Source organism: Cyprinus carpio, chromosome B15 (genome assembly GCF_018340385.1).
Source record: "Cyprinus carpio isolate SPL01 chromosome B15, ASM1834038v1, whole genome shotgun sequence".
Taxonomy (NCBI): domain Eukaryota; kingdom Metazoa; phylum Chordata; class Actinopteri; order Cypriniformes; family Cyprinidae; genus Cyprinus; species Cyprinus carpio.
This window is the reverse complement of record NC_056611.1, coordinates 4,409,452-4,553,630: the sequence shown is the minus strand read 5'-3', so window position 1 is coordinate 4,553,630 and position 144,179 is coordinate 4,409,452. Positions and strand designations below refer to the sequence as shown.

Sequence of the window (144,179 nt, the reverse complement as noted above, 5' to 3'; positions counted from 1 at the left end):
ACTGAAGGTTGGAGTAATGATGCTGAAAAATTCAGCTTTGCATCACAGGAATAAATTATTTTTCTAAAGTATATTAAAATAGAAAACTATTATTTTAAGTTGTAATAATATTTCACAATATTACTGTTTTTTCTGTATTTTTGATCAAATAAATGCAGGCTTGATGAGCAGAAGAAACTTCTTTCAAAAACATTAATAAATAGTAATGTTTCCAAACTTTTGACCTGTAATGTATTTATATATATATATATATGAGATTTTTTATGTATAATTTATATTAACAGTATACAAGAGTTTTTATATAAAATAAATAAAAAGAAAATAAGTCAAAAGAATAGAGAATGCTAGTGTTAGAGGGTCAATTTTTTTTTAATAAATAAAAAGAAAACAAGTAGATAGAATAGAAATAGAATAGAGAGTGCAGGTGTTTCTGGTAATGCTCAGCTCTGAAGTATTTAGTTGTGAGTGCAATCCCTAACAGGGTCTCTGAGGGGTTTAAAAAGTCTTAATTTATCCCCATAAAAGGGTCTGAAATCAGAGCAGAAAGTCTTAGATTCATACAGTCGTGGCATTAAAAAAAAAAAATCTGTGAGTTTCATCAGTGGGGAATGAAAACTTGTTTTCCCTTTGAAATGAAGCCCACTGGAAGATATTTATTCTTGTTTTAATCATAAACTCACTTCATTTTTTTTTCTTTTGTCATTTTGCTTCTCAAGCAGATCTTGATTTAAGAATCCTTAGACATTTTGTGCTACAAAACTGAGAACAAACATCACATTTTCAAAGTTTGATCAGAAGGTGCCATACAAATTATTTCCATATTCTAGTGGTATGAAAGAAAGGTAACCAAACATTGTTTTTTTTTTTTTTTTTTTTTTGTGGAAAATGAATGAAAAGTAATGTTGCTAACACAACTCATTGTATGCACCTCACATTTACCTAAGAGACCATATTGATGTAGTTTTCTTTATTTGGTCTTAAAAAGTGTTAAATCTACCTTCAAACCCTGCAGAAACCCTGTCTAAATATCCTTGTACAGTAATCACAAACAACTGGAATAATCGTTAAAACATGTACACTTGCCCCACAGTTTGTAGAGGCCATGTTTACAGTAATGCACGCTTCCAAACAAAGTTTATTGGTTATTTATCGCCTTGTGATGTTTCATCGTAACCATGATTTGTGTCTGGTACATATTAAAGCATGATTATAGAGCATGAAAAGTATTATTATTTGTGATAATTGACAAATGCTGTCAGTTGAGCTTATCTTGCATTAAACCTGCAACATTTGCATGTGTGTGTGTGTGTTTTTATTGTATACTTTAAACATAAATATACTATTAAGAATAGCTAATTGCGGGCGTGAGTAGAGTTGAGTGAAATTCAACATTAACAAGTTTTAGCCTTTTCTGGGCAAAGTTGAGTAGCATTTCACACATCCACATCCTTTTTGAGCTCAGTCTCAGAAAAAAGAGAATTTCAGAGGGTCATGTGACATGGAGTTTGCACACATGACCATCTCGCTCTTGTTCTCACGCAGATGCAGGAGCTCCGAAGACAGCCGTGAGCCAGAGCACCTCACTCAGCCGTGACCATGTGACACAGCACTTCATTGACTTCCTCAAGACCTTCCAGAGACCTGGATATGACATTTTTAAACAGTGCCATGCCTTCGTTGAAAATATTGCACACAAAAAGGTGATAAACAAGTAGGCTGATATGTTCCAGCATCCATGCTTCGGAAGCAATAAAGGCCAAATTTTGTACTAGATCGCAGTTTGCATGAACTAAGTGTTTTCTTTCTGTCTGCGCTGTAGGTGTCTGTAGCTGGTGAAGATTTCTCAGACTCTGTGCAGGATTTCTATCAAAACGTGTCAGAATACCTACAGAACAACTTAAAAGGTACAACATGCAAACCCACATTGTTTGTTGTTTTCATGTTGTCTTCTGTAAATAATAAATCAGAAAGACCTATTCATTTATTTTAGAAGACAGCCAAGTTGAATGGATTGAATGCATATACAATAAATATTATGAGGTGAATCCAGTGATAAATAAATAAATAAAAAATTACTGTTTTAAAAAAATAGATATGATCAGGTTGCATATACAAGATGTCGAATTGGACATTCGAGACTCATTCATATTCACTGAAAGGAGAAGGGACACGGTTTGTGACTTGTGTACGAATGTTTTAAGTATAAAACAAGGTTTAATAGAATGTGCCATTTTTGTGCATTTTTTACTCAGAAAATATATTTTTCAAAGAAAGTCTCTCCCAGAAGAATTTTAGAATTTTAGAAGTTTCTTAAGAAAGTGTTATTGGATTGTAAATGATGTATTGAAATGATGTTGTTGCTGTTGCCATGGTTACAGCCATTGTTGTTGATAATGCCGTTATATTTACATAAATAAGTAACTATTGAATTAACTATATAAGGGGTTGGCAACCTTTTGTCACGAAGTGCCACTTTTGACTTTTTAAAATTTTTGTCATAAAGAATCATTTTCAATTTTCCCAGTTATTAAATGTGCCATCAGTCACAAACTTGCTTATTTTATTAGTAACATTATATGCTAAAGTGCTCGTGCATCACCGTCATTCAGGTGCAGGAGATAAAAATCCATTCAGTTGTGCAAATTAAATGCTACTGTCTTAATTTGCTTTGTGCTGTAAGTGGCTTGTGATGCTCAGTGGAGGCAGAGAACTGAGCTGCACACTTGATTTGGTTTGCATTGTTTAATTTTCTCATGCATGTGCAGGGGACTTTGTCTAAATGAAATACACACACCTCTGTTGCTACTGACACATGCCAGTGATTTTGTCCTCTCAGCATGGCACTGTTTGTGCAATAGTGTTACAGTACTTGTCTCGTAAAAACAGATAATCTGCCGGGTGTGTGTAAATGTGTGTCAGGGTCTCCAGATGTGATGGAGACGGTGATGGATGAGGTGGAGCGGTATGTGATGAGCCGTCTGTATAAGCAGCTCTTCTGCCCTGACCACACAGACGATGAGAAGAAAGACCTGGCCATCCAGAAGAGAATCAGGTGTGCTGGAAGCATTGGTCAAGTCAAGCTGAAATGTGAAGAAGAAGAAAAACAGCATAACACTTTGTGTGTGTGTGTGTGTGTGTGTGTGTGTGTGTGTGTGTGTGTGTGTGTGTGTTTGTGTGTGTGTGTGTGTGTGTGTGTCTGTGTGTGTGTGTTTGCAGGGCTTTGCACTGGGTGTCCATTGCGATGCTGTGTGCTCCAGTCGACGAGCAGATCCCTAAAGTATCAGACAGTGTGGAGAGAGCCATAACAGGTACAGACACTATACACTCACAGCTGAGACCAGCAGATGGATAGTGAGCTCGCTTCATAAAACAGACAGTATTGGTGCTCTCATCTGATTTGGTGAGACACATTTGCAGCTGTCATACAGTAATCGATACATTATTCAAAACATCAAAGCAATAATTCACCTGTGCTGTGCCTTTTTGCTTTGAGATATACACTACTGGTCAAAAGTTTGGGATCAGAATCTGCTTATTAAAGCTGCATTTATTTGATCAAAAATACAGGAAAAAATTTAATATTGTGAAATATTATTATGATGTGAAATAACGTTTTTCTGTTTTAATATGTAATGTATTTCTGTGATGTGCAGCTGTATTTTCAGCATCATTACTCCAGACTTCAGTGTCACATGATCTTCAGAAATCATAATAATATGATGATTTATTATCAGAGCTGGAAACTGTTGTGCTGCTGCATATTTTTTTGGAACCTGCGATACTTTTTTTTTTTTTTTTCAGGATTCTTTGATGAATAAATAGAAGAGCATTTATTTAAAATAGAAATTGATTCTAACAACATACACTAGAGTTCAAAAGTTTGGGGTCAGTAAATTTTTCTTCTTTCTTTTTTTGTAAGAAATGAAAACTTTTATTCTGCAAGGATGTGTTAAATTGATAAGAAGTGATAGCAAAGAGTTATATTGTTAGAAAATATTTTTGTATTAGAAAAGGCTATTTAAATTTTGAATAAATGTTGTACTTTTTAACTTTTTAGTCATCAAAGAATCCTGAAAAAAGTATCTCAGTTTCCAAAAAAATATTTGTCAGCACAACATTGATAATTCTGATAATAAATCATCACATTAGAATAATTTCTGAAGGATCATGTGACACTTTATACTGGAGTAATGATGATGGAAATTCAGCTTTGCATCACAGAAATAAATGATATTTTAAAGGATATTAAAATAGAAACCATTATTTTATATTGTAATAACATTTTGCAAGATTTGTTTTTTTTTCCCTGTATTTTTGATCAACCTTGATGAGCAGAAGAGACTTCTTTAAAAAACATTACAAGTCTTGCTGATCCCAAACTTTTGTTATATTTATATATGCACATTTTCTTTTTATATTCACACTTACAATGCATTTCACTTCTATAATTTTTCGTTTCTGAGTAAAACTAAGCACTTAATGTCATTTAAGAGGCAGAGAAATGCATTACGCTTTGATAAAACTTTATGTAATCAAGCATTTTGTTGTTTAAAGATACTGCACTGATGAATCATGCATCATATAAATGTTGTAATGCTTTTTTTTTTGTCTTTTTCATAGACCTGATTGACTTTGACTCTAAAAAGGTTCCCAAGGAGAAGCTGGCGTGTGTCACCAGGTGTAGTAAACACATCATGACTGCCGTCCAGGGCAGTATGAAAGCCGCCGCCTCAGCTGATGACTTTCTGCCCACTCTCGTCTACATCGTGCTGAAGGCCAATCCACCTCGATTACACTCCAACATCCAGTACATCACACGCTTCTGCAACCCCAGCCGCCTCATGAGCGGAGAGGACGGCTATTACTTCACCAACCTGGTAAGGATTCAGTCACGTCATTCTTACGGTGTGTTATTAGCAAAGACACAAAGTACTTTCAGATTTGGTGGTTACTGTGTTATTTACAGGAGCCTGGGTTAAATCCACAGCACTCCGTGTCAGTCATCCTAGTCAGACCTATGTCAGTCATTACTAGTATACTAGTACTCTTAGTGATGTGAGGAAACCTCTTCAGTTTGTGTCATCCTGCAGCATTCGTGCTCCAGACATAAATGATTCCAGTGTGCTCGTGTTTTAGGAAGTGATCAGACGAACCATTTTCACCTGCTAGACTAAAAAAATACCACAGGTGAACATTTACAGAGAGACCCGAGCCACATTTACAGACCAGAAGAGTAAAGAGATGTGAGACTCTCTTCATGCCAGACAGGAAAACACCACTCTAGTGCGCTGTTACGTAAGGGCTTACTATGCGATGCATACTAAACTGTTTATATACTAAAGTTGTGTAGTTCTTCATAGGGTGCACCAGATTAGCTTGTTTCAAGCAAAAACTCACTTCAGTTTGACTCGTTTTTGCTGAAAACGACAATTTTGACTTGTCTAGAAAATCCTTCTTGATTTAAGCAGATATTTTGGCTGGAAACAAGACAAAAAAACAATGTAAGAAAAGCATTCTACGCTGTAGAGATACAATTCAGAAGCCAGAAGACAATAAACGCAGGGCTATATAAAATCTACAGGATTTAGCCTCCTTTCTCAAGTTGACTTATGACATAGAATTGATTTAACATGTTTAATGAAAGTTAAAAAATGGAAAATTGTTAACTTTTGTGTTGGCGTTCTTTATTTTAAAAGTAAACCATATGGTGTTGGGCATGACCTTCCTTCTTTTTTTGTTCTTGGATGATCACATGCCTGAGGCACCTTGAAGTGCAGGTCTGCTTTTAAGGCAGTCCAATGAGTCTGAATGGTTGAAGAGCAATGAGAAGTCCTCTTAGAGGTGTCCGGCGGTCACTTTGGAAAAAAGTGTCTGCTAACTGAATAATGTAGGATCTTGACTGGCTCTTGAATCAGGCCGCTCACCTCTGATCTCGTTCCTGTTGCAGTGCTGCGCCGTGGCGTTCATCGAGAAGCTTGACGCGCAGTCGCTGAACCTGAGTCATGAAGACTTTGAGCTCTACATGTCCGGTGCATCGTCTCCGCCGGGTCCCAAGACCGCGTCATCTGGCCACAGCTCACAGAACGGCTTTAGAGAGCCGAGGAGAGCAGAGGAAACAGACCTCATCGAGTGGAACGACGGTCAGGAGCTCTCAGTGCTGGGCTTGTTGGAAGAGCCTCCTGTACGGACACACACCTCCAACACATTCACTATTGACTCAGACAACGTAGACGGCGATAGCCTGCCTCCTCCGTTACAGCCGCAGAAGTTCCCATCTTTACTGGACACAGACTGACCACAACATGCACTTCTCACCACAGCTCTTCTGTCTGCAGGTCACTGATGGTCTCTGTACCTGTAATGGGACTGAATGCATTCACACTTGGGTCCACTATAGGGCGATCAGTGGTCACAGGTTTATATTTCACTCCAAAATGAAAGCAAATAAAAAGAAAAGAATTAGAATTCTAGTTTTAGGACCATAATGATTTTCCGTGGTATTGTGGAAAATAAAAAAAACAATACTTGATATCATAATGTATTTATATGTCATCCTGGTGGTATTGGCTGCACTGCATTTCATTTGTGTAAATATAAATGTTAAAAAACAATTATTGCATTACTGAGAATCACTACTGAGAATGAGAACTACACAGAAAAAGAGAAATGTTTTATGATGTTTTGAAAATAACGTTACAATGCCATCAGTTTAAAAAAAATAATAATAATAAGCATGATTTCTATTGATTTTGGGGTGAAATATGGCCTGGGAATGTTTTCATGTGATATAATAATATAGATTCTCTTCTTGACCTCCTTTAAAAAAATTCCGGTTATTTTTAATTAGAGTGTGAATTTAGACAGATGGTGGGTATTAATTATAAATAGTTTAAATTTATTGTTTCTTGCACTGATTTTATTGCTTTATGCAACTCACTGAAATATGAGAACATATAACTTATTAGTACACATAATTTATTTCAGTTTTGCCTCAACTTAAGAGTTTCAACTCAACTTCCTTAAGTTCTCTAGCCATTATTATTGGCATTAGTGGTCTTTTGAATTGAGAATAAAAAATAAGGACAGAACCGGTGTGGGTTAGATTTGAATAGCTGCCCTGTTAATAGTATAGTTGAGTCACTCAGAATCCGGTGTGAAGTCATCTTTACTGTGATCATTGTTGTGCTAGGATTTGTCAAGGCATGTTGTGATGAACAGTAGTTATGCTACAGACGAGCTTGTGGTTTAATGGACACCAGCGCATTAGTAAACAAGATTTCACTCAGTGTAACAAATGAGTCTTTAACATGGTACTATTTAAAAATGTATAGTCTTGTATTTATTTTCTTCATATTTAACTTTGAAGAAATTATGTAACAGTATGAAAGAAAAACTGGTTTTGTGATTTCGTGAGTTCTTTATTTTAAACACTTTTTGAACCTTTGTCCTATGAAAAATATTGCTTATGCATGCAAAGTTACAGTTTTGCTGTGGTATGTGGTTTCCCATTACGAACACTTTGTAACCTCATTTAGTTATCTAAATGATCTGGGGATGAAGCCAGAAATATGCTATTTAAACAGTTATAAATAAAATGATCTGTTGAAGAAATAGAAAACGCTGGTGTTTAATTTATTTCCACCAAATATTAAAATGACCCTGGACCACAAAACCAGTCATAAGGGTCGATTTTCTTAAGATTTATGTAAGATTTATAGATTTATCATCAGAAAGCTAAATAAATAATCTCTCCATTGATGTATGGTTTGTTAGGAGGACAATATTTGTCTGAGATACAACTATTTGAAAATCTGGAATCTGAGGGAGCAAAAAAATCTAAATATTGAAATAAATCGGCTCGCCAAAGTCCTTAGCAATGCGTATTATTAATCAAAAATTAAGTTTTGATATATATTCAGTAGGAAATTTACAAAATATCTTCATGGAACATGATCTTTACTTAATATCCTAATGATTTTTGGCATAAAAGAAAGATGGATAATTGTGACCCATACAATGTATTGTTGGCTATTGCTACAAATATACCTGTGCTACTTATGACTGCTTTTGTGCTCCACCGTCACAAATGTAATTTTTAAAACATGTAACTTGGACAACCTGTTCCTTTATTATGTTTATAAAGCTACCTCTTTTCTTTTTTTTTTGTTTTCTGTTTCCGCCATTTTATCTTTACAGACAAATACAATGTAAAGGTATAGACTATGGAGTTATTTGCTTTGAAAAGATATTTATAAAAATCAAGACTGTGTGATCAGTAAGCTTGAGAACAGAGTGCAATATTTTGTGACAAATAACAGGATTTTTATTTCCATTACCCAAATTAATAGACATATGAGAACTGTTTTCATGAAGGTAGAAAATTTTAACATTAAAACCTTCCTAAATTGTGCTTCTGTTGATGTGAAATCAAACTTTATCCATTTAAATTGGCCTTATTTTTTAATGCATACACCTAATTCAGAATCCTCCAGATGTTTGGTTAGCTGAAAATAATTTTTTTTTTTTTTCAAAAGTAGTCAAAAAAGAAATGTTTTTGACATACTATATAAAAGAAACCGTATGATTCTTTCTCTTTTGAGATGTTGGAGTTTCACAGGAAGAATTTCCATTTCAGGCAAACTATTTATTTAATCGTGTTTCTAATGAAATAGTGTGAGGAGATTAACAGCGTCTTACCTTTGTACAGTTATGCCAGCATTCATGAGGGCGAGTCATTCTTACTTTTAAAGCTGAATTTCTTTGTTGTTCTGTAACTGACTGCTACACCTTCAGTTACAGAACATACAATCATACTGACCTGTCACTTTCAAAACAGTCCTGGAGCAATAGAGGTTAGCTTTCAGCGTTGTAGTGGTAAACGGTTGGTTTTAGTTATTTTGACTCTTGAGATGGTGGCGTTTACCTCAGGGATGCAAGGTCATAAATTGCACTCTGCCCAGTCTATTATGACTCATGTGACTGTTTCTGAGGTGAGACCTCGAGTGTGGGTAAAATGAAAATAACACAAACGATCTCGATTTACACTGAGTGCAACAATTAAATGTTTAATATCAGGTGAACTGAACACTTGGTGAACACTCCTCAGTTGGTGCCTGTGCCTGGGCAGGTCAATATTTTGTAGGGTGTAACACCCAGTTGCATGTAAATGGCAAAAACCTTATCGTAGGATACTACATCATGAAAACACCACTTGGTTGGCACCTGACTCGTCCTCCAACACACACATAACATCAGGTTGGAAAACAAGATGCTGGGACATATACTATACTGTACCTGCAAAGGCAAAGTGAGAATTCTTGATCTGGACCTGAGGCCGGTGTTGACCTCATAATGTAAGTGGCTACAATATTTAATTTGTATCCCTCTGTTTCAAAAATCAATCGAGCTTCCTCGATTTGCCTTAAATAGCCCATAAGCCTTTGGAACAGGACTTAAAATTGGAACATATCAAACTTCATTTCTGTCTTTTCCAAAAAGCTTCCTTTTTAGGTCATTTTTGAGTCTTATAAATCCATCAGCCAGGTTCCTGATGATGCTGCATTAAAGCAAGATTCAGATTTAAATGTGGTTTTGGTCACACTTCATTTTAAGGTCCAGTTCTCACTATTAACTAATAGTGTTCAAGCCTCCATTAAGGACAGCAAGCCAAAATCGTTTACCATTAACCATCAGGACTGGATGGGCAGACGAACATGTAAAAAGTACTAATAAACAGCCAAAATGCTAGTATTCTTGTTAATAGTGAGAACTGCTCCTTAAAGTTCTACCATAATTTTGTTTGCCGACATTGTACATTTTCACTTTGTTGTGAGGAAAGTGGAGCATTAATCAAAGTGATATTTTCTGCTTGATTTTATTACTTTAGTGCTCAGAAACCCATCAACCCAAAGTCTACATTGTGATTTGTAATTCATACAATACATAACATATGATTTGATGTTTATTTTGTTGACCTTATGAGTAATGAACTGTTTATGGAATGATTCCTCTTTGAAATATAATGTTGAGTGGAAAATTCAATATACCTGTCTATATGTCATAGAGGCTTATTAATATGTAACCAATCAACAAGAAGCTTAAATGGCACATAACAAAAACATTGTCAGAATGATTCAAATCACACTTTTTTTGTCAAACTGTTTGATATCTGAGTGGTAAATAAAGACATATACTTAAAAGCTAAATAATTAAAAAAAAGACTTATCTAATTAAAACAACTACTTCCTCATCAGAAAGTTTTAACATGTACTGAATGTTTAAAACAATTGATAAAAAGAGATGCACAGTGCTCTCACAACGCATACCGTACACTGTATGACAATTTTGTGAATATGTAGTTTCAATGTTTTTTTTTTTTTTCCCCTGTCCAAATTTAACTTTGAAATCAAATTAGCCTATCTGATGTAGTTAACAGAATGGGATACTCATTTTAATACTCGTTTAAACCGTACACTTCTGTCTCTCTATGATAAAACACTACATCTACTGTAATTGGTCATAAATTTCTACCATGTCCATGTCCATGTCATGTAAAGTTCAGTTCAAGATCTAGCCATGAAGAAAGTGTTAGTCAGAATAGAGCAAGAATCCAGAGAAGGTGCTGTCATCCTCGCTGCTGGAGTAGACACCGTTCCAGTCTCTCAGCGTCTCTACCCACACCTGGTCTCCCACATCCAGCTTCAGGATCACTAGATTGGATGCCTGGTCAATGTCTTGACCCTGTAGGGTGTCTCTCGAACGTACCTTACGCACTCCATTCACCACCAGAGAAGCACGCAGAGGCTTGTTTCTCACCGTGATCTGGTAGGAGAACACATAAACTCCTGAGTAGGTGCAGTTGAATTTGCTTGTGACTACGTCGTAATGGTTTTCTCCATTGTAGAAGACCTTGTCGAAGCGAACTGGAAGTCCTGATGGGGGAAAAGACTTGCTTGGATATAAGCCGACGCTGAAAGCAGACCGTACTCTTGATCCACTTTGACCCATTGAGCCCTTCATTCCCTGTAGGCCTCGGTCTCCATGTTTCCCTTGGGGGCCACGGTCACCCTTCATTCCTCTCAGACCTCGTATACCTTTGACTCCTGCTGGTCCCCGTGCTCCTGGTTCACCCTTTGCTCCGGGAATTCCTGGTTCCCCGCGTTCTCCGGCGATTCCTGGAGTCCCGTGCATGCCGTGTTGCCCAGATGGACCAGGGTCTCCACGCACGCCTGGTGGTCCAGGATCACCAGGCTCACCTTTCTGGCCCCTCTCTCCAAGTAAACCGCACTCTCCTCTATCACCTTTTTCACCCTTTTCACCAGTCATGCCTTGGGGTCCTGGTTGTCCATCTTTGCCTGGCTCTCCCTGATCACCTTTTGACACATTCAAATTTGGGTCTCCTTTTTCTCCTTTCGAACCTTTGAATCCTTGCAGTCCAGCTGCACCCTTCTCACCTTTAATACCCATCTCACCTGTTTAGTACAAATAAATTGCATTTATTCATCTTTATTGGGTATAAAATTTGCAGAGACCTAATGGTTAACTGTGTTGACCTTTCATTCCAGCCTTTCCCTGGATGCCTGGATATCCAGTAAGTCCTATATTTCCTTGATCACCTTTCTCTCCTGTTGAAAAAAATAGGAAATCTCAAACATGCATGTTATCAAAAAGGTTAAAAATTTAATTGTAAATTTTTAAAATATTAATTTAAAAATAACCAGGATAATGTCCATATATAATCTCCTGCTCAAGTATGTACCTTTATCCCCTTTAGATCCTGAAAAGCCCTTTGGCCCTATTGGGCCCGGCATACCTTTGGGTCCAGGTGCTCCTTTTTCTCCAGGTGGACCTACAATATGACATTAAACAACATGACAGAAAGCAGATTTTCCCCCACATAGCTACAGTAAATAACACTCTAAGGGCCAGATTTACTAACAATCTGTACCAAAGCAAACCCTCTTTTATAATTAAAAGTATACTGTCTGGATTTACTAAAGACATAATGTGAAACACTAGGCATGGGCACAGTTACTTTTGTGGCTGACCTTATAGAATACCCAGATAGCAACATAATTGATAAACACACGATCAATAGCAACCAGCAAAGCCCAATAAATGTTGTTAACACTAATCCCCATGGTGGTGACTTCCAATGAAACAAACATTGGATTTAAGCCCCTGTTAATTCTTAATAAAAAAACTTCTGTAGATGTCTGACAGAAAGTCATCTGGTTAGTAATAAGTGAAGATGGTAATTCTATTTGTGGAGTTGTTTAATCCTCCTCTGCTGAGATCTTTAATGTCTTTTTATCTTCATTACAAGCACCTGATTATCATCGTCTCTGCTTGTTTGTGACCCCACACTAATTTGCAATGTTCTTGGTAGATTGCTTTGGTCAATATGGATATGAGCTCACTGAAACATCACTGAATCAATGATGAATGGACTTTTACTGAAAATTGAGTGTTTACTGTTGTCCTTTTGCTTTATTATACACTGTTCCTGTTCAATACTGTAAAGCTGCTTTGACACAATCTGTATTGTTAAAAGCGCTATATAAATAAAGGTGACTTGACATGAGCTGATTGCATCTATCAGTAGATCACCCGCAGAACCTTCCACTCCCATCGGTCTCGCACTACTTTGCCCCATTTAGTAAATCTGGCCCTGCTTTATTATAAGAACATAAAGAACGTATGACTTCACTCAGCTGACCTGACAGTCCTATATCTCCTTTGAAGCCTTGTGGTCCTTTCTCTGGAGGGCAGCACTCACAGAAGTTGAAGTAGCATTCATTGTAGTCTAGTGTGTAATTGTCTTTGGCCGTGGTGGGAGATGCCGTGGTGTCTGTAGGGTAGTCTATATAGCTGTCAGCAGGAACTGTAGTGCTCTCTGTGACATGCACAGGGAAGCGCTCTCTTGTTTTGGTGAAGTCCACAATCCGTGCGGTTACCGTAGGCTTGCCTACATAAACAGTGGTTTGGACCAGCTCTCGAGGGGGTTTCTTGGTGTACTGGTACTTTGGCCTCTGAGTGGGCTTGATGGTGTCACACAGGTTTATAAAGGTCAGTGCTATCACAGTTATGAAGAGAGCGCGTTCAAAGATCATCCCCATTTTCTGTCTGTAGAGAAAGAGTAAATAAGGTTTTAGAGGCCTGACTGGACCAAACACACCTTGTAATTTGTTCAACCTTAATGTATAAAAGGTGGTGAAAGAAGGATTTGTTTAATTGCAATTAATCAATGTCAGTCACATTTAACTCTTTTCCTGCCAAACAGTCTAGAATGTCCCAATCAAAAACACAGACGAGGAAGACACAGAAACGAGTGATCTCATATGTAAGCGTATGCATATGAAAAATAATGCGATCATCAACACTAACCCCATATAAATGAGAACTGCCTAATGCTACCAAGTGAAATGTGGATCCAGGAAGAGGTAAAGGACTCTGCAAGCTTTGGGAGTGCTGTTGGAAGCCATCTACTGCATCTTTGCTTTGATCATTGTACTGAATAGGATTCAGATGTAGTATTTCAGTGGTTCTCAGCCTTTTTTCCCAGCGGGCCGCACTATGGTCCAAGTGCAAGTCTTGCGGGCCGCATGCATATCATTTACATATTACGTCACCAATACAAACCAACCTGATTTATAATATTATAGCCTAAATATTATGTTATCTAATCGATTACATTCATTGAAATAAATAAATAATTCTACTCCCCATAAATAAAACACCTGATGCTGTCGGGAGCTGACCAGTTTTGTGAAATTTGTCTCGAAAGGAGTAACAGCACAATGAAGTTGCGATTGTAAGATGCAGTGTGTAAGACGCGCGACATTGCAGAAAATGTGCATTCACAAATGTAACCTATGTTGATCCAAATATGGAAAGCACTTTCGAATTTAATAATATGAGGTTCTCTCCAGAGATGTTTTGCCACATTTCTTCAATTAAAGATGCCTGCTGCGTAGTATGGGTGTTTCCATTTGCCTGAACTTCTTCAAGTGAGTTGCGGGGCAAACCAAAAATCCAGCACTCTCCTTCACTACTGATACTGCGACTATTCTTGTTTGTATGTGTTCATTCCCTGGCATTTTCCACATTTCTTTTTTCTCCCTTAAAAACAAATTTGTCCATTCCGATGCTCAATTTTACCGAACTAATGGCTGTTGATGACTATTTGAATTGAATTCTGCCAAAGTGCGCGCTTGTATGTGTTCGTTAAATGCGGAACGTTATGTGAGTAGGTCAGCTCATGTCTGAAAATAACATATGAAAAACAAATAATTTTACATAAAAACATTAGGCTATAGCTTATATTTCTTTAGTACATTTTTAAATTAATGTAAAAACTAAAAGGTATTGTAAAACTGAAAGTTATTTTTTTTAAATTGTGTTCAGCATGGTGGGCTGCATTTGAATTCGTGACGGGCCGCGGGTTGAGAACCACTGTAGTATTTGATAAAAATGTGATTTTCTCAGCTTTTTGATTAAAATGTAGCATCTTTTATGAAACCTACCTAAGTGTTGATAAAAAAATGAATGCTTGAAGCAAGAATAAAACAGATTTTTGTTGTTGTTGTTTAAAAGTAGAGGACTTCCTCTTTATTTTGGTGTATTGCATGTTCAGATATTCATACAACAAAATATTCCAGGGGCCATGAAATTTTTTTGAAAATCAACAAAAATGCTGGCGTTGGCTGGCAACTTTTTACCAAAATGGGGAAAGTGTTCAATTGTATGCTAAATAAACATTCAAATCATTGATAAACTCATGTATAGATCCAAATTATATATGACAATATGTCAACTAACATTAAATGCCATTGATGCTTGTGTCATAACGTCATGATGTGAACTCAAGTGACGTGCAAGAACCAATGAAGTTTGATGTTACTGGTTTATGTTATAAATATGGTCACCATATTTGATTTTTTTCTCTGTATACATGAATTGATAAATGTTTTAATTTGTTAATTTATCAGTCTATACATCATATAAAGTGATTGTATCACTTCAGAAAAAATTGATTACACCGGTACAGCCCAGTGGGCACCTTGATATCAATTTGATCAAGATGCTGTAACATCACTTTAAATTCAGTTTGGACAGTAATTTCATCCAGTGGTTGAAAATAGGAAGTTAATCTGACTCTGAAATTGGTTTAATGTATATGTTTGACTTTCAATTTACATCAAATCAACGTCATGACAAGTTTTTGATGTCAGTTTTATTTGCATATTTGACCAGTTTTTGAGGTCAATTTTGGTGTCAGTTTGAGGTCTTTTCAACATCAATTGCACACTGGGAGTTGTTTGGATCCCTTTTATGTTACCTTTTAAAGCTTCTTGAACACAAATGACAAAAACTAACCTTAAAAATTAAAATAAAACAAAAATATCTAAACAACAAAAAATCTAAGCCCAACCTTTTTTCCGGAAGACCCCATTTTAAAGTTCAGTTTTAAAGTTCCCATTTTCACAAGTGGATTTCACAAAGGCACAAATGGAAGGACAGGTGCCAAGCTCACAGCTTTCATCTATATAACACCACTTTATTGACTGATTTCTTGGATCAAAACTCCTCACACTTTCATTCTGGGAATAGTTAGAGACAGGAGATGCTGGATTCTAGAGCGTTCGCGGACTATAACAGCCTCAGTCAGGAAATCAGAGTCTCATTCCAATCTGTTTGGTGTCACTCCAAAAAAGCTTTTGTCCAAAAGAGCAGCGATAATCTCAGGAGCTCACTTCAGCCTCAACTGTTTTCTGGAGGGAAATGGCTTATCTCATGAAGCTGCTTTTGAGGTAAAATGAAGACTACTGGCAGCCAGCGACTGGCTTAGTTCTGTGCGAGTGTGTGTGATGTTTTCACAAAAAAAATGGTTTCTGAAAACTTATCAGAGTGTCTTAAAAAGTGAAGATGTGGCACAATGGTCAAAGATGGCAGTCTAGCGCATGTTGTTTACATAGGAAAAACTGATAGAAAGCAGCATAGTTGAACACAAAAATGCATTCTGTGTGAACTGACACTAACCTTAAATACAATGGCTCCAAATAAAATACACCACCAGTCAAAAGTTTTTAACAGCTAGATTTTTAATGTTTTTTAAAGAAGTCTCTTCTGCTCGGCATCCCTGTTTTTATTTGATCCAAAGTATAGCAATAACATGAAAATTTTGAAATATTTTTACTATTTAAAATAACTGTTTTCAATTTGAACATATTCAAATGTAATTTATTCCTGTGATTCAAAAACTTTTCAGCATCATTACTCCAGTCACATGATCTTCAGAAATCATTCTAATATGCTGATTTGCTGCTCAAAAAACATTTATTGTTATTATTATGTTGAAAACGGCTGAGTAGAATTTTTTCAGGTTTCTTAGATGAATAGAAAGTTCAGAAGAACAGCATTTATCATAAATAGAAATCTTTTGTAACATAAAATGTCTCAATAATGTACTCAACTGTTTTAAATATTGATAATAATAATACAAATAATAATAATAAATGTTTCTTGAGCAGCAAATTGCCATATTAGAATGATTTCTGGAGGATCATGTGACACTGAAGACTTTAAATAACATTATAATCACATGAAAACTAGACATTGTTCCCACAACTTTTCAGGCCCCAATTTATATTAGGTGCCTTCACTATGTGCTTACATCAAAAAATAAGTACAATGCACTTATTGCTTTCATATTGTATTTCAAAACACTTGCTGCTATTGAGGTGGTATGGGTAGGTTTAAGGTTTAAGGGTGGGTCAACAGTGTAATTATAAATGAATTTACATACATTAATTACAGATGTAATTACATGCATGCATTTTTAAAATATAAAAACATGTACACAATAAGTGCATTGTATCAAATGATTAATTTAAATTAGTGCTGTCAAACAATTAATCGTGATTAATCGCATCCAAAATAAAGGTTTTTGTTTACATAATATATGTATATGTACTGTGTTTATTTATTATGTATATATAAATACTCACACATACAGTACATATTTTGAATATATTTACATGCATATAATTTATATTATATGAAATATATTTAATATATAAACATATTTCTTAAATATACACATGCATTTGTGTGTATTTATAATATAAATATATACAGAAATAAACATTACATATACATATATGTACACAAAAACTTTTATTTTGGATACGATTAATCTCTATTAATTGTTTGACAGCACTAATTTAAAAGTACATACTAGTTAAGGCCACCTAATAACAAGTAGGACCCTTTTTTAATTTAATACCCTACATTTCCTACTTAGAAAAAGTATCAATGCTAGTGTCATTTATTGTAAATAAAGAGAGCAAAAGCACATTCATATACTTTTTGGAGCTGCTATACACCTCTCTCTCTCTCATCCTACCCAAGAACCTCTGGAATCAATAAAGCTGAAAAAAGGCATAAAGAAAATTCAGTCTGTCTTATGTTTCAGACTAGCATAGGCTATAGACTAAGGTTTGCGGAGCACAGCAAGGCCACCTGAAACATGAGAAGAAGGGCTGCTTTAGGAGGGTCATACTCCACCTTGACCTGCTGGTGTCACTCCACTATTCAAGACAAACCCAGCCATAGTGCTCACTTTACTCCTGCCCCCGTTCCTGAAGAGCCTTATGGGAGCGAGACAGGGTAAACCATAGGACACGGAGCCGGTATCACAATACAACCCCAGGGCCCCTGGTGCACTACTCCACACTCAGGAGCAACAGAGCGAGCAGAAATAGATGCGCTTGAGTTCTAATGGTCCTCAGATTGAGAGGTTTAAAATTGCAAATAAAGAGACGAGCATTCATTTTATCAATGCATCATGTCATGAATGCATCGCATCTGTAAAGCATGTTTGCTCCTGTTTAAGGGGATTTGAGGAGCATGGGGCTCGAGTGTCACCTGAGCTGGAGGAGTCTCTGGTAACGGTTGAGGCTGTGCTCTGCTGGTAAGCCTTTAATGGAGAGCACTGTGACCTTGTCAGGAATAGAGAGGCTTTTGGACTATTCACCTTTTGCTTTTTTCCCCTTCAAATTCCCAAGACAGACCGGAAGGCTTTTGATTCACAGGGTTATAGAAAATGATGGTTGTGTAAAAAGCAAAGAAAAATAGACAAAAAGTTTGTGCTCACTGGTTTACCTTTAAAAAAATATTGCATGTACTCTTTCAATGAATATAAAGTCATTAAAGCATGTATACAATAATAATTATAAAAGCATGTTTAAAAAATGTTTAACGTCACACTGCAAAAGAAAAAAAAAAAAAAAAAAAAAAAAAAAAAACTTTATCTACCAAAATATTTACATTTTATTTAAAAAAATGATTTGATTAAAACACATGATAAAACGCATGTGCATAAAACATCCAAAACCATGCAAATTATGTTTTGGCAAAAGTTCTTGGTAAATGGTATTTGCAATCTCCTTAATTCAGCAAACTTTTACATTTTTTAAATTTTGCATAAGGTTCACAGAAGAATTTAGAAATGCACCTAGATTTACCAAAGCAGATGTAAACTATATGTGACCCTGGAGTTTTTGAAAATTGAGATTTCTACATCATCTGAAAGCTGAATAAATAATCTTTCCTTTGATGTATGGTTTGTTAGGGTGACAATATTTGTCTGAGATACAGCTATTCGAAAATCTGAAATCTGAGGATGCAAAAAAATCTAAATATTGAGAAAATCATCTTTAAAGTTGTTCAAATGAAGTTCTTGCAATGCATATTACTAATCAAAAATTCAAAAGTTTTGATATATTTACAGTAGGACATTTACAAAATATTTTCATGGAACATGATCTTTACTTAATATCCTAATGATTTTTGGCATAAAAGAAAAATGGATAATTGCAATTTTTATTTAAAATGTATAATTTTGATTTAAAAGTATGGTTAAGTGACTTAAGACTGGTTTTGTGCTCCAGGGTCACACACACAGGTAAAAAAATAGATATCTTTTACACATTTTTTTATAATTTATTTTTTGTTAAAATGAAATTTTGTCACACACACACACACACACAACATTTTAAAATTGAAACTGTCAAAATGGAGAACTGTGATCAAATGTAACTTCTGTTCCATCCTCAGACAGAGCTGAGATATTAAGTCAATGAAAAGCATCAGTAAGTGTGTTTACCAGACAGCAGGCTCGTCTCGTGTCCAGTGTCTTCAGCCGTTTCCCTCTGATCCAGCTCAGACACTGAAGACTGAAGGCAGTGCAGTTTAGAGTAGAGCAGGGGGTGTGCACTACGGTTCTGGCCCAGTGCTTCACAGTTACAGTCACCCAGACTGAACCGTTACCAGAACTGACCCAGAAACCTGACCCAAGCCCGCAAAACACTATGCACTCTATTCACCTGCTCGTGCTTCCCTTTCCCTCTTTCTCACTTTTACCCCAGACTGTCTGCCATTTCTACTAGCACTGTTCGGGAAAGGTGCCAGGTTGCCAGTTCCACTTTATAGGACACTTGTTTTTAAGGCCTTGCACAATCTAGCTCCTGTGTATTTTACTAAATTCACTGTTCTGTTAATAGTCACGAGGACACACAACACTTCCAAATTACACCTCCTGAGAAAGACCCTTTGACCTTTTGAATATCATAAAATCCTTCTATAAATATCAAATCACATTTAAGCAAGCGTAGCAATGTGAACCGCAATTCAGAGTTTCTGTGCAACGCCCGATGCTTTAGATTTCTCCACTAGAGGGAAGTGTCATTTCATTTCATGAATCCTTGTGAAAATGAGTATACACTTAAGAATGTGAACATAATGTGACTAAATCCTGTTAGAAATGTTTAGGTTAGATTATAAATATATAGTTTAAATAATTAGCATTGTTACTCAGTGTAATATCAGTGTGTGTGTGTGTGTGTGTGTGTGTGTGTGTGTGTGTGAGAAAGAGAGAGTCTTAAAATAAATCTGCATGTCACAGATATAAACAGAGATGTATGTTTTAATTAAAAAACTGTAAACAATGTACTGTATTTATGTAAAGCGATTTCCATACTGATTTTTTACAGGGTTTTACCTGTATTTTGCTCGGCATTGCATTGTTTTAGGGTTAACAGAGATGAATGGATAATGTCCTGGCAGAAATAACCAGCACATTTTCAGAAGCACTTTCTGACTAAGACACCTAAAACTATGACTAGCACTGCTTTAAAGACTTCTTCAGCTCTAGCACTGTGATGGTGAAGTTCTGAAAGTACACAAGGCCACTGCAACCTTCAAACGACCTTCAATCTCATTGACATGCTGTGGAATACAAATGAAGAACCTTCATTCAGCCACACGTTCTAACGATAGCTGTCCTAATTTAAGTTTTATGAAAACTTTCATATTTTCATATAACACAATAAAAGCCACATTCATTCAATTTACAATATGCATCCATTCACTTTTTTTTTTTTTTACCTGAGAACTATTCAGTTAATGTTTTATTGTCTTTGTTCATATGCAGAGCTACAAATTATTTTTGACATACTGTCGATTCAAAACAGATTATATTATTTTCTTCAGTGTTTATTTAAATGTAGTTGCAAATCAGTGAACAGCTAATGACTTTTGAACAAATGACGGACTTAACTGGCTAAACTTGAGCCAATGGATTGATGCTTTGATTGCATTGATTGATTAATTGCATTTTCCCTAAAAATTTAAGTAAAAGATACACAGAGCAACATAAAGGTAACAAAAATTCCTGCATGGAAAATATGCTGTACTAATAACACAAAATTACGTAAATTGGCATTAACTATAGCGATAAAATCATTTGCAGCCCTTTTCTGCAGTGATCTTATAGGTTTTCAACCAGGGGTATTCAAATTCTAAATGTCTTAAATGTGTTTTAAAACATCTCCAGTTACTATCGTAACCTAGGTTCCCTGAGAGACGGGAACGAGACATGGCGTTAACACCTTGGGGACTCCTTTCCTTCCTAACCTACCTGAAATCATATCTTATTACTTTGTGGTCGAGGCCCCACCAATTGGGGGCGAGGCCTCTTCAGTATGTAATGAAAGTACAGCAGACCTGAGCAATGAACACAGCGGCCTACAGTATGTCTCGTTCCCGTCGCTCAGTGAACCGAGGTTACGATAGTAACTGGAGACGTTCCTTCTCGAGAACGATCTCTTGACATGGTGTTAACACCTTGGGGACTGTATAGAACAACGCCATGGAAACAGCGAAGTAAAAAGGCTCAGCCTCGGCAGAGCTAACATGAACAGTTCTTGCAAGACACTTAAGATAATCCTCAACCAATCAAATACGACCCTGCGACATGCCTTGAGGAGATTGGATGTAGATTCTCATATAGGGATCCAATCAGGTTACACAGAATCCATGTCCGATGGCAGGTCTCTTATTGAGAGAGAGATGCAGTCACTTCGCCATACAAAGATAAGACATTACAGTCCCGTGAACGCATACAAGCATGTAGTAAAACAGTGCAACAAGCATGAGAGCAGCAATGCTGGGCACAATATTAACACACATAAAGAATGACTGCATCGAGGTGCCACAGCCTGACGCATACAAGCATGTAGTAAAACAGTGCAACAAGCATGAGAGCGGAACCACCAGCACAGTGTGAGACTAATGACTGCACATCCAAATTGTAGAATCTGGTGAAGGTATTCTGCGAAGACCATCCAGCCGGCATACAATTATCTCTGATAGAAACTCCCTTAGTCCACGCCCACGAGGAGGTGACAGCCCTCGTATAGAAACTCCCTTATCAATAGGACATTCCATACCACCCTGGAATATGGCAAGGCAATAGCATCGACCAGCCAATGTGACAGCCGTTGTTTGGAGACAGGCTCCCCTTTGGCACTGCCTCCGAAGCATACAAACAGCTGCTCGGATTGCCGAAACTGAGCCGCGTGGTTGATATAAGCATCGTAAAGCCCTCACCGGACACAACACCTGATTCGGGGCGACATCCAATGAAGTCTCCGACTCTGGATTGAAAGCAGAAAGAGCCACCACTTGCGCTCTGAATGGTGTAGAGACCAATTTAGGCATGTAGCCAAATTTTGGCTTGAGCGTGACGTTACAATCACCTGGTCCAAACTGCATGCAGTCCACATTCACAGAGAGCGCTTGCAAATACCCCACGTGCTTGACCGAAGCAAGGGCGAGCAGCAGCATGGTTTTAAGCGAGAGCTCCTTCAAGCCGACAGACTGAAGTGGCTCGAAGGGCGGGAGGGCTAGCGCTCCCAGCACCAGAGCCAGATCCCAGGATGGCATTGTAGGGGGGCGGGAGGGTCTCAGTCTTCTCGCGCCTCTCAAAAATCTGATCACTAGATCGTGTTTCCCAACTGAGTGCCCGTCAATAGCAGCGTGAAAGGCTGAGATAGCTGCATCGTAAACCTTAAGCGTGGAGGGCATACTGCCACCATCTATTCAGTGTTGCAGAAAAATCCAGAATGTCAGACATGGGGCAGTTTACCGGGTCCCGACCATTCGATTCACACCATCTCTCAAACACTGTCCATTTAAAAGCGTACAGGCGTCTCGTAGAAGGGGCTCGCACCTCCGCAATCGTGTCCATCACACGGCGAGACAACAAACCCGGGTTTACTGGTTCCCACACACCATCCACACCTGAAGTTTCCACCATTCTGGGTTGGGGTGCCATATCGAGCAGGAGATCTCGTCTCAGTGGGATTGGCCACAGGGGAGCCACTAGTATTATACGCTGTGTGACCAGACCCATCTTGGCGCCGCGTTGGTACAAGTCGGGGTTCTGCCATGGTTTCAGCGCGCTCAAGCACCTGCGAGAGACCACAACGCGAGCACGGCCCGTTTTCCATGCCCATCTCAGTACTTGTGTTTTCAGCCATAACTGGAGGGGGCGCATATAGAGTAGACCGAGGTGACAGACCATCGCAGCTGCCGCCATCCGTCCCAAGAGCCTCTGATATTCCTTCAGTGATACAGGACAGCCCAGCCAGAATGCGTTCAGAGTGGACATTGAATCTAGTATGCGATCCCGGCTCAGACGCACTCTCATTGAAATCAACCAACAAAACCCCCAGATACATGATTGTCTGGCTGGGGCGTAACACACTTTTTTGTTTGTTCACACAGAGACCCAAACTCTCCAGGTGAAGTAACAGAGCATGTTTGTGGCTGTTTCACTCTGAATGGGCCAAGACCAGCCAATCGTCAAAATAATTCGCTCGCTCTCAGAGGGGAAAGTGCTGCATCCACACATTTCGTACACGTATGTGCCGCCAGTCCTAGCCCGAACATAATCACCGTGAACTGATAATCTATGCCTTTGAACGCAAATCTCAGAAAGCGCCTGTGACGAGGGGCAATCTGGATATGAATATCTTTGGATAGTCTTTCAGGTCCATCTCCGGGTCGAATCTGCACCAGTATCTGCTTTAGCGATGTAATTTTGAATGTGCAATTGTACAATGCACAGTTGATGGGTCTCAAATCTAATATTGGACGGAGACCACCATCTATCTTTGGAACGATAAAGTACCAGCTGTAAAACTCGCTCTCTCTCTCGCTCTGCGGGACCACTTCTGTTAGGCGAAGAGATTGAGAATTTCTTGTCTCAGAACTGGCTCGTTGTGTGCAGGAACTGTCGACATGACCACGCCATTGAACCGGGGTGGTCTGCGTCGAAACTGAAGCGTGTTCTATGACGTTCCGCAGCCAAACTGAAATGCCCGGAATGGACCGCCATGTGCCATGCGCTTGCAAAAAGACACAGAGGGCGGAGCAATGGGGTGTGTGTGCCTTCTGCTGAATGTTTGCGCGTGCGTGTGTGCGACATGTCGAGAGCAAGCTGCGGCTGCGGGGGTCAGACACCTGACACCGGGGCATGAGCATTGCCAGATACACAGGGAAGCTGCGAGCCCGACTCTATTGACGGTTTCATGGGTATTGTAAAGCTGTTATCACTGGAGGAGGAGAAAAATGCTCTTTTTGTGAGAGTGTCACAGACTTTATTGCATTTTGAACATCCACAACACAGACATTCTCATAGTCGCCTGCAACTGCCAAGGGGACTTTGTAAGAACATCTCAGAAGCTATGCGGCGGGCCCGTCGCTCAGCGCTCTCCTCCTCTGCACCGTCCCGTCATGAACGAGGCTTTTGCTCCGACTGAGGGGATGGACACCTTTCTTGAAGCCGTGACGCCTTTCCTTTGGTGTCCTCTGCCATGGAGTTTTGGTGCGAACTGATGGCTCTGGGTCTGGCGCCGTTAGGGACAGCGCCTCGTCAAGATCGTCGTTGTCCCCCGTTGCACCGAACGATATAATCTCTGAAGCGCCAGAGGGGGCTTGAAGACTCTCTTCCGCCAAGCACATTGGAGAGTGGGGGTGGGGGGGGTGAATTGCATCATTCTGCGCGGTCGCCCACGTGTGGCTGTCGTCCCACCAGCGGCCCACCAGTGGGACATTGCAGAGAGAAAACACAGAGGGCAATGTTTCTCTAGGCCCAAAGCACCCACACAGAGAATTCCTTGCACTGCAGGCAGCCCGACCCAGTGAGTGCTGCCTCCGCATGGGCGAGACCCAGGCAACGGATGCAGAACTCGTGGGTGTCCGGGGCCTCAATGGGTCCCGAACACAGCATGCAAACGTTCGACATGCTGGAACACCAAGAGGGAAATCCGTCTTCTTGCATTTTCTCTACAGCTGTCTTCAGAAGGATATGTGAAAGAGGAAGATTCTAAGTATATGCCACCAATACGGCGCATTATATAGTGGCGGGGCCCCGCCCCCAATCGCCATCTTGGCTGGCAATGGCCAGTGAGAGTTGCAACTTCACTGGCATTGTGCAATAAGATTTCAGGTAGGTTAGGAAGGAAGGGAGTCCCCAAGGTGTTAACGAGAGACCGTTCTCGAGAGGGAACCAGACAAAACAAGTATTGAATTAAGATAAAACTGAAAAAATTATGTCATGTAAATCAATAAAATTGTAAAACATGGGAATTGGGGATATAGTCTACATTTTTCTAGGAATGGTACACTGCAAATCTCATTTTAAAGAATTACTCCACAAATTGTTTTTTGTTGTTGTTGTTGTTTTGTGTGTGTGTTTGCATAGTTCAAAAACGTAACATTTTGGTATGCAATTTGTTTGTTTGTGAATTTAGTAAAATGTGGGAATGAGCCGACTGCTGTAAAACATCCATGCGGCAGGTGACGTCACAGAGTACCCTACTGCGGCTACAGCATCATTACCGCAGAGAGAGAGAGAGAGAGAGAGAGAGAGAGAGATGCGTGCATGTAGAGAAAAAAAACACAAGGAACTTTAATATACGTTTGATCTTTTCTTTTGCCATTCTAGTCCTTTACACGCACCCACGCGCGCGCGCGCGCGCGCACACACACACACACACACACACACACAGGTGAGAGTGAATCGGAGAAGTGGGAGTGGTGCGTGTATTTAACTGGTAGAGCAGCTTTTGCAGCGATCCATATTCACCACACACTCGCATCACATCACATCCACTCTTCACTGCAGCGTGACCCGCGGAGGTGAGTGACTTTACATGACTCTCATCACATTACCGCAATGTTCCTCTGATGCATGCAGCTTTTGACGAAGAATATCAACAATAACTGTCATGGCCATAACATTATGAATACTTCTCTTTCATGCACGGTTGAACTGTTATCATGCATGTGCACATTCACATCGGTATCCTCTACTTGAGGATATTTTATTTAGTGCATCAAAAAAAGTCTGTCCTGTTAACAACCAGTGCAACAAAAGGATCCAGGTGAAATATGTTTAATGTCTCAACTGTTGCCTGGATATGGAATTATGACAGTTGACATTGCTGCCTGATGTCCGTTGTTATGTATAATGTTTTGTTTATGCTTTATTTGAGTCCTCTTGAGTTCATGCCACAGAAACTATTATGTCTATAGCTGCAGGGATACTATCATCTACTGGACAACCTAATGTGGTAATATCTCAGTTAACCAGTTTCATTTAAATCAGAATTAGGGTTGAATATGACTGAAACTAAATAAAATAATTATTTGTAAACTACCTATGTTCACTTTATGTAGCTAAACTGTATAGCCTTATGTGATTTATAATTTACCATAATAATGCAATCTTAAATCCAAATATGCAACCCAGTTGTTGTATTAGTCTGAATTTTATGAGCAGGAGTGTAAATGTTTTCCTTGCTGTTGACATGAGTTCTCAGAGAGGGAGCAGACGTGTTCCTGCAGGGCTTTGCACATTGCCCTTGAGCTTCACATCAACAATTAGCACATTTAAACATGGCTCGTTTCATCCCATCACTCTCTTCATGCACACTTTGCCTTACAAAGGTCAGATGGTCCCTGATGTGCTTACTGCTGGGGAAAAATAAACTACCAGTAATGTAATATTACCACAACACTCACTTAAAGACTAAGATTCCGTTCTCACTAGTTGGGTTTCCATCCAAAGTTGCAAATTTAACTTATGCACAAAATCGAATAAAATATTTGCAAATATGCAGCGTTTCCATCCAGCGAAATCATCACCTCCTGATAAACTGGCAGTAAATATCACTAAGAAAAGTAGGAGAGGCTACTAAATATAATAATTTTCATATGTAATAAAAGACTCAAAAACAAAATAAATGCAGGCATTACTTTAGGGGCGGATGCTGCTGTTTAAGAACGCAGTCATGTAAGACAATTATACAGAAATCAGGCATTAAACCACTTGCGAATTAAGGGATTTTTTCAATCAAAATTTGGCGTTTCCATCAGTGCAGTGATGGAAACATCTACTGACTGTCCAGTTGTCATAACAGGACATGTTTTCATGCTTATAGAACGTCAGTGTGTGTATCAATAATGGTTATTTTGTTTCACATGATGAAACTGTTATCAGTAGACGACGGCCCTAAAAATAAATACTGGAATACACAAGCCTTCTGAATGCTGCAGTCACTCATTCACGTCATAAATTCATGTGGCATTGTTTGACAGGTCCTTTAAAGACATATACCACTCCTAAGCACCATTATTACACATCTGTTGTGGTCGTGTCCATTGTCATTGTATGTAAGGATGCGCCTCACCCTGTTGTCTTCCCCCAGCAGCTCGTAGCGCGGCTGTGTCGGTCCTCCGCATGGATATGAAGAACATGAGAGAGTATGTGGGCTGGCTGTACTATCAGTACCTGCTCATCACAGGCATCTATGTGCTGGAGCCGTGGGAACAGTCCATCTTCAACACGCTCCTCTTTACTATGGTGGCCATGGTCATTTACACCTCCTATGTGTTTGTGCCTATTCACGTGCGGCTGGCGCTGGAGTTCTTCTCTGAGCTGGTCCGAGGGCAACCCGAGAGCACAGTGGCCCTCATGAACTCACGATGAACTATTGATCTGCTGTGTGATTATTGGCTTGAAAACTCTTGTTTATTTTCTACTCAGGAACAAACAAGCCAGATGTAATGAGGTGTTGTCAAAAGCCATGTTCAAGCCCTTCAAGTCTTCCACGTTTGCCTGGTTTCCTGCACCGTCGTGGGATTTTGTATGCAAGGATTTGGATGGATTCCCACGGGAGGTTTTTGTATGATATCACTCATCACATGTGGACACTACTTTGCGATTAACGTCCTCGTCATCACTGGTTGATAATAAGGAAATCATGATACGCCATGATCAGACTGAGATATTGTTTGCTCCAGAGCAAATTAAAAGTTGTTTTTTTATTATTGCATACTGAATTTTTTATATTCTGGGAGTTTTGTAATGTTACTGCTGTCCATGTTTATTTCTGAATACAGATTGCTGCACGGGGCCCATTGATTCTTGTGGTGGTCTGACTGTCTTCCATCATTTCTTTAGTCACTGCTGCTGATATAGAATTGCATGCACACAAATGTTCGCATGCAATCTGTGCCCTGCAGATCTGGAACAAGCATCATTCACAAATGTATTGGCACTTGAACATTTATTTGTTAAATACCTGTGGTTAATGTTGCAGCCACTAAAAGAATGCTCGTTTGATCACATGTTTAAATCAATTCCACAGATTTTGGATTTCCTTTGGCCTTATGCATTATTCATTACAAACTTGCCTCATGGAATAACACAGTGGCAAGTAGTGTAGAGTGACACTTTTAATGTGTATAATAGTGTATTTTTCAGGAATAAATACATTTCACAAAATACCTGTCCCATTTTCTGTACTCTCTATAACTTTTAGAATGTAAAACTTCTGTGGCCTAAAAGGATATTTTGAAAGTGATGTAGGACTTTAATCTACAAGAGGGCATTTGTTTATATATATATATATATGTATTTAAAATTGTAAAGCAGGAAAGCAGCCAGACTGGTTTTTCCATGTTGAAAGTTATTGGTGCCTAGAAGGCTTAGCTAATGCCGCTCCAACAATCCGGTTTTCCCAAAGACTTTCTTCAGAATTCTTTCCAAGCCATTCTTTCTCAAAAGGCATGCTTTTTTTTTTGCAGCGAGATCTTGCCTGTTTGAATCAGCACGTATCATATATCCACCGACACCCTTCATGGTTCAATGTAACTTTTTAGGACAGACAGCGGTAAATATAGGACAATTATGACTAGTGTACCTTCCTCTTTTAAACCCCTTTTTTCTTCTTTACTTCACCTGCATCTGCTTTTCGCCCAGTTTGTTGCAGTAGAATTGTTTCTAACAGAGCAGGTGTCACATACCACACATCAGCTTCAACAACACCTCAACAAAAACATGATTAATACCAAAACAATGTTATGACTGCAGTCACAACTTATTTTTTCCACCATGATGCGGTTGATGGGCAGTTTGTGTATATTTATATTTTTGACCAACTTTTTCCACTTTTTATTTGCATTTCTAGCAAGAAATTAGTGTTGTAGTAATTAAACATTCATTTAATTATCACCAAAGCTCTCTATGTTTTGTTGTATATCATTAAACCGTTATGCTGCCTGAGAAGACTGTTTAGAAACAGCTCCAGGAGGCTTCCGCCCAACTCGGAAACCCTGGTATCAAAATTATCTCTGTTTCCCACTAGTAAACATGACTTGAAAGGGCCGTTTTTGTCCAATTGTCCGGTTAGGAAACTCATATTTATGATCATTTCAATAGCACGTGAAGGCAGCATAACTTTATAGCCAGTAAAGAACTGGCTCCTGGTGTAGCCTGAGAATGACACAGCACTTTAATCATGGCAGTGATAAGTAGCGGTGCTCCCTATATGCGGATGATGCAGTTTGCAGCATCTCCCCTGGAAAGTGGTTTTAACAGGGGGTCCAGTGCCATTATAGAAAAGACTTGAGTCTGCAACAGAAGACCAGCAACTGCAACATCTAGTTGTTTACTGGAGAACTACACTGACTGGATCTATCCGATTATGCTCACTGACATCTCACTAAGCAATTTTTAAATCAAATTATATAGTCGCCAATGAATCAGATGGAGACTGTGGGCGCTGCCACATCCACAGCAGGGAAACATTAACAGACGTTATCCAATTATATTGTTATCCGTGATGATAGTGTTTGTTCTGAGCTACACTTAACCTTGCTAAATGACTAATGAAATAATAAAACGGAGAAAGAACAGTCTGTTTTCTGAATATAAGTCTTTCTTATTGAAGCTGTGAATTGAGTGCATTCATATTTTTTACACTATTATGTTGTAGGCTTATGCTAAACTGCTAATTTAGTTTTTTACATTAATCTATACTTTTAAGAATAAAGATTTGTAATTACTGCAAATTTATTAAAAATAATAATAAAGAAAAGTACGATATCGCACTGATATAAGTAATCAGACCCTTTGCTATGACACTTAAAATTTAACTGAGGTGCTTACTGTTTCTCTGGATCACTCTTGAGGTGTTTCTACGCTTTGATTTTGAGCCCAGGTGTGTCAGTTCATATGATCAGAGCAAAAACCAAGCCACACGATGCTCAGATACAGGAACTACTAAAAATTCTGCTGCAAACTGAATGCTTCCAAGATCACAGTGGCCTCCGTAATCCTTAAATGGAAGACATTTGGAACAACCAAGCCTCTTCCTAGAGTTGGTCGGATGAACTGAGAAATCCAGAAAGAAGCCCTTTTTCCTCTGTAAGAGAGGTGACCAAGAACCTGATGGTCACTCTGGTTGGGTTGTGTGGAGATGGAAAAAACAGAAAGACAACCATCCACTTATCTGGGCTTTATGGCAGTGACCAAACAGAGCCCCTCTTTGGTGAATGAGAGATGTATTCAGTGTTTGATGGATGTAAGAGGTTTTTAATGTGAGATGAACCTTGAATTCCAAGTGTCATGTTTGGGGGAAACCAGGCACAGCTAATCATTTAAGAGTGTTTTGTTTGGGGGAACAAGATTCTCAGGTCCGATGAACCTTTCAGTGACAGGGAGCGGCTTGAATGGGAAAAACAAGATTCTCAGGTCCGATGAACCTTGTATTGCTAATGAATACCTGATCCAGAGAACTCATGACATCAGGTTCATCAGCTCACAGCCAAGATGAAGTAAGAGCGGTGTAAGTACACCTCCTTGAGAGTCCCGGACTTGAACCCAATCAAACATTTCATTACAGACCTAAAAACACGGCTGTCCACCAATAGTTCCCATCAAACCTGACAGAGCTTGGGAGGATCTGCAAGAAGAATGAAAGCTATTGTGCAATGTGTATAAGCAATTTGCAAAGCTTGTCACACCACAGAGGGGTTTGGATACCCTTCGGTTGGCGTGGATATATAGCACCGTTGCTTGTCACACCACAGAGGGGTTTGGATACCCTTCGGGTTGCACGTTGCATTTGAGGAGACATGGCTCTCCACACCCCAGACAGCCTCCTGCCCCACCACACGGCCCTGGGGTACCAGGGAACATTGCCTGGGGCAGCAAAGCACTGGGACAAGGTGTCCGGCTTGCCATTCCTGGAAACAGGCAGAAGCAAGAGAGTGAAATCAAATTGTCTGAAGCAACACCAGTGAGACTGAGCATTTTGAGGAGGATTTTTGAGCAAGAACTGCCAAATATTCAAATTTCCCTTTGGAGAAAAAGAAGGAAGAAGAGTGAGAGTGAGATTTTTGAGGGGACAAAAAAAAAAAAAGAAATATGGCAACACTGCACAGGATAATCAGTTGTAGAAAAATGCAGTAACTTAGCTAGCTAAACATTTAACCCTTCCACACGTAAGTTTACAATATTCTCAGGGCTGACTCTCCCCCAGCGTGAGTTTTTCAGGCAACCGTTATTTAGAACGTGTCACTTTATGGTTTCCATGGTGACGCGTCATTGCTTGTCACGTGACACACCGCAGCAACAACAGCTGAATGAATGATGATCTGCTTTTATGTCATTTTTCCTTTTTTATTCAAAATATTCACATATTTGTTAGATATGGCATGAAATAACTGATATTTCGATTGTCAAATATATGCAAGTTGAAGTGTCTTGTTGTTTAAACACCTTTATAACGATCGCGTTAGTTGAGCTGTATGCGCGATTTGTGCCGCAGACGCAGTTCAGAGAATCGGGTCTGTTGGATTTACAACACGTGAATTCATCCACTTCTCCCGAAATACATAAAAGTGGCTGGTGAACTGGGAGAATAATAGAGTACACTTTAAAGTTACTTACACAATGTGTATCTGATATGAATAAAACGTATCTAATTATAATGGAAAGGATTATTATTGCCTCTTCCTTTGACATCAGTGTGTATTTTACAAACTCTAAATGTATTGTTTTTTTTAGTACTTATATGTCTGAAACCTAAAATAAACATTATGTGGTTGAAAACACTGAAAAGTTGTGATATATGACAGCTCTGCGCGCGCCTGTCTCTGGCTCAGCGCCAGCCAACGCGCGAAAGCACATTTAAATTTAGCAGTTGATCACGTCATGCACTTACCGTTCTGATCACACCGGGGTGTGATCGACTGCAGTAGCCTAATTTACAGCAACCGAAACTGCACAATGTCCAAGAGGAAAGAAGGAGGAGACATTAGAAACTACTTCAGCAAACAGCACTGTACTGTAAGTGATGGTCTTATTATGGAAGCCTACTGTAAAATCCAGCAATAAGAAAGAGGCACTTATCTTAATATCTTTGCAAAACTAGCTATTCTAGCTGGCTAGCTAGTTAATCAGTCCATCTAATCAACGTTACATTATGTTTTAACAGTAGGCCTGCTGATAACCTCTATTATCTAATGAACAATAACAGTTTTCCTGCACATGTTGTAGACTGTTGCTTAGCTGTAGTTGATAGTGTAGCCTACTGTAAGGATTAGGTCTCGGGTTAACATTTTTTTTCATAATTTTGCATTAGAATCAGCAGCAGCCAGTTGAAACTCCAGGAACTGATGGAGAGCAGGAGAAAAAAGCCAGAGTTTAGAGGTGAGATTAACATACTTTAGAAAAAGTAATGTATATTAAGATTTTATTTTATCAATTTAAAAAGTGGATCTTACACTTTAAAAGTATTTGACAATTTAAAAAAAATTAAGATGTTGCAGACATTGTAGACTGTTGCTTAGTTTATGGTGTCTTATTTGGTTGTGGGTTAATATGTCATAATCTCACACCAGCTTCAGCAGCAGTCGGTTTCCATTGTAAGTGCTGATGGAGAGCAGGAGAAAGAGCCAGAGAGTTTACTTCAGAAAAAGTTATTTCAACTGTGTAATAACATGTTTACAAAGTCCATCTTACACATTAAAAGTACAAGACATTCATATTTATTGTACAATTACATTTATTTCAATAGGATCTGCAGCAGGCAGTGGTTAGTGCTAGGGCTGATGTCAGGGAGAAAGGGCCAAATCCGAACAATGAGGATGAGGAATCCAAGCATGAAGGCACTGTAGATGAGGAACAAGTAGAATCTGAGGCAGAGCAAAAATTACCCTTTGACTGAGCCATATCGCCCTCATCCCAAGTTTATTGAGGTGCAGAAGTTGGCCAACAAGACGCTTCGATTTCAGAAGAGCTGGTTCGATGATTTCCCTTGGTTACACTACTGTCCTAGACTGAAAGGAGTTTTGTGCTTTTATTGCACCAAGGCCTTTTCAAAGCAAACATCTTCACTAGCCAAAAATACAGAGCCAACATTTATTTTGACAGGCTTTAGGAACTGGAAACGGGCTGTGGAGGGTTTTGAGCGACACTCAAGCAGCAAAACACACAACATTGCAGTGACTACGCACATTTATGAGCCAAAATCAATTAATGCCCAACTATCCAGTGTTTTGGCAACTGCACAAGAGGAGGCCAGGTCAAACTTACTAAAAATATTAAGCTCTATTAAGTACTTGGCCCAACAAGGCCTAGCTTTAAGAGGACATGGAAATGAAGAGGGGAACTTCCACTACCTTCTCGTTCTTAAGGCAGAGGATGATCCTGCCCTTGGACACTGGTTAAAACGGAACCACAGCTACACCAGCCCTGTCGTTCAAAATGAAATGCTAAGTTTAATGAGCAATACCATCATTCGCAACATTGCAGAGGAAATCCTGGCTTTACAAGTGGTCCAATATTCAGTAATAATTGATGGAACACAGGACGTAACTGGCACAGAGCAGGAGTCCATCTGTCTCCGCTACGTTGATTCTGACTCGGAACCACGAGAGGAATTCATTGGCCTCTACGAAACTTCTTCCACCACAGGTGAGCAAATTTCTAAGATTGTCTCTGATGTGCTACTCCGTCTGAACCTACCCCTTTCAGGACTGCGTGCCCAGACCTATGATGGAGCAGCCAATATGTCAGGACATCTGTCGGGAGTACAGGCTCACATCAGAAAAGAACAGCCACTTGCTATTTATGTTCACTGTGGGCCTCACTGCGTCAACCTGGTCACACAAGCAGCTTGCTCAACCACACCGATTGTGAGGGATGCATTGCAGTGGACCCATGAGTTGGGGTGCTTGTTTGGACAATCAGGCAAATTTAAGACCATTTTCAAGTCTGTTGCAAAGTCCACAAGTGGTTCTTACATCACACTCAAACCTTTGTGCCCAACACAATGGACAGTGCGCTCCCCAGCCATTGACGCCATCCTTGGTCAATATGAGGCAGTCTTGGCTGCACTGGAAGAGATGGCTTCGTCCAACACATCAGACACAGCTTCTAGAGCTAATGGCCTTCATGAGCGGTTCCAAAAAGGGCACCACAGTCCTTGGCCTGTTTCTGGCAAAAGAGGTGATGATGGGGTTGGAGGGCCTTAACACTTCACTGCAGGGGAGAGGGGAAAAAGTTGGAGGCATGTTAAGTGCAGTTGACTATGTGAAAAAACACTTTCAGAGCCAACGAACCGAAGAAGCATTCATCACAGTCTACACCAGTGCAACTGACCTGGTAACATCTTTGGACATTGAACCAATAAAGATGCCACATTTACGAAAGCCACAGAGGAGACATGCTGGCCCAGCTGAGCCCTACGTTCCATCCACAGATCAGGAGTACTACCGTGTACAGTTCTTCCAAATCCTTGACATTGTAACAACACAGCTGACAAAGCAGTTTGAACAAGAAGGGCTACAGCACCTGGTCAAGCTGGAGAAAGTCCTACTCTCTGGTCAAATTGATGACGTGGTTGACCTGTATCCAGAGCTGCAGTTCCAGTCCCTAAAGGTGCAGCTGGCCATGTTCACTGCCAATTACACCTACAAAACCTGCTCAGAAGTGACAGAAATCATGAAGAACATGGTTCCCGAGGGTCCGTGGTCTCTTCAGTCAAGTTGAGGCACTTCTGCGTTTGTTTGCTCGTTGTTCCTGCCTCATCTGCTGAAGCAGAGAGAAGCTTCATGGGGTGCCTTGAGACGCCTGAAGACCTGGCTGCGCTCTTCAATGTCACAAACCCGACTCAACAGTGTGGCTGTTTGTCATGTTTCACAGAGAGAGAATGTATAACTTGGACAAGAAGAAAACTGTGTCAAGAGGTTTGTTCAAGTTACTGATCGGCGCATGCATGTTTTTGGGTCATTTTAGAATCAGTAATAGTTAATTTTAAGTTACTTTTTTTTTTGATATTGTACATTGTTTCTTTCTGTATCTAAACTGCATTGCATGTTTTATTTTGTGCAAATAAACCTTTAACATTTCTTGGTTCGCTTGATTTTTAGAACATTTTAACCAAATGCTTTCAAAAAGTGGTGGGGATAAAATCAGCCATTTCAAAAAGTGGTGGGGACATGTCCCCAGCGTCCCCCAGTGTAAATGACACCTTTGGAGAAAAATTTATCACCCTGCCAATTCCAGACAAAATAGCAAGTTACGCAAGTCCAACTTTGTGAAAATCCTTGCCCCATGCAGCATGAAGGATATTTTCCAACAGTGAGAAATTTTTATCACCCTGCCAATTCCAGTATAAATTGTTTTTAGTTTGAAATGTAAACAACAATAGTAATAATGACGAGAACCAACAAACTGAACTGAAAACAGGGACTGAAGAGAACCAGTGAGAACAAAGGAGTCTGGAGGCTGGACAGAAACAGTGGGAGCCAGAGGAGCTGGATGGAACCAGCGAGGTTGAAGGAGTTAGGAAGCCAGGCAGGACCAGCTGAGACAAAGGAGGCTGGGAGAACCTGGTGGCTAGCTCTTGCTCCAAAGTGCTCTCAAGCTCTGGATCTCTGAATCTTGGTGCCTGGCAGGCTCTGGCTCTGGGTCTTTTGTAGGCGTGGGGCTGAGTGGATCTTCCTCCTTCACTGTCCAGGGAAACCACAATTGATCAACACCCACATAAAAGCCAACATAGCCACAAAGATTCCCTTGAGGACCATAACAGTGCAGTCAGGCCTGGGTTTGGGAGTTTAATCCCACAAAAACATTAACAGAGTGAAGACTCTGAATAAAGTACCAAGGGGGCTAGTTCTAGGATGTCTCTCATGTGGTCCCCTGCCTTAGGAGGAAAATTCTGATTGCAGGTAAATCCATCATTTTTCATTGTTTCTTCTGTCTGGCGTTTTTCAAGCAGCACAAAGTATAGGATATTCTCCAGTTGTCAAATATACGAACTAACTAAAACTATATTAAAACTAATGACTAAAAGCAAAGTCCACAATATCAACAAGCAAAAAAAAAAAAAAAAAAAAAACAAGCAACAGGTGAGCAAATTCAATGAGTAACCATGACAACAAATGAGTAACTATGAAAACAAAGGACAGGAAGAAACACAGGAACCAAAGGAAACAGAAATTGCATATGAGCTTAAGCTGGGCATTTGTTTTTAATTGTTTTAGTTATTTTGTAAAATAAGTATAGTAAGATAAAATGGAAATACTGTGTGATTTCAGCAATGTTTTTTTTAAAGATTCATGTGCTTACATTATAGAGTCTTGCTGAGCTGCTATTTGACAGTTCACATGTAAAACGAACACATGGGACCCCCTGAACCCAGAAATGTGTAGCTTACATAGCTTTTGTCCATTCCACACACACAGCATTACCATGGTCTAAGTGCTGTTTTCGTGCAGACACGGGGAAATACATTGAGCTTAGGGCAATCAGTTTGTAGCTGTGCTAGAACCAAGTCATACCCTTAGGAGGGGCGACCAATTTTATGACATTCATCTGACATTAATCACCTATTGTTATCCCTATACGCTGCACAACAAAGGTAAAATATGGCCTGACTCAAGAAAGAGTTGGATGATTTAAAAACAGATGAAAACTGCACAGTGTATGCCCGGCTTTTAAAGTCCTCAAAACATAAACAGACCGTGACAGAGGGAGCCGCGGAGAGTTCAAACCATATGCATTTGCATCATTTTCAGATCTAATCTGTGTTTCGGGTGTGCTGAGACTATGAGTGCGAGGGGAGAATTAACAATATTTTAACAATGAAACATGAATCTTTATACACTATTTTTGAAAATGGGTGGTTATGAATGATGATTTCCAAAAATAATTATAATGTATGGTAATGTTCATCCATTCACAAAGTTCAGGTTAATGCACTTTCACCTGTATTAGCAGCTGCAGTGAATGAGTGTGAACAAATATAAACCCTACTGGGTTAAACACACCCAAACATATATGCTGTAATATCCAGTTCTTTCCTGTTTAAAAGAAATTACAATGAGCTGAATTCAGACATGCCCTGAACTCTGTCTATTCATCTGACCGACTACAATGAATGAACACACCGCATTACCACCCACTCTGTGCTCCTACTTCAGTGTTTACTCAAGGAAAGCTTTTGAAGGAATGCGTTTAATGAGTAAAACACTGAAAGGTAAGGAGCGGAGCAGAACAACAAAAAGTTGCTTTAAGGCCATCAGGTAGATTTATCTGTACATAACTGAACTTCATTATCCATAAAATTGACATTTCTTTTGAGGTGCTTCATCATACTTAAGTTGCTAAAAACTTAACAATGATTAAACACTTTAAATAAACCTTCATACTGAAGCAGACTGGTGAAAGTGTGTAACAGGCATCAATTACATGTTCTCAATGTAATAAATAACCCTGTAAAAGCCATCAAAGGCGTTTATTGCCAAAGATAAATCTCTGCAATTCATTAGGTCCTGGAGCGAAGGGATTTGAATATGTAGGGAGTGGTGTTACCCACAGGGGACTTAAACCTGGTTAATAAAAATCCATATATGACATGAGAACATGCTTCAGTGAAGCAGTCACAGACGTTTGCCTGCCAGCTATCAGCATGTCAACATTATCAGAGCTGAACAAGGCAAATAAATCAGTGTCACATAGATCCCATTACATACACGTTGTTCCCTGAATTACCAAAAACAAAGATCCGTTTGTGTCTATATAGCTATATATATCTATATATATCTATATCTATATCTATATATATATCTATATATATATATATATATATATATATATAAAATTTGATTCTGTTTTTCTCTGTTCATAGAAGCGATGCAGGCGAGTGACAATGTGTGAAAACTAACCATTTTGAGAATATAGTATAGCCTAAATATAATTTACTCTATAGTTCAAATACTCCCTCATGCTCTTTATAAGGTATGGGATTCCAGGATCCTTGCATACATACATATATATATATATATATATATATATATATATATATATATATATATGCATGCTTACACAAAATGTTTCACTTAATTAACAGACTAACAAAGAAAAATAAGCATAAAAGTTAAAGAAACCCAAGATAGCTGAAAGCGCTTTTTTATTTTTCAAAAGCACAGTATTTTGTATTTATTGAGTGTACACAAACACAAGTTAGCCCTTTATAGTTTAGAATTTTTTCTCTCAATGCAATTTTGACTGATATGATAAAGTACATGCAAACATTTAAAAAATAGCTTGAAAAAATAACTGTAAAAATCACTTAACCATTAAATTTCAATTATGGTCATCCCTAATTATACATGTATGTGTGTTTATATATATATAAAACTTATATATATAACTTATAACTTCTAAACTGCTGTCCTGTTACAGGCATTACAAGGTTTCACGTGTGGTTCTGCAACTGATTCTTCATTAATTTTTAAAGAAATGTGTCATTTTCTAGTGATATTGTGTTGGTATATTGGCACTAAAATAAGCAAAATAAAAGAAAAACTGTAACCTGTAATCTATTTTAACTGTTAAAGGCAAGGCTGACATAGCCTTCACACATGAGTTATGATATTAAAACAAAGCATTAAACCAACCAAGTTCTGATGCACTGACTCACTATTAAACATTTTTGTATTTTTTTTTTTTATTTTGGGTTAAATATTAACATCACTACAGGAGTTTAAATTTGACCAGTGGGGAAAAATACATTTCTGACATTCCCTAAATGGGTAATGAAACTCATGAAAATAGAGTACATTCGATACCAATGCTGAAGGAATTAAATAGTTTTGCCTGCTTTTTGAACTAATTTTGGATCGAGACTAGTTTCAGAGAAAGACGTGAGAGGATTAAAGGTGCAGCAGCCATTGTTGATGACATACTAGTCAATGGTGAATCAAAACACGTCAAAACAAAAGTTAAATTTAAATTATTATAGAAGTATTGTTCACTGTTTCACACAGAAAAAGCAAAATATTCTAGAAACCTTTAAAACCACACCATTGGGACTGTTATTGGACCAGTGGGTGTCCTTTAAACCCTACCGAGAAGCAGAAGAACTGCAGACCACATCTGTCCAGATTTGACCCAATCCTGTATGAAATCAATGTGTCAACTTCTGAAGCAGACCAGCGAATCTGTATATGATGAGATCCATTCTGTCCTTGTTCCAGAAGGTGACCAAAAAAACCACGCTTCCAAATGAATGCATGAGCCTTAAGTCTGCACTGAAATGTATCCTAAATGTACATAATTCAAATGTACTGCCATTGTACTGAATTCACCCAAATGGATGATCTTTAAACAATCTTATTTTCTGTTCAGCAGAATAAAGGAAGACATAAGGTTTTCTTAAGATATGAGGATGAGTAAATGACAACATTTTCATTTTTGGGTCAAAATAGTGACAGGGTTTAAATACTTGATTTATTATAGTACTGCATCACTGCACCGGCGTATTAGGACACATGAGAATGAATGGCGTGTGTCTGGTTAGTTCTATCCCTCACAAGCGCCTGACACCTGCTCTGATCTGTGGTGATGTTCATTAATCGGTCATCATATCAGCTCCTGCTCCACCGGTGGCATCACTCAGACTCAGATCCTCCATCATCTCCGCCAGAGAGATCCTGGGAGCGCCGTCGTCATCCGTCTCGCTCTCCACAGGGACCTTCGAAGCATCTGTACAGGGAACAATGATTCTGGTGTGAGTTCGGTGAGAATGATAACTCAAGAGATGCGTTGTGAGTGCTGGTGTGTTTCTTCACCTCTGAAGATGTTGACGTTCTTCCTCAGCATCTCATCTTCCTCCAGGTCCTCCAGGAATTCATTGTATTGTCTATAAGGAAAAATATCATCATCATCATCAAACAGGCAACAAAAGCTGAATCAGAAAGGATAATGATGACTGACGGTTCAATTTTAGTTCAAATATAATTATTGGTCTTATGAAGTATTCTAATTTGTTGAAATGGTGGGTTTTTGTTAAATGTGAGCCAAAATCATCACAATTAAAAGAACCAAAGACAAACTACTTCAGTCTGTGTGCACTGAATTTATTTAAGACACGAGTTGAATTACTGAAATAAATGAACTTTTCCACGACATTCTAATTTATTGAGATGCACCGGTATATGAACTTTTCCACGTATTTATATTTTTTTGTTATGATAAGGTTTTTTTTATAGTTGTGGTATATGTATATATATTTTAGATTGTTTTGTTTATTAAAGTTAGCATGGTTTCTGTAAAATGGTATTGCTGCACATTTACAATTTTAGTGTCAGCTCATGACAGAAACACTTCTGACATCACTACACAAAACTATGAGACTATCACCAAAAATAGGGAAAACTAATGCTGTGGACATTCAAAGTAATTTTGTTCCTTATTCTTCATACGTTTATCCTCACTATATCTGAACGAAGTAAATTTCATGAAAGAATGTCTGTTGTTTTTCACCCCGAAAAAAAAAAAAAAAAAAAAAAAAAAAAAAAAAACTTGTTTTAGGACCATTAAAGCTCTTTACATTAGACCATTTTTATGACATCCCATAAATTATCATTAATGTAGAAGTCTCATCCTCATTACTGCAATGCTTCCAAGTTCTCATGGTTTTGTAATTGTCATTTTTCTCAGTAATTCCAATTAAATTCTCCTCATTGCAATTTTTATCTGTTGTAGTTTTTTGTATTTGTATTTTTTTCAGATTAGCATTCAACAAATTTTTTTCATTCTAATAGAATGAATTTGAGGGGTAAATGTGAGCGCTTGGCCATGTGTTCAGATCTGCTCACCTCTCATCATCGGTGTCTGTAGCGTCTCTCTCTCGGTCCAGCTCCCTCAGCTTCCACACTCGGCTCTTCATCCTCTTCATGCGGTCATAACTCTTCTTGATCAGCACCTGAACACCAGCAGCACATGTTATTACTATTAATATCATTATTCAAGTTCAACACATTCCTGTAGCTAGCAATAATGTCACAGTCATGGGTTTGATTTCCAGAAAAAGCAAGAATTGATTTGTATGTTGGATGCAATACAAGTCGCTTTTAATAAAAGCGTAGTTCTGCAAAAATTTTGACAATGTAAAAGTTATCTTCACATATCAAGTATGTTGTTTTTATTGTATATTTTTCAGTTTATACAGATCGAGTGACTGACTCACTATCATTAAAATGTTTTTGAAATAAGTCTCTTCTCTTTTGAAATATTGTTACAATTTAAAATAAGGTGTTTTCTATTGCAACCTTTTTTTTTTTCCTGTGATGGCAAAGCTGAATTTTCAGCATCAGTACTCTAGTCTTCTACATTTTATTCAGAATTTTTTTTGATGCATAGAAAAGAACATTTGAAACTTTTTTGGGGGGTAACAATTTACATGTCTTTGCTGTCATTATACTGTAATTAACAAAAAAGCACTGCCTCTGAAAGTGAGTTTAGACAAAAGCTTATGCAGTGTTCTTTTGCATATTATATTTGTATCTCATCCAGCGGCATGCAGAATTGTTTGAGTGTCTGAACACTTCTTGGGGCCACTGTATTTCCACAGGCCCTGCACATCATTTACATGCACATGAGTTGTAATGAGAGTCTTACCACATCAGGAACATGGTGAGGGTTCATCTTATTGAGGAACTCATCATTGATATTGGCATTGGCAAAATCAAAACTAAGGTACAAAAAAAAAAACGTTACAATCAATTTTTTTCCCCATTTTCTGCATTAAATCACTGAAGTGACGCGTGTGAACTGACCCCAGCACCAGATCTCCGATGTTCAGCAGGTGACCCAGGAACGTTCTGCAGTGATACTGATGACTGGAGTCCATCTCTGACGTCTTCTGAACCCAAACCTCAGCCAACGTGTGCTGCAAACACAGACACGCAAATTTGCAAAAGTACAATCAGATAATGTAGTGACCGTTCTCACTTTGTTTATTTAAATGGGGGGGGTCATCTCATGTATCACCAGTAAAATATGGAGTGCCACAAGGATCTGTTCTACGCCCTCTGCTATTTTCAATATACATGTTGCCCCTTGGTAATATTATTAGAAAATACGGGATTAGTTTCCACTGTTATGCTGATGATACTCAACTATATATCTCAACAAGACCAGGTGAAACTTCTAAATTATCTAAGCTAACAGAGTGTGTTAAAAATGTAAAAGATTGGATGACCAATAATTTTCTCCTATTAAATTCAGAAAAGACAGAGATATTACTTATTGGACCAGAAAACACTAAAAAACTAGACGGATGTACTGTTACTTCCTCTACAGTCAAAAATCTGGGTGTTATATTAGACAGTAACTTGTCTTTTGAAAATCATATTTCCCATGTTACAAAAACAGCATTCTTCCATCTTAGAAACATTGCCAAGCTACGAAACATGTTACCTGTTTCTGATGCAGAAAAGCTAGTTCATGCATTCATGACCTCTAGACTGGACTATTGTAATGCACTTCTAGGTGGTCGTCCTGCATCCTCAATAAACAAGCTACAGGTAGTCCAAAACGCAGCGGCTAGAGTCCTTACCAGGTCAAGAAAATATGATCATATTACCCCAATACTACAGTCTCTGCACTGGCTACCTATTAAGTTCCGTATCAGTTACAAAATATTACTTACTTACTTATAAGGCCCTTAATGGCTTAGCTCCTGCGTACCTAACTAGTCTTCCATCACGCTACAACCCATCACGATCCCTAAGGTCACAAAACTCTGGACTCTTGGTAGTACCTAGGATAGCAAAGTCCACTAAAGGAGGTAGAGCTTTTTCACATTTGGTTCCCAAACTCTGGAGTCTGTAATATGAACATGATGTCTAATGATACAGAGTATCCTGACACAGTATAGCTGACTTCATTTCATTTAAAGAAGAACTGTGAAATCTGTGAAGTCCTCGGGTTGGAACGAAATTAACATTATTAAGCAGTTACCAGCATCTAAAAACAACACTTCCACTTCACTGTAGTACTCATCGCTTGTTGTTTACTGGAGTTTGTAGGAGTTTTACCTTATTGGATTTGAGACCGGCGCCGGCTCCTAACCTCTGATCTCTGATGACGTCGATGTCCATGACGATGAACTCCTCCAGCTGACGCGGGCTACACAGACTGCTGAACGGCTGACGCCAGAAAGTGTTCCCATCCACCTCAGCAACTGAAATCAAACACACTCACAATAAATACAATCCCATCCTCTAAAGACCTGGGAGTTATGATTGACAGCAGCTTTTAAAAAAGTTAATGGAGAAGCACGATAATGGATATGACAATATTAATTTATTTGATCTCGTCTGACTAAATGTCTCCCGGCAGCACAGAAGCAGTCATCAGTAGCACAGGTATATTTGTAGCAATAGACAACAATACATTGTATGGGTCACGATTATACATTTCTCTTTTATGCCAAAAATCATTAGGATATTAAGATCATGTTCCATGAAGATATTTTGTACATTTCCTACTGTAAATATATCAAAACGTAACTTTTGATTATGTAATATGCATTAATTTTTGATTAGTAATATGCTAAGAACTTCATTTGAACAACTTTAAAGATGATTTTCTCAATATTTAGATTTTTTTGCTCCCTCAGATTCCAGATTTTCAAATAGTTGTATCTCAGACAAATATTGTCCTCCTTACAAACCACACATCAATGGAGAGATTATTTATTCAGCTTTATACCGTAAATTGAGCCTTATGACTGTTTTTGTGGTCCAGGGTCACAAATCTGCTACACACGCTGCAGTCTCTTCTGCTCACCAAGACTGCATTTATTTGATCAGAAATACAGAAGAAGAGTAACACACTGAAATACTGGCCTATTTCAAGTTAAAACGGCTGTTTTCTATGTGAATATCTGTTTAAACTGTAATTTATTTGAGAATTTTCCGCATCATTTCTCCAGTCACACGATCCTTCAGAAATAATTCTAATATTTGCTGCTCAAGATACATTTCTGATTATCATCAGTTCAGAAAATGCACTTTCAATTGAATGAATCCTGGCTGAATAGAAGAAAAAACGTGTCTTACTGACCCAAACACTTGTACCACTGTTTGAAGAAGCTATCTTCCAGAATCTAAGTAAGTTTCAGGAGCTCATTTTTAGTAAAAATGAGCTCCTAAAACTTACTGCCAGATTCTGGAACATTGATACTGCTTTATTTATTCAAAAACTCAAGTATCTTAATGATTTTTGTCTATTTTACTCTCCACGGACCGCACTCGAGTGTGAGTGTGGAGCTCTGACCGCTGAACGGTTTGAGGGACTGGTTCAGTGAGTGTACAGTGACTCACTCTGCAGGGTGTTGGGGTCAATCAGGTGTATAGAGCTGGTGACCCGGATGCAGACACACACCTGACCCATGTTCCCCAGACTCTGGGCGAGCCGTGGAGACAGACACACCACGTTATCCTGCGAGACAGCACGGAGAGATGAAAACAAGGAACATATGGGATTGTTGTTTTCTAAAGCTATGCATTACATGTGAAATCAATCCATGAGTGTGTGTGTGTGTGTGTGTGTGTGTGTGTGTGTGTGTGTGTGTGTGTGTGTGTGTGTGTTTGTGTGTGTGTGCAGAGCTGAATCTACAAGACTGAATAACTACAAGACAAGTCATCTGGTGATTTTTTTATGTCGCAGAAAAACAAAAATATTGCAATGTGAGTTTTTTTCCAATATCGTGAAGCCGGTACAACATACATCAACAGAGATATAGAAAATAAAAACCTATAAACCAGTCAGTGAAAAGCATTCACCAAGCATGAATGAAGCACAGAACGAATGAACAAGGTTTACCTTACACACAGGAACGATCTCCACCGAGAAGGTGCTTTTGTAGTTGTAGGTATTGGTGTGAACATCATGAGAGATCAACCGCTGAGACGCCTTCGACCTGAACAAACAACACTCACTCTGAGTTTAATACACCCAACATAAAACCTCATCACAGCAGGGATTACATTAGATACAAGCCATTAGCTCTTTCTCATGCTCCCCTTCAACCATACCCTGAACTAAAAGCGAATGCTACATTCTGCAAAGTGCATGGTATATGTTTGGAGTTTACACTTGTGTGAATTCAAATCACTAAACTCAACGTATGAGAGAATGCATGTGAAATAGTCTATCATGCTTATAAACTGAAAACGTTTCTTTTGAGTCCAATCCAACAGAACAGGTGCACAAACAGAATTAACGTTTTGTTTCTTAAGAGACGTTTAACGTATACTAAACATGATTTTCAGACCTGCTGGGAACGGTGCACTGCAAGAAATCCACCATCTTCTGAGCGTGCTGCTTAGAGGCGTAGTAGAAATCAATGCCCTCTGAAGACACACAGACACACGTATTAAAAAGGAAGAACAATACCGATGGGTCAGACTATGACTAGAACTCATAACACAGCATCAGACGAACACCGAGGGAAACATACCATGGATCTCTTTGATGCGCACTGTGCTCTGATGCAGCTTGTGCTTCAAAATCAGCTGCTCCAAGTAGTAAAAGGTCTTTTTGTGGACAGTCTGGAGAAAGAAAAAGTAAACAACACAATGCTGAAGGCACAGAGAAACAGTAATAATTTCATTAATGAACACAGAAGGTAAATGTGAATGATACTGTCCGAAAGCAAAAACAGAAACAAGTTTTTTACTCAATTTCGCTGATGAAAATAGTTCAATCAAAGCCACAGCAGAACTGTTGTGTGTCTCCGAGCAACACAGCGGCGTTTCCTTACTGAAATTAATCCACGTTTTTGAACGAATCGAGTGAGTCAATGATTCAGAAACCCATTCATAAAGACAGTCACTTCCCTCGTTTCTGAATGAATCAGCGTTTGAAGGAATCTGTTGAATGAATGACTCAATGACATCTGTCGCCACCTACTGGTGGTTCAGCTTCATATTTAAAATTATCAGTGCATTTTTCCCAACATTTCTTATTTGTATGTTTAAAAAATATTTAAAACATTAATCGTATAAAAAGATTAATGCATTTGAAATTTTGCAGTGTAACTGCATTTATAGAGAATATCGGTAACTAAGTCAAGACTGGGGGAATTGTAATGTTTAATACATTTTTATTATGTAAAATTTTTTATTTTTTTTTGCATTGAAAAAAAGTATAGATTTTTGTTTGTAAATGCTGTCAATTATAGTTCTTAGAGAGAAAATCAGAATTGGCAAAAATTGGTATCGGCAGGTCACACAACAATTTATTTTACTTTATTAAAAACTATATTAAAATAAAATTGCAATCGGTGCATCTCTAGGTTCAGCAAAAGTAGGCCCAAAAAAGATATTAGTATATTGCAGTCAAAATTTAGTTGACATTTGCTTTTCCTAATTGTGACAGCTTGAGTTTTTCTCACACACAAAAACATACCAATTTTGAAACCACAGCAAAAATTAATACTAGACTTACTAATACACTTAATTAATTGATATGAGTATAGTTCGCAAGCAATTATTGAAGACAACTAAACAGTCAGTTGGAAAACAAGACTAAAGCAGCAAATTAAAAATTTTAAAAATACAAAAGACTTACAAAATCTAACAATGATATTAATGTAAGAAATACTTTAGAAATTAAAACCACAAAACAAAACACTGTGTAAATTAAATATACACTGATCCTTATTAGCAGCAAGTATATTAGGTTGCTGTCACTTTAAGACCTAATTAGCAGAATGTAAGTGGCACAATAAATGACAAATAATTGTAACTCTTACTATGCTTTTAACCTAATGCAACTTAACATTTGATTAAATATTTTAGGATTGAATAAGTTAGGAATAAGTGACAAGGGGCCGTAGAATTCTTAGAAAGTAATGCACACATTAAGTTAATTTTCTTCATGAACAGTGCCGCTGTTGTTACCTCGGCTTGTGAGAAGTCATGTAGCTTTTAAAGTTGATGTTACTGATAAATTCGTCAGAGTAGTGCTAGCAAAATGCGCACGTATGTAAGCATGTGTGCAAACTGTGAGAGAGAGCGGGAGAGATACAGTATGTGCTTTCCATACATGATAGAATGTGGCCAAAACAAGGACATGATCTGTTGTTTTTATCTTATTGTTTACTATATTGATTTGTTTGGCCAGTGTAATTGTTTAGCTGTTGTAGGCTGTAAGGATCTTTGAGATAACTCTAATCGTTTGGTGAAGTGATATGTAACTGTGATGCGGTCAAGAGCTGCCTGGAACTACATTCGCCGTGTAATAGCACACCTCAGAACGTCCGTCAGCCAATCAGATTCAAGCATTCAACAGCCCTGTAGTATAAAATGAAATGTTTTAGCAGCGCATGTGTCTCCTGCGTGTACCTTCTGTCTGACTTGCACGACTGCTTTCCAGAAGTCTTTGGCCTCCACTCGATGACAGTCCTCACACATCTGAGGCTGAATGACAAACTCCACCACGAACACTTGCTGCAGAATGGCTCCGTTCATGACCTGCAGACACATCAGTCTCACTGAAACACTGCCAACCTGGAGTCACCTCAGTCTAGAGATGCCCTGCGTTACCTCTTTCTGGATGGTCAGCTTCATCTTGATTCTTTTCGAGTGCGGCTCCGTATATAAGAAGCCAGCATCGATGAGTCTGACTGATGGAGATAAACGAAACACACGGTGAACTCAGCATCAGCTGCAGCTGTCCTCGATGTGATGATGATGATTCTGTGAGCTACAAACCTTAGCCATGGAACTCTTGAGTTTCTTAAGGCACAGAGCCAGAAGCTCCCTGGACTCCAGAGCGCACTGGAGCCATGTCCCCGGAGGCTGCAGGTACCTACACACACACACAAGAAAACACTCATCTAGACGTCATCGTCGCACACTCAAGAGTGAGATAACTGCATGGATTAATCGTTGCTCCCAAATCGTTGAATTTCCTTCCTTTGGATTTAAGATCTAAGGACACGTTTAAAAAGCAGCTAAAATCTTGCTTTTGTATCGCTCGGTTTTATCTGACTGTTTATTTTTAATGACAGTCATTTACTTCGATTCTCTTCATATTTCTATTATATTCTGGATCTAATTAATCCTGACACGATTTGTTGGTATATGAACTATGAGATTTGAGTGGAAGTCTTCTGTAAATTACTGTAAAAATACATGATAGTCATTATTTTTGGGTGAGAACAAAAACTTAAAGTGGCATTAAACTTTTTCAGTCTTGATGCTTGAATCGTGTTAGTGAATGAGGCTTATATATTATCACAGATATTCTTGACAAGAGAACACACAAATCAACAGGTGGTTAATAACAGTGTCAAGATGCTTTAGTCTGCATTTTATGATTTAAAGGGACCGTTCAGCCACCCAAAAATGACAATTCTGCCATTGCATACTCCTCATAGGACATTTATCAGATCTGAGATATGTTCTTGTACTGTTTCTCAGCTGTGCTCCAGCCCTAACTCCACTTTCACTGTCAGCAGTGCTCATAGTTTATATTCTTGAGCTGACCGTACCGTTCACACTGCCTGCAGAAATGGACGGTGACCTGCTTGGGGATTCCCTCGGAGATGTCCACTTTGCTCCTCAAGCAGGACACGCACATGTTGGCTGGGTTCGGAGGAATAGCAATGCCACACATACAGCAGAGGCTGCAGGCCCAGAGAGAAGCACAGAGAGTGAGAGACTCAGACACGATCCAAACAGCTACTTCAGAATGAAATGCAGAAGAACATCTGAAAACACTCTTATGAGGGGTCACTGATACTCACATGTTGCCCTGGCTGCTTGATGGCGGCGCCTGCATGTACTCCATGACTACAACAACACACCAAAGACAATAACTGAACTCATCTTAATAATGCGATTAATCACCATTAGACAGAAGAGATCAGTACTTCTCCCTGTATCTTCTGATTTGTGCTTTATATGACTGGCGTTATTATATATGGATGAGAGTAGAGTCTGTGTGTTACCGTCGGACACGTCACTGTACCGCGGTACTAACGTTAAAGTCACCTCAGCGCTATTTAGTAAGGTGTGTGTCAGTATACAGGAACACTAAACATACTCACTGTGTTGGAGAATCCGCGATAACCAGTTCAATGAGATCAATAACTTCTGATGAACACCACACGAAGACAGCAGCACATGTGTCTGCGCCTAGGCCGACGCCCGCTGATGACGTCACGGCACGATGTCGGAACGACAAGACCCCGGTAGCTGCCCGACATGCGCCGGAAAGTAAATGCGAGTAATATTTTATTTTTATATATAAACTAAAATAATAATAAAAAATACTCGAACTGTTATCTCGGGAAAAGGACGTTGCAGTAATTGGGTGCCATTGATTCTGGCTGACGTGAACTAGAGAAAGCATTTAGTTCACAATGAAAACAACAACAACAACAAACACTGGTAACAAGTGGAGGGAAATGGGTTAAATCCATGGCATAAGAGAAACAAAATTCCTCAAAAGCTGTTTCATATCGCTCATATTTTCACCCTTTTCTCATATAGTTAAATAACTACAAATCAAAACAATTTTTCATGTCATTTATTTATTTATTTATTTATTTGTAAGTATGCTTATTTATTTAGTTGGTTAAAACAAACCTTCAACAATCCATTTGATTACATTGCATTTTACTTACATACATTACTCTTTTTTTTTTTCATTAAAAACAGGAAACTCTGACTCACAATTTTGTGGTTCCTATTTTTATTAGTCATCCACTACGCCAGCGCAGAGCAGGGACTTTTATTTTGACAGATCGTTTGGTTTCTTGTATTTAGAACTGAAATAAACACATGTGAGACCGTGGTCTTGTGTGTAAGTGTGTGTAAGTGTTCTGTCTCTGGTGAAAGCCTGTCTGTCTGCCGTCCATAGACTGATTCTGTCAAGCAGCAGCACTCAGGGTTGCCAGGTTTTCACAACAAATCCCCCACTTGCTACTGAAACCTATCCCAGTGGTGTTTCGAGGGGGTCCCTGCTGTAAAAACAGCATTGCAGGGGCTAAATATCCAGTGTATGGAAGTAACGTAGCGTTACATAATTAAATTACAAAATAAATATACCAGTAATCAGTTACACTTACTAAAAATATGTGTAATTAAATTAGAGTTATTTATGAAAATGTTAACGATTACAAAAGGGTTTACATTTGAATATTTTCAAAATTACACACAACCACATACAGATTTAATTAATTTACATTTAGTCATTTAGGAGACGCTTTTATCCAAAACTTACAAATGAGGAGAACAGAAGCAATCAAAATCAACAACAGAGCAATGATATACAAGCAAGTTTTTTAAAAATTATATAATAAATAAAAAGAAAACAGATAGACTAGAAAAAGAATAGAGCAAGCTAGTGTTAGAGGCCTTTTTTGCTTTTGTTAATTGTGTAATAAATAAAAAGAAAACAAATAGATACAAAAAGCTAGTGTTTATTATTATTATTAAGAATATAATTAAAATAAAGAGTGCTACAGAGTAGTAATTTTTTTCCCAAATTGCATAACTTCTCTGAAGTATGAGACATACGGCCCTCAGATGAAAACACAGATGGTTTGTAGAATCCAGTCATAAAAATAGAACTGCGGAATGTCACGGAATACGCCACATTTTGGATGAATAAATCAGCAGTAGGTCAGCACACTTGAATAAAGACGTGATACGGATGATGTTAAGCCTCGGTGTATGTGTACATGAACACCAGAACATCTCTACATGGACATTTGACCATTTCTTGAGAAAATATCATCATGTCATATACAAACACACACCAATGTTTCCAGAGTTCAGTACACAGAATGAGACACATGCTTATTAGATGACCCTATCTGGGTCGATGTATATGCTTTTGTTTATTTTCCTCCAGAGCAGTGTTTCCTGTACTTATGTGAAGATTAGGTTTCAGAAACAGCAGCAGTAAACAATTTCTTATGATTTTAAATCTGCATTTTAACAGGCTATTTTAACAACTAGGTGATTAAAGCGCATTGAAAAATATACATAACCGGAAGAATCCATACACTGCTTCGACGGGCACTTCCGGAAATCAGTTCCGCTGTGATAAAGGTCTATTCGTGGGAAAACCGCGGACTTGGCAACCCTGACACGAGAGCGCGCTGCACCGAGCATCGAGCACGCGTAATGCGCGCACCCGCTGCACAGAACACCTGCCCGCGCTGCCGCGTCGGAGGACTGAATACGGAATTTATTTACCATTTTTTGAAGGGAAACCAGCTTTGATCTGGTTTTTATTTTAAAAAGAAAGCAAACTGTATGCCCTTATCATTTTCGAAGCGCAAGTCTCTGATGTGTGCACGCGTCTTTAGCGCAGTGGAGGAGAGCAGGAGCGTCTGTCTGTGATGCGCTGTCGTCATTAGTTCAGTGTGATAGAGTGTGTGTGTGTGAGGGAGCATGAGTCCTCTGGCTCTGCTGGGTCGGAGCGTGCGCTATGTGCTGCTGCGGCCGCAGACTCTGCTGCTCCTCGGCGGTAGTCTGGTTCTCTGGAGCGTCCTCGAGGTGAAGACCATCCTGCGCTCCAGCCGCGACGCCGTCAGCATGATGAAGGGCAGGGTGGCGGAGATGATGCACAGCGAGGGGATGCTGCATGAGGAGTTCTCCAAGACGTGGCAGCACAAGAGCAGCGGCGCAGCGGTGTACTCCATCCAGGGCAGGAGGGATCACATGGAGGACAGGTTCGACATCCTCACAGACGCACTCAACCAGAGCCATACCAACATCTACGGCGTCTTCGATGGGCATGGAGGAGAGGTGACCTGTCTGTCTGTCTGTCTGTCTGTGCATGCATCTGTCTGTCTGTGCATGCATCTGCGCTCTAATTTTGTACTTAATAGCCTTTACTAAAAATGATTCTCTGTACTTCTTTAAATAAACTTAGGAGCAACTACGTGTTCATAACTGTGCTATTTTGGAACACCGTGTATATGAACTAAAATGCGCTTTTAACAGACTTTCTCTGTATTTAAAAAACGTATTAGTGGTGACTAAACAAAATTTTTAAATACAGAGAAAGTATGTTAAAAGCGCATTTTAGTTCATATTCACAGTGAAAAAGAATCTAAAGAATCAATTTTGTATATCAAGTCCAAAATTAGTGCACAAAAATAGAACGTAAGTAAGTAGGAAGTGTACTTTTTTTAAACCTGCGACATTTGTGAATCTGAACCACGAAACCAGTCATAAGTGATTTTATATTCTCTAAATTGATGTATGTTTTGTTTTTTGGATTGTGTTTTTTTGATATAAAAACTATTTGAAAATCTGGAATCTGAGGGTGCAAAAAAATCTAAATATTGAGAAAATCATCTTTAAAGTTGTTCAAATGAAGTTCTTACCAATGCATATTACTAATCAAAAATTAAGTTTTGATATATTTACGGTAGGACATTTACAAAATATCTTCATGGAACATGATCTTTACTTAATATCCGAATGATTTTTGGCATAAAAGGCATTTGTTTATACAAGATTCACTGACGGTTTAGTCCTGAATACTGTTGATTATTGAAATATTAGGTTTCCATAAAATGTAATGCTTGCATTGACATCAGCACATGATCACCTGTTTGTATAAACATAAGATAACAGCTTTCAAGAGTAAGAAAGTCCATTTTGTTCCAACAATATATTACAAAAGTACTAAACACTGTTCCGTTATTAATTTGGAAATGTTTGGAAGTTATATTACATTAAGCATTGTGTTTGTGCTGTACAGATTTAAGAGAAAATGGCAGCTGTTTTTGGATTTCACACACACACACACACACACACACACACACACACACACACACACACACACTTTTGTTATCATTATTCGGTCATTTTTTGGTGCGGTGTTGTTTACTGTAAGAACAATTTTATTCACCACATTCAAGTTCTAACGGTTGTAAAATAATTTTTAACAAATGTTGTTTCAGATAAAAGTGTCTGCTGATGCTTATTGCCATTATGTCATACTACTTCCCTTTTCCATCAAGCACAGCTCTTAATGAGAATAACAAGTGCTATGCGGTATGTATTATTAGCACAGCAGCTTTTAGTGTTACTATCTATGAATTAAAAAAAACAGGCAATTTGAGTTTATTTTTATCATGGTAAATATAGTACTGTGATGAACAACTATGGTATCAGATCTCTATATGACATTAACAACACATGAACACTTGTTGAGCGATGATGACATCAATGTTAAATTAAAATTTCTTAGACGTATAGGCAAAAACACTTCTCAAGCACAGTTTTGCAATGTGTAGAAAAAAGACAAAAGAATAAAACAGTAAGTTTAAATTCTCTAGTTGCTCCTGGACCTGCATTTTATATTTGATTGTATTTTTTAACAGCAGATAAATTACCATTCATCTTAATTCTTGCAGTGAGTCTGTTGTAATGATGTGCAGCGTTTTACAAATGCATCATGCATCCTACATTCTCACATAATTAGGCCTAACTCAACAGAGTCGTAATGATTTTTGGTGTCAAGACTCTATAAAAAAAGCCTGTAAATCATCGTCATGTAGATTAGGACTGTATGGGTATGATGGTTTGGTACCTTCCTCGGTTTTAAGGTCACTGTTTAGTAGGTTTTTATTGATTTACTGAAAAAAAAAAAACTAAAATAAAAAGTCTTAAATAAAAGTCTGTCAACATCAGAGCATGTGAGCAGATCGATGCAAATCTATTTCCAGATTGGAGCTTTGAAATGTGTGTGAATGTGTGTGTTTTGGGTTACTGAAGGTTTAAATGAACTGATGAACGCACTCGTTCAACACACTTGTTACAGCTAATAAATGTTTTTGTACACATTATAAACAAAAGGGAGTAAAACTGCACAATCGTGCATGTAATTTCAGACCTCATGACTCGAGTGTGAGGATGAATGTGTGGGTGAGCGTAAGTGTGAATCATTAGATGAGTGCATGTGTTAAGAAGAGCATGTGTGAGCTTTTGATGAGGTGTGGGCGAGCGTCTGGATGAGCGTTAGATAAGTGCTAATGTGTGGGTGTGTGAGAGTACGTGTGTGAGCATTCAGTGAATGTCTGGATGTCAGCCAGGGTATTTTTTAAAAGGAAGTTGTGTATTGAGGATAATACAATATAAAAAAAATTCCAGATTGTGTATGATACCTATACTTTAACTTTTGGTGCATGTCGATACCTGCATTTTCATTTAATTTGTATTTCAAAAAATATTGGCTAGAGAAACCAACTGAATCATAAGTTGGCTTCATTTATTTAGTAAATAGCTGTTTATATATACACTAGCCTATACTGCCAAAAGTATTGGTCACCCCCTTCTAAAGGCTGATTTATACTTCTGCATCGAACCTACGCCGTAGCCTACCCCTAGACGCACACCCTACGCCGTAAACTATGCATAGACGCACACCCTACGCCGTAAACTACGCATAGACGCACACCCTACGCCGTAAACTACGCATAGACGCACATCCTACGCCGTAAACTACGCATAGACGCACACCCTACGCCGTAGCCTATGCCTAGACCCACACCCTACGCCGTAAACTACGCCTAGACGCACACCCTACGCCGTAAACTACACATAGCCCCACACCCTACACCGTAAACTACGCCTAGACGCACACCCTACGCCGTAAACTATGCATAGACGCACACCCTACGCCGTAAACTACGCATAGACGCACACCCTACGCCGTAAACTACGCATAGACGCACACCCCTACGCCGTAGCCTATGCCTAGACCCACACCCTACGCCGTAAACTACGCCTAGACGCACACCCTACGCCGTAAACTACGCATAGACGCACACCCTACGCCGTAAACTACGCCTAGACGCACACCCTATGCCGTAGCCTACGCCTAGACGCACACCCTACGCCGTAAACTACGCATAGACGCACACCCTACGCCGTAAACTACGCATAGACGCACACCCTACGCCGTAAACTACGCCTAGACGCACACCCTACGCATAGACGCACACCCTACGCCGTAAACTACGCCTAGACGCACACCCTACGCCGTAAACTACGCCTAGACGCACACCCTACGCCGTAAACTACGCCTAGACGCACACCCTACGGCGTAGCCTACGCATAGACGCACACCCTACGGCATAGCCTACGCATAGACGCACACCCTAGGCCGTAAACTACGCATAGACGCACACCCTACGCCGTAGCCTACGCCTAGACCCACACCCTACGCCGTAAACTACGCCTAGACGCACACCCTACGCCGTAAACTACGCCTAGACGCACACCCTACGCCGTAAACTACGCCTAGACGCACACACCCTACGCCGTAAACTACGCATAGACGCACACCCTACGCCGTACCCTACGCCTAGACCCACACCCTACGCCGTAAACTACGCCTAGACCCACGCCCTACGCCGTAAACTATGCATAGACGCACACCCTACGCCGTAGCCTACGCCTAGACCCACACCCTACGCCGTAAACTACGCATAGACGCACACCCTACGCCGTAAACTACGCATAGACGCACACCCTACGCCGTAGCCTACGCCTAGACCCACACCCTACGCCGTAAACTACGCCTAGACCCACACCCTACGCCGTAAACTACGCATAGACGCACACCCTACGCCGTAAACTACGCATAGACGCACACTCTACGCATAGACGCACACCCTACGCCGTAAACTACGCATAGACGCACACCCTACGCCGTAGCCTACGCCTAGACCCACACCCTATGCCGTAAACTACGCCTAGACCCACACCCTACGCCGTAAACTACGCATAGACGCACACCCTACGCCGTAAACTACGCATAGACGCACACTCTACGCCGTAAACTATGCATAGACGCACACCCTACGCCGTAGCCTACGCCTAGACCCACACCCTACGCCGTAAACTACGCCTAGACGCACACCCTACGCCGTAAACTACGCATAGACGCACACCCTACACCGTAAACTACGCCTAGACGCACACCCTACGCCGTAAACTACGCATAGACGCACACTCTACGCCGTAAACTATGCATAGACGCACACCCTACGCCGTAGCCTACGCCTAGACCCACACCCTACGCCGTAAACTACGCATAGACGCACACCCTACGCCGTAAACTACGCCTAGACGCACACCCTACGCCGTAAACTACGCATAGACGCACACCCTACGCCGTACCCTACGCCTAGACCCACACCCTACGCCGTAAACTATGCATAGACGCACACCCTATGCCGTAAACTACGCATAGACGCACACTCTACGCCATAAACTACGCATAGACGCACACCCTACGCCGTAAACTATGCATAGACGCACACCCTACGCCGTAGCCTACGCCTAGACCCACACCCTACGCCGTAAACTACGCATAGACGCACACCCTACGCCGTAAACTACGCCTAGATGCACACCCTACGCCATAAACTACACATAGACGCACACCCTACGCCGTAGCCTACGCCTAGACCCACACCCTACGCCGTAAACTACCCCTAGACCCACACCCTACGCCGTAAACTATGCATAGACGCACACCCTATGTCGTAAACTACGCATAGACGCACACTCTACGCTGTAAACTACGCATAGACGCACACCCTACGACGTAAACTACGCAAAGACGCACACCCTACGCCGTAAACTACGCATAGACGCACACCCTACGCCGTAGCCTACGCCTAGACGCACACCCTACGCCGTAAACTACGCATAGACGCACACCCTACGCCGTAGCCTACGCCTAGACCCACACCCTACGCCGTAAACTATGCATAGACGCACACCCTATGTCGTAAACTACGCATAGACGCACACTCTACGCTGTAAACTACGCATAGACGCACACCCTACGCCGTAAACTACGCATAGACGCACACCCTACGCCGTAAACTACGCATAGACGCACACCCTACGACGTAAACTACGCAAAGACGCACACCCTACGCCGTAAACTACGCAAAGACGCACACCCTACGACGTAAACTACGCATAGACGCACACCCTACGCCGTAAACTACGCATAGACGCACACCCTACGACGTAAACTACGCAAAGACGCACACCCTACGCCGTAAACTACGCATAGACGCACACCCTACGACGTAAACTACGCATAGACGCACACCCTACGCCGTAAACTATGCAAAGACGCACACCCTACGCCGTAAACTACGCATAGCCCCACACCCTACGCCGTAAACTACGCATAGACGCACACCCTACGCCGTAAACTACGCATAGACACACACCCTACACCGTAGCCTACGCCTAGACCCACACCCTACGCCGTAAACTATGCATAGACGCACACCCTACGCCGTAAACTACGCATAGACACACCCTACATTGTAGCCTGACGTGCACTTATCCAAAAATCAAACAGTGCATCAATTCTACGTATACCGCAAGCGCTGTGATTGGTCTGCTAGAACCCCTTTCTCCGTATGTACTTGAGTTTTGTGTGTGTTTATAATGTGTACTTTAAAATATTTTAATATTATACCTTCTTATATAAAATAAAACAAAGCAAAGAACAAGTGTCTTATCATTTATTATACTACATAGAAGTATACATCAGTAGTTGTCCGTGACAAACTGTGTTGATCTGCCGTGGTACAAGTCCTTGTGGAGATGGAAAGAATGCCATATCCTCTCCTGTTCCGTTGTTATCTCCTTTTGTAGTTTTAAATAATGATTTAATGATTTGATATTTATTTGCTGCCGTCACGGCTATAATGCTTCTCAGACGAGATGCTCTCCTTGGGCTTTTGTCGTGGTACTGCAGGTTACACCAGCAACATGCGCGTGGACACTGCAGACTGGCGGTTTGCACGTGTACTACACGTCGACGTGGACAACGACGCAGAGGTATAAATGAAAACTGATGCATAGCCTATGGCGTAGGTCCAGCGCAGAAGTATAAATCAGCCTTAATGAATAGGTTTGACTACTTTATTAATTTCCATGAGTACAAATTTTAACGTTTAAGCATAGAATGATATTCTAGGGAATTGTGTGCTTCTAATTTTATAGCAACAGTTTGGACAGGATCTAGAAACTAGCACTAGCGGGTTAAGGGCTATGCACACAGCAGCACAGCAACACAATGGGCCTGTTTACAGCTGGTTACTTCATGCGATTAATCGGCTGATTTTTGGCATTTTTTATTTAATCGGCATCAGAGATGGAGCAGCTCACACTCTGCAGCAGCGGCTTGTTCACACACAGCTTCAGCTAATGACAGGGCAAAACAGACCGTTTCTAGAATTGATGCCAGAAAGTTATCATATTTACAAGTGCAACAAGTCATTTGCATGTGAAAGTAGAAACACGTTTAATTAAGACGAAACTTCTGTGCTGATTATAACGTGTACGTTAACTTTCCTCATGAAATGTGTGTGTAGGTCCGACAATATCCTCCACGATGTCATCGCTCGTGGCCAGCGCACTCTTAAGCAGCTAGGAGCAGCAGGCTGTGTAATGTGTGTGAAATCTTTTGTTTTTGTTATCACTATGGCCATTTGACTTACAGCAGTGTCCATTGTTTTCTATATACTGAGTTATTTAAGACGGCTTGTCACTATATAAAAACCTCCACAAATAGATTTTCCAAAAGGCTTATACTTCGTTGAATAAAATGAGCACTTCATGTTTCAGAATTAAAATGGACGCGCGGGTGTTTTTATATGAATGTATCTTTGAAAAGAACTGACTGTCTTCAGAAAAGCTTGATGTCATTTTCATTTCTTCTTTCCTGTAATGCCTGATAAAGTAGTGTTTGTGAGCAGTGCTTATTTGATTACAGCCGTTACCGGGGAAACCGCTATATCTCTGCTCCAACAGTGCCTCCTGCTGGCAGAGCATTAATCTGCAGTCTGTGGAAACACTGGTGTCTGTCAGAAAACATAAACAAAAAGCGTGCTTCAGAACTGTTTTGAGAAGGTGCTTAAGTTTTGAGCCATGTATTATTACTCTAAATCGGGCTACTAGGCCTATTACTAACTTTCAACTAAAGCGACAGATATGCACTACATGTTATGCATCATCAGCTAATTTCAAGATGAAAGAACACAAATATTGCATGAAACGTTTGCAAATAAAGCACCGTTTCCATCCAACGAGTCAAAGAGAACAAAATCGTCACTTTCTTAATGTTTCAATCCAGCATTTTTTTATGCCATCATCCAAAATGCGCATATAAATAGGTGGATGGAAACATAGCTACATTCTAACTCCCAACTCAGGGCCCTTTAGTGGCATTTTTCAACATGCAGTGTCCTCACATTGCTTTAAATAAGAAACCTTTGGCGTCAGTATACCGATGTGAAAGGCACTGGGAATTTTAAATTAAATTATACACACAAAAGATAAAGCTATTTTTGTAATTAAATGAGAAAGTATTCAGTAGACATTACAAATAGTAGTCTTAGAAAGAAATATTTGATTTGATTTAACATAAAATTTTTACACATAAATTTTTAGGCTACAACGTCATAAATGGAACATAAAAGAAGATAATTTGAGAATGTTTTGTTTCGTTTATGCAATGAAAGTCATCGGTAACCAAAACAGCTTTGTTTCCAACAGTCTTCAAAATACCTTCTTTTAAGTTCCACATAAGAAAGTAAGTCCTTCAGGTTTGAGTAAATGATGACATAATTTACATTTTTTGGGTGAACTATCCCTTTAAAGTTTTTCCCCTCTTTTCTTAAAGGGGTCATATGACGTTAAAAAGAACATTATTTTGTGTATTTGGTGTAATGAAATCTGTTTATGCAGTTTAAGGTTAAAAAAAACATTATTTTCTACATACTGTACATTATTGTTTCTCCTCTATCCCCCGCCTTCTGAAACGCGTTGATTTTCACAAGACTATCCAGTGCATTGTGATTAACCGAATGCCTCAAGCGTGTGACGGAAATGTTACGCCCCTCACTATACTGTGATGTGTGTCCCAGCAGCACGAGACTCAGTCCAGCTGCTCTGCTCGAGCACATCCCATCATCGGTTCTCTTTTAGCAGTTCAGTCAATGGACTGTTAGGAGTAACTGAATAACTCGGGATATTGGTTTATTTTGCTTCAGAGGGAGTGTAAGGCACGTTTATAAACCGAATAACACGTAATTTGTGGATTAGTGCGTACTGGAGACGCGAACCGTTTCAAATGATTCAGTTTGATTTAACTGGTACGAGCGGTTCACTAAGAAGATCCAGTTAAATAGAAAGATTCGTTCACGATCCGGACATCACTAGACAAGACAAAACCAATAAAAACCATTACAAACAAGGCATTTGTTGCATCCAGTGGGGACATAATTACTGATTATAATGACTTGTACTCTCTTTTTACGCGTTGCGTAAACATAAAACCATGTCTACATTTGTGATTGGAGAAACAAAAACAATAAGCCTACTCTACTGCTCAAAACTCACGTTTGAATCATCATTGGCAAATTATTTAAATATAAAAAGCATGCTTACAGGCTGTGAGTCAGAAGCACCAGACTGTCCTTGCAAAGTCTGAACTGCCCAACTTTATAGAAACAGCCGTTGTGCCACAGACACACTGCAGGCTACTGCTTCAGGAAACAGTCCTCATCCTACATAAAATGTGCTGCACACATCTGAATATTTGGGTTGAACTGTTCTGGAACAGTGTTGTAAATACAACTTAACCACTGATTTCTAGTCGTGTCCTCTTTCAGAAGACCAAACAAAGTAGTTTCACTTTCACAACGAAACACACAGCGACTCCACGACATGGCAGCGGCGGCAACAGAGAGAATCAAAGTTAGGCCTTCTTTCTTTGTGTGAACATTTGGGTGATGTTATGCAAATCTTCCCACATCGTGACATAGAGATGTGGGGGTGTGTTAGAATGAGCCGTTTCAGGAGGGCGTGGTTGACTCTTAACTTTTATAAAGAATATCTCTTTGGGTTTGAGACTTTAGTCTTTGCAACTTCACAGATCTTCTTCATGCACCAAGAGCTTGTAACACATTGAAATAGCATCATATGACCCCTTTAATTTTTAAATGTTTAATACAGTAATACTCTAAATAACTAAATCTGCCAGCAGATGGCAGTAATTAATGTGTTTATGAGTCATTCATTCGAATCGTTCAAACGAGTGATTCATTCAAGAACTGATCAAACGGCTCACTTTATGAATGGGTCTTTGAATAATTGATTCATCCAATTCGTTCAAAACACAAACTTTGCTGCTCAGAGACGTGCAGCAATTCTGCTGTGGCTTTAGGTAATATTTTTGTTGGAAACTGAGCAAAAACAGGTACTATTGTGTTTAAAATATAAAACAATATTAACTTTCTATTTCCTGTACTTGTCAGACTTGTGTTTCTGTTTTGTTGGGTTTTCCTCCTCGTGACCCGGTTTCTCTCTTTCGTTTCGATTAGTCATTTGGTTCAGGTGTGTCCCATTCATTACCCTCATTTAGTTCAGTATTTAAAGTGTTGTCTGTTCCTTGATTTCTTTGTCCGGTGTCGTCTATGCTATGTGCTCCGTGTGTGTTCCATGTTTGGATTAATAAAGACTGTTCCCCTTCGTCCCGGCGTTCCTCGTCTCCACACAGAAGCACTGTGACAGAACTGGACATAAACAGCACTCGTAATATTGCTCTCGCTGCTCGTGTGATATCCCTTATCATATGATAAAAACTCATACATACACACCTGTTATCAAGTGACCCTGAACACCTTGGTGTGTACGTCCCAGGAGGACTTGAACGAGTGGCAGACCCCTGATTTAGCAAAACCAGGGTGCGTCAGATTGCACTCGATTGTTAACAGCACACTCACTCCAACTTGCCAAGGACATGTGACCTCTCGCTATTCTTCCAGTTTCCTATTTAGTTCACTGATTTCCACTCATGATTCTCCACAGCAGTTTCTCTCCCGTATCGTCTCATTAGATGTCATTAAAACTGTGCAGCTGATTCTGAAACCATCTCAACCCGCTGGGTGCTTGCTGGTAACAGGTTGTTGACACCCAGTGGCATCAGACGTCTGCTCTCAAACTAAATGATGTTATTTTTCATGCACACATCTGTGTTCCTCTAAAGATGAGGCACTGCTTCTGCTGAGCACATGTTTGGACGCTGACGGAATTCTCCAGACTGCTGCAGATGGTTTAGGTCCATTTAATAAAACTCTCTCCTACACACTCCGAAATAAAACTGAAAAACATTAATGAACTTATTTCAGTCTGTGTGCAAGCTAAGTGTTGGCCTAGTTGGGAACAACTAAAATCAGAATCGATTCTAGTTCAGCTCGCACTTTTCCAGTACTGTAAGTTACACACACCATACAGCACTGATGCATGCATGTCCTGAAACACTGCAGATGCGTGTGTGTGTGTGTGTGTGTGTGTGTGTGTGTGTGTGATTGCTGACAGTTGTACGGTCAGTTTTAAATCAGATTGTCAGCGGATGAAAGGAAAGCCCCCTTCAGCACATGTCAGGACTGAGAACCACAATCACATGGACAGAATATTTTCAAGTCTGAGGGGACTGACATTCTTTGATCAAAATCTATAACATATGCAGAGGGCTGAAGTGCTTTGTGATTTGAAACATTTGAAGGGCTAGTTCACCCAAAAATAGAAATTCTCTGTTTGTTACTCATTAAGCTCATGTTGCAATGAATGATTCATTAGTAACGGATGCTTTTGTCAGGTTAAAAAGAAGACGAATCAGTTGTGTTGACCTGTAGAACTTGAAATCTACAGAATCTGTCAGATTCGGGATGTAAAATAAAAGACAAGTGTGAGAAACTACCCTGCTGAAAAAACCCAATAGAAACTCTGATGGTTTCCACTACAAATACCTATAAACACATGGTTTCCTGTAGTGTGTTTTGGGACCAATTCCATTAAGATTTCTTGGTTTTAACAAGCCACCAATTGAAGAAGAATTACCAGCAGAGACCAACAGGGACCATTACAGTTTCTATTAAAACCAGTACAGTTCCCATTATAACCAGTAAAACCATTCTGTGCAATTGGTAAAAGAATTGGGGTGTTATGCAACACGGTTTTGGGTTTACGAGAATGAGGCGATATGATATTTTAACACTAGGGATGGGCATTTTTCAAAAATATTGCATTCGAATATTTGGGCTCATAAAAAAAACAAAAAAAAAAACAATGTTTGAATATTTGTTTATTTAAATATGGTTTTTTAATAATCAAGTTTTTGTCACGATTTCTGAACAAGCTGATAATTAGGCGTTATACACAACAAAGTTACATTATATCTTATGTTATATAAAAGGTTTTATTTTGATTAAAAACGTGTGTAAACAAAAAATATATACATATAAAGAACAAAAGCATTTAAGCTCCAGCAGAGCAAAGCAGACCGTGCCAGTTACAGTTTCTAAGCACTTTGTCTCTCTCTGGTGGAAACTTAAAGGATGCATATAAATGTCTCAGGATTCATCATGGATTCCCTGCATTCACGGCCAGCAAAGCAACGTGTTGTTAAATATGGATAGTGTTTTTATTTTTCGAATAATAATAATAACTGATCAAATGTTCAGCTATTTGTGCACACCCCTATTTAGCACTATTTTTAAGAAATCATCATTTATTCAACTGACAATCACAAAATACAAAACAACGCAGGTGCATTTTGAAATGTTTCAACGAATCATCTTGTAATGAATGTCACTTTGGTTCTAATTTCTGTAATTATTATCATATGCAGTAAAAGTGCAATATCCAAGCACTGTGGAAGGTTTTACCACAAATTCAACTGACTGGCTCCTCTCTTGTATGATTTCATTCAATGTTGGTATTGGTATTTAAAGTGAATATTAAAATATGGCTTGTTTTTTTTAATGACATGATACTCTAAATATGAAACTGAAATCACTAGTAGTCATGCTCCAGTGAAGTCTTATGAAAAGCTAGTGTGCTTTTCAGTAAAACAGTATTAGTGAAGAGCACTAATGAGACTTCTGTGTAGAATTCAAATGGGTGGAATGTGTTAGTGGTCTCTGTGCATACGATCCACTCTCTGTCCCATAATGCACTGCGTGCCAGTAACTAGTATAAGAGTAGTGAATGAGTCAGGAAGAGTGATTTATTCCCATTTTGATTAAACATGATCAAGACATTTCTGAAAAATTATTTAAACGCACAGATGATTTGTTCACGATAATACCAGAAGCCTGTATTAAAGAATAAACATGTCTATATAATTGGATAACTGGACTCTTATTTCGAAGGCTGTGCCCTCTGGAGGTCATTAAGGATGTCTTATTAAAGAAAAAGCAACCATAGTAAATAATATTCCTCTTGAGGTGTAAATCACTGTAATTTCTTTCTTTCTCTGCAGTGTTTCTCTATTTAAATGTATGCAGCTGGTGCAGCCTCTGTAAAGCACAGCTATAGAAACAAGACGCTGCCAGCGAGTTCATTTGTTTCTGTTTGTCCTTGGACTGCAGCGTCATTCGTTTGGTAGCAGATAGTTTAAAGCAACTGAAGTGTGGAAACTGCTTCTCACTGGTGGCTGTTTAGTACGTTATAAAGGACATGAACATCTTGGATGACAAGGGAGTCAGTAAATTATCAGGAACTGGTCCTTTAAGCCACATCTCTGTGTTTGTGTGCGTCTAGTTAACCATATTTTGAAGACAAATCTGTTCCCGGAAGTGAGCTAAATATGGTGAAACCTCCAAAAAAGAGAAACTCCTTTTGGGGACGTCCTCATTTATAAAAAAAGAAACGGTATACCAATAGAGTGCTTCCCTGTTACTGAACACAGTGCATTCATCACCAGTCCATGCTTTGAAGTGTGTTATGTAGTTCATTTTGATGTGATTCTGATTCTTGTCCAAATCTCTCCCACACAGCAGGCTCACGCTTTTACAGAACAACAGCTCTGTTAACCTATATTTAGTGTGTGTGTGTGTGTGTGTGTGTGTGTGTGTGTGTGAATACAAAGCTGCCGTCTGTAACTGTGGATGTTGAGAGCACAGATGATAAACATCGAATGTGACTTTGCATCTGATCATCTCTGGCGCTCTCTTGAATGCTGGACTCGAGGCCACTGACGAAGCGCGTGTAATTAATATTCCTCTGAGGTTCGTCAGAGCGCAGGAAGCACCCGAGCTACTAGCTATTTTTACCAGAGTTTATATCCAGATTAAAATACTTCTCTTCATGCCATCTGTGTTCTTTAGGCCTGTTTACACCAGGACACACAACAAATGCAGCCCCCTGAAGTGTCAGATTCTGTCGAGCGGGTGAATAAAACCTCTCTGTTGTCTGTTTGTCTGTCAGACGGCAGCGGAGTATGCCAAGTCGCATCTTCCCGTCATGTTGCGTCAGCAGCTTCAGCGTTACGAGACGCAGAAGGAGAACAGCGCTGTGACCCGCCAGTCCATCCTCAGACAGCAGATACTCGACATGGACAAAGAGATTCTGGAGAAACTGTCCGCCTCCTTCGATGAAGCCGGTGAGAGCTCACAGCACTGAACCTGTTAGTCTACGAGCATTAGACCTCAGAGCTGAGCACTAAAAATAGAGTTCATCTAAAAATGAAAATGTGCTCATCCTCGGGCCTTTCAAGATCAGGATGAGTTTGTTTCTTCATCAGGTTTGTAGAAATGTAGCACTGCATCAGTGTCTCAGCAATGGATGGTCTGCAGTGAATGGGTGCCGTCAGAATGAGAGTCCAAACAGCTGATAAAAACATCACAATAATCCACAAGTAATCCACAGCACTCCAGTGCATCAGTTAACATCTGGAGAAGACAAAAGATGAAACAAATCCAGCATTAAGATGATTTTAACTCAAATACATAGAGTTTATAATCCATAATAACACTTCCTGCAGTGAAAAAGTGTTCTGGTGTGAATCAGGAGAGAAATCTGCACAGATCAAGCAGTGTTTAAACAGCTCTAAACAAATATGTGTGTGGATTTAACAGGAGATGCACTTTTACACTGCAGGAAATCTTGATTACAACTTGATTGCAAGTGCAGCTCCTATCTCTCTGAATGGGCAAACATCAAATTCTCCAAAACTGTTCGCCAAGCTTACGAGTAAATTTCATATTTGAAATGCAAACCCAATGCAATCTGACATCAGCTGTATCATGAATGTTGTTTATTGTGCTCAAATAGTGTTAAAAAGGCTTATTTCTCAGTCTAGACATGTGTAGTCAGAGCCCTGACTGTTTCTATAGCAACCGGGACTGCAGTGACACGCTGACTTTACTGATTAATGATTGGCTCTCTTTCAGAAGGCGGGGCTTCGTTCGATAGAGCGGTCATACTGAGTGATGCATTTTTCCCCATTCAGAACTATACGAGTGACACGTCTTGGGTATGCTATAGTCTTATCGTACTAGTTTCAGAGCAGAAGTTGTATGATATGAGCACCCACAAACGTCGTTGTGAACCAACACTCTTCTCCCCGTTAACTTCTAAAGTCAACACAAGGGTCAACTTCCTCTTTCTTGACACTTCTGCAGCGCTAGGCTACTGTTGCAGCTCTTGTTATAGCAACAAATACACCCTCGGCTGCTATTTGTAACTAAACGCTGCCTTTTTTTTTTTTTTCTACTAAAAACACGCCGTTAATGATGGATTTGCTTCTTACAAACATGCATCTTTTGGCTTCACAAGATGTTATTATCAGCTGTTTGGACTCTCAATCTGACGGCACCCATTCACTTCATGCACTGCTTCACACAGAACAGTGTACTCTAAGTAGAGATGGGTAGATTAATTACAAATTGTAATCTGTTACTGATTTCAAATCACATGACAAAAATTATAGTTAGTAATGTAATAAAATTACACATTTTAAGTTATGTAATCAGACTACTTTTAGATTACTTTTGGATTACTTTTGACCTATCTCGTTTATTGCATTGATTTAAATAGAATCATCTTGTACCATATTGATATAAAAATACATACATTTTTGTAAATCAGTGCTCAAATGCAGTGTAGCACATGAATAATGACTGGAAGAATTTCTGAGAGTATATAAACGGTAGGCTATTTTAGAAAGGAACATTAAAAGATGAAAAAGAGGAACTAGTGAGAATCAGTAGATATATAGCTAGTGTGTAAATGATGTAATCCATATGAAAGTAACTATAGTCTGATTACGAGTGTTTTAAAAGGTAATTTGTGTTGGTTTGTGTCTCGGTCAGGCACCACGTGTCTGGTGGCTCTGCTGTCTGAGCAGGAGCTGACTGTGGCTAATGTTGGCGATTCGAGGGCGGTTCTGTGTGATAAAGACGGTAATGCTGTCCCGCTGTCACATGACCACAAACCCTACCAGCTCAAGGAGCGGAAGAGAATCAAGAAAGCAGGTGAGCAGCTCATCTAATTCAGCTGTACTCTTATTGTATAAGCTGTTGACTATTCGCTGGTGTTCAGAAGTGTTTGGCTTGTATTTTTTGCTGTGCTGTTGAAATTGGAACTGACAGGATTTCCAAGGATATTAAAAAGTCTTAAAAATCTTAAGTTTAGTTTTATCAAATTTAAGGCCATAAAATATATGCAGGAATCCTGCAATAATATTGCTATCCTATATTAGATTAATCAGATATGTGTGTAGCTAACCCAGACATCGAAGCCATGCTTCTCTCTCTTCTACACTTATGTATGAAATGGCCTTAAACAGTTAGTGAACAAACTGCAGAACGTTATGTTTTCTAATACACACGTGAATTGCATGTGTTCAAACATGTGTTAAAGGCATGTGACAATGCGTTATATGCGACAAACATTATTTATAAATCTGCTGTTGTCAGCAAAAAGAAGCACTGAGGTCTTCCTGCAGGTTTCTGCCAAAATAAAAGCCGAGAAAAAGCAACAACTCCATCAGCATTCACAGATGTTAGTATTGTAACTAACGTATTAATTTTAAGTTAAATTCTGCTTTGTTAGTATAATGTCTGCTAGAATGTCAAAACAAGTTCACTGTTTAAGATTATTTGCAGGACTGTGTGTTTGTGTGTGTGTGTGTGTGTGTTTGTGTGTGTGTGTGTGTGTGTGTGTGTATGTTTTTTTGTGTGTGTGTTTGTGTGTGTGTGTTTGTTTGTGTGTGTGTGTGTGTGTGTGTGTGTGTGTGTGTGTGTGTGTGTGTGTGTGTTTTTTTGTGTGTGTGTGTGTGTGTGTGTGTGTGTGTGTGTGTTTGTGTGTGTTTGATATTTAAATCAAGGCCTCGTAAGAACCTAAGAACATTTACATTATTGTATTGTAACATTTATGTATTTAGCAGATTCTTTTATCCAAAGAGACTTACAATTGGGGAATACATCAAGCGATTCTTCTTAAAGAGGCAGACAGACACAGGAAGTACTCGTCATACCAAGTTTCAAGCATTGTTCAAATAAGTACAAGCTAGACAGGGAAAGATTAAAGAAAAGACAGTGTATTTCTGAAATGTCTTCTTAAATGACTTGAAGTGACTGTCCCCACAGTAACTAGTTTCTCTGATGTAGGTGGCTTCATCAGTTTTAACGGCTCATGGCGTGTGCAGGGCGTTCTTGCCATGTCACGTTCACTCGGCGACTACCCGCTGAAGAACCTGAACGTGCTGATCCCTGACCCCGACGTGCTGACCTTTGACCTGGACAAGCTACAGCCTCAGTTCATGATCCTGGCGTCAGATGGACTCTGGGACGCCTTCAGCAACGAGGAGGCCGTGCATTTCATTAAAGAGCATCTGGATGAGCCGCACTTCGGTGCGAAGAGCATCGTCCTGCAGGCGTTTTCCCGCGGCTGTCCAGACAACATCACCGTGATGGTGGTCAAGCTCACCAAGAGAGGCTCCAAGGCCGCCGGGCAGTGAAGGAGACTCCGCTCTCACGTGTAATAAGGGAATGAAAACATCTCGTAATCAATGAATGAATATCATTATGCATAAGTTTAACATTAGAAAAAAATGTATTTTTTGGAGAAGCAACTGTTTGTATTTAAATTGGATATTACAAATCTAAGCAATTACTTCCTCATTAAAGGAACAGCTCCCCTATGGAACATAAAAATAGATCTTTATGCAGCTCTTTCATAAAAAAAAAAAAACCTGTTCTTTTCTGTTAATACGGAGACATTTATAATGAGCTAAAGTTAAATCTCTTCTGTATGTGGTGATCATTTCTGCACATACTGCAGAAAAACACCTTCATATATTTCAGGTATATCTGACTTACAGTCTGTCACAGCCTTGACTTATAATTCAGTAATCATTGGAAGATTCGAATCCAAGTACAGTACGTTGCCTTATTTTAACTAACACGCTCTTATTATGAATTTATTTGCCAAAAGTGTTGTGTTGTCCAGAATTTGTGTTTACGGTGTCCGCAAGTGTCATATGCACATCGAAATTCAATCTGTTGATGTCTTTCTGAGACAAAGAATAACAAAAGGAATGTTTATATTAAATATTAACACAAAGTGAACATGTAAATGATGCATCTTACTCTTCTTTAGTACATGACTAAAAAGAGACTTTTCATTAAAAGGCTGTTATATGTTGAAGAATGGCTGAGTACAGTTTGTTTTGTTGCGTTAATGAAACTGTTAAAAGGGGAACATTTAATGTAATTAGTGAAAAGCAAAAACATAAAACTGTAATAAAAATATATATGGATGAAAGTCCTTGTCTCCAGTGTTATATTGTAATATATCTACATAGATAGATAGATAGATAGATAGACAGACATATGGATGATGGATGGATAGATAGATAGATAGATAGATAGATAGATAGATAGATAGATAGATAGATGGATGGATGGATGGATAGATAGATAGATGAATAGTTGGATGGATAGATAGAATGATAGATAGATAGAACGATAGATAGATAGATGGATGGATGGATGGATAGATAGATAGATAGATGAATAGTTGGATGGATAGATAGAATGATAGATAGATAGAACGATAGATAGATAGACAGATAGATGGATGGATGGATAGATAGATAGATAGATATACATATGGATGATAGATAGATAGATAGACAGACATGGATGATGGATTGATAGATAGATAGACAGACATATGGATGATAGATAGATAGATAGATAGATAGATAGATAGATGGATGGATGGATAGAACAATAGATGGATGGATAGATAGACAGACAGACAGACATATGGATGATGGATAGATAGATAGACAGACATATGGATGATGGATGGATAGATGGATAGACAGACATGGATGATGGATTGATAGATAGACAGACATATGGATGATAGATAGATAGATAGATGGATGGATGGATAGAACAATAGATGGATGGATAGATAGACAGACATATGGATGATGGATAGATAGATAGACAGACATATGGATGATAGATAGATAGATAGATGGATGGATGGATAGAACAATAGATGGATGGATAGATAGACAGACAGACATATGGATGATGGATAGATAGATAGACAGACATATGGATGATGGATGGATAGATAGATAGATGGATGGATGGATGGATAGATAGATAGATAGATGAATAGTTGGATGGATAGATAGAATGATAGATAGATAGATAGATAGATGGATAGATAGATAGATAGATATTGATGGACATAGATAGATAGATAGATATAGAATGAATGATAGATAGAGATAGATAGATAGATATAGATAGATAGATAGATAGACAGACATGGATGTGGATTAGATAGATAGATAGACAGATGGATGGGATAGAACAATAGATAGATAGATAGATAGATAGATAGATAGATAGAGATAGATAGATAGATAGATAGATAGATAGATGGATAGAACAATAGATGGATGGATGGATGGATGGATAGATAGATAGATAGATAGAGAGATGGATGATAGATAGATAGATAGATAGATAGATAGATAGATAGATAGATAGATAGATAGATAGATAGATAGATGGATAGAAATAGATAGATAGATGGATGTTTTGTGGTCCAGGGTCACATATGGGGGGATGGGATAGATAGATAGATAGATAGATAGATAGATAGATAGATAGATAGATAGATAGATAGATAGATAGATAGATAGATAGATAGATAGATAGATAGATAGACCATTCGTTTAAGTCGCCAAACCAGTTCAGAAACAGATTCAAGTGTGGCCGGAAGGTTGGTCAGACGCTCTTCAAGACTGCTTTGATACAACTGACTGGAATATGTTTAAGCAGGCTGCCACTTACAATAACACCACAGACCTCCAGTAGTACTCAGAGACTGTCACTGCCTACATCAACAAGTGTACTGATGATGTAACAGTCACAAAAACCTTCACTGTCTGGGCCAACCAGAAGCTGTGGATGACAGGGGAGGTCTACAGACTCCTGAAGACGCGGAACGCTGCCTTCAGAGCTGGAGATGAGGTGGGCCTGAGGACATCTAGGGCCAACCTATCCCACGGCATCAGAGAGGCTAAGAGACAGTACTCCAGGAGGATAACCCATCAATTCAGTGACAGCAGAGACACTCGGAGCCTGTGGCAGGGGATACAGACTATTACGGACTACAAGCCCCCACCGCGGACCTGAGACAGCAACATCTCTCTGCTGAACGAGCTGAACGCCTTCTTCGCTCGCTTTGAGGAACAAAACAGCTCCACTGCACAGAAGACTCCACCTCCTCCCGGTGACCAGGTGATGATGCTGACCCCAGACAGCGTGAGGAGATCCTTCAGCAGGATCAATGCACGCAAAGCTCCGGGACCTGACAACATCCCTGGGCGTGTACTGAGAGACTGTTCAGCAGAACTCACTGATGTCTTCACAGACATTTTCAACATCTCACTTAGTCAAGCTGTTGTTCCCACATGCTTCAAAACTACCACCATCATTCCAGTCCCGAAGAAGCCGTCTCCATCCTGCTTCAATGACTACCGTCCAGTTGCACTTACTCCCATCCTCATGAAGTGCTTTGAACAGCTAGTCATGCACCACATCAAGTGTGCCCTCCCCCCTCCCTGGACCCATTCCTGTTTGCATATCGGTCCAACCGCTCGACCGATGACGCCATCGCAACTGCCATCCACTCAGCACTCACACATCTAGAGAAAAAGGACTCATACGTCAGAATGCTGTTCATAGACTTCAGTTCAGCATTCAACACAATCATCCCTCAACAGCTCATTTACAAACTGGTCGAGCTGGGGCTCAACACTTCGCTGTGCAACTGGCTGTTGGACTTTCTGACTGGATGACCTCAGGCAGTACGGGTCGGCAGCAACACATCCAGCACCATCACACTGAACACTGGGGCCCCCAAGGATGTGTGCTGAGCCCCCTCCTCTTCACTCTGCTGACACACGACTGTACACCGTCACACAACTCCAACCTCTTTATTACGTTTGTGGATGACACGACTGTGGTGGGTCTCATTAGCAACAGAGATGAGACAAACTACAGGAGCGAGGTGAGCCGCCTGGCCGGGTGGTGCAGTGACAACAATCTCTCTCTGAATGTGGAGAAGACGAAGGAGATTGTTGTTGACTTCAGGAGAGCGCACACTCAGCATGTTCCTCTGACCATCAACAGTGCGACTGTGGAGAGAGTGAGCAGCACCAAGTTCCTGGGTGTGCACATCACAGAGGACCTCTTCTGGACCGACAACACCGCAGCACTGGCCAAGAAATCACAGCAGCGTCTCTACTTCCTCTGCAAACTGAGGAGAGCCAGAGCCCCACCCCCCATCATGTACACCTTCTACAGAGGCACCATCGAGAGCATCCTGACCAGCTGCATCACTGTGTGGTATGGCGCCTGCAATGCGTCCTTCCGGAAGACTCTGTAACGCATAGTGAGAGCAGCTGAGAAGATCATTGGTGTCTCTCTCCCCTCCCTCCAGGAAATTTACGGAATCCGTCTCCATAGCAAAGCCCTCTGCATTGCAGGTGATCCCACTCACCCGTCACACAGCTTCTTCAGTCTGCTGCCATCAGGGAGGAGACTGCAGAGTCTCCAGGCCAGGACCAGCAGACTGAAGGACAGCTTCATCCATCAGGCTGTCAGGAAGCTGAACTCGCTCCCGAATCCCCCCCCCCTCTTCTGCCCCAGGCACCACTGAACTATGAACCCCCCCCAGATCCCACATCCCCATGTCCTTCCACCCCCTCCCTCTAACATACGATGACATGCACCAGTCACTTTGTGCAGCATTGGTCTGCTCACTACCTCATTCACCATGGATCTGACTTCATTCTACCACCTCATCAGTCAGTTTAAATAAAATAACTGCTCTTGAGCCCTTTTGTCACTTTAATCAGGCTGAATAAGCTTTTTTTTGCACTAATTTTTTTTTTGTTTGTTCACTGGTTTGCACTCTATCTGCCATGTGCCTTGTGCTGCTTTATTTAACTTTATTTCAATTTTTTATTATATGTCTTTTTTACATTTCCTTATTGTATAGTTGTATCTTATATTTTATATTTGATCTGTATTTTTAGGCTCTACTGTTAGTGTTATCTGTATGCACCGAGGGTCTGAGAGTAACACAATTTCGATTCTCTGTATGTATGTACTGTACATGTGGAAGAACTGACAATAAAGCAGACTTGACTTGACTTGGATAGATAGATAGATAGATAGATAGATAGATAGATAGATAGATAGATAGATAGATAGATAGATAGATAGATAGATAGATAGATCACAGTTTTGCTTTCACGTAAGCACAGAGCGCCACCTGCTGGAGACATTAGATAATAAAATTAGTCTTCTAATAATAATAATAAATCAGTTTAAATAGCATTTCAGCAAGTTTCAGCCCTTTCGTCAAATATGATATAATGTGGCGCACTCCCCTGCGAGGCGGTGCCGCTCCACCGGCAATCCCAGCATACACCGCGCCTCATTAGCATAACACATTCCGGTATCTACAAGAGCCGAGCGAACACATTCAGCTCCGGAGAACTACAGCACATCTCAATCACACACAGTATCCACACAGAGACATGAGCGCCAACATGAGCGACAGCGAGAAGCTGGACAAGCAGCGGCTGAAGAACTTCAAGAATAAAGGGCGCGATCTGGAGGTAAAGCCGCGCTGTGACGTCGAGCAGATTTACAGCCGCTTCGCGAATAACCGTGAGATTAAACTCTCTCGAGCGCTCATATCACGCCACTCTTTTCGGATATAAGCGTTTAAACGAGAATAGATCGGATAAATCAGTCAGATGTGTGCTGGGGAGGTGTTAGCCGCGCGGCTAGCTGGCCGTGTGAGCCGTTAGCATCGAGCTAGCGCACGTCGCAGCTCCTCATTAAAGTGTGTTTTTACTAACAGTCATCAGCGTGAGCGCCGGGAAACGCTCGGATCGGTCGTGATTTGTGATTCTGGACTCAGTTTGTGTGGTTTTCGCGTCGCAGTCCTCGCGGTGGCCTTCGTGTGAGTGTTAGCATGAGCCCAGTGCTGGCCTGCGGTACAACAACATCCTCCAGACGCGGTTCTTATCGTGTTCGCGCTTATGTGGCTCTTAGCTCAATATATGTCTCCTGTGCTCGCTGCGAGATCACTTCAGCTGCCTCACATTTACACAAAACAGCGCCTTAGACACACCAACACACTGCGACTCTCGTCTAAACGTGTGTGTGTGTGTAAGTCCATCATTAAGAGTGTTGCTCGACTCTCTGATGGATTCAGGTTAAGCAGAATGATGCTAATTATGTGTGTTTTAACAGTCTTGCGTTATCCAGGTGTTCACCAGAAGGCTTACAGCTGTATTTAAGTATTATATAATGTGTGCATAACATCTCGCATCTTCATTTTAACCCCTTAACTGTCACCCCCCATTTATTAAAATAGCCATTAAAGTGCACTATCCAAACTTAAATTGTAGTATTTTATGAACACTTTGGAATATAGACCTAAGGTTGGTCTCTTTTAAAAGAAGACAATTAGCAGATTTTGGCGAAGTTTAAAGAAGTTTAAATGTACTGTAAATAAAATGTGCTATATTCATTTTATTTTATTTATTATAAATATTTTACATAACAGGTTTTACTCTAAAATTGGTATAAAATTAAAGCCTTGTGTCTAAATAAGTTATGTTCCAAATTTGAAGTTGATGAAAAAAATGGAGGTTCCTGTGAGATTGTATTTAGGGCGTCATACCACAAACAGCCACCGGGAGCCATCAAAACTCCTTTGAATTCTGTTTAATTAATTTTTCCCTATATTTCTGTCAATTTTACTTCAATACTCAAAATAACCACTAAATATGGAATCCTGAGACTCAGAGCTTTCCAATGATATGTTTGTTGACAAGATTATAAAAAGTTTTGATTCTAAAAGACCATTTTGTAATGCATTTTGTAATATGACACTTGACTCTGCCCACTAAGGGGGAGGAGACCGCCATAAGATATTAAAGTACAATTTCCATGGTAACGCAAGTCCAATTTCAAAATGGTTTTCACAGGATGAATCTTGGGCTTCGAAGCTTTCAAATGATATATAATTTATGATGATTACTAAAAGATTTTATAGAGAAAAAGGACAACAACAAAAAATAGCGGCAAGCGTCCTGACGGTGACAGTTAAGGGGTTAAAGGAATGCATTGGGTCTCATAATAAGAAGTAAGTGCTGGAAACACTGGCTTGATGCTGAAGTTTAATGGTCTTCATTTGTTCGTGTGTTGGTGTAGGCTGGGAGGGTCTCCTGTAGACCCAGAGTCAGATGTGGGAGAGTTGATGTGAGAGGTTCAGTGATTAGCGTTATTAATGATCGTTCTGGTTTCTCCCGCACAGACGATGAGAAGACAGCGGACTGAAGTGGTGGTTGAACTCAGAAAGGTAAGATCCGTTCACACGGGTTAAGAATGAGCTTTGTAGGAGATCACGTAACGCTGCTTTCCTAAAACCCTGGTGTATTCCTGCAGAATAAGAGAGACGAGCACCTGCTGAAGAGGAGGAATGTGCCGCATGAGGATATCTGTGACGATTCTGACGCAGACGGAGACTTCAGAAGTGTAAGAACTAGTCTTTTTATTCGGATTATTGCATCTAATGTTTATGAAGTGCTTAAGAGTTTGTTATTACTCTAATAATTATTTTTTTTTTTTTTTTTTTTTTTTTTACAATAGCAAAACACTTCTCTTGAAGCAATCGTGCAGGTGAGTTGTGTGTTTAATTAAAAGTAGGATGCAATTAATGATTTTTAAAAGTAGAAAATCCTTTTAATAAGTGAATCTCATGAAAACATGTTCAGCTTTTTTTTTCTCCGCCTGTAATCAAATAACAAAAAATTACATAATGACGGTGATAAAAGTTTTAGAATCATTATTTATTATGTGTCTATATATATATATATATATTTATATATATATATATATATATATATATATATATATATATATATATATATATATATATATATATATATATATATATTTATTTATTTATTTATTTATTTATTTATTTATTTAAGTATTTTTAAGTCGTAGTGAAAAATAATTGTATAGGTTGATTTTCTTTGAAGAGAGTAATACTTCTGTGGTGCTAACACATCTCTGCTCTCTTGAGACACAGCAGCATCGTCTCAACCGTGTTTTGAAAGTTGCAACTGTGTCTCTTCTGTGCACTGATCAATACAGTGAAAGCAGTAATATTGTGAAAAATGATTGCAATTTAAAATAGCTGTGCTCTGTGTGAATGTTAAAAAAATGCAACATTTAATTTTCAGCATCATTACTCCAGTCTTCATTTTTATATATCATTTTGAGTGAGATAGATAGATAGATATATCTCTCACTCAAAATGCCCAGTTTACTCTGAATGTTTTGAGTTCTGATGTGACCCTTCAGCCTCACTTGGTGTGGGTGGTGATCTTTGTGATGTGTGTGAAATGTTAAAGTCTCTGTATATCCAGCTGACAGGCTCAAACGTTAACAGCAGCATCATCATCTTTATACTGAAAACTAAATCCAGCAGAAGAAAGTGTGAACTTTAATCCACTCAGTCAAGCAGCTCAAGTGAAGAGAAAGCGACTGAACTTGTAAAGTATGCACCAGCACAGTTGTGTCTGAGCCGTGGTCTTCTGAAGATCTTGATCATCTGTGTGTTGAATCGGCCCTTCAGGAGCAGGATTGGATATTTCTGATCTAAGGGCCTGTGTACACACATGGCCACTGTTTTCTTTGATTGGATCGCTGTCCAACGTGAAAAGACTAGCTGATAATGCTTTTGCGTTCGAGCTTGATTGCAGTCTGATCTCACAGACCACTTGTTGGAGACACTGAAGTTGGAGAAAATGAGATGGGAGTTTTTCGACGTACCCTAGCTGTCATGAACCGGAATACACCGAGTTCACACAGAGCTAGACAAGACGAGCCTTTGAGGTTAAAAAGCATATAAATTGATTTTTTTTTTCATACGTTTCACTAGATGAGACCCTTCTTCCTCGGCTGGGATTGTTTAGAGCCCTTTGAAGCTGCATTAAAACTGTATTTTGGAAGTTCAGACTCTGGTGCACCATAGAAGTCCATTATATGGAGAGAAATCCTGAAGTGCTTTCCTCAAAAAACTATTTCTTTACGACTGAAGAAAGACAGACATGAACATCTTGGATGACGAGGGGACGAGTATATATCTGTAAATTTGTTCTGGAAGTGAACTACTGCTTTAACTGTTATTGAGTTTGATCTTGGAATCAGCTGACATAAACATGCAGCGCATATCTGCTGTTTTTAGTGACATGAGCTCTGAGTTTGCATAAAGCAGGAGATTTGATGATGCCTCTGATAATGTGGCCAAGTGTTTTAACAAAATGCATTAAGTGTGAATAGGCCCTAAGTGAGAAGCTCACAGCTTTCTCCATTGCTCAGATCCTCTCCATTGACTGAATGCAGGGTTCGTACAGGGGTGTGAATTTCTTGAAAACGCTTACATTTTAATGCAGTTTTCAAGGTTTAAAAAAAGTGCTTGAAATTGCAATTTCATTGGTTTCAGAATAATTCGCGGTATTACTTGAATAGTTCACTTTTTAGATAAAATAAGCGTAATTACATTCACCTTTTGCATAAAATGAAACCGCTCCGCTCGAGTCTGTGTGTGTGTGTGTACTGTAGTGTTATCTGACCGTCTTTATTGACCTGTGCTCTGTGATTAAACAGAGTGGGAGATAAAACATACCGCTTCAGTGAGTGTTGGCTTGAAAATGTCAATGTGAAATGCAATCTGGTTTTTAATAGCTAAATAACTTCTGAGATGAAGTAAAGAACACGTGTAAACCTGTAATCCACTGCAGTTGTGAAGTGCTGGAGAAGCTTGAAAAGTGCTTGAGTGTGACTCGGGCGTTTACAGGGTTCTTACACCTTCTCCAAAGACTCGTTGACATGGGTGTTTCATGAGATTCACGCTAGCGGTTTCTGTCTGTGTTGATGAATTGGCTTGTACAGAACATGAGTGTTAGTCTGTGTAATAATGAGGTGGTTGTGAATGTTTTTCAGAATGCGACCAGTGATAACCAGGGCATCCAGCTCAGCGCCGTTCAGGCCGCCAGGTGAGTAACGGCTCATCATGATGTTTGGTAATGTTCTGTGAGTTTCCTGCTCGTGTGTTTCTGTAGTATGGGACTTGTTGCTGTGTGACGCATCCTATTGAGTGTTGTTGACCCCGTCTTGCAGGAAGCTGCTGTCGAGTGACCGTAACCCTCCCATAGATGACCTGATCAAGTCTGGGATTCTGCCCATCCTGGTGCACTGTCTGGATAGAGACGACAAGTAAGACATGTGACATCATGTGACTAGACATGTGCTGCTATTCAGTAATGCGGTATATCACGATAATGAACATGCACGATATTGTTATTGTGGGCACTTCAAAATACAGCGAATAATTATTTACTACAAATTATTCAGAATTTTGAATGCAGATTTGTGTGTTTGCTGTGGTGTTCATCACCGCGCCAAATACTTAAATATTTAGACTTAAAGGGATACTCCACCCCAGAATGAAAATTTTTGTCATTAATCATTTACCCCCATGTCGTTCAAAACCTGTAAAAGCTTCGTTCGTCTTCGGAACACAGTTTAAGATATTTTGGATAGAAACCGGGAGGTTTGAGACTTTAAAGGGACGTGCAATCTGGGTTATAAGAAGCGACGGGAACACTTTTTGTAAGCAAAGAAAACAAAAATAACGACTTAATTCAATAATTCCTTTGTCAACAGTCTCCTCTGTGTCTCTCCATATCACCGTATGCTCTTCTGTATCATCCGCTCCACAAGGATGCGCTGTTTTATTTCAAATCAAAGTTAAATACACGTAGAAACAGCACATCCTTGTGGAGCGGATGATACAGAAGAGCACACACAGCATACAGTGATATGAAGAGACACAGACGAGACTGTTGACAAAGGAATAAAGTCGTTATTTTTGTTTACTTCGCTTACAGAAAGTGTTCCCGTCGCTTCTTATAACCCAGATTGCACGTCTGATGACAGTCTCAAGCCTCCAGGTTTTCATCCAAAATATCTTAAATTGTGTTCCGAAGACGAACGGAGCTTTTACGGGTTTGGAACGACATGGGGGGGTAAGTGATTAATGACAACATTTTTTCATGTTTTTTTGGGATGGAGTATCCCTTTAATAGATCTGTTATATGTCTGACTCATATCGTTATTTTTACCAATTTCATATTTTAATCTGGACTAAACATGCCCTAGATATTGTTTGGAAGTGTTCTGATTCTTTATTGTTCATTCACACTTTACATCAGGGCTTCATTAGTTAACACAAACTGCCAATGAAAAACTCTTCTAAACATTCATTAAGACTTGTATTTTTTTTTAAAAAGTTTAATAACTTCTGTAGCAAGTGTAGCTATTGCTCATTGTGAATGTTAATGCATTAACTACAGTTAACTGAGGTCTTATTGTAAAGTGGTACCTATTGGTCTTTATAATTCTTCTGCACTTAAATCTGTGTAAAATTTTTAACTTTATACATTTTTTGTGCTTTGCTTTATTGTATTTAAACGTTCAGTAATTTTTGTTATAAGAAAGTAGTTATTAAACCTGTTATTCTGGTGTACGGTGATATGGAGAGACACAGTGTAGATGTATTGTTTGTAGAGTATTCCGTGATAAAAGCGTTAGCAATTAATCACATCATGAAAATTCAATACAGGCATATCCCTACGTATCACTGTGTTTTGTTTGTTCCACATATATTTTTCTCTCATGGCAGTCTTTTGTCTTCTGTTCTGTAGCCCTTCTCTGCAGTTTGAGGCGGCCTGGGCTTTGACCAACATCGCATCGGGCACATCTGAGCAGACTCAGGCCGTGGTGCAGTCGAGTACGTACACCTCTCTACGTTTGTTCAGTACTGTACTAATCCTCCTTCGTGCATTATAGGACACGAGTGTTTGAGCATCTGTTGTGCAGGACAGAAGTTTTCAGTGCTGCTTTCGCTCTGATTAAAGTTCTGCACATTCCTAATAGCAGAAACTGAGACGGTGATGAGTGATGGTTGACTAGTCACTAAAAAAAACAAATCAACCTGGCGATTACCGGTTTTTATTTATTTATTTTTAAATGCAGTTTGGGACTAGAATATTTAAATATGAGACTAAATATTTAGGTAGAAGCTTGTTTCAAGTTGCAAGTTGTTCTTACTCCATAATACTGTTGTGAGTGTCTCTGATGTAAATGCAGCTCCACACAATCTGTGCTGTGAGTTTAGGACACGTATCACGTGCACTAGCTTCACTTTCACATTCACGTTATTCCCACCACTTCTGTGGACCGAACATTTCTGCATTTCACAAGATTAGTGAACTAAACTTAACTAAACTTGGTTTTTGTTTAAGTACATTCAAATCTATCTTTTTTTGTGCACAGACCAGTTTCAATTTTTTTTAATTAATACTAAGTTTGATCACTCAATGTAGTTTTGAATTGGATGTTTTCATAGGGGATTTAATATTTATCATATCACGATTCATATAGTAGTGTCACATTTGCAGTACAATGTTTTTGGCCAAACTGTGCCTCTGTTTTTAGTATCATGCACAGAGGTGCACGTAAGTGTTTCAGTATGGTTCTCATGAGGGCACCTGACGATTCGGTTTGGTGTTCACACTGCACACACACTAAAAAAAAACATGTATTAGTATTATTGCACTTTAGTTAGACTTATTTCTTTTAATAAAGTGTGATACTTGTATTTTAAAATAAAAACGAGTATTGTATAAAAATAACTATTTTATAGTACATTAAAGAAATACAGGCTAATTTTTAAATTTTTATAATTCTGAATTTAAATATGAATTCTAATTTAAATTCTCAGCATTTTCAAACCTAAAATGGCAAGCTTTTATTTTGGCTTGTTGCCAGCAGATGAGAGTGTGCTGCCAGTGTTAACACTGCAGAGTGAAGCGTGTCAGTGAATGAAATCCTCAGCTTTGCTCTGAAACCAGCAGTGCGTAGCCTGGATTTACACTTTCAGTTCGAATGTAAACCTTATATGTCAGTGGATGAAATCCTCAGCTTTGCTCTTGTTGTATGTGAATGAGCGGCGGTCTGAACTTACAAAGTAGCCTAGATTTACGCTCTGTTCGAATGTAAATCTTATACAGTATCGAATTTAGTTTTTGTGTATTCCAAGTAACAATCTGTAAATGATAACTACAGTTGACCAAACCAGAAACATTGGAGTTAATTATCAGTGAGAGTGTAACTGTGTGCCGTACGTCTCATTCTTCATCTGTGTCTGTGTAGATGCGGTTCCTCTGTTCCTGCGTCTGCTGCATTCTCCTCATCAGAACGTGTGTGAGCAGGCGGTTTGGGCTTTAGGGAACATCATCGGTAAGTGATTAACTCTGCAGGATTGCTCATGTTTCTCCGGTCTCATGATCAGAGGCTGATGGATGGGAGTGCTGTCAGAGGAATGATCTCTGTGCTGTTACAGGTGATGGTCCTCAGTGCAGAGATTACGTCATCAGTCTGGGAGTGGTTAAGCCGCTCCTGTCCTTCATCAGCCCCTCCATACCCATCACCTTCCTCCGCAACGTCACTTGGGTCATGGTCAACCTGTGCCGCCACAAGGACCCGCCGCCGCCCATGGAGACCATCCAGGAGGTATGAGTGTGCTCCGTGTGGCCGACTGTCTCTCCCTCATCAGCTGCTAGAGGTTCATGCTAAACAAGCTCTGTTTGTTCATGATGCTGATCTCGTGTCCGTCTTCACACAGATTCTTCCGGCGCTGTGCGTGCTCATCCACCACACTGATGTCAATGTAAGTGCTGCTCTTGCTCTCCGTGTGTAAATGCACCGCTCCGGTTTCAGATGTGTGAAGGGTTTAACTGTGTTCTGTGCAGATCCTGGTGGACACGGTCTGGGCGCTGTCTTATCTCACTGACGCTGGCAATGAGCAGATCCAGATGGTCATCGATTCGGGGATTGTACCGTACCTCGTGCCCCTGCTGAGCCACCAGGAGGTCAAAGTCCAGGTACGGAGGAGCATGTTGTATCGATGTCACTTCAGAGACGTGCTCCAAACTTGTTCTGCACTCAGTTAAATGTTTTCCATGATGAGCAGCCTCTGTAATGGTTTGTGTGTTTTGTAATGAGTGTAGACGGCGGCGCTGCGAGCGGTGGGGAATATTGTGACGGGCACGGATGAACAGACTCAGGTGGTGCTCAACTGTGACGCTCTGGGTCACTTCCCAGCTCTCCTCACACACCCCAAAGAGAAGATCAACAAGGTAACAAGTGCACATGTGAATCTCACAGCATCCCCGGGTCACATTTCACCCCTCGGTCTCTAACAAACCGCTTTGCCTCGAGGACATTTAAAGATGCGGTGTGTAATATTTACGAGGATTTATTGACAGAAATGCAATGTATGCAATTAAGTTTAAAAAGACCTTACATAATGAACTTATGTTTTTATTACCTTAGAATGAGCAGTTTCTGTCTGCATACAGCGCAGGTGCCTTTAGTGGAAGTCTTGTGCTGCTTCGTTTCTACAGTAGCCATAAACAGACAAACTACTCTACAGAGAGCGTTTCATCTTTGTTGTTCTTGTGCATAAAACACTGTAACAATAATATTCACAATAACATCAGGTCACTGAATAATTAAGTAAATATGAATCCTTAGTTTACTGCTGGCTACTCTATGCAGTCTCAGATGCGTAGCAGCTTTATGTGCAATTCACAACCTCACCCAATGCACCTTTAAGTGAATTTTTACCACAATTCAGAGATTTTAATGAATTCTGGTTTCAGCCTTAGGAGTTTGGGGCATTTATTTTATTTTGAACATGCTAAAGCTTGTTTTTAGGGTCCGTACCACTGTCTATGTGAAATATTCCTTGTATTTATTTTGGGGTGAAACGTGGATCTCTAGATGTTCCCAAAAGTGTATCAAGGCATAAGTGATGTGCTGGTGTTGGATATGATGACAGCTGAGGTGTGGCGCTGGCGTGAGTGAATGCTGAACATGTTTAAATGTGTGTGTGTGTGTGTGTGTGTGTGTGTGTGTGTGGCGCTGATGGGTGGGGGTGTCAGAGATCAGTGCTGATACAGGAGTGCATCTGAGGCGGCCGCTCACACCGAGGCTTCTCTGCGGTCTGGCTGATGATTAGAGCCTCGGTATCATCCTCACTCCTCGGCCACCGGCGCCACAGTCTCAGCAGGGCACGTGATCCGTCACAAACACCCTGCGATCTGATCCGACCGCCCGACTCTCTCTCACACAACGCCGTCAGCTCTGATGCTGAAGTAATGCGTCTGAATGCTCTTGCAGGAGGCTGTGTGGTTCCTGTCCAACATCACGGCAGGAAACCAGCAGCAGGTTCAGGCCGTCATTGATGCCAATCTAGTGCCCATGATTATTCTGCTGCTGGATAAGGTTGGTGACTGGAGCTCTCTTCTTTGACTTCATAGTATTTAATAACAGTGGCATCCAGAGCTCACGGGGGGCGAATTATAGTGCATCGCGTGTACACCAGTCAAAAGTTATTGAACGGTGAGATTTTTAATGTTTTTAAAGAAGTCTCTTCTGTTCATCAAGCCTGCATTCATTTGATCCAAAGTTAAGCAAATGTAGTAATATTGTGAAAATATTTTTACTATTCAAAATAACTGTTTTCTATTTGCACATAATATAAAATGTGATTTTATTCCTGCAATTTCAAAGTCTTCAGAGTCACATGATCCTTCAGAAATCATTCTGATATGCTGCTCAAGAAACATTTTTTTTGTTGAAAACAGCCGAGTAGAATTATTTACAGAACAGCATTTATTTGAATTAGAAATCTGTTGTAACAAATGTCTTTATAATCATTTCTGTAAAAATACTGACTCCTAGCTTTTGATTGGTTATAGTGTATTATTCTGCACAAGCTTTTTCAGATAGATGCTGATCTTTTTATTCGTCAAAGAATCCTGAAAAAAAAATTACTGAATGGTTTTAGATATTAATATTTTATTATTAATAATAATAAAATGTTTCTTGCGAATCAGAATGATTTCTGAAGATCATGTGACACTGAAGACTGCAGTAATGATGCTGAAAATACAGCTGCACATCACAGAAATAAATTACACTTTAACATAAACTCACATAGAAAACAGTTATTTTAAATAGTAAATATATTTCACATTATTACTGCTTTTGCTGTATTTTGGATCAAATAAATGCAGGCTTGGTGAGCAGAAGAGACTTCTTTAAAATCTTACTGTTCAAAAACATTTGGCTGGTCGTGTGTATACCAGTAGCAGTTTAGTGTTGCTGTGCTAGAGAATAATCACTGGTATTAACACTTAAATGTGTGTCTCTCAGGGAGATTTTGGCACTCAGAAAGAAGCGGCGTGGGCCATCAGCAACCTGACCATCAGCGGCAGAAAGGAGCAGGTGTGTTAATCACTCATGTCCACATGCTAATGCATGAAAAAGAGAGGCAGTGTTCAGCTGTTGTGTTCTCGTCCTGTAGGTGGCGTACCTGATCCAGCAGCAGGTGGTTCCTCCCTTCTGTAACCTGCTGACCGTCAAAGACGCTCAGGTGGTGCAGGTGGTTCTGGACGGGCTCAGTAATATCCTCAAGATGGCTGACGAAGAAGCCGAGACTATCGCCAACCTGATCGAGGAGTGTGGAGGTGAGCGGAGAGTGTGATTGTGTTGGAGGACACCAGCCAATCAAGTGTGTTTGATAGGGGACACACACAAAATGCAGTGATGAACCGTAATCGAACTTGACTTGAGAACTACATACCACGCTTTAAACTCACTAGATGTCTGCTTCCGTCCTCTCCGTGTGAAAATATCAGGTACATGTCAGGTTTTTTTTTTAGTCACAATGTTATGTGTTGTGACACGAAAGTGAAACACATTTTTGAAAAAAAATTACATAAAATTGAGACGGCTTTGTATGATCCATCAGTTGTTGAACGTATGGAGGCAGTTCTGAAGGTCAATTGCTGAACGTGGTGAAGTTAAAGAGGACTAAATGATTGAAGAAATTCAGTGTACATATTTAGAGAGAGAGAAATTAAACATTTTTTAATTAATGCTGTTAACTGAACAGAAAACCCTCTCACTTGGTACATTACTAAATTATTGGTTAAAATAAATAAGTTAGATTTCTTATTGTCAAGGAAATCTGGTTTTTAATGATGGCATTGTTATTGAATTCGATTTCATTGGTGAAATATATTCTTTTAAACTACAGATGTTTAGTGACCTTTTTTAAACTTGTGCATCAATTTTAAAGAAATGCTACAATATTGAGAATATCTTTTGAGAACTATGAATCGGTCAAGATCGGTCAAATAGATTTTGTTTTTGTTTTCCTTTTTTTTTTTTTTTTTTTTTTTTTTTTTTTGGAAAAAAAAAACAATACCCAACTAGGGATGCCACGATACCAAAAATCTAGTAGTCTGTATCGATACCACTAGAAGTACACGATACTCGATACCAAGTCGATACCATGGGAATAAAAAAACAAGAATAATACTTAAACATTAACTTCTAAAGTCTTGTTTTTGAGGATGATTTTTGATCATTTGTTTGATCAGGTTTGGAGAAAATCGAGCAACTGCAGAACCACGAGAATGAGGACATCTACAAACTGGCTTATGAAATAATCGATCAGTTCTTCTCATCTGATGATGTAAGTTTAGTATGTTTTTTATGTTGCATATGAATAAGTGGATGAGTATTTATCTTTTTATGATTTTTTTTTTTTTATATCTTTTGTTTTAGACTTCAGAGATTTGTTCTTGAAGACAAATGCAGCTCTTGATTCTCATTCTTACGTCCGCTGGCGCTTTCCTTCCCTTTCTTTCAGATTGACGAGAACCTGGTTCCCGAAGCGATCCAAGGAGGAACGTACGGCTTCAACTCTTCTACCAACGTGCCAGCAGAAGGGTTCCAGTTCTAGACGCGACGGGAAACCTGGAGTTTTGTTTGTGATGCAGCACTCTGTTCAACATTAAAAATAATTAGAGAGAAAGCGAGCGAGAGAAAGAGAGCGCGAGAGAGTGTGAGAATTATTAGATCCGTTGTGCTTGGCTGATGGGATCCAGCTGCATCTGATCCGAGAGAAATTGAGTGGAGCTCCTTCTGGAGGAAGCGTCCAGGCGGCGTTTGAGACGGCTTTGAGTGGATGCGAGTGAGAGTGAGTGGCTGACTACTACGTTTCAAAACACGACCATCTAAACCGAACGCGTGTCTTTTCAACAAAACCAAACTGAACCAATGGGAATAACCAAGACGTCTCATGTGAATAATCTGAGGTAAGAACGCTAAAGGAGAACCTCACCACCAACGCCAACAAAAAAAGAGACGCAAACACACTTCTGAGGTGTGTGTGTGTGTGTGGCCCCTGAGCTGAGGGGCCGCGTTCATCTGAACGAACCCAGCAGGCCAGAGCCCTCTCCCTTCACGCCGCAGTCTTTGTGCTGCGTGTGCGCAACTGAATGGACGTGCCTTGTGTGTGTGTGTGTGTGTGTGTGTGTGTGCTTGACTGACTGAAGAAACGCAAGACTGAATGTAACGAACGCAGCGAGTCGAGATCGTGTGGAAGGTGACCAATTCAACGGGAAATTGTGGAATAGCCTGGAAGAGGAGGCTAAATTTATAATTAAAATAAATCACCTTCGGTGGAGCGACTGGACATCAGTGATCTAAAGAAGACAATGTCATGACTTTAATTCTCCCTTTTCCTTTAACTGTTATTTAGTGTTGATGACACTGGACGGAGCTTTGGGTGTTGCGTCAAGAAGGTCGTTGAGGACGTGCGTTTTGTCCCAGTGTGGTTTTTTTCTTCTCCCTTTTGCTTTTGGTCTTCCCCCGTTTCAGCTTTTATTTTTCAGTGCTGGTGTAAATACATGTAATACACATTGTGCACTGTTGTACCTTTGCACAGATATGGGCTGTTGTACTTTTACTGCTCTGCTTTCATGATGAGTTTTCCCCTTTTCTGTTCTTGGGAATAAATCCCATGGCTTTGAGCCGTTCGTGATCATGTGGGGAGGTGTTTTTTTTTTTGTGGGGTTTTTGAGATATATTTTTAGTGTGCTATAATGTGGCATTGTTCCTTTTAGTGGGTTTTAGTTTTGTTAGTGTTAAACTGTTTTTTTTTTTTTGTTTTTTTTTTGTTTTTTTTTTAAATACCTACTGTAACGTTTGTGACTTTTTTTTTTTCTGCCCATTTATGCCCCTCACCGTTCCTGACGGACAAGCAATTCTCCACCGTTTTGCACATTGCAGCGTTGGAGGTGTGTGAACATTAGCAAGATGGACAAAACTCAAACTCCTGCTTGTAGTGCAAATACAGAGTCCATCTTTATTTGTAGATATCCGTGTTCAGTGTTGAGCGTGTCTCTGGCGGACTGTGCTGTGTTTTCATCCTAAAGCACGTACAGGTAACGGTATGAAAGCCCTGTTTAGGTTTACCATCCTTTTTGTTTCTTAATTTTAGTTGACTGTAGAGCTGTCTCTGTTTTGCATAACCTCTTTATGGCTATATTGTTTTATTTACAGCCCACCCTCCCTAACAGCATTCCTTGTTTGCAAATATGTAGTTTCAAAAGAAGAAAAAAATAGATGGTATGCCTATCCTGTTGGACATAGACTACAGGCTCTGTACCTATTCAAATAAATATTCAGATGTGTCACACTGGTGCCTCTCTGTTGGTGATCTGATCTGAAAGATTTAAGAAGCTTCTGATGGTGGTTTTTAAAGTAATCGCTCAATCAAGGATTTTTTGTTTTGTTTTTTTAAATGCATTTATGGAGGGCCAAACCTACAAAATAGATTACTATTTTTTTTTTCTTTTTTTTTTTAAGTCTAGAAAAATTAAGAATATTAGCATGCATTTGATTAATCTCTTAATTTTAAAATTCTCATTAATAATCAGACAGCTTCATCCAGTGTTGCCAACTTAATTTTGTTGCTATATTTAGCAACTTTTCAGACTACCCTAGCAACGTTTCTTTCAAAAAGCACCTAGCAACAAATTTAGCTATTTTTAAAGTTTTTGGCAACTTTAAGCAACTTTTGTAGTGTGACTCAAATGTTAAAAAAGTATCTTCATTATTTTACAGTATTATAGTTATTGCTATCTAAATTTTAATCTAAATTACCCAAAAAGAGGAAACCATTGAACAGCTAGCCAGCCAAGCAGCACTTCAACCTGGAGAGAGCAACAAATTTAGCTATTTTTAAAGTTTTTGGCAACTTTAAGCAACTTTTGTAGTGTGACTCAAATGTTAAAAAAGTATCTTCATTATTTTTACATTATTATAGTTATTGCTATCTAAATTTTAATCTAAATTACCCAAAAAGAGGAAACCATTGAACAGCTAGCCAGCCAAGCAGCACTTCAACCTGGAGAGAGCTCGAGAAAGATGTCTAACAGTACAAACATCAAATGTGCATTAAGTTGCTAGTTCCAATTGGTCAATAATAAATGCACATTTATGATACAGCTTGTTATTATATAGCTTCTATATGTAATTGTTGTTCAGTTAGGTACACTGTAAGGAACAATATGTGGAAAAACTGAAAAGGTACTAGTTATTTTCTGCCAGGATGTTATCCATTAAGTAGTAACCCTGTAATCTTAAAACACAAAATGCAATGTGGAATTTCAAATACAGGTAAAATGCTAGTAAAAAAAATAAGTATTGTTCCTTCATACAAACAGTACATTGTGTCCTATTTTTACAGACTTTTGTGTAGCACACTAACAAGAAGTACACTACTTAAAACTATAATTGTTCAGAATGTGCAGTTTTACTAGTTAATATGAAAATACATAAAATGTGTGACTGTTCAATACATCAATGTTATAGACAAAAAAATTATAAAAATGTGCTATTGTTACTTTTACAAATTAAAATATTTTATGTTTATAATATTTTTATGTACGGTTGAGATTTGAGTAATCGCGCTGTTTCTTGTCATGGTTATGCAATGACATCACAATGTCATTTAGCAACTTTTAGCAACAAATCGATCTGCCTTTAGCAACTTCCCCTGAAAATTAGTTGGCAACACTGGCTTCATCACTGGGTTCTAGCAAAAAAGTAATCTTTATAGGGATTCTCAAAACTTTTGATGCATCTTACACAGGTGAATTTGAAGCCACATACTAACCTTACTATTTCTGCCATATGAAGTTAGGGTAAAAATTAGGAGTTGTAGGAGCCATAGTATTAGAAAACATTTGGCGGGAAGTACCCAGATGCTATGAATAGTGTCAAAAGTTTTGTGAGAGAATGCAACATTTCTCGAGGGAAGGCAAAATTTTCGCAACATTTCTCAAGGGTACGCAAAAGTTTCATGAGAGGATGCAACGTTTCTCAAGGAAACACAATGTTTCTCAAGGGAATACAAAAGTTTCACAACCTTCTCAAGGGAAGTCAGATGTTTCACGATGGAATGCAAAAGTTTCACGAGGTAATGCAATGTTTCTCGAAGTAAGGAAAAAGTTTCTTGAGGGAATGCAACGTTTCTCGAGGGAACGCAAAAGTTTTACAACGTTTCGCGAGGGAAAGCTAAAGTTTTGTGAGGGAAGGCAACGTTTCTCAAGGGAATGCAAAAGTTTCACGAGAGAAAGCAAAAGTTTTGCAAGAGAATGCAACGTTTCTAGGGGTTTGTCGAGGGTTTGGTGAGGTTTTTTGAGGGGTTTCTCAAGGGAACGCAAAAATTTCACAATGTTTTTTGAGGAAAGGCAAATGTTTCAAGAGGGAGCACAACGTTTCTCGAGGGAAGGCAAAAGTTTTGTAAGGGAAGGCAACATTTCTCGAGGGAACGTGAAAGTTTCACAATGTTTTGCGAGGGAAAGCAAAAGTTTCACGAGAGAGAGCAATGTTTCTCGAGGTAAGGAAAAAGTTTTGCAAGAGAATGCAACGTTTATTGAGGGAAGGCAACATTTCTCAAGGAAAGGAAAAAGTTTCGTGAGGGAATGCAATGTTTCTCGAGTCTCAATGTTTCTCAAGGAAACGCCAAAGTTTCACAACATTTTTCGAGGGAAGTCAAATGTTTCATGAGGGAACACAACGTTTCGCGAGGGAATGCAAAAGTTTCTCGAGGGAAGGTAAAAGTTTCTCGAGGGAAGGTGTTTGAAAACTGTTATCACATCCCTCACATTAAAAAAAGACACAATCTTGCTCCCTGTTTATCCCCCCCCTCTTGCTCCCTGTTTATATGTTTAAAGTCAAGTATCAAATCTTAAAGGGGTGCTATTATGCTTTTTCACTTTTTCAACTTTAGTTAGTCTGTAATGTTGCTGTTTGAGCATAAAAAAGATCTGAAAAGTTACAAAGCTCAAAGTCCAGTTCAAAAGGAGATATTTTATTTAACAGCTGCACTAGAGAAGGCAACGAGTGTTATATCACTATGTTGGAGACACGCTAGCTTCCCCAAGACAAACAAACTTAGAGTGGTTACAATCATCGGGGTTTAAATAGCGCTCAAATTGATTTGATTTTGACAAATACAGGTGCTGGTCATATAATTAGAATATCATCAAAAAGTTGATTTATTTCACTAATTCCATTCAAAAAGTGAAACTTGTTTATTATATTCATTCATTACACAGACTAATATATTTCAAATGTTTATTTCTTTTAATTTTGATGAGTATAACTGACAACTAAGGAAAATCCCAAATTCAGTATCTCAGAAAATTAGAATATAACTTAAGACCAATACAAAGAAAGGATTTTTAGAAATCTAGGCCAACTAAAAAGTATAAAAATGAAAAGTATGAGCATGTACAGCACTCAATACTTAATTGGGGCTTCTTTTGCCTGCAGATTTTCTATGGGGTTAAGGTCAGGCGAGTTTGCTGGCCAATTAAGAACAGGGATGCCATGGTCCTTAAACCAGGTACTGGAAGCTTTGGCACTGTGTGCAGGTGCCAAGTCCTGTTGGAAAATGAAATCTGCATCTCCATAAAGTTGGTCAGCAGCAGGAAGCATGAAGTGCTCTAAAACTTCCTGGTATACGGCTGCGTTGACCTTGGACCTCTGAAAACACAGTGGACCAACACCAGCAGATGACATGGCACCGCAAACCATCACTGACTGTGGAAACTTTACACTGGACCTAAAGCAACGAGGATTGTGTGCCTCTCCTCTCTTCTTCCAGACTCTGATTACCCTGATTTCCAAAAGAAATGCAAAATTTACTTTCATCAGAGAACATAACTTTGGACCACTCAGCAGCAGTCCAGTCCTTTTTGAAGCGAGACGCTTCTGATGCTGTCTGTTGTTCAAGAGTGGCTTGACACAAGGAATGCGACAGCTGAAACCCATGTCTTGAATACGTGTTTGTGTAGTGGTTCTTGAAGCACTGACTCCAGCTGCAGTCCCCTCTTTGTGAATCTCCCCCACATTTTTGAATGGGTTTTGTTTCACAATCCTCTCCAGGGTGTGGTTATCCCTATTTCTTGTACAGTTTTTTCTATCACATCTTTTCCTTTCCTTCGCCTCTCTATTAATGTGCTTGGACACAGAGCTCTGTGAACAGCCAGCCTCTTTTGCAATGACTTTTTGTGTCTTGCCCTCCTTGTGCAAGGTGTCAATGGTCGTCTTTTGGACAACTGTCAATTCAGCAGTCTTCCCCATGATTGTGCAGCCTAACGACCTCGACTGAGAGACCATTTAAAGGCTTTGCAGGTGTTTTGAGTTAATTAACTGATTAGAGTGTGGCACCAGGTGTCTTCAATATTGAACCTTTTCACAATATTCTAATTTACTAAGATACTGAATTTGGGATTTTCCTTAGTTTTCAGTTATAAACATCAAAATTAAAAGAAATAAACATTTGAAATATATCAGTCTGTGTGTAATGAATAAATATAATATACAAGTTTCACTTTTTGAATGGAATTAGTGAAATAAATCAACTTTTTGATGATATTCTAATAAGACCAGCACCTGTATTTACACTGAAGCTCACAGCAGGCGGCTATGATAAGGGGCACGACATTTCCCGACCAGGCACTGAAGGCTGCCAATTACAACACAGACTGGCGCAGCTAACCAATCACAACACACACTGGCCCAGCTAACCAATCACAGCACATCTCGTATTTCAGAAGGCGGGCCTTCATTTGATGCAGGAACTATTCCAGCCGTTCATGCCAGACTCTGGGGAGAGAGGTGTTGTAATAATGTAAAATATGTTTTTTGAACAACCTAGTATGAGAGCTTGTTCTAGTACACCCCCAAAACAAAATCAAGACCTTTTAAAAGAGCATAATAGGACCCTGTTAAATAAAAATAATTTAAATCCTGTGACAAAACTAAATCCATTCAAACTAATTATATTATTCATTTTCCTGCTGCCCTGACCTGTCATTAAATGCATCCACACCCAAGCAGAACCTAAATTTCCCATTCTCAATTTTACATCAAAATCTACCTTATAAACTGCTCTAGCCTTCTTAATTTAACACTTATTTTCTTTTTAACAGAAGAATCTTGAGTGATTTTGCCACGGTTTGCTGGTTGGAAATTTCCTAAACTATTTCACTGGTTTTGTTACAACTTCCTAATTTGGATCCAGGGTTAGGAAAGGCAACATTGAGATTGTGATCATTGTACATGCCGGTGAGGGTAGCAAAAGACAAACGCAGCACAAACCTGCCAATAAACGTAGTTTATTGCATGACAACAATAGTAAAGACTGTGTATAAAATAACAAAACAGCAAAAAGGGAAATTGTACAATTTTACATGAACTAAATAATAAGAAAGAAAACAGATATAAATCGGGGAGAAGGACACGAGTGACGCCAAAGAAAAGAAAATAACAAAACAAAACCAGTCTAACTTAAATTCAACCTATAAGTCTACTAATAAAAAAAAAAAAAATAAGGAAAACAAGTCTTCAGCATTTTCACGCCATAACTTGCCTATTCTACCTAACAAAACAAGAACGTACAAAAATGGTGCTCACTCCTAACTCATGTCATGGTTTTCACAGAAACATGGCTACACAACGACGTACCCGATAATGCTATTGAGCTAGCCGGACGCTACACGCTCCGGGCAGATAGAACAGCAGATGACTCCGGCAAGACAAGAAGGTTGGTGGATTGTGCATTTATGTTAACAAAGCTTGGTGTACGAACACTGTCATTGTTGGGAGACACTGCTCAGCTAACCTAGAGTTTTCTCATGGTTAAATGTAGACCTTTTTATCTGCCGCGGGAGTTCACTTCCCCCATAATAACTGCCAGTCTATATTCCACCGGATGCTAATGCCAAGCTTGCTTTGAACGAACTTCACGCAGCCATTATAAACAACAGACTGGACTGCTCACCCCGAAGGCTGCTTTTATTGTCGCGGGTGATTTTAAGCACTGCAAATTAAAGACAGTGCTCCCCAAATTTCACCAGCATGTTTCCTGCCACACCAGAGGAGACAAAACTTTGGATCAGGTTTACACAAACATTGATGGAGCTTACACCGCGACCCCCCCTCCCCACCTCGGACAGTCTGATCACCTTTCTTTGTTCTCACCCCCAAGTATTCACCCCTCATCAACCGTGTGAAGCCATCAGTGAGGACCATCAAAGTGGTGGCCAGCTGGAGCAGACTCTTTACTTCAGGACATGTTTTCAACACACGGACTGGAGTATTTTTGCTTCTCAGGCTGCCTGTGGCTCTCACACGGACATTGATACCTATACCTCCTCTGTACTGACTTACATCAACACCACCATTGACAGTGTTACATCAGAAAAACAGATCACAACATACCCTAATCAGAAGACGTGCAGGCCTACAGTAAATCCAGGGCTAACCTGAGGAGGGGCATCAAAAAGGCCAAGTACTGCTACAAGCTGAAGGTAGAGGAACACTTTTCCAACTCTGACCCCCGACGCATGTGGCAGGGCATCCAGGCCATCAGTGACTACAAACCAAGCACTCCACTCCAATGGTCACGGACGTCTCCTTCCTTAACGAGCTAAATGAACTTTTATGCTCGCTTCAACAACAGCGCAAAGGAGACGCCACCAAAACCACACACTCAGCAGACCACCAACCTCTCAAACTCACCTCCTCAGATGTCACACTGCATGAGCGGATCAATGCAAACAAGGCTGCGGCCCGGATGGCATTCCTGGATGTGTGCTTAGAAGCATGTGCAGAGCAGCTTGCAGGGGTCTTCACAGACATTTTCAACCTGTCCCTCACCCAAGCAAACTGTGCCAAACATGTTTTAAATCCACATCCATTGTGCCAGTACCGAAACCACCTCCTCCCCGATGTGCTTAAATGACTACGCCCTGTAGCACTCACACACCCATCATTATGAAGTGCTTTGAGTGATTGGTCCTAGCACACCTCAAAGGACTGCCTCCCACCCCACACTGGACCCACATCAATTTTGCCTACCGCAGAAACAGGAGCACAGAGGATGCAGTATTCACAGAGCTGCACTCTGCACTCACACACCCTGGACAGTAACAACACATATGTACGGATGTTGTTTGTGTTGACTCAGTTCAGCATTTAACACCATCATTCCCTCCAAGCTGACCACAAAACTTGGAGAACTGGACATTAACACCTCCCTCTGCAACTGAATCATGGGCCTTTCTGACCAACAGGCCTCAGCATGTTAGGTCTGGCCACACCTGCTCCTCCACCATCACACTTAACATTGGCGTACCACAGGGTGTGTGCTGAGCCCATTTTCTCTACTCCCTCTACACCCATGACTGCAAGCCTGTGCATGGATGCAACTCCATCATTAAGTTTGCAGACGACACCACGGTGATTAGGGACCTCATCAGTGACAACGATGAGACTGCCTACAGGGAAGAGGTACAGTACCTGGCCACATGGTGCGCTGACAATAACCTGCTCCTTAACACCAGTAAAACAAAGGATCTCATGTGGACTTCAGGAAGAAGAAAGGAAGCTCCATGACCCCATCCACATTAACGGGATGGTTGTTGAACGTGGTCTCCAGCTTCAAGTTCCTGGGAACCACCATCACGGAGGGAGGACCTGTCCTGGACCACAAAACACCTCCAGCCTGGTCAAGAAGGCTCACCAAATCTTCCTCAGAAAACACTGAAGAAGAACCAGCTGTCTTCAGCCATAGTGGTGAACTTTTACCGTTGATGCGATCGAGAGCATCCTGACCAGCTGCATCACAGTCTGGTATGGGAAACTGCACGGTGGCTGACCGCAAAGCACCTGCAGAGGGTGGCTGAAAACTGCCCAACGCATCCAGGGACACCACTTCCTGCTATTGAGACATCCAGAGGAAACGCTGATGTACGTCGAGCTCGCAGCATTCTTAAGGACTCCTCTCACCCTGACCCATAGACTGTTTAACCTCCTGCCCTCCGGGAGGCGCTTCAGGAGCCTCCGGACAAGGACCAGCAGATCCGGAACAGCTTTTTTCCCTACAGCTGTCTCCTTGCTGAACTCTGCCCTTCTGACACACCCACACCATACACACAGACTCCTCCCCCACTTCATCACTACATCTGACTGATTTATTTATTTATTTACTTTACAACAAGCAAAAACAACAAACTTGCTATACTTGCACTACTGTCTGTGTTCATCCAGGAACACTGAATAATCCATTGCACACTGAAATATTTTCTATGCACTTTACTTTCCATTGCAATAGTTTTAAATTGTTTCATATGTCATAGTTCTGCCTATAGTGTACATACACTTCACATATTCATCTGTATAATATGTTCATAGTACACCTATCTGTATATCATGCTGATAGTATTTAAAATCTGTAAATTTTTTCCATAATACTTAACTGTATAGTTATTGTACATATTGTAGACCTTGTATATTCTGTACTTACTGCTTATTGCACTTCTGGTTAGATGCTAACTGCATTTCGCTGCCTTGTACCTTACATGTGCAGTGACAATAAAGTTGAATCTAATCTAATCTAATCTAATCTAACTAGGGTGTCTATACATTAAAGTCACTAGGTGTTGCAAAATGTACATCACGTGACATCCTACCTGTCCCGTTTTCCCCTAGGGCAAAAAGTTCAACACAATGCTGGAAATAACAATAATACAAACATAAATAGCAAAAAGAAACAAAATGTCAACTCAAAACTATACAAAGTAGGAATGTCACTAAAAACTTAACCAAAACTAACAAAAGAGCAAATTAACAACAATCACAAAAGAACAGGAAAGCAAAGCTGTCTTCGCATACATCCTGTCATCCTTTTAACTCTGGTGCCGGACAGGATTGGTGGCGGAAGCCATGACGTCACTCCTGCTAATAAAGATTGACATCTTCCCGAACCAATAACCGTTCCAGGTAGGCGTGCCTAAGAAATTGACAGGAGAAGGGAGAGAAAAAAAAAAAAAAAAAAAAAAAAAACACACACAGAGGCATGCACATCTACCGGGACATCACACTCCCACCCTTAAGAGCAAACATGTTTGTCAAAAAAAGAAAGATAAAGAGAAACAAAAACCATGATGCACCCTTCTCAAACCCTCAAAGAGCGTCCACTAGAACATTATCAACACCCATTTTATGTTTGATCACCAAATTGTAGTTCTGGACTACTAGAGCCCATCGCATCAGCCGTTGATTTTGGTTATACATTCGAGATAAAAACACAAGAGGGTTGTGGTCCGTATACACTGTGACAGGAAGAGTACTGGAGCCAAGATAGACTTCAAAGTGCTGTAAGGCGAGCAACAAAGCAAGTGCTTCTTTCTCAATAGTAGAATAATTAAGCTGATGCTTATTAAACTTACGAGAATAATAACTGACAGGATGATCGATACCATTTACATCTTCCTGCAAAAGAACAGCTCCAGCACCAACCGCGCTTGCATCAACCTCAAGTTTAAAATTTTGTGTATAATCGGGTACAATAAGAACAAGTGGATCACATAAAAGAGTCTTCACACAGTCGAAAGCATGCTGACACTCCACGGACCAATCAAAAGGTTTGGATGTACTGAGTAACGCAGTAAGAGGATTAACAACTGTCGAGAAATTTTTACAAAAACTGCGGTAATAACCAGCCATACCCAAGAACCTCCGTAACTCTCGTCGGGTGGTAGGAACCAGAAATTCTGCAATGGCTGTAACTTTAGCCTCTACCAGACGCGCCTTGTCCAGCCTCTTTTCCGAGATTGGTGAGAGCCACTTGGCCAAACTCACATTTTTCCAAGTTAAGAGTTAAATTAGCTTTGGCAAGGCGTTCAAACACGGTTTTCAGCGAATACACATGTTCCTTCCAATCCGCTGAATATATAACCAAGTCATCAAGATAGGCGCTATAATTCGGTACATCAGCCAAGACAATATCCACCAGACGCTGGAATGTTGCTGGCACATTTCTGAGTCCAAAAGCCATCGCTGTATACTGGAGGAAATGGTCTGAGGTTACAAATGCTGAGATATCTGACGCTTGTGGAGTAAGTAGGATTTGCCAGTAACCTTTAAGCATATCCAGTTTACTAATGTTATCCAATGTTATCTATACAGTCTTCCATCCGCGGTAACGGATAACTGTCTGAAAAAAAAAATCACATCGTTTACCCTACGGTAATCAGTGCAGAATCTAAACGTGCCATCAGGTTTAGGCACGAGTAAACATGGAGAACTCCAGGGCTAAACCATTCTCCAACAAATAACCTACCTCCTGACGCATAATAGACCTCTTGACTGTATTTACATGGTAAGCATGCTGCTTGATAGGGCGAGCACCACTTACATTAATGTTATGCTGCAAAACATTTGTTTGTCTGGGAACATCACTAAACAAACAATTAAAATCAGAAATTAACTTAATGTCGGATTCCTGGTCCGAAGTTAAATGAATTAGGTAGGATGAGAGATCTTGCAAAATCCCTGAATTCGCCAGCCTTGCGCACTGCTGAGGAGCATTGCGAAGCACGATACCATCCTCGTCCACACCGGTGATACTAGGAGAGGGTGTCACCTCTACGGCTAACATGACAGAAGTAACGGCGAGCCCAGCAGTCTGTTCCGAAGTTTTAACCTCAGCCTTCTCCCTTACATGGTAAGCTTTTAACATATTAATGTGACAAACTCGGGTTTGGCGTTTTCTATCAGGTGTGGAAAGCATATAATCAGTTTTACTCATTCTCCTCTTCACAACATACGGACCAAAGAAATGAGCCGACAGAGATGATCCAGGAACAGGTAAAAGCACAAGCACTTCATCCCCGGGCATAAAAGATTGCGCAATTGCTTTCTGATCGAACTTATGCTTCATGCCTTTCTGAGCAGTTGCTAAAGACTCTCTAGCTAGCGACCAAGCAGTATGTAAACGTTCTCGAAATGTACCAACATAATCCAGTACGTTAGTGTTCCAGTACGGACTGGAATCAGCTGTTAAAATCTGTTCCTTAAGGACTTTTAAAGGTCCTCTTACCTGATGTCCGAATTCAAGTTCGGCTGGGCTAAAACCAAGAGATTCCTGTACAGTCTCTCTTACTGCGAATAAAACCAAAGGAAACTCCCTCATCCCAATCTCAAGCAGTGTCCATTAGGGCTGGGCGATATGGAGCAAAAAATATATCTCGATATATTTTGCTATATCTCGATATACCTCTCGATATCTTTACAGGAAAAATAACCCCCCAAAAACTACTGCAAAAACAAATATGCCAAAGACCACAAAGTCTTTTTTTTTATTGAAGTGCAAAGAGGTAGGCAGTTCATGTAGGAACAAAGTGCTTCTGCGACATTTTAAAAAAAAATCCCTGTATACAAAAATAATAATTTAACTGTAAAATAAAGGAAAAAATAAATACATATTGCCTTTTCATTCAAAAATAAAACAACTCAACTCAAGCTCATCTTTGCATTAACTCTGTTGTAGCCATCAACAAATAGCCAAAAACAAGTTTGTGTAACTCTTTTACTTTTTAATATTTTGAGCAAGGAATACCAATCGGTCTACTGTGTCAGGCTTAAGTGCAGCCCTTTGACAAGTAACTATATTTCCACTCCAGCTGAAGATCCTTTCAGAAGGACTGCTAGTGGCAGGCACACAGAGGTACTTTTTTGCTAGGGTGCTCAGTGCTGGATAGGCAACCTCATGTTCCTGCCACCATTGTAGTGGATCTGCCTCCCTCTCCAAACATACAGACTGTAAATAGCTTGACAACTCATTCTCAATGGACTCGCGAGGTGTGAATGAAGAAGAGTAAGGGGTTGCATCTTGGACAAAGAAGCTGGCTAGTGTTTTTTCTTTTTAGCAATGGGGGGCACAGGATCTGCTATGGCACTCTCTTGTGCGGACTGAGGCACAGCTTTGTCAACACCTGCAGAGCTCCCCTGATCACCTAGCAAACTCTGTGCTTCGCAGATGAGCCTCTCTTTCAATGCAACCAGTTTCCCACTGCTGACATATTTCCCCCGATACCGTGGGTCTATAAAGGAAGCAATGTCCAGCAAGTCACTGGTAGAGGGCTCTGAATACTTTTCATTTAAGTAAGTCAGGATGGTGTGTTTGATGGACTTTGTTAGCTCACTGTCACCTTCCTCAGGAGCAAGGAGGCTGCTGTTAAAGAGGTGGAGCACAGGTCTTATGTATGAGAGTGTCACATACTCCTCGCCTGACAAAGCGTCAGTGAAGTCCTGCAGGGGCTTCAGTGCTCTTTGGATGGCCTCTAGCACCTCTATGTCTTGCCAGGTAAGAACCAGAGGTCTTGTTTTCTTGTCAGCAGACAGGACTTTGGCAAGAGCCCTTTCCTGCTCAAGGACGCATTCTACCATTTGTAGACGTGATCCCTACCATGTGGTCAACTCCGTACTGAGCTGATGAGCTGGTAATCATCTGTGCACTTTGGCCAGCTCCCTCCGCTTTTTCCAGCTGTAGGAGAATGCGCTCACAGTTCTCTTGCAAAGAGAAATGGCCCGTGTGATACGAGGGTCTTGCATTCCATGACCTGTAACACAGTAAAAGCAAAAATGAAATAAATTGTTTTTAAATGTAGTTTAATAGCTCAAGCCATGAATTGTCTCTTAATTTTGTGACTGTATAAGTATATATGTATAGTTTCTTTTTAATTTGTAATAAAGTTATTATTTTGACATTGTACTTTTTAATTATTCTGCAATACACTGTGTTTTTTTTTTTTTTTTAAATACCAGATTATTTGCCACACCCCCTTCCACCCAACCAAACATTTCACACCCAGGCAGTCCAAAGCAGACTAACCTACATGTGCACACAGACAGACAGACACACACACACACACCCATGTAAGACCAGGTATATTGCACTCACCAATCTCCAAATGTAGTCTGTGACCAAACACTGCATCCTCTGCCAGTTGTTGTTTTGGACTGCGCAGACGATATTCGCTCCATTGTCAGTGGTAATGGCCACGGGTCCATTTGGATTTAACATCCAGGTTGTTATTACGTCTCTGAGGGCCTCTGCGATATTTTCACCCGTGTGATCTTGTGGGAAATAAGTAGTTTGAAGGCATGCGCTTTTAATCTTCCAGTCCAAAATATAGGGCCGGTTTCCCATACAGGGATTAAGCCTAGTCGTAGACTAAATGTCATTTTAAACCTGGATTTATTGAAGTAGCTTTCTCACACATGGATTACAATAGTCTCAGACTTGCACTAGTCTAGACTTAAACAATCGGATTTCTAGAAGTAGGATTAGACCTAATTCAGATCTAAATGAAGTCTTAAATTAAACCTGGTCAGAAGCAGGTTTAACCTCAGATTAAAAACTTCTTGCCTCAAGGCTCACGTCCACAGTAGCAGAAAATGGATTACCTCGACTATTTCAACGACAATCAGAGACCACCGCCAAGACCAGAAAGAAGGTTGCTGAAAGACAGGAGCACTATTTTGCACACTGTTGATTCACCTACACCACACAAATCCCCAGTTTCACGATGGAAGGTTCCACATGCCAAAAACCTTAAGGTAATTAATATTTGTAAGGAAGGAGAAATAGGGGTGTCCCTGACTAAGTCACTTGAAAGCTTGGGCTGCAGCAAACCAAATATTTCTGTTGCATTTTCCTTTGACATATGGAAACGGTCAAGAAAATGTAAATCATCAAATGAGTCTTTGAAAGATTCCTCACCTGAACTGTCCAAATGGTCATCATCTGGAATACCTTCCAGGGGTTGCTGACTTTCAATAATCCCAGCCAACAAGTCCCCCAACTCCTCTGTGTCTGGTGTAACTGGGAGTCCCCCACCTGTCTTGAAACGCTCTTGATGCGTAGCAGCAGTTGTTTTTTTCAGGTTTATTTTTATGTTTTTCCACAGGACCTTTACAAGATAATATATACTCTGAAGTAGAAGTTCTATATAATATTGTTTTCTTTTTAAATTTAATTAATGAAAACATTTATAATTGACTGATTTGTAAGAATGGGGCAACAATAAATCTTACCTGAACTTGTTGGAGTGTCCGTTTGGTTACTTTTTCATTTGAGTTGAATTCATTCAATATGGAAATCCATGCCTTCTTGTTTTCTGTACCTGAATCATGCTGTTTGTTTTCAATTACAGGATAGTTTGATACAATTTGTTTTAAAAGGGTCTCCTCAAATTCACTGAAGTTTTTTGAGTGTTTTCTTCGGCCTTTATCCATTTTTTGGTTAAGTGTAGTGACTCCTGTTCCACACACTCCTTAAGACTAATGAATTACAAGTATTCCATACCAGGTTTTTATAGCAACCTCTCCTTAGCCACATGTGCATGCCATTAATCTAATCGGGTTTCCAAAAGATGATCTCACTGGTCCTTGATTACCTTAATCTGAGACTCTGTAGTCTAGAACTAGTTAATCCAAACTTAAGCAACATCTCAGAAAGTCAGTTGTTTAGTGTGGATTAATTTAAGTAGAATTAGCCTAGTCCTGGTTTATTTTAAGCCCTTAACGGGAAACTGGGCCATAATGTATAGTGACGCACACAAGCCGCTCTCTCTCCGTAGTGTACAGTCGTGGGAGTTCTTGTCTAGCAAAGTAATGCCGACTAGGTAAACTGTATCTTAGATCAAGTGTTTTTAGCATGCGTATAAAGCCAAGTTGTTCAATGACAGAAATGGGTGCCATGTCCACCGCTATATGAAATGCCACAGACTCGGTAATGCTACACCACCTTGCGCTCTTTCTTTCATATTCTACACTCCATGTTAAAGATTTGTGGAGTGTTATCTGTGTAGTGTTTGTAGTGTGTGGAGTGTTGCCAGAGCTAGTGGGTTTAATGGCCGGGATCCTTAGTCTGGTGCACTCCTCGTATGCGAGCTTGTGCCTTGTCTGTAAATGGTGGAAAAGGTTTGTGGTGCTAGCACAGCACAGAGAAGGCAAACAAGCAAAGTGGCGGAATCAGAATTAAATATAAACAATATATCGATATATACGATATATCAAAATGCATATTCCGTATTTTAAATAATGAGATATCGCCCACCCCTAGTGTCCATACAATATTTCTTAAGCATTGACTTGAGTGTCTGGTGAAAGCGTTCAAGTGCGCCCTGGCTTTGCGGATGGTACGCACTTGAAACTGGGTGAGAAATTGCCAAAGACCCCAGAACTCCTTTAAACAATCTTGGTAAAAAATTTGTGCCCTTATCAGTCTGCACTGTTTTAGGGAGTCCAAAAGTGGAGAAGAATTTCACCAACGCCTTGATGATAACGGGTGCGGTGATTTTCCTTAAAGGAATGGCTTCCGGGAATTGAGTAGCCACACACTATAGTTAACAGAAACTGGTTACTGGTTAACTGGTTTTGGGTAACGGCCCAACGCAGTCTATGATTACATGCTCAAATGGCTCCCCAATTACTGGTACTGGGGACAGAGGAGCAGGTGGAATCACTTGATTCGGCTTCCCAACAGTCTGACAAGTATGACAGGTATGGCATTACTGAGCAACGTCTTTTTTTTAGACCCGGCCAAAAGAAGTGTTGTAATATTCTGTTGCAAGTCTTAGTAACTCCGAGATGACCAGCAAGGTGGTGATCATGCGCTAAACATAAGACATGCTGACAATACAGAGAAGGAACAACAACTTGATATAAAGCATCCCAGTCTGAATCCCTACTGTTTGAACACCACTTCCTCATCAACAAGTCATTGTCAATAAAATAAGCTGCTTTCTTGCCCTTAATCCCATCAAGAGATACAACAGAATTAAAAGGCGTAATGAGGGATTTGTCCTCTTTCTGTGCAGCACTTATTTTCTCTCGTGATACAGGTAATTTCAATGGCTCTGCACCAAACATATTTACACTGACTTTGTCTGACTTTAAATTATCTCGCTCTTGCGTGCAAGCAGCAGTATGCAGTGATTCGTCCCCAGCAAGGAGAGGAAAAAAAGAATGAGTCAGATAAATCAACCATATTACCCACTTTGCGTGACTGAGCGCGAGTAACCACACATGCGGGAAAAACGCCAGGGTAAGTTTTAGACAAATCTTCTGACTGGCAAAACACATCAGGTTAACCAAAAACCTCTAACACAGGCATCATCTTCCCACCTGCCAGGTCATTGCCAAGAATAAAATCAATTAAGAGCATACCTCCTGAGCTTTACCCAACAACTTGCACTGCAATAATAAAGACCAGAATTCTTTAGGCCAACGAAGAGAGGTAGCGATGCGCTCAAACGCACTAAAATAGGAATCTACTTCTGATTCTCAAAATTGAGGTACTAATGCAATGTGCTTACTTAACGTCAAACGTAACCTGTGATGGATCAGTCTGCAGAGAAACCTCAGAGACCTGACCTAAATCCGACTGTGCGGCTGAACCGGCAGCAGCCTTCCTTGCCTCCAGATCAAGCTGTTGCAGCTTCACCTGTGTCTCAGCCTCAATCTCGAGCTTGCATATCTCCAACTGCAGATTTAGCTCAGCCTGACGAGCTTCGGCTTTCTCTTGTTCCTCATATTGCAAACGCGCCAAGCAGACTTTCAATTGCGCCTGGTCTGTTGAGTCAACAGAACTTGGAGAGAACGGATCAAACAGTGGCAAGCTGGCCTTAGCATCAGCCATCACCTCCGCCTCACCATCAGCTCCACCGTTCCGCTTACCCTCATCATCCACGAGACCGCGGAATGCCCAGCACCGTCACCAGCACCTACACTCCCACTAGACTCAACCTCCACAGTATTTGACATAGGAAGAACACTCAGCTCACGAAGATGCTGTACCAATTTATTCTTTATGTCTCCCTTAAGACCCTGTTACTAACAATAATCTAATAGTGGTCAGCTATCAGAGATAACTCTTGCTTTCTGCACAAATGAATCTGCTCTATTGACAGACTAGTGACAAAATTTGCAAACTAAACATTTCCATAATGCATAACCAAATACAATACCACTACAATACCTCTCAGCATGAATATGCCACCAAAAATCACGCAACATCAATCGCGACCTCCACACACACACGATGACAATGACTACAATTAAAAAGTTATTTGGGATTGATCCCGGACGAGCCCCCATTAAATGTTACAACTTCCTAATTTGGATCCAGGGTTAGGAAAGGCAACATTGAGATTGTGATCATTGTACATGCCGGTGAGGGTAGCAAAAGACAAACGCAGCACAAACCTGCCAATAAATGTAGTTTATAATGTGACAACAATAGTAAATACAGTGTATAAAATAACAAAACAGCAAAAAGGGAAATTATACAATTTTACATGAACTAAATAATAAGAAAGAAAACAGATATAAATCGGAGAGAAGGACGGACGAGTGTGGCGAAAGAGAAGAGAAGAGAAAAAAAAAAAGTGTATATCTAATTTTAAATCTAAGTCTACTAATAAAAGAAAAAAAAAATAAGGAAAACAAGTCTTTAGCGTTTTCACGACATAACTTGCCTATCCTACCTAACAAAACAAGAACGTACAAAAGTGGCGCTCACTCCAAACTGGGGTGTTTATACATTAAAGTCACTAGGTGTTGCAAAATGTATGTCAGGTGACATCCTACCTGTCCTGTTTTCCCCTAGGGCCATAAGTTCAACACAATGGCAGAAATAACAATAATAAAGGCAAACATAAATAGCAAAAAGAAACAAAATGTCAACTCAAAACTATACAAAGTAGGAATGTCACTAAACTTAACCAAAACTAACAAAAGAGCAAATTAACAACAAACCACAAAAGAACAGGAAAGCAAAGCTGTCTTTGCGTCCATCCTGTCACGCTTTTAAACTCTGGTGCCGGACAGGATTGGTGGTGGAAGCCATGATGTCTCTTCCGCTAATAGAGATTGACATCTTCCCGAACCAATAACCGTTTCAGGTAGGCGTGCCTAAGAAATTGACAGGAGAAGGGAGAGAAAAAAAAACACAGAGGCACGCACATCTACCGGGACGTCACAGGTATTAACATACCCTCGAAAAAGACACATAACTACAAATCTGTTAATTCCAACAGTGCTAATCTGAATTAACGCAGCAGAGGTTGCCTATAAAACATGGAATGAACCAAGAAAAGATTCAATTTGTATGGAACTGAGAAACAAATCCAAGGAAAACAATAGCAGCGGAACAAAAACCTGCCATCAGCAACAATAAAAACTAACAAACAAACAAACAAGCAAAAAAATGTTACTGAATAAGATACTTTTTTTTAAAGCAAGCAAAGTAAACTGCACACATCAGGTGTCAAATAACAGAAAAAAATGAGTTATTGCATAAATTATTGGACAATCTACAATTCCCCTCGACGCAGAAAAAAAATTGCACAGAAATGAAGGGGTGAAACACTAGAAAAAATAGTGCAAAATCAACACACCAATTTACACACGCGCACCTCTATGTACTGGTGTGACTGTAACAGTAGATATGTCAAATAAAATCAATAATTCAACTACAATACAGTAAAAAAGTGGACAGTAAGGAAGGGGTTACACTCTAAAACATCTGTGTTCTGGGTTAACAGACACTACTAGTGTCTGTGTTCAGTTTTATTTTTACATGATTGCTCTCCTCACAAATCAACTTGTTCTTGTTTTTTTTACATGTTCTCTGTGCCTTGTCTTGGACTTTTATGTCACTTCCTGTCTCTGTTTGTAGTCCATTTGTTCACTGGTTCCCCTTGATTAGTCTTCCCACATGTGTCTTATTATCTTGTTAAGATTGTTAGCCCTGTGTGTGTATATATACAGCCCTAGTGTCTCTTTAGATCTTTGTGAGTTGTCAAAAGTAAAGATGATCTGTTAGCCAATCATTCTGTTCTTTGTGCCCTGTGTTTTTTCGGTTTATTATTTGTTCTAGTTATTACATGAAATACCTGCACGTAGATCATTGCCTCTGCCTGTTTTCCTCAACTTCTCCACAACGTTACAGTTTCCACTGGCATCTCTCTTTGACTAGTGCATTTTTTGAGCCTATTATTTAGTATAAGTAAAATACTTAAGTACTGTTAAAATCGGATACTTAAAGACTTTTATTCAAGTTGTTTTGGAACTAGTGACTTGTAACTTGGAGTAATTTTCAGTGTAAGGTATCTGTACTTCTTCTCAAGTATGGTTTTCAGGTACTTTTTACACCTCTGGAATAAAGTTGGTTTTGTTGACAACTGACTGAAAGGCTGAGGTGAGGGGGTGCCCAAGGATGTGTTTATACTTCTGTTTGTCACATAGCACGTAGTAAGCATTTACAAAAAACGAGAATATAAAATGTTGAAAGAAGAATTAATTAACGTAGTGTGCACGTTGGAATCTTTAATGACTCAGAGATCAAATAGTCTACTGACATCAGATGGCACTGTCAAGATTTGCAAAGACAGCGAGTCTCAGGAAACTGTTGAATCACAAAAACAGAGTTGAAATGGACAAGTAAACACAAGCAAGAATAGAAACTGCTCGTCAAATTTGAATAATAGAACCAGTAGGCTACTTTCCTACTTCAATTCAATCCAGAGTTAATTTCTTTGACGAATAATTAATCAACTTTTTTTTTCACAAACAAAAATGAGAATATGACTAAATAAACCATTAAAAAAAAACATTTTTAATTATGAAAATTATGACAAATCAATTGACATTTCCGTCAATGACTAAAACCAAGATGAAAATGTTATGGAGGGATGATTTGGAAAGAGAACCAATCACAACTAAATCTCTTGAGTGGAAGGGAGATTAGATGCGCACATTTGCATTTTAACAATTAACCTGGTGGCACACATGTCAGCGTACACTTGCTGCAGGTCGCATAAAATGGTCAAAAATGTCAACGTCAGAGAGAAAAACAAGCACATATTTGATGTAGAGGAAAACAAGACCATTTCTAAACATTGTAGACTGACAATCTCCAGGGCCTGCGTGAAAGATGCTCGGGGCAGTTGATAGATTTGACAAAGTTTATCATTCAATTGCACATTCTGGTAATTTAAACAGTTATTCTAAACCATTCAAGTGCAAGATGATGAGAAGGGGAACTTAATTTGGTATAGATTTCTGCATGCACAGAAAGCATCTCAGACAGCGTATGAGTACTCAATTGAGCAGATCAGAGAGTATAAGAAAGAGAAGTGATGAGTTGAAGTTTGACAACAACCCATCAATCACACTGGAACAGATTGGCTGGCAAAAAGTGACACTTTTTATCACAGGTTTAAAACCATTTGCTTAAGACCTGTTGGCTCTGCCAGCTTCTCAAGCCTTTGCACCATCTTGTTGACTGCTGTCCCTTTGGATTGTAGAGACTGTGGGCCAGTTTTACTAAACAGTGCAAATTAGCACGAGCATGCAATTCCAAAACAGCGCAGATGGAAATTTCTGCGGGTGATTTAGCATCTAACCAGAAGTGCAAATAACAGAATATATAAAATAAATATAGAATGTGTGTATATACATTAATCTTTATGACATATAGTGCAAGTTATGAGGTAGAAGGGCAGAGACCAGCTCAATGCAAATGACTGTCTATACAACACAGGGTGCAAAGAAAGTAAAAACAGAAGATGCATTATACAGTGAGTATAAAAAGAAGGTGCATTATACAGTGAGGTATGTAAATAGCATACGTTTATGTATGGCTAATGACCATAACTGTGCAAACGGCATCCAGAGGTAGAAATGTGCAAAGGAATGTGCAAAAAATCAGAGAAATGTGCAAAATACAGAGGGAATAATAAGAACATTGTGAGTGAGGAGTGCAGACAGCTTGTTGTTCAGTTCAGTTTATTATTTATTTTTTAAGCATTAGGTGGTCCATCCAGGATGTAGTGTTCAGCGCCTGAGATTGGAGTTCAGTAGGCTGACCACTGAGGGAAAGAAACTGTTCCTGAGTCTGCTGGTGCGACAGCGAAGACTCCTATATTTTTTCAATATTTAGATTTTTTTGCACCCTCAGATTCCAGATTTTCAAATAGTTGTATCTGTAGAAGATTTTTATTAATAAGATTTTTATTTATTCAAGTATAATCAATGTGAATCTAGCCATTTATATTGCCAGTTATTATTCCATTATAATCCTATAGTTTAAGTATAGGAAGAAAGATGCCTACTTGGCCAGGATGTACAGACCCAGATGAGAAACATCTGAAAAGACATACAAAAGGGCCTTTCTCTTTACCATAACAAGTAGGGGGCCCCTTCACTCTAGGGAGGAATCGAATTGTAAGCATAAGGAAAATTATGAAATATTTGGAATGCCCTGTTTACAGTATATAAGGAGATACCACATAACATTCGAGAGATCTCCTTGCAAGGAACTCTTGGCTTTATTCTCCTTGAAATAAAGTATTTTCTTCTGGAAACAAAACCCCAGACTGAGTGTGATTCTTCAGATCAGCGGCAGACGACACTACATATCTCGGCCAAATATTGTCCTCCTAACAAACCATACATCAATGGAAAGAATAATTATTCAGCTTTCAATGGTGTATAATACTCAATTTTGAAAAATTTACCCTTATCACTGGTTTTGTGCTCCAAGGTCACATATTATGTGACTCAAGCTAAGCAAATGGCAAAACATCAATATATGATACTTCTTGTTAATTAAATAGTATCCCAAACATTTAAAATGAAAACTTACCATCCACACAAACTAATGATTAGAACTGCCTCTCATGCCTTTTCTTTTCTATTTAAATATTTATGCAATTTATTTTCACTTCCACATCCACACAGGGCCAGTTCTAGACATTTAGAGGCCCCCACAAAGCTACATTACATATTTCATTTTCTATTGTGACAGAAAATAAAGGAAGTGAATGGTGACTCCCTTATAAGCACAGAAGGTTGCTATTAAGCGAGGGCTTTGAAGAGGCCTTTGAATCTCACAGCTGTCATTTACAGTATTTCCATAATGCAGTTTTTTTTTTTTATATTGTGTTTTGAATAATTTCCTTTCCGTAGAGAACTAGAAGTAGTGTTTGTTTTCACTAGAGTTTTGCATTTGTTTAGAGATTTGGGACAGTGAGCCAGCTATTCAGCAAACTTTTGTAAACAATTGGGAAAAACTGTATTTTGTCAATCCTCTTTGAATTGAATCAAATGCATACAGAACTCTTTCATTGACTGAAACATAGTCAAAATAAACAATTAGCTGTTCTCTCAATGTCCTTATTAAAGTGGAATTAGGAGAATCTGCTCAAATTGGGTTGTAGTCTTTGTCTTGCTTCTTTCGTTGTCATTTCATTAAAAAGTACATGGTCTCTCACAGTTGCCAGAATTTCATCTGAAATTACTGTTCTTGGTCTTGTTCTTCCTTATCCACGACATACACAGTCTTCCTCCTCTCCTCAGATTGTTGCCATCAACTATTGGTATCCATATAAACTATTTTGTTTTGAAAAAGTATATATGTTTGAAACTTCTGTTCAGCGGGACACTTCACCTTTAAGACTTACGGAAATTGATTAGTGCATAGTAGTTTCCCAGAATTGCATTAAAATGTTAATGTTTAATCACTCCTCAAATACACGTTACAAAGGTTCATATTGGTATTTCACTCATATTAGAGAGTTAAACCAGCACACATCACGTCAGCATGCACTACGCCACTGTGTGTTTTGTCATTTTTTTCATGTACATCTCTGTATGTGAAGGTAAGTGCATTTAAGGTAACAAACAGGTTTTCAAACTGTAGGTCACAAAGCAAGAATGCTAAATTTGAGAATGATGATGTGTTCATCCATGTTAGAAGAAGATCTGTGGACTGAAAAAACAGATTATGTACCTTTGTGGCTGTTATTATATTAAGAATTATTTCTGTAAGACATTTCCAGAGTGTTGCTGTATGGACTTAATCATTTGGTTGAAGCACTGTGATTTATTTTATTTTGTATTATGAAATATGAAAATTATTCTCAGATTCAATTAACAAATTGGTTGGTGGGAATATATTTACATATTTCTGACATGATGCAAAAGTGGCAAGTAACAGATCACACTATTGTTTCCAGAACTGCTTTTCAGTGAAAGTGATCCTTCAGGGCTGAAATCAAACATGCAATGTCATCTTTGCAGTGGGTTTCACTAACAATTTGCTTGTAAGCTAGTTCTTTTAATTATTCGTTTAAAAGGTCTTACAAACTCAACAGTTTCTGGTCTGAATCAGTCTGACAAATATTCCACTGAATAACCACACAGCATCCAGTTACTAAATCATATGATTCATAAATTAAAGCGGAAATTCTGTAATTCTGTGTAAATTACTACATTTACATGCACACCAGAAATCCTCGTTGCGAGAAAGTGGCTTTAAACAAGAAAGTGGGATTTGCGTTTTCAGGCACTGTTAGCAAGTACTCTTAACCCCATTTATACATGCGCTGTGGTCAGTAAGCAGCTTTCTTTAGATCTCTTGTGCATGCACACTCTTCAATACTTGACTTGCTTCCCTGACTTGCTGTGCCACAAGAAAGCAAAATACAGAAGTCAACATTTGAAGTGGATCAAAAAAGTTCATCAAAGTTGTCCTAAGACAAGAATGCATTTTGGTTTTAGGTTAAAGGGATAGTTCACCCGAAAATGAAAATTTTATGTTTATCTGACTCTCAGGGCATCCAAGATGTAGGTGACTTTGTTTCTTCAGTAGAACACAAACTGATATTTTTAATTCAAACCGTTGCAGTCTGTCAGTCATATAATATAAGTGGATGGGTCACAGCTTTAAGAGTCAAAAAAACATGCACAAACAATACCAAATTAAACCCTGCGGCTCGTGATGATACATTGATTTGTAAAGACACAAACGATTGGTCTGTGCAAGAAATTGAACAGTAATTATATAGGTTTTTTTTTTATCTCTGATTCACCGCAAATGGTCCAATGTCAATGTGTCAATGGTCCATTTGAGAGATAGGTGGCGGTAAGGCACTTATAAGTCTGCAAGAAGAAGAAGAAGACTGTTGAGAACATGCTCAGGACAGTTCAGACATTGCAGTGAATCAGAGGTTAAAATTGATATAAATACTGTTCAGTTTCTTGCACAGACCGATCGTTTTGTGTCTTTACACATCAGTGTCTCGTCACGAGCCGCAGGGTTTAATTTGGTTTTGTCTGTGTATGTTTTTTGACTCTCAAAGCCATGATTCCCATCCACTTCCTTTGCATGACTGACACACTGCAACGGTTTGAATTAAAAATCTTCGTTTGTGTTCTACTGAAGAAACAACTGACCTACATTTTGGATGCCCTGTGGGAAAGCAGAAAAACATCAAATTTTCATTTTTGGGTGAACTATCCCTTTAAGGACAACTATGATGAAAGGTTTTGATCCACTTCAAATGTTGACTACACTCTTTATCTGTACACCTCATGTACTTTTTTTAAGGTGCTGTATGTACTGTTTTGACTACTATGCATAAAAACACAATAATATGTTTGCAGATATTTAGGAAAAATGCTTAGTGCACACATTTGTTTCTCTGAAAAATAATGTTAAAGTCAGTTATTCTACTTTGAAATATGTATTCTGTTTGCATCAGGTGTGGTTAGCATTGTGCTTCTACTATTTACATTAGCTTTGAGACACAATGAATTTCAGATCGGAAATAATCAAATGTCAAGTTTAATAATATTTAATATTTCTCTGTTTCAGTGCAATCACAATATGACTATGAGTATGAAGATAATTTACCCAAAAACTGCACCACATCTGAGTCCATCACTGGAGGCACGGTGGAGTATTCCAATGGCGGAGCTGCAGGAAGTCTGCTAATTTATCACTGCAGCGCTGGATTCGAACCTTATCCAATCAGCCAAAAAGTCTGCAGCTCTGATGGAGAATGGAAGCCTAAAGTATCCAGGGTCAAATGTGAAGGTAATCGGAGCGTTTTCATATTCCTATAACTATTGGCAGAAATACACCGCTTTTTTGGCATATTTGCACCACAGGAACTGGGAATTGGGATTTTAGTTATAGGAATGTATTTTGGGGTATTAAATTAGCTCCTGCTTCAAAATAAGGTCTAAGCCAGCACAATAGGAAGTTCCAGTGATGTAAGTGTATGCTGATTGGCTGTATGCATGCCACACAAAACACCAGCACCAGCCATTTTTGAAAGCGCCAGCTTTTGCCTAAATGGCATTAAACTTCAATGGTAAACATTAATTGATAAAACCTTTTGTTCTGCAACATAGATTACACAGAGAGAATGTGCATATTATTCTCTTCATCTCTGAAAGAAGCTACTGAAAACAGCAAAGGACATTTCCAAAATAGAAACATGAATGTTAACAGTGAATTCAGTGTAAACAAACAAGTGTATTCCATGACAAAGATTGGATCAGTCACTCAGTATGTAATTTAATCATGTTAAAACGGTTGAATATTTGTGAATTATATTATGTACTTAACCATTTTGTTGCAATTGTAGTGCACCTGCAGAGAGAGACCGCTCATATGCTTTTCTAAATGGCTGTGATATGTGATTGATTTTGTTGCGTTGCATAGACAGACATATTGTTTGTCGCTGGAATCTTATCGTGTTGCGTCTTGTTAGAACATGGAGTAAGTTTAAAATATTTGTTTTCATATTTTATATTATGATAAAATAACAATGTACTGCTATCTAATACCAAGATTACTATTGTTGAATTTTTATACCGATTGGAATCCCGAATCATCTAATCCACATCACAAATATCACCAAAACCCATTTCAAATCAATAGATTTGCCCTTTCCTTATAGATTTGGAGATTTCGTCAGCGGCTTCAGAAGTCCTTCACCAAAGTTCATAGTAGCAGACATTCAAATTAAATAATTGCAGCACCTTTCAAAAAGCAAGTGTGTCTACTTCTATTCTTAGTCTAAAAAAAATTAAAAACATCTTTACAAGCATAGGCGAGGGATATACATGGCAGTTTCTAAACCACATAGCAACATTTCTAAACAGCTGTGAGGAAAATATAACATGGCCATTGGTTTGTGCAGTGAATAAAAAATGAACTTATAGCGCCAAAGCCCACCAGAATGGACAGGGCCATCTGGCTATATAATCAGGCATTCGCCATAGGATCCTCAGATTTTTCTCTTTCAGCAATGACTGTTAGATCTTCGTACTACGAGTCTAAGAAGCCTTCACCGTGATCAAGTCTCGCAGTGGTTCAAGAGACCTCTTTCTGCTTGGTCATCTTCACCACTTCAAGCCGCCTTCATGCCTGCAGCAGCGACGGTCTCTGGTTCCCTGCCGCCTTCCGGCGACACTTAAAGAGCAGATTTCAGAGCAAATTTCTGGCATTGTTTCAAAAAAAGGGCTGTTCCCAGTCCATGCTCAAGGTCTATGTAGCAGCCATAGCAGCCTCTCACGCTCCTATAGCTGACCAATCGGTGGGCAGGACCAGCTTAGTTGTTCATTTTCTAAAAGGGGTCTAGAAGGCTCAGCCTGCCTCGCCCCATCACTGTCCCCACATGGGATCTGCCCACGGTGTTGAGGACTCTGAAGAGCCCTCCATTTGAGCCGCTACAGTCCATTGACCTTCGTCCCCTGACGCTTAAGACTGCTCTGCTACTAGCGTATGGGAGATCTGCAGGTGCTATCTGTGAGCCCCACCTGCCTCGAATTCAGGCCCAATGACTTTAAAGTCATCCTGAAACCAAGGCATGGTTACATACCTAAAGTGCTTTCTACTCCATTCAGAGCACAGGTAATAACTCTATCGGCGCTTCCACCTTTGGCGCAAGACCAAGAGTTGAATTTGCTCTGCCTCATCAGGGCATTGAAAGTCTATGTTGAGCACTCCGCCCCGTTCAGGCAGTCGAATCAGCTATTTGTATGCTTCAGTGGCTGCACCAAGGGTTCTCCAGACACAAAGCAGAGACTTTCCAAATGGATAATTGACGCTATTATGCTAGCATACTCTTCTTTGGGCCTTCAATGCCCCATGGGAGTAAGAGCCCACTCAACTAGAGGTGTTGCCTCTTCCTGGGCCTGGTCTAGCAGTGTGTCCATTGCAGAGATTTATGCGGCAGCTAGCTGAGCCTCGCTGTCCACATTTGCCAGGTTTTATAATCTGGACATCCCAGCCTTACAGGCTCGGGTCCTTTCTGTATAAACAGGGCACTCTGTCATATGACAAAACCAGTGCTTGGTGTTTGCCTTCTTCATGTACGCCCTTGGCCCTCACTGAGTTCTGAGGCTGTACTAAATTATCTTGGGATGATTATGCAAGGCTGGACTGACCTCTGTGAGTTTGGCCCTACTGCCTCCTGCGGGGCTTCCCTGCAAAGTACTTGGTCCCTCTGGGCCCCCTTGGGTGCTTAAGGCAAGTTCAAGTATTAGTCGTTCCTCTAGCATAGCATGGCGGGATTGTACTGTTTCCCCAAAGCATCTTAGCAGACGCAGTATGAGTGAAGTATCGATACGGAACATACTCGGTTACTGACGTAACCTTGGTTCCCTGAGATATGGAACAAGTACTGTGTACTTTGCCATGCTGTGTAGCTGCACGACTCAGTCATTGCTTCAGTCAAAGTAACCTGAGGATCCTATGGCGAATGCTTGATTTATATAGCCAGATGGCCCCGCCCATTCTGGTGGGCTTTGTCGACTTTGTCACCATTGGTTAATTTTTTATTCACTGCACGAATCAATGGCCGTGCAGTTACACTGCGTAATTGAAAGGCTTCAGTCATCGGTGAAAAAGGAGTTTTCCACATAACGTCTTAGCAGATGCAGTACTCGTTCTGTATCTCAGGGAACCGAGGTTACGTTAGTAACTGAGTACATTTTACAATGTAAGTGACACACCTATATAGCAGTTTTAACTGTTGACAACATTAATTTCTTATTTATATCTTCTAGCTTTCTAACTAATCGGATAATGCCCTTTGTTTTAAAGATGATCTTCTGACGTTCCAGCTCCATCCTGCTTCCCTTTGTGCTTTTCCATTTTCTTCTGCTTTTTGACTTTGCATCTCCAGTCTTTTTGAATCCCTTGGACAAGGAGATCACCAAAATGAATTTCTAGTTTACCTGGTTCATTGTTATTGTTCCCAATTGAGAACTGATCGGGAATTGCACATTTATTGGGTCATTCGATTCAACACTATGAATCACATTTGTGTATTTTAGAAACCAATGATTATGGAGATTATGAGGAAACACAGAAGAACTGCACTTTGAAGGTGTCCATAAAGGGAGGTAGCGTGTCCTACTCCAATAAGGGACTGGAGGGAAGTGTGCTGACCTATCACTGCAAGGCAGGACATTACCCTTTTCCAGCAACGCAAAGAGTCTGTGACAGAGATGGGGAATGGTCAGCCATGAGACTCCTAAATGGACAGAAAATACTCAAGGCTGTGTGCAAGGGTATATTCTCATTCACATCTAAGTCGTTATTTAAATAGACTTGATTTATTCAATCCATAATACAGTCATTGTAAATATGAATGTTAAACTGGAATTTAATTCATTATCCAGGGTAAAGAGCGAACCGTGTGAAACATAAGGTTAAACCGAGTTTGAAAAGTTTAAAGTGTGAAAATCCCTACAGACTTAAAGCACTCATGTCTCTGTTTGCCTCTCAGAGATCCTTTGCCCTGCTCAACTTCAGCTTGACAACGGGCAGTTCTGGCCCAGGAGACAGTGGTTCAAGATTGGAGAAAAGCAGACATTTTCTTGTCATGAAGGATTTGTTTTGACTGGATCTGCTGAGCGAAACTGCACTCAGTGGGGTGGATGGACCGGTACAACACCCGTTTGTGATAACCAGTGTAAGCATTTATACTGCTTTGGATCCAGACATATGCAGAACATACACATAAATTTGTGATTTGTTTTCTCTTATGGTCTTTTATAATATGCTATTGTTCTTTCCCCCTGTTGTTTCAGTTTCACCTATTTTCCTTTTTTTTTGTCAATATTGGAAATTTCATTACTTTCAATGGACTACCTGCGCTCAAATTTATATTTCCATTTTCAAATAGTACAGCTCTCTAAATTCCAGTTATGTATATTTTCACTGTGCTGTAGCCACCTAGTTGACTAAACTAAACTAACAATGAGTGACTGCAAGAAGTTCAGGGACGAGAGTAGAGATATTCTAATCAATAATAAAACAGTAACACTTTTCCAATTCTCACTAATAACTAGTTGCTTTTTAGCATGCCTATTATTAACATATTGGTTTATTAGTAGTTATAAAGCATTTATTCTGCATGACCATATTCTACATAATTCTATCCAATACCTAAACTTAACAACTACCTTACTAACTATTAATAAGCAGCTAATTAGGCACTACTGCTGCATAGCAGGGAAATACATTTAATTATTATTCAGAATGCACATTTGGAAAAGAAAATATGTTTCTAGGAACATTTCAGCAGGTTCAGTATGATTTATGTTAAAGCAGAGAACATGATTTATTATTTTAATCAACTGACAGCCTTAAAACATAGTAATAATTTGCATTGTTTGCATTGTCTATATGTAGATGCACTTAACGCAGTTGCCGGAATCATATTAAGTAGAATGCAGGAGTAGTTGTGCAAGTAGTTCATTGAAACATTAAATAGGTTGTGATTTTGAATCCTTATTGAATAATGTATAATTTCTATATAAAATATATAGTACATAATTGATAAATATATCAATTATCATTGTTCCAGCGGAGGACTGCAAAAACCCAGGCACACCTCCAGGAGCCTTACGTTCTGGGGAACGTTTCCGTATCGGAGACAAAGTGCACTATCTGTGTCAGTCAGGTCTGGATATGCTTGGCCCCTCTGAGAGACACTGTTTGGATTCAAAGGAATGGAGCGGGGCAGAACCACGCTGCTATGGTCAGTCAAAGAAACAGAGGTTTGTTTGCATGTAGTTGAACTGAGACAACGTAAACCTATCTATTTTGTTTTTCAGCCCAGTACACATATGATCAACCAGATGCTGTGGCTCAGGCCTTAGGAGGATCTCTGACCGCGGTCATGGACGTATCACACCCTGACTTCAAAAAACAAGGTGAAAAGAGGACTTTTGTAAAACATAATTTTCTTGTGCACAAGTGATGATCATTACATTACTGCTTCATTATTGTAGTAGTTTACTTAGGTTGTGTTTATTGCACAATCACTAGAGCAAGCTTTGGGCAGGACCATCAGGGTTGCAGAAGGTCGTCTGAACGTCTTCATCCTTTTGGACACATCAGCCAGCATTTCACCGGAGAGTTTTCACTTAGCAAAAAATGCCACTATTCAACTTGTCCAGAAGGTTTGTATTTTTATAACTTGAAAACTTAAAGGGAACCCCGAGTATTTAGACTTGTATGGCTTAATTTAACATAAATTATTTGTCTCCTATTGAAATATGCAGTAGAAAACCCAAGAGAGATCTACGTTTTAAAAAAAAATCTATTTCGTTTTATACACATTTGGGACTATGGGAGGTGGCTGGTTCGATGCCAGCTACTGGCACTACCTGTTGCTATTTTTAACGCAACACAACTTGGAAAATAAAATACTGATACAATGCCACATTAGCCCCTTTCACATGGCAATCCCGGTAAATTGCCATAAAATTACCAGTATGACTTTACTGGTAAATACACGAATATGCTGTTCACACAGGCAACAGCCTTCTGGCTTTCTACCGTTAAGAGACCATTCACACAACAGCACCAAAATGCCATAAATTCTGTGATGTCAGTCATCAGAAACTATCTTTAAAAGCTGCACTGTTGTCTTCATTGGCCTGCATGAGTAGAACTGCATGAGTAGAAACACTTCAGCTTCACTATCTGTGAAGGCATAAGAGGGTGATCAAGAAGTTTTTGCTCTTATAAACACGAAACCTGGATAATAGTATCCAACTGCAGAGCCGCAGCCCCGATGAATAAAAAAGAAGGCTCCCAACAGGCACTCAACGTCATAAGACGTTGATATTTGGTTAAATTTCAGTTGTGACGTCAGGTGACCGAAATTCAATGTCAATCCAATGTCTAATGTCAACATTCATTTGATGTTCAATACCGACATCAGCTGACATACCGACATCAGCTGATATTTTGTTGTTTTTAGGTTGTGCAAACAAAATCCAATATTAAGTCAACATCAAATACCGATGTCAACCCGATTTTCATTCTAAACCAAAACTCAACGTCTGTCTGACGTCTAGTCCGATGTCAACCTGATGTGATATTGACATACGGTGCCTGCTGGCCTGGGTCTCGAGCGCAACATGTTGAAAAAGCTGTGAGATGAGGTGCAATGGTCAAAGATGCCCATCTAGTGCATATTTACATAGAAAAACTAATTGCAAAAAAGAAGAGAGCTTTGTAAACAGCTCAGTGCAACCACGTCATCTCCATAAGAATGCTATGGTTGGCTAATTTGGACCAAAGCAGACTCGGGGCTAGTTTTACTAAACAGCGCAAATTAGTGTGAGAGTGCAAATCCAAAACAGCGCCGATGGGAGGGTAAATTTCTGCGGGTGATTTGCTAACAATGCGCAAAATAAAGAACACAGACGCAACTCATTTACATATCGACCAACGCAATATATCAAGCACAGCGCAAAGTAAAGAAGCCACAGTACGTTGAAAAGAACTGGAGGCCAAAAAATTAAGGGTTGCAAGAAGTTTTGATAGACCTAGTATTGCGTGACTCTTAGATGGGTTCCAAACCGTCTTTTGTTTCCTGAAGCAAATTAAAAATAACATGGCTAGGCAAATGATATGTTCAGATAATGTGTTCTGTTCACACATGATCTCTTAGTGGTAATTTACCTGTAATTTACCAGTAAAGAATGTATGTGTGAAAGGGGCTATTGTGCAGTTTTTGGTTGTAATTTTCAGTTGAAGGGCAAATATGTAAGTCTTTTCCTAGCAATAAGAGGAGGAGAAAATTTTGGGAAGATGCCTGTGGACAAATAAAACTTCCTAAAGATCCACATCTTCGTCCTCTCTACTTTAGCCCTGATGCCTCTGAGGTTTTCAGTAGACCACAGCTACTGATTTTATCCACCTCCACCTGTAAGCTCTTTCAGTAGCTATACTCTACTAAAAGCCTCAGGGCTAAAGTGGTGAGAACAAAGACGCGGTTCTTTAGGAAGTTTTATTCGTGCACAGGCATCTCCCCAATCTTTTCTCCTCTTCTTTTCGCTAGGAAAGCAAGACTTACATTGCTTCTCTTGTTGCCCTTTGACAGAAAATTACAACCAAAAGCCGCACAATGTGGCATCGTATCAGTATTTTATTTGCCAAGTTGTGTTGCGGTAAAAATAGCCACAGTTAGCGCCAGTAGCTCACCAAGTGCAACCATTTGATGTCATCGAAATAATGGTGCCCCACGCATAGTCCAAAATATGCATAAAAAGTAGGGCTCTGACAATTAATCGATGCATCTCGATTCATGGATCGATTCTGAGATTTTCAGAATGCATTGTGATTCTCTCTAGAAATGATTCTGAGCTCAGTTTTTAACAGTAGATGGTGCTCTAGACTAGTTTTTAACCGCACACTCAAACGCTCATGAAGAAGATCCCCGAAGAGCACTTGTGTGTTCAGCTAGTGGTTAAATGTAATTGCACCTCGGCTCAGAATGCTTTTATGATGCAAGATTGATGTAAACACAGCCCACTGTGAACACCCTTGTAATTCGATTAAACCTTTTCAAACTTTATGAATGATTATTTAAGGTTCAAGTGGTGTGTGTAAGGAAGAAATCAGAATAGGTCTGTTTCTAAAGCACGCAGTGCCATCTGCTGTTAAAAACTAAGCTCAGAATCGATTCCAGAGAGAATCGCGATGCATTTGGAAAATCGCAGAATCGTTTTTCGATATGCGATGCATTGATTTATTGTCGCAGCCCTAAGAAAATGATGTGGATTTTTTAAATAACGTACATCTTTCATGGGTTTTCTACTATATGTTTTATATTGTTAAATGTGCTAAATAAATAAAGGTAACTTGACATAATTTACATTATATTAAGCCGTACAATTCTTAATACCCGGGGTTCCTTTTACAGAAGCTCACTGTATATGAAAATAAAAGGCTGCGCAATCGACTTAATTCAAATAACAGGTTAATATTAATGTAATCAGAATTTGTTTTTTGTTTAAAACAGCTGGATGCAGAGCGACACACACAAAAAAAAAACTCTTATCATTTTTGTCTTGTTTTCTAGTATAAATATCTAGAAATTCTTGAATCAAGACTATTTTCTTTACAAGTAAAATGACATACTGACAAAGATATTGTTTTATAAAACAAGCAAAAATGTCTGCCAATGTGGTAAGAAACATACTCTTGTATAGCCTTTGAATTAAGAGGATTTTTCTTACCACATTGGCAGATATTTTTGCTTTGATTCCATCCAGTTGAAGGATACCAAATTGTTTGATATTTCAATTTTAGAACACACATTGTTTTCAATTGTCACACATCTCCTAGTAACAAGGCACATGTTTTTGCATGAGTTTGTTGTGATAAGAAAAACCAAAACAAAACAAAAAAACAGTCTTGATGGCAAAATAGATAGCTGTGGACTGTAGGCTCGTGTTGGGAAAACTATTCAAGAAAAACTGTGCTCTTTGCTATCATATTGAAAATATTAACACTGATGTCCTCCAACCAAGATTGTGGCTTTCACAATGATTCCAGACAGTTATGTAATAAGTACAAATAACTAACATTTACCCAATAAAACCCACTAGAGTCCCGGTCAATAACCAGCTAATTATTACACAGTTATAAAAATGACACGTTTTTTGATATAAAGAAAGCAGTCTAGGAGAAATATTCACATGATGATTACACACAAAACATTTCAAACCTCAGGCCTTCTCTGCATCACTGCTCCTCATATACTGTATGTGTACACAATGTTTTTATTTCCCACCTCTACAGTGTAAAACAGCCAGCAGCATCTGTGTGAATCAAAATAAAGTCTTGTGCAATAACTAGATTTTGTTAATCTTCCAGCTGGACAGCTATGAAGTCACCATGAGGTTTGGCATCATCTCATATGCCAGTGAGGCCAAAGAAATCGTGTCCATTACAAACGACCTGAGTCAAGATGTGCATTACGTCATGAGGAAATTACACGAGTTTAGCGACAAAAGTATGTTCATTTACTACAAATTTATCTTAGTGTTCTTACTCCAGTTCCTAATTTTATGAAATCATTTCAGGCCACGGAAGTAAGAGAGGCACTAATCTGCATGATGCCCTGAACAAGGTGTACGAAGAGCTTGCTCTCCTCAGGGAGAACAAAAGAAGTCACTTCAATGAGACTCAGAACGTCATCATCATTGCAACTGATGGTAAGACTGACCTGTATGAGATGGGTAGGGATAAAGTGTGCTGTTGTGGCCAGTGTAGATGCAACACGCAGTTACACTTCTGTAGGATTGATCATCAGTCTGCAACAGTGTTGTCACCATCATATACAGACACAAAAGTGTACACTGCAAAAAATGATTTCCTTACATAGTATTTTTGTCTTGTTTTCTAGCATAAATATCTAAACATTCTTGAATCAAGATGCATTTACTTGACAAGTAAAATGACTTAATATATTTATAAATAATAAAAATTATGTTAGGCGAGACACTGCAGGTGAATAGGGTAAAAAAAATAACTAATAGTTATCACCTTACTTATCAATTTGATTGATAACATTGATAATTGCAAACATTTTTTGTATTACAAGTTTTCTAAAATGTTATATTTAAATATGCAAATGAGGCATTATTTATTGAAATATGCGCTTATTTGCATAAATTTCTAGTACAAAAATCTGAACACAGGATGAAGTCAGTTTCAAAATGCTTATTTAATTTTTTTGACATATTAGAGTCAAATGTTTTTACAGAAGGAATTCTGGGTATCTCTTTTTGTCACTCTATAATTCAGAAAATACTTTGGACAGCTAGAAAACTATATTTTCACCATTTTTTGGGGAATAAAATGTTGTATATAATCAAGAAAATTATATATGAACAAATCCCTCTGTAAAAACCTTCAGAATATAGACAGGAATAAAAATGTAAAGTTTGGTGTGTGTAAGTGCCACTGAAGTGGAGATTTATGGCTCAGAGTTGGAGACTCTGTGTAGACTCTGTGTAGGAAACCTTTAAAAATATGTATTGTAATTAAAATCTATTGACACAAATAGATAAAGTGCTATAAAAGAAACACTTAACAGTGTCTTTTGGATGTTTTCTTTCCATAAGTCTGAAAAAACACTTTATGAAAAGCCGAAAAGCCCAAAATCTTAATATTGACAGGTGCATGAAAAAAACTCTGTTTTTGCCTGCAGTGTCTCCCCTTAAAATATCTGCCAATGCGGTAAGAAAAATCATCTTGATTCAAAGGCTAAACAAGTATATTTTTCTTGCCCCATTGACAGATATTTTTGGTTATTTTAAGCAAAAACGAACAAAATTTTGATATCTTTTTCAGAAAACAAGACATAATATCTTAAGTCATTTTATGTGTCAAGTAAATGCATCTTTGATTCAAAATTTTTTAGATATTTATACTAGAAAATAAGACAAAAATACTATGTAAGAAAATCTTTTTTTTTCTCAGTGTAAATCTGCCTCAAAGTAGTAGTTGACTGAAAATGAAAAATGTTACTCATCACTTAACAATTCTTATGTCATGTGACTTCTTAGGAACATAAAATAAAATGGGAACTGTAGGGTCCAAGCATCACTGGTGTCCATTGACTTTCATCGTATGAATCAAAATATATTTTGTGCTACACGAAATGTTGTTGGTGTTGCGAGTAAATGATGAAAGAACGTATCTAACGTCACTTCTTCTTTTAAAGGTCATTCAGTCATGTACTTATTTTGCTTTTGTGTATTTCCAGGTTACTCCAACATGGGACCCAACCCAATAAACATTTTACCGAAGATCCGAAACTTATTTGGCTACAAATCCAGTATAGACCACACAAAAGAGGAGCTCCTGGGTTAGTCTCATAAAGGTTTAACCCTAATGTCTAATGCTACCAGACTAATGTACAATGTATATAATTTTACAATGCATATGGTTAAGTTACCTTAATGACATACCTACTGTAAAATGAAAGCTGACATGTAAAAAGATTATGTAAGAAGAGCTTTTTAGGATTTTTTTTTTTTTAGTAAATATTCCATTTTTTACACTGACCAGTTTGTAAGACATAAATAAGCATGAATTATGCATAATTGTAAACGCATGTAAACACATATCTTCTTATTAAAAGTCAACATAGGCACTGTGCATCAGTGCAAGGTATTTTTGCATCTGGTTAAGAAGTCTTATTTTTGTAAATTTCCTATTATTTCAGTTCTACGGCACCCTTTTTAATCTGATCAAGCTTGGTTGGCTCAATGGAGGCGTTTACATGAAAGCCTTTCAGTTCAGTTGAGCTATTGATCTGATTACTAGTGTGCATGTAGACTAGTGTAAACGAGCCAGTTTGCCATCCTTGTGTGTGTATTTTGTGAATGTTTCTAGATAATGTATTTTTTTTCTCTCTTAATGTTACCAGTTGTGTACGTTGTTATGTTTCTGCAGACGTGTATGTGTTTGCTGTTGGACAACAAGTTAACAAGAAAGAACTCCAAAGCATTGCCTCTGTCAAGAAAGATGAGCGCCATGTTTTTGTTCTGAAGGACTACAGACAGCTCGGGCTTGTGTTCAATCAGATGATCAGTAAGTAATCAGGTCAGCAGCAGGAGAATCAGGATAAGCTGTAGGCACCGTAGATTCTCTTTTAAATACAGCATCAATAACAACTCACAATTGCAGGTATTATATGAAACTTTACGGGTGCACTTTAAATAATGCTTAACTAATGATATGCACAGATAATCATGAGTTAATGTATATCTCATGAAGAACTAAAACATTTATTAATTATTAATTAATTGTGTCAATTTTTTTCAATTGAGATTTATACATCATCAGAAAGCTGAATAAATGATCTCTCCATTGATGTGTGGTTTGTTAGGAGGATAATATTTGTCTGAGATACAACTATTTGAAAATCTGGAATCTGAGGGAGCAAAAAAATCTAAATATTGAGAAAATCATCTTTAAAGTTGTTCAAATGAAGTTCTTAGTAATGCATATTACTAATCAAAAATTAAGTTTTGATATATTTACGGTAGGAAATTTACAAAATATCTTCATGGAACATGATCTTTAGTTAATATCCTAATGATTTTTGTCATAAAAGAAAAACTGATAATTGTGACCCATACAATGTATTGTTGTCTATTGCTACAAATATACCTGTGCTACTTATGACTGCTTCTGTGATCCAGGGTCACATATGACAATTACCACAATGGGTCAAAACATGCATTTTTAACTTACAGTCGTCTGCTTTAATACATATTAGTGCCACCGCATTGTAGTGTTACCAAACTTCTCTCTCCAATCATAGTCTGTAGTATACCCTGCAGGTTTGTCTGCGCAGTAGAATCACAGTAAATGCCAAATGATTGTGATTTCAACTTTGAAGATGTATGCTGGTTTCTGCTGTCCTTAAAACTGTCTCTTTTCCAAGATACAAGCCCTTCAGTGTTGGATTTCTCCTTCTTGTCCAGGTGATTCTGCCGTGACTAAGTGTGGAGTGGCACAAGAGGAGCAGGACAAATCTGAAACCTCTTACACCTCCAAACCTTGGCACGTCGATATTTTATGGGTCTGTAAATTCACATCTAGAGTTTTAATGAAACTTGTGATAAAGACTTCTGTCACAGTTATGCTCCATTCCATCTGTGTTTAGTTCCTGTTTCCTTTCATCCTCTCGTTCCCGCTTCTCACTTGTTGATTTGATTTGATTACTCTGCTCACCTGTTTCCAGTTTTGTTCTCATCTTGCATGTTTCTCTTGTGGATTATCTTTGTTTTGTTTATAAAAACTGGTGCATTTAGACCTTTTGCCTGCTTTTGCCTGCCTGCTTTTGGAAGGTAGATTATATTTTAGCAGTTTTTCTGTCATGCAGGGACCTCGAACATGCAGAGGGTCTATACTGACCAAGAGCATGGTGTTGACAGCTGCACACTGCTTAATTAAAGTGGATTCAGATGAATCTGTGTCCACAGCCAGTGCTGAAGATATAACAGTTCAACATGGTAAGTTTGTTTTCCAGCATCTGTATGGAATTCAATGTAACTAATGCTATATTCCACACAAAGATAATCAATTATAAAGTTGGCTGAAAAAAAAAACCCTGCAGAGATGAATCAATAAGACCATGAACAGTAAAGTCGATCAGCTGTGACTTCTTGTTGACTTCATGCTGTTAAACAATGAGTGAAACTACAATAAGAACATTTACGATTCTTCGGTTCTCTTACAAAGGTAATGGCAGAGTTAAAGCCATGGAGCTGATTCTTCATCCACGGTTTGATTTGAAAGGCCTTAAGGACAAGAATGTCAAAGAGTTTTATGATTACGACATTGCTTTGATTAGGTTGAGTGATATTACAATATCTAAGAATGCAAGGTAAGATTCAGCTTCTGCGTTCCTTTTCATTCTGATGTTTTTCACTAACAACTGCAATTGGATGTATATTGTGTACCGATGTTATCCCACCGGTCACTAGATGTTTACTCATTCTATGACCACACTCAACAAAACTGAATTCATGTGAGCTCATACAGTATATTAATACTAGACACCTCAATAATGTGTGTCTTTGTCATATCTTTAGCATACTTTGCTAGTCTTTTGTTTTGGAGCTTTGATGCAGTCATCATCTTCTCAAGGTGCAAACAGGAAGTAAACTGCTCTGGTCATGTGACAATTTGAACTAGACATGTGAAACTGCACATATTTAATTATGACTCTTTATTTTTCCATATTTGCAGGAAGTGCGCTGAAACATCGTTCAGTAAGGTTTTTAGAGTTTGATAAATGAAAAACTGTTTCATGGTGACTCTTGTGACCGGTGGGATTTAATGGGTTAACGATACATAATGAACAACCAGCGGATTGTCTTCAGATTTATTGACATCTAGTTCTGTCCTGCCAATGAATGCATTAGAATTATAATTTCTACACAGGCCCATTTGTTTGCCTTGTACCAGTTCGTCAAATCGTGCTCTCCGAATGGCTCCAGACTCTACATGTGACCAGCACAGTGAGTATTCATTAAATTCTATAAACATCTGTTGTTATGAAGACATTTCGAAGACTCTTAATCTGTAGCTAAAAATCATTTTATAACCAAATGAATGCTTGTTTTCAGAGAATATGCTGCTCCATCTGGATGAGACTCCGGCTCAGTTCATCAGACAGGGAACCCATCGATCAGACACCCGAATACATATCGGCGCAAAAGTGAGTTCTTACAAATCCATATATTTCTTTATAAACTCCTATTTCTTAACACAAACACTCTTTACTTGGGAGGCGGCTGTCCCGAACTAATTTTGAACTAATTTTGCATTTTATTCCATTGTTGTTTTTAAAATATATATATATATATATATATATATATATATATATATTAATAAAGTGACAGTCAAAAAAGATTTGTTTTATATTTTCTTTGTAAATTATGAAACTTGATGTAAAAAAATGCACATTTTCATGTCACTATCAAACCAGTGTATGTTTTAGTCCATTGGCTGAGACTGATTTTACCTACACCCCTGCATTTATGATCATGAAATATTCCTGTGTCTCATAGCTACATGATGTGAGTAGATAGGTCTCGTCATTTTGAGGTAAACGTGTTCAAAAGTCTGAAAAATCTGTGTTTAACTTTAAAGAATGTCACAACCGAACACCATTTTTCTATAATTAAACACTTTTTTGGGGGGGGGTGTTTTTCTGTAACATTTAGTTTTTATATGTGTACCACTGTTCAGAACTGTGCTAGCTAACCATGTGCTGATTAGCATCTTTGAGCTAGGTTTAAAAATATCTAAAATCGTCAGTCACAACTAAAACGTCATCATTGTTTCAGTAGTGACAAAAGGGAATACATAATCCTTTATCTGGGGGAAATAAACACAATTTTAGTAGAGTTATGCAAATATTTTGTATTTTTGTATGTTTTAGTATGTGGGTTAAAATTCTGTAATGTGATGTGGTTGCTACCAAAGCATTATTGTCACTACTGAAACATGGGATGTTTTGTCAAAAATAAAGTATACTGAATTATCAACTAAGATGTTATGATAGTGTTTGGTTCAAACTAATGAATCCTTAACTTAAAATGTTTTGCATTTTACAAATAAAAATAAATCTCATAAATCACACTTGAAATATTTTTAACATTGCAATTGTTATTGATTTACATCTGAAAACGTTTTAATGAAATAGAAAGGAAATATATATTTACAGTGTAGATGTAAGCAAAATCTTGATAGGTCAATATAACCCTTCTTATTAAATTATATATTACTGTGTTATGGTAGTGACACATTTGGGGAGAGGAGAAATATTCAAAAATATTAAAAATAAATAAATAAATAAAAACCACAATATGAGAATTAACAAAAGCAGTCATCAGTAGTACAGGTATATTTGTAGCAATAGACAACAATACATTGTATGAGTCAAAATTATTGATTTTTCTTATATGCCAAAAATCATTAGGATATTAAGTAAAGATCATGTTCCATGAAGATATTTTGTAAATTTTCTACTGTAAATATATAAAAACTTAATTTTTGATTAATAATATGCATTGCTAAGAACTTAATTTGAACAACTTTAACTTTTTAAGTTTCAAATAGTTATATCTCTGCCAATTATTGTCATATCCTAACAAACCATACATCAATGGAAAGCTATTTTAGTTAGCTTTCGTATGTCTCAATTGGCCCTTATGACTGGTTTTGTGTTCCAGGGTCACATATTTATTTATTTATACCTATTAGGTCTATATTGGACAGAATGCCAATCTATTTGGTCAGTAATACACTTATGTTCTAATGTAAATAAAACAATACATTCACCTTACTACATTTTGTAATGTCTGTTCAACTCTTAACAACAATGTCTACATTAACAAAATTATGTTTATGTGGGGGATTTTGTCAGCAAATGTTATGTTATTATTTGTAACCCGTTGACGAATTATTAGGCGCATGATATAATTGTGTGATTGTGTTTAGAACAGTATAATTCTTTCATCCACAGAGAGGTTCATGCATAGAGGAGGCAAGATCCACCATTCCTGAGCACAGCACCGCATCTCTGTCAGAAGTGATCACAGACAGGTTCATGTGCACTGGAGGAACAGAGAAAAACAGAGTTCAGTTGACTTGTAAAGGTTAGCTTGAAGAAATGGAAGATATATTTATATCCACACTCTTAGACTTCACATAATGAGTGCAATTCTTTGCAGGGGATTCTGGAGGACCTCTCTTTCTGCGTAAGAGGATGCGCTATTTCCAAGTGAGTTCTTTCTAGTTTATTTTCAAATTTCTTAAAAAAAATAATAATAATAATTTAAAATAAGCAGCACTTACTACAAAGGTACAATTATGGAAAATGATATAACATGTTCTTTATCACTGGCAGGAAGTACAAAATTTCTAGGGTGAATTTTCATTAAATTCGGACTTTAATTTTCACCAGGATATGTTAACAAATGCAGAAAGTGAAGTGGTGGCAGGGAACAGAAAAGTGTTGACTGGATCATGTGTGAAGTGAGATAAAAAATGCAAACTGAACTGAAAGATATCTTATCATGACTGCACATCACAACAGGGCGCACCAATTTCAATATATTTAATTTACTGTAAGACCAGGTTTTATCACTATTTACTAATCAGCCTACTTGGAGAATTCTTGCCCAAACTGCCACTACGTGACTGGTTACATTTTGCCATTGCAAGAAGTTTTCATCCACAGCCTGTTATCCACATGGGAAGCCACACTAGCAGGCCTATCCATTGTAGGGCTATGGCTCTATTGGCTTTAGTTTCTCATTGACTTGGAAAAACACAAGACGCAGAAGACTCCAGAGAGCACACTGAAGTGTTGTAAAGTGCTGCATTAAATCTACTTCCCCTTCAAGGGAACTTCGAGCTGCGACCCCCTCTTGGGGACACTTTGGGGAACGGTGCCAGCATGACCGGTGTCTGAAGCACATGTAAAACAACACTGCGGATAATGCTCGTGTTGCTATAACGATGAAGTGTGAGAACCGAGTCGTTTTTAGCTCCGAGCATACGAGATCACGGGTGGAGTTATATTCAGCTCAGCTGTGCCTCTCTAATATGCATGTTGTTGTGTGTGGAGAGCCTCGCTGGGTGTGGATATATTGAGATGCTTGCGAGATTTCTCTCCCAGGGTGTTCCAGTGACCTAGAGGTGGTTATGGGGAATGTCTCTTCCTGTGTTAAGCCGGATGGGTTTAGGAGTGGGCTGCCTCCTCAGGCTTCTGGGTATTTTTAAGTGGGTGGTCCCTCTGAATCCCGCTTAGTAAGTTTGGGCTGAGTAGACGGTTCCCCCTCTTGAGGGCTTTAAGTGAACAGCCTGTGCTCAGAGTGTAGCTGTCTGCGGATGGTTATGCTCCAGCTCAAGCTTGCTTTTGTTCTGGAATATAGCGGTCTGAGGGCAGCTGTGTTCTAGCCTGGCGTCTATGACTAGGTTGGGTTCCCCTTGGCACAAGCTCTCTCAGGTTGGATCTGAAGTCTTTGTCTTGGAATCTGCTATTCGAGGATAGTTGTGTTTCAGCTCGGACACTGCTCCCCCTTTTTGGGGTTTTTAAGTAGTGGTCTCCTTGAGCTCTTGCCTAGACTGTGCTGTCTTGCCTGTTTGGGATTTAAGTAGATGGTCCACTTCCATGGTCTGGGCAAACTTCAGCCTTATCTGAGGAAAATGCTATTTGAGGATTATGGCTGTGTCCAGCCACCTAGTGTTATAGCCGTAGCTTGCATCAGGTTTTGATCTTGGACTAATGGTATTTTATGTGTTCGCTCTTCAGCGAATCATTTACTGATGGTCTGGATCTCCTTCTTGTTAGCCCCTGGTCAGTAAACGGTGCCCACTAGCCTACTGTGGGACTGACACTGATTGGGGACCTCCTAAGTATAGCCATCTGAGGGTGGTTATATTCCAGCCATGGTTATGGCAGGACAGGCTTACTTGAATATAGCTATCTGAGGCTATCTGTGTTTTAACTTGCAGTTTTGGTAGCCCTTTCCCGGAAACATAGCTATCTGAGGATAACTGTGTACTACAGTAGCTCTGTGTTTGCTACCCTGCCTAGGGTTTTTAAGTAGCGGTCTCCTTGAGCCCTGCCTAGATAGTGCTGTTTTCCCTTAGACAGCCCACTGCTGGTGGTCTTGGCAATTGCAGTAGTCCTCTTTCTTAGAGCCTAGCTTGTGCTAGCTCTGGGTAGTTTCAGTTGGTCCCCCTTCTGGTAGCCCTTCAAATATAAGCAGCATTTCCACCGAAATTATCTGGAACAATTTGTCCCAGGAGCTCCCCCCCTCCGGTCTAAAGTACAGAGAAGATTAGGCAAATAGTCTGGTGATGTAGGTCTGCACATGTTTCTCAATACAAAACACGCAAATTTTGGAATTGCGTCCTCGGTAGTTTGGACTTCGCAAGTTCGACTTGGGAGTGTGAACTCCCTCAGATGGGACGACGCAAGTCTGGTAATTCTGCAAACAGCCGCATACTTGATAACATCAGTCAGCTCACCTTGGCTACTGAAAACTTCTCTCACTGTATTTTACAATAAAAAATATGATATCAAACACCACTGCCTCTTTTCGGTTTCATTTAAACATATTAATAGCCCCAGAAATGTAGTTCAGGGAACGTACATAGGCTACATTACAATGAAACAAAATATTATATAAAACAGTATTGCCTCTTTTCATTTTAACAAATTGATAGAATAAAGACCAAAGATTACCTGTTAGATTTACCCAAAACAAATTGTTTAACCTCTACAGAGGCATCAGAGCCAGCAGCAAATGTCAGAATGACTAGCCGAGGTGAGGCTGCTCTCGTCAGGATACATGAGCACTGAGCGCCCACTGATTGCGTGGAGCTCACGTCTCCGAAATCGGTGAAGCATTTCATGCCTGAAATACTTTGAAAAAAATACATTTCATGACACAATAACAGTAATATTTTTTTTTTAATTATGCAAATATGGAGGTTGAAATACAATGCTGCATGAACTTAACTAATCAGCATGCTCAGTGCCCAAGTCCCACCCCCAAAAGTTTCGAACTTTTGCCTCGCGAGCAGGGACTTTCTGAGGGGCACCTTTTTATCCGGAACTCTATTTACATCCTGTTTCCTGTGGTGGAAACTCACCAAGTACCATCCCAAAGTCCCTAGTTCTTGGGGAAAGTTCTTGCGGTGGAAGCGGGGCTTCTATATAGCTATCTGAGGACATCTATGTGCTAGCTTAGTGACTGCTCCCCTTTCTACGGTTTTTGAGTAACGGTCTCCTTGAACATTCGCCTAGACAACGCTATCTCTCCTGCTAGGGTCTTAAGTAGATAGCCCACTCTATGTGGTCTGGGCAGCTTCACAGTAAGATTTACCTGGCTTTTAGGCTAGCTGTGTGGGACTAGCTGAGTGACAGCTCGGTGACTGCTCCCCTGCTTAGGGTTTTTAAGTAGCGGTCTCCTTGAGCCCTTACCTAGACAGTGCTGTCTCCCCTGCAAGCGTTGTAAGTAGACAGCCCACTCTTTGTGGTCTGGGTAGTCTCAGTCGGTCCCCTTCTGGTGGCCTTCCTAGGTATAAAGCAATCTGAGAATAGCTATGTGCTAGCTCAGTGACTGCTCCCTTCTTAGGGTCTTTAAGTAGTGGTCTCCCTGAGCCCTTGCCTAGACAGAGCCATCTCCCTTGCAAGGGTTGTAGATAGCCCATTCACTTGGTCTGAGCTGCTTTTAAGAAGGCTCTTTGCATAAGACCCTTTGGATATAGCTGTCTGCGGATAGCTGTGTTCTGGCTGGGATTGTTAGTAGCAGTCTTTCAGCTCCTCTAGGCTTCCAGACTTTTCAGTTGTCTTATGCATCCTATGCTTATCCTATCCTTATGTAGCATAGCTATCTGAGGATGGTTGTGTTCCTAGCTTGGTTAGGGTGTTCCCCCCTCATCTGGAATCGGGCTCCCTATTTCTACCAAGTTATGTGAGTGGCCCGAGGCCTCAGTGGCTTGGCCCCTTCCTCCTTGGTGCTCTCTCACCAGGTGGACAAGCATGTGCCTCAGCGTGGCGTGATTGGATATCATTCCCCAAAGTGTCCCCTAGAGGGGGATGCAGCCAGAAGTTCCCTTGAAGGAGAACATCTTTGTAACCATGGTTCCCCGAGAGGGAACAAGGTGCTGCGCCCCCTCGCCATGTCTTCGGCCTACCGGTTTACATCTCCTCAGACAACCGAGTTGGTGATGTATTCAGCCAGCAGGTGCCCTTTTATACTTCAGGGTTCTCGTCTATGATGTCACAGACCACGTGGACCAAAAGAATTGGTGTTCTTTCACATGTGCTTCAGACAAAGGTCATGCTGGCAGCATTCCCCAAAGTGTCCCCAAGAGGTGGACATGTCTCTTTACCTCTCGGATAACCATGGATACATGTGTAACCTGAGACATTCTGGAGTAATTTGATTTCTGCTCCTGTCCCACAGGTGGCAGTGGTGAGCTGGGGCACGAAGCAGATCTGTGACTCGCAGACAGATGTCAAAGAATGGCCTCAGGACGCGAGAGATTTCCACATCAGCGTGTTCCCTCTGATGCCCTGGCTCAAGCAGCACCTTCACGAGGAGCTGGAATTTCTTCCTTAGAACAACTGAGAATAACAGCTGATTGCAATGCAGTTTTCAGACTTACAAGCTTCAGTGCAAGAGAATAAACAATAATGTGACTAAAAACAGATTATGATCGAATTTATGATGACACATTTTTTTCATAATCCCTATTCTTTTAAGATTCTTTGCATTAGGTAGTTGGTTTGCAGAAGACACTACAAATTTAAATGTATTAAAATGACTATTATAAGGATATTAAGGGCCTCAGATAACTGGACACAAGTTCCCTTTCTCTTTGTAGAAGATATTATTAGCCTTGCCTTTTTAATTCACTTATTTTTGTTACAAAATAATGTTTTTTTTTTTTTTTTTTTTAATAGTTGACATCTAATTTTGAAAAGGGGTATCCATATATTGTATATGATGTAGAGGTAAAAACTTATACATATATGCTAAGCTGAAATAGGAGGCCTTGATTTGTTCATTTATCCAATCCCTTTTGAAAGTTTTATATTCTATGATAAATGAATACACTAATAACAAGAAGAGTCTATGAACTGCGTATCTGACCAATAAACTTGGAAGAAGCAGGAGATGTGAAGCACACCATTGTGTGTGTCTCGTTCTTCCCATGGGGTTCTTAAAACTCTTCTTATTCCTATACGACTTACATTATTTCTTTAGTGCACAGTATGCACACTGTGCTCAAGTATACATGTTTTCTGTATGTATAGAGCACCTGAATGATATACTAAATTTTCAATATGAGCATTGAGCACACTGTCAAAAATGCAATGATCTTAATTTGGGTCGTCCATTTTGCATTTTTCTTTTTTTTTACTAGTGAATGTTTGAAATCACTATTTTTCCCAATATAGCCATATGTAGAAATTAGTATAGCTGCCAATGAATCAGCTAATTAGTTTGAAATGAATTAAATATTATTTATCAATATTTTTATTTTATTTCAAAAACCTAAGGGACAAATGAGTAAATTATTAATACTCCACTCAACAGGATCACGTAATTGTGGTATATTTGATTACAGCTGGAATTAAACTGCAGGAAAGAAGATGTACATCTGAAGGACTGAGCAGATCCCTGCTGTAAAAAAATAAACATTCAACACACTTGCCACCAACCTTTAAAGCATCTGAACACTTTTATTATAAGCCGTGATGTTAAATAAAACGACATTTATATTCGACTCACATTTAAAACAATCATCTGGGTAAAGATGGAGAAAAATGTATAATGTTAAATCCCAAAACTACATTCAAATGTATGTGCTTTGTAAAAACAAACACTCCTGATTTCACTGGAGGCTCTTCATTAAAGCAGAGCTGCCAACCAGTACAATTAATTCCGTCATTAACCCTAAACATACCAATGGGGGGGATCTCAGAGAGCGGTCTGTCTGCTGAAGGTGCTACTGAACCACGCTGTGGTCCAACAGCTGCTCTGGGGGCACAATCATTTTGAGCGCGTGATCCAGGGCCACTGCTGTGAGACCCCAGACGCGATGCTTAGGGCTGTGAAACACCGGGAGTGTGTACCCGTAACGATCTCCAGTGCGGAAGTGTGTGTAGCCTCTGTTTTGGGGTTGACATAAATGCTCAAGCGTCAGGGTAAATATCTCCTCCACCTGTCAGCAGAAGAAACGCAGTGTTACTCAGCTCTTATCAGAGGACAAACAGACTGCCATGATTACGAAGAACTGAACAGATCGTGATGGAAGGTAAACTGTGCTGTACCTCACTTGGATTAGGTCGAAAAGAGAGCACCTCCAGTGGTCCAAGATTGGCTATTACAGGTGCAATCATCATTCCAGACTGCAAATTAGAACGAAAAAAAGAATGGAGAATTACACTGATTTTCACTTCAGAAATGCAATCAGGTACACTGAAGAGAGTCTAATGAGCATTCGTACTCCTAAAAACATGAGCATAGCATGGTATGAGCTTTAAAGTAGCAATGATTATGAGACAATGGATTAGAGAAAATATTTTTTTTTTTTCATGTGTTGAGTGACAGCTCTGGTGTTGCTATGGTGACAGAGATCAGGAGCAAGTGCAGAGTGTTGTGTGTGAACATGATCTTACTGTTACTCTAGACTAAATATGAACGTGTTTACTCATCTCACTGCACAAAAACACATTCAGTATTCCTCAAAATGAATAAAAACAGTTAAATACAAACTCAGAATCCCATTTTATTGACCAGTGTCTTTGCTGCTGACCTTAGATGATCCAACTCAACCATATTAATAAGCAAAAATAACTTTAGATAAACGGCAGCACAGCTGAAAGGTTTATTTGAGCTGCATTTCTTTACTGTACAGATGTGAATTCACATTTCAGCCTGAGGCTTATCCATTTCACTTCTGGTGTGAGAGGGCTTTACATTTGCCAAAAATAGTGTTAAGCATTTGCCTAAAACATCCACATCAAACACAAACGAGCAAGCCCCGCCAGATGAGAAAAAGTAACGCACAAGAAATGCAACTTACTTGTATTTATTACTTGTAATGCATTACTTTTAAAAGTAACTCTCTGTAATCCTGGTCACTTTACAATCAATGACAATTTACAAATACTACTCTTCAGCAGCGCAGCCATGTTTTGTTGAAACATACTTTAAATAAGTTCATGAAAGCAGATGCATCTGGCTGCGCAAGCTCAATTTGATACATCTAAGAAGAGTCCGAGTGCATTGCAAGAATTAGTGTAAATGTCTTCTTTTATGGTCAATTATCTCCTTCACGTTAACTAAGAACTCACCTGGATAATAACACATGAGTTCATGTTAGAAACACTCTATCGCTCCCTTGAACACTGAGTTTTATTACCGCCAGACCGATGCAAGAGAGCACATGGAGTTTGTTCAGTCAGAATGCAAGTTCTAGGGCCTTAAGATTTCTGTGACGTGGAAAACTCAGACTGAATTGCAATATCCAGTTATAAAAACATTTCATGAGGCTATTTCAAGAGTAAATACAAGTTATTTTATGCATACGAATAATTAGGCACGCTAAAACACTGAATTTGGTAACAATGAAACATAAGGTGAGAAGAACAAAAATATTTCATAGGGCCCTAAACATGTAAATTTTGTTAAACATAAATAAATTGATATTAAATTGTATAAGTTTCAATATTTTTAATCAATTAGACATGCTTTTTGATTAATAAAATTTAATTAAACCATTAAAAAGGAGTCCAGAAAAATTACAACAGAAAAAAATAATAGGGCCCTAAAGTTCACAGCGGACTCTCACACTCGTGTCTGCATTCACTCACTCGAGTAAAGTACGTTCCCATCACATACTGAGTGCTAACGAGCAGAGAGTGCACACTGACCGTATCACGCAGCGGTTTAAGCACACCCCACACGTTCTCCTCCGAGATGTGGATCCCCAGCTCCTCGCGCGCTTCTCTGAGAGCCGTGTCCACTACAGTCCTGTCAGACGGGTCCTTCTTGCCCCCTGCGAAACTAGCACAACAGAGATGAGAAGAGCATTCAGATGAGTTCAGAGGAGCTTCAGCGCCGGACACGATGCATACCTGACGTCTCCTTTGTGCCGGCCCTTCAGTTTGGCGGATCGGAGCGTGAAGAGCAGCGCGGGGTCCCCGCTCGCGGCACACAGACACACCAGCACCGCGGCCCAGCTCGTCCCGGCCCGAGCGTACAGGGCGGCGTTGGCCTGCAGCGAGCGTTTGCAGCGCGCCTCGTTCCCTGCAGACAAACACTCGTCCATCACAGTCCGCCGAGGGGCACTTCTGTGCAGCCCGCGAGTCTGGACCGCAGCTCTACAAACACCTGAGCCGATGCCAGACAACCCACAGAAGATGCTCCCGCTACTCGTGCTGCGTTTTAAGGCATAGCAGCATCTTTTAACACTGCTTTTCTGGCATTTGCTTCGATTAGTGGGGCTTTGTGAGGCGTGTGAAAACAGCAAGAAAGCATTTGGTATGTGTAGCCAGTTCATAAAGCCATAATTCATGTGTGTTAACAGAAAACGAGTGCCAGTGCATATCCGTATGGTGTCCGGTGGACATACATGTTTGGAGGAGCCCAGCGCATCAGAGAACGCTCTAGAAGCAGTGCCGGAGCAGACGCGCTGCACATCATCTCGTCTCAGAGAAGAAGAGCCTCGTTCACGAGTGTCCCTGAGCAACGATACCAGTCTGAGCGGATTCAAGCAAGCCTTCGTGTGCGGAGTCCTAAACATCCTGTAAAAACACAGTTCAGCGTTAACACAGCTGATTCAGATGGTGTCATCTGTCTGAAGCCTAACTGGTAAACACTAGGAGCCTGTGCTAAGCTGGGTCTGAGCTGACAGAACCAAACGAATCCATTCAGAACTTTTCTCTGTCATCTCAGGCTTCGATCATCTATCGAGCACATGCACAAAACAACATGAAACATACAAATGTGTAATTGTTTTTAAGCATCTGGAGACAAACCAATTAATCGTGAGGTCATTAATAAACCTAAATCACAGGTGTGAGGTTTATAAGGTGTCTCTATCTGACTGGAGCAGGTTCTAACTATCACACATGAAAACATGTTACTATATTACTATAAACACACATTCGAAATCAAATCTAACATTAACTGAGACAGAAACTTTGTGGAAGCTGAAGATCCGAATATTTCAGAATGACATTGGTTTCGTATAAACAACATTCAGCTTTATAAAACCACAGAGAAACACAGAGTGGGGACAAAACAACACCGATGCCATTAACGACTTGTTGTCACATATGAACTTAAATAGTTAATCATCACCAAGTTACGCAGAACTGTGATCAGCCCTTTATTCTACAGCGGTGTGCGCAAAGGTTGGTTTCAAGCTGGATAAGTCACAATAAAACATTTAAAAAAGAAAGCAGTTTATGACTCACCTTACTAAATAACTAAATCAGCGCGGTGACGTCTGACGGATGTTGTGACAGAAGCGGCTTCTTCTTCGGTGTGTGTTTGACTCTTCATTTCAACCGCCGCACGGCGCCACCTACCGGATGAACACAGCGCGGCAACACACACGAACAGCGAATGAGTGAACACTTTTAAATGCCAAGATGGAAATTTAAGGGAGCTAATTGGGAGCTTTTTAAAGAACTGTGTAATAACAATATGAACGAAATGGGAGAAATTGAAGAAATAGAAGAGTTAAGTATGAAAGTAATTAAAGTGTTAAGAAATACGGCCAGAGGAAGTAATAGGAAAAACGAAAACTATAAGTAGAAGAAAAGCAGTCCCGTGGTGGAATGAAAAATGTAGTAAGGCAGTGAGGGAAAGAAATAAAGCAATGAAGAAAGCCAGAAAATCTGTATTGTTTACTGATTACATTATTTTTAAGAGAGCTCAGGCTATGGTTAGGAGAGAAATAAGAATAGCAAAAAAGAATGTTCTGGAGAGAATATTGCAATAGAATAGGGGAAGACATTGAAATAAATGATGTTTGGAACATGATTAGGAAGATGGGAGGGATTCAGAGAAATATTAATATTCCAGTTTTAGTAGGACATGGGAAAATAGCGATAAAAGATAGTGATAAAGCAGAGATGTTAGTGGAAGCATTTGTAAAGGTGCATAGTAATGATAATATTACAGATAATATGAAGAAGTATAGGGAACAGAAAGTGAAAGAGAATGAGCATATATATGAAAAGAAGATTCCGTCAGGAAGTAGGTTAGACTCAACATTTACTTTATATGAGTTAAAGAGAGCACTTGTTGGGGGTTAAACATACTTCCCCAGGAAAGGATGAAATCTGTTATGAGATGATTAAGCAATTGTCAGATGGATCATTGAATATAATTTTAAGACTTTTTAATAAAATTTGGGATTCAGGGAATATTCCTGTGAGTTGGAAACATGGAGTAATAGTGCCAATCGCTAAACCTGGAAAAAGACCATTCCCAGCCAGTTAGTTATAGACCAATTGCATTGACATCCAATTTATGCAAACTTATGGAACGGATGGTTATGAATAGGTTGACGTATGAAATGGAGAGTAAAGGTATGCTGTCAGCATGTCAAAGCGGATTTAGAAAAGGGCGAAATACGATGGATTCAATTCTGAGTTTGGAGGCGGAAATTCGAAAAGCTCAAGTTAATAAAGAAATGTTGGTGGGAGTCTTTTTTTTTTCGATGTTGAAAAGGCTTATGATATGTTGTGGAAAGAAGGGCTGTTAATGAAATTGGAAAGTTTGGGAATTGAGGGAAAAATGTATAACTGGATTTCAAGTTTTTTGTTTTGGAAGAACGATTCAAGTTAGAGTAGGGTCTGCATATTCTAGGATTCTCTCAATTGAGAATGGAACTCCCCAGGGAAGTGTGAGCAGCCCTATTCTTTTCAACTTAATGATTAATGATATATTTAGAACTATTGAGACTGGAATAGGAAGATCATTGTATGCAGACGACGGGGCATTGTGGAAAAAGGGGGCGTAATAGGCTGTTTGTAGAGAATAAAATGCAAAAAGCAGTGAAGGAGGTGGAGAAATGGTCAAATAGTTGGGGTTTTCGATTTTCTGTGGTAAAAACACAAGTAATTTGTTTTTCAAATAAGAAAAATAATCCTATGTTAAATATTAAAATGTATGGTAATCAGCTGGAACAAGTCAATGTAGTGAGATTTCTGGGTATGTGGATGGATTATAAATTAAACTTTGGAGTTCATATTCAGAAATTGATAGAAAAGTGTAAAAAAGGAATAAATGTCTTAAGATGCTTGTCAGGTGCGGATTGGGGAGCAAGTTGCCAGTCACTGAAAAGATTTATTATGCAGTGATCAGGTCAAATATAGACTATGGAAGTATGGTATACAGTTCTGCGAATAAAACTTTACTTAAAAAAATACAAGTAATACAAAATCAGGCATTGCGAATTTGTTGTGGAGCATTTAGATCTTCTCCGGTAGTATCATTTACAAGTTGAATTAGGAGAATTATCATTGGAACAATGCAGACTTCAATTGAGGATGAGATACTGGTCTGGTGTATGTGGACATCTGGAAAGTCATCCAGTAAAAATACTTTTGAAGGAATGTTGGGAGTATGAATACAAAGAAATAGAAAGCTTTGGTTGGGTAGTAGGGAAGGAGGCAAATAGCTTGGGGATTGAAAGAATATTTAATAGCCCCTTCTGTTCCTATACCAGCAATTCCCCCTTGGATGTATCCTATGCCATTAATTGACTTACAAATACATAAAGAAATAAATAATCAAATAAGCATACCAACTAAGTTAGTAGTTGAACAGTATGTAAATCGAGAATATTATTCAGTATTACAGGTATTTACAGATGGGTCAAAGGGAACCAGAGTCTTGTAGAACAGCAGCAGCAGTATTCATTCCTACATTTAATATAAAAATTGCAAAAAAGATTATCGGATGATGTGTCAGTATTTACTACTGAATTACTAGCTATCATATTAGCAATACAGTGGATTGAAGAAGTTCAAACCATCAAGAATTGTGATATGTACGGATTCAATGGCTGCTCTCACTAGTCTTATGAGTGGAAAATCGGAATCTCGACAAGATTTAATATTTGAAGTTTTGCAAGGTTTATTTAGTGCAAGGCAGTTAGGGGTATTGGTATTCTTCTCTCTGGGTGCCAGCACATGTGGGTGTGGATGGTAATGTAGAGGTGGGTGAGTTGGCAAAGAAAGCATTAAAGCATCCACAAATAGAAATTAATGTATCATTAAGTAAATCAGAAATCAAGAGGTTAATAGCAATTGAAATTAGTAAAAAAATGGCAAAAGATATGGAATAATGACTCTAAAGGAAGACATCTTTATCAAATTCAGGAACGGGTTGGAAATGAGAGGAAAAGATATGGAAATAGAAAAAAAAGATGTCATTATTACAAGGTTAAGAATTGGTCACACTGCATTAAATTATAGTCTTTATAAATAGGGAAGCATGATACAGGAAAATGTGACAATTGCGGGGAGTTAGAAACAGTGCAGCATATTCTTTTAGAATGTGCTGCATATGAAAGGGGAGAGACAACAGTTAAGTCAAGAGTTAGGAAGGATGGGAGTTGATACAATTTCAATAAAAGTATTACTAGGAAAATGGAATAAGACAATCAAGAATTCATGAATTATTATTTAAATATCTAAATAAAACAGGAATAGTAAATAGAATTTAATTTTTTTTTTTAATTTTTTTGTTTTTTTTTTTTTTTTTTTTTTTTTTTTTTTTATTAAGTCTTTTGTTCCAAAGCCAAGTACACTCCACACTCCAGATCAGTAGGTGGCGTTTATGTTGGTCTGCCAAACCGCCATTAAACACTAGTAGAAGAAGAAGAAGAAGAACACTTTTAATTTACTGCATTAACACTTCACGGCGTGTTCGGTTTATTAGCCACTTAACTGAATGTGATTAAAATGGATTTAACTCAGAACATGAAACATTTCATTCATTCATACACTATAAAACATTTATGCATACACGTATTATGTTTTATTTGTAAATAATTACTGTTGTATTCTTTTAACAGCTGTTAAAGCGTCTTGTTAACACATTTATTTTTTCATTTCAAGAGTCAGTGGGCCTCTGAGTTTTGAATCGTCATTCGATTCGATCGAATCATCGAAAGGAACCGGATTCTGAGAACGATTCATTAATCAGTCGCCTCGTGCGTTCAGAAGAGCGTTTGTTTGTTTGTTTGTTTGATCGATGATGTTCTGAATTCTGCCTCGCGACGTGTAAGTAAGTACATTTCAGGGTTGCAGGGCAGTGTCTGTTGATCTTTAGCCTAACACTGAAGCTGCACACTTGCAAACAGATTGTGTTTGCAAAATCTGGATTCTGTTTGAATTTGTTAAGAACCAAAATCTAAAAGGGCATTAAGATAAATATACTTTTTGAGTCACAGGCATGCAAGCTTTGGAGAAAAAAAAGAAAAGAAAAGAAAAAAAAACCCACTGGAAAGTGCTTTTTCCCATTTTTGAACATTCACCATTGGCATTATGCAACAAAAATAGCTAAAGATGACAAATTGTAACGTTACCACAGACCTACTCTCTGTTTTAAAAATAACATCATGATGCTTTCTGATCTTTCTGAAGTCATTTTTACCCTGCTGTAATTTGGCTTCAAATCTCAGCTGAGAATTGTAATTTTGACTCTCCTCTGTTATTCAGTGAATATACATCACTGGCATTTAATAGTTTGGCTTTCATCACTATACACATTTATCTTACTTAAGAAAATCAAAAATATAAGCTGAGAAGTTTCTAAAATTTGGTTGATTTGGCTTGTAATGACCCAAAAACCACTTGAAGAATCAACTGGATATTATAATCAGTATTTTATTTATGTAGATGGCTAGGAATGTCGCGTAATATAAAGTTAACCTGTCACTAATCATATTATTATTATTATTATTATTATTATTAAGGTAAGGGATATTGATTTCTACAGATGTTTACTGACTACTTTTTTCTTGTGTTTTTATGCTTTGACCAAAACAAGGACATGTCACGAAAGTGACTAACTAACTAGCGTGCTGTGAAGGGATTACAAGTCTAGAACCAGCATCCATCCTGGGTTTCCACCCTCTTATAAACTCCACAAACATCAGTTTGTCGTCTCAGAGCCATCACAAACTCACACGGAGCGTTCTTTAGTAGTTTTTTACAGTCTTTTTAGGGAACCTCTACCCTTTTTGGCCCAAATTGTGCCACATACCAAGACTTCTTAATGGATGGCAGGAGGTGGTAGCTTCAGTTCAGACATCTTTTACTGTACAAGTGCCAAGACTCAAAGAAAATAGTGTCAGGGTTAGTCAAATGTTCTTTGGTCTAAAAATGTCCTTTGCTCATGCATTTTCACCATTATCAGGAGTCTTGGAAATTTGGGATTAGGATTATGTTTTTGAAAGATATGGTCATCAGGGCTGCATTTATTACTGTAGCTCAAAATACAGCCAGTAGTATTTTATTATATCTGATTGCTATGTGAATATCTGTTCAAATGTAAGTGATTGCTGTGATCAAAGCTGAGTTTTCAGCATCATTACTCCAGTCTTCAGTGTCACATGACATTGCATTCTGACTGGCATAATTGCTCATGCATAATATCAAAAGGTAATCTAGTGCAAATCTCAAACATACACATCACATCCACATGACCTTTAACTGATAATGCTTTAAAGCAGGAAAAAGGAAATAGTCTTTGAAAAACATAACAATATTGCATGACATCAGTGTCTTCCATCACATATCTGTTAGCATCTTGAAAACCTGTATGAGCGTGCTCCTGTAAGACCTGCTGCTCAGACCAACATTCATACTTTTGTATTAAATCATGACATTATTTGTTACAAATATTTTTATATTTTCCTTTCAATATTTTCATTTGTTGTAATGGGACTAGAGCGTGTCAATGGAGATAAGATCAAACTGTGAGCTTTATTGTACAGATCGTGGTCACGACAGGCAGGGTCAAACATCGACAAAAAACAGTATCCAAGGAAAGACAGAGAGTAAT

The 144,179-nt window shown here is 39.3% G+C and overlaps 9 protein-coding genes and 1 non-coding gene across 15 annotated transcripts in view; 6 read left to right on the top strand and 4 right to left on the bottom strand.

Annotated features, from left to right (window-relative positions):
* The window catches only part of LOC109104910 (rab5 GDP/GTP exchange factor-like), a 9,669-nt gene extending 2,051 nt beyond the window's left edge, over positions 1 to 7,618 (top strand). For all 4 annotated transcript variants that reach the window (XM_042738967.1, XM_042738966.1, XM_019118234.2 and 1 more), the window contains exons 4-9: positions 1,543 to 1,700; positions 1,820 to 1,904; positions 2,920 to 3,052; positions 3,217 to 3,308; positions 4,621 to 4,877; positions 5,948 to 7,618. In XM_042738967.1, coding sequence (XP_042594901.1) covers positions 1,543 to 1,700; positions 1,820 to 1,904; positions 2,920 to 3,052; positions 3,217 to 3,308; positions 4,621 to 4,877; positions 5,948 to 6,295 — 1,073 coding nt within the window. In that variant the 3' untranslated portion in view covers positions 6,296 to 7,618. The remainder of the gene's footprint in view (positions 1 to 1,542; positions 1,701 to 1,819; positions 1,905 to 2,919; positions 3,053 to 3,216; positions 3,309 to 4,620; positions 4,878 to 5,947) is intronic.
* A 1,256-nt stretch (positions 7,619 to 8,874) lies between these two features.
* LOC122139770 (inner ear-specific collagen-like) lies at positions 8,875 to 19,723 on the bottom strand. The gene is made up of 5 exons (XM_042738964.1): positions 19,169 to 19,723; positions 12,719 to 13,125; positions 11,759 to 11,848; positions 11,553 to 11,624; positions 8,875 to 11,471 (listed from the first exon to the last, which is right to left on the bottom strand). Exons 2-5 carry the CDS (start codon positions 13,116 to 13,118, stop codon positions 10,588 to 10,590), a joined length of 1,446 nt encoding a protein of 481 aa, XP_042594898.1. The 5' UTR covers positions 13,119 to 13,125; positions 19,169 to 19,723; the 3' UTR covers positions 8,875 to 10,587.
* Positions 19,724 to 25,264: 5,541 nt separating this feature from the next.
* On the top strand, positions 25,265 to 28,320 carry sptssb (serine palmitoyltransferase, small subunit B). 2 transcript variants are annotated; one of them, XM_042738963.1, is made up of 2 exons: positions 25,265 to 25,548; positions 27,123 to 28,320. In XM_042738963.1, exon 2 carries the CDS (start codon positions 27,152 to 27,154, stop codon positions 27,398 to 27,400), a length of 249 nt encoding a protein of 82 aa, XP_042594897.1. In that variant the 5' UTR covers positions 25,265 to 25,548; positions 27,123 to 27,151; the 3' UTR covers positions 27,401 to 28,320. The 2 variants fall into 2 exon arrangements, with proteins under 2 accessions (XP_042594897.1, XP_042594896.1); XM_042738962.1 differs by having other exon boundaries at positions 27,120 to 28,320.
* A 9,840-nt stretch (positions 28,321 to 38,160) lies between these two features.
* Positions 38,161 to 49,274, bottom strand: nmd3 (NMD3 ribosome export adaptor). Of its 2 annotated transcripts, none has more exons than XM_042738960.1 (16): positions 49,119 to 49,274; positions 48,816 to 48,861; positions 48,561 to 48,695; positions 47,778 to 47,875; positions 47,611 to 47,690; positions 47,410 to 47,538; positions 45,522 to 45,612; positions 45,336 to 45,414; positions 44,885 to 44,981; positions 44,383 to 44,500; positions 43,093 to 43,238; positions 41,830 to 41,942; positions 41,672 to 41,744; positions 40,870 to 40,976; positions 39,841 to 39,911; positions 38,161 to 39,754 (listed from the first exon to the last, which is right to left on the bottom strand). In XM_042738960.1, the coding sequence occupies exons 2-16, from the start codon at positions 48,857 to 48,859 to the stop codon at positions 39,621 to 39,623; spliced, it is 1,515 nt and encodes a 504-aa protein (XP_042594894.1). In that variant the 5' UTR covers positions 48,860 to 48,861; positions 49,119 to 49,274; the 3' UTR covers positions 38,161 to 39,620. The 2 variants fall into 2 exon arrangements, with proteins under 2 accessions (XP_042594894.1, XP_042594895.1); XM_042738961.1 differs by having other exon boundaries at positions 49,115 to 49,239.
* Positions 49,275 to 51,167: 1,893 nt separating this feature from the next.
* Positions 51,168 to 69,693, top strand: LOC109055340 (protein phosphatase 1L-like). Its single transcript, XM_042738959.1, has 4 exons — positions 51,168 to 51,831; positions 65,353 to 65,527; positions 67,239 to 67,400; positions 68,538 to 69,693. The coding sequence occupies exons 1-4, from the start codon at positions 51,475 to 51,477 to the stop codon at positions 68,885 to 68,887; spliced, it is 1,044 nt and encodes a 347-aa protein (XP_042594893.1). The 5' UTR covers positions 51,168 to 51,474; the 3' UTR covers positions 68,888 to 69,693.
* Positions 69,694 to 73,901: 4,208 nt separating this feature from the next.
* kpna4 (karyopherin alpha 4 (importin alpha 3)) lies at positions 73,902 to 86,825 on the top strand. The gene is made up of 17 exons (XM_042738958.1): positions 73,902 to 74,092; positions 75,805 to 75,849; positions 75,936 to 76,025; positions 76,140 to 76,169; positions 78,504 to 78,556; positions 78,681 to 78,776; positions 80,267 to 80,352; positions 81,777 to 81,863; positions 81,967 to 82,136; positions 82,249 to 82,293; positions 82,376 to 82,507; positions 82,634 to 82,762; positions 83,808 to 83,912; positions 84,846 to 84,917; positions 84,997 to 85,159; positions 86,078 to 86,172; positions 86,350 to 86,825. Exons 1-17 carry the CDS (start codon positions 74,012 to 74,014, stop codon positions 86,440 to 86,442), a joined length of 1,572 nt encoding a protein of 523 aa, XP_042594892.1. The 5' UTR covers positions 73,902 to 74,011; the 3' UTR covers positions 86,443 to 86,825.
* LOC122139914 lies at positions 83,452 to 83,737 on the top strand. Its single transcript, XR_006156647.1, has one exon.
* An 11,262-nt stretch (positions 86,826 to 98,087) lies between the features above and the next one.
* On the bottom strand, positions 98,088 to 102,446 carry LOC122139769. The gene is made up of 2 exons (XM_042738957.1): positions 101,946 to 102,446; positions 98,088 to 101,821 (listed from the first exon to the last, which is right to left on the bottom strand). The coding sequence occupies exon 2, from the start codon at positions 99,037 to 99,039 to the stop codon at positions 98,128 to 98,130; it is 912 nt and encodes a 303-aa protein (XP_042594891.1). The 5' UTR covers positions 99,040 to 101,821; positions 101,946 to 102,446; the 3' UTR covers positions 98,088 to 98,127.
* Positions 102,447 to 110,458: 8,012 nt separating this feature from the next.
* Positions 110,459 to 134,267, top strand: si:ch1073-280e3.1 (complement C2). Its single transcript, XM_019072568.2, has 19 exons — positions 110,459 to 110,578; positions 112,576 to 112,797; positions 116,052 to 116,288; positions 116,507 to 116,692; positions 117,590 to 117,763; positions 117,840 to 117,938; positions 118,054 to 118,187; positions 121,900 to 122,038; positions 122,109 to 122,240; positions 123,797 to 123,898; positions 124,489 to 124,626; positions 125,526 to 125,623; positions 125,927 to 126,056; positions 126,286 to 126,430; positions 126,991 to 127,067; positions 127,176 to 127,267; positions 129,080 to 129,212; positions 129,288 to 129,337; positions 133,542 to 134,267. The coding sequence occupies exons 1-19, from the start codon at positions 110,521 to 110,523 to the stop codon at positions 133,695 to 133,697; spliced, it is 2,502 nt and encodes an 833-aa protein (XP_018928113.1). The 5' UTR covers positions 110,459 to 110,520; the 3' UTR covers positions 133,698 to 134,267.
* A 533-nt stretch (positions 134,268 to 134,800) lies between these two features.
* nudt8 (nudix (nucleoside diphosphate linked moiety X)-type motif 8) lies at positions 134,801 to 138,705 on the bottom strand. The gene is made up of 5 exons (XM_019072569.2): positions 138,569 to 138,705; positions 137,225 to 137,893; positions 137,021 to 137,153; positions 135,416 to 135,493; positions 134,801 to 135,306 (listed from the first exon to the last, which is right to left on the bottom strand). Exons 2-5 carry the CDS (start codon positions 137,890 to 137,892, stop codon positions 135,091 to 135,093), a joined length of 1,095 nt encoding a protein of 364 aa, XP_018928114.1. The 5' UTR covers position 137,893; positions 138,569 to 138,705; the 3' UTR covers positions 134,801 to 135,090.
* Between the last annotated feature and the right edge of the window lie 5,474 nt (positions 138,706 to 144,179).

What these genes read in the sequence shown, in the direction of transcription:
- LOC122139770 (XM_042738964.1), bottom strand. Translation starts at nt 13,118, where the DNA reads ATGGGGATGATCTTTGAACGCGCTCTCTTCATAACTGTGATAGCACTG. An exon ending in AGGATCTAAAGGGGATAAAG is followed by an intron (nt 11,625 to 11,758) that starts GTACATACTTGA and finishes TTTTTTCAACAG; the next exon opens with GAGAGAAAGGTGATCAAGGA. An exon ending in GGGAAAGGCTGGAATGAAAG is followed by an intron (nt 11,472 to 11,552) that starts GTCAACACAGTT and finishes TGTACTAAACAG; the next exon opens with GTGAGATGGGTATTAAAGGT.
- sptssb (XM_042738963.1), top strand. Translation starts at nt 27,152, where the DNA reads ATGGATATGAAGAACATGAGAGAGTATGTGGGCTGGCTGTACTATCAG.
- nmd3 (XM_042738960.1), bottom strand. Translation starts at nt 48,859, where the DNA reads ATGGAGTACATGCAGGCGCCGCCATCAAGCAGCCAGGGCAACAT. An exon ending in TCAAGCAGCCAGGGCAACAT is followed by an intron (nt 48,696 to 48,815) that starts GTGAGTATCAGT and finishes CTGGGCCTGCAG; the next exon opens with CCTCTGCTGTATGTGTGGCA. An exon ending in TTCTGCAGGCAGTGTGAACG is followed by an intron (nt 47,876 to 48,560) that starts GTACGGTCAGCT and finishes GTGTGTGTGTAG; the next exon opens with GTACCTGCAGCCTCCGGGGA.
- LOC109055340 (XM_042738959.1), top strand. Translation starts at nt 51,475, where the DNA reads ATGAGTCCTCTGGCTCTGCTGGGTCGGAGCGTGCGCTATGTGCTGCTG. An exon ending in TCGATGGGCATGGAGGAGAG is followed by an intron (nt 51,832 to 65,352) that starts GTGACCTGTCTG and finishes TTTGTCTGTCAG; the next exon opens with ACGGCAGCGGAGTATGCCAA. An exon ending in GAAGAGAATCAAGAAAGCAG is followed by an intron (nt 67,401 to 68,537) that starts GTGAGCAGCTCA and finishes TCTCTGATGTAG; the next exon opens with GTGGCTTCATCAGTTTTAAC.
- kpna4 (XM_042738958.1), top strand. Translation starts at nt 74,012, where the DNA reads ATGAGCGCCAACATGAGCGACAGCGAGAAGCTGGACAAGCAGCGGCTG. An exon ending in CAGACGGAGACTTCAGAAGT is followed by an intron (nt 76,026 to 76,139) that starts GTAAGAACTAGT and finishes TTTTTACAATAG; the next exon opens with CAAAACACTTCTCTTGAAGC. An exon ending in AGTTCTTCTCATCTGATGAT is followed by an intron (nt 86,173 to 86,349) that starts GTAAGTTTAGTA and finishes CCTTTCTTTCAG; the next exon opens with ATTGACGAGAACCTGGTTCC.
- LOC122139769 (XM_042738957.1), bottom strand. Translation starts at nt 99,039, where the DNA reads ATGAGGGAGTTTCCTTTGGTTTTATTCGCAGTAAGAGAGACTGTACAG.
- si:ch1073-280e3.1 (XM_019072568.2), top strand. Translation starts at nt 110,521, where the DNA reads ATGCACTACGCCACTGTGTGTTTTGTCATTTTTTTCATGTACATCTCT. An exon ending in CCCTGACTTCAAAAAACAAG is followed by an intron (nt 117,939 to 118,053) that starts GTGAAAAGAGGA and finishes CACAATCACTAG; the next exon opens with AGCAAGCTTTGGGCAGGACC. An exon ending in CATCATCATTGCAACTGATG is followed by an intron (nt 122,241 to 123,796) that starts GTAAGACTGACC and finishes GTGTATTTCCAG; the next exon opens with GTTACTCCAACATGGGACCC.
- nudt8 (XM_019072569.2), bottom strand. Translation starts at nt 137,892, where the DNA reads ATGTTTAGGACTCCGCACACGAAGGCTTGCTTGAATCCGCTCAGACTG. An exon ending in TTAAACCGCTGCGTGATACG is followed by an intron (nt 135,494 to 137,020) that starts GTCAGTGTGCAC and finishes TCTAATTTGCAG; the next exon opens with TCTGGAATGATGATTGCACC. An exon ending in TTCGACCTAATCCAAGTGAG is followed by an intron (nt 135,307 to 135,415) that starts GTACAGCACAGT and finishes TTCTGCTGACAG; the next exon opens with GTGGAGGAGATATTTACCCT.